Source organism: Acromyrmex echinatior, chromosome 10 (assembly GCF_024713525.1).
Source record: "Acromyrmex echinatior isolate Ae372 chromosome 10, ASM2471352v2, whole genome shotgun sequence".
Lineage (NCBI taxonomy): Eukaryota > Metazoa > Arthropoda > Insecta > Hymenoptera > Formicidae > Acromyrmex > Acromyrmex echinatior.
Window position 1 is genome coordinate 3527146 of NC_141861.1, and position 122336 is coordinate 3649481.

At 39.4% G+C, this 122336-nt stretch overlaps 2 protein-coding genes across 17 annotated transcripts; both read left to right on the top strand.

Annotated features, from left to right (window-relative positions):
- The first annotated feature begins 2935 nt into the window (after window positions 1-2935).
- Eph (Eph receptor tyrosine kinase) lies at window positions 2936-110509 on the top strand. Of its 16 annotated transcripts, none has more exons than XM_087410752.1 (18): window positions 2936-3274; window positions 3661-4046; window positions 4316-4353; window positions 45897-46580; window positions 69021-69100; window positions 93685-93970; window positions 94338-94874; window positions 95201-95361; window positions 95484-95748; window positions 95871-96059; window positions 96140-96251; window positions 96381-96451; window positions 96992-97009; window positions 97618-97683; window positions 98618-98794; window positions 98901-99370; window positions 99479-99816; window positions 101506-103581. In XM_087410752.1, the coding sequence occupies exons 4-18, from the start codon at window positions 46451-46453 to the stop codon at window positions 101792-101794; spliced, it is 3189 nt and encodes a 1062-aa protein (XP_087266878.1). In that variant the 5' UTR covers window positions 2936-3274; window positions 3661-4046; window positions 4316-4353; window positions 45897-46450; the 3' UTR covers window positions 101795-103581. The 16 variants fall into 16 exon arrangements, with proteins under 16 accessions (XP_087266878.1, XP_087266879.1, XP_087266883.1 ...); XM_087410753.1 differs by having other exon boundaries at window positions 3942-4046; XM_087410757.1 differs by lacking the exons at window positions 2936-3274; window positions 3661-4046; window positions 4316-4353; window positions 101506-103581 and adding exons at window positions 4972-8167; window positions 105268-110509.
- Window positions 110510-111197: 688 nt separating this feature from the next.
- LOC105143489 (large ribosomal subunit protein eL34) lies at window positions 111198-112483 on the top strand. Its single transcript, XM_011051854.2, has 4 exons — window positions 111198-111304; window positions 111469-111540; window positions 111902-112099; window positions 112333-112483. The coding sequence occupies exons 2-4, from the start codon at window positions 111476-111478 to the stop codon at window positions 112427-112429; spliced, it is 360 nt and encodes a 119-aa protein (XP_011050156.1). The 5' UTR covers window positions 111198-111304; window positions 111469-111475; the 3' UTR covers window positions 112430-112483.
- Window positions 112484-122336: the final 9853 nt, after the last annotated feature.

Genomic DNA, 122336 nt, shown 5'->3' on the forward strand with positions numbered 1-122336 from the left:
TATTTTTTTTAATAATATTGACTAATATTAGCTCATTTTGGCTGATACTTTTAATTGATACAGTCAAAACATCTTTAATTGACAAATTAGAGCATCAGAATATATTACAAAGCGTTTACAAAAATTTACTTCGAAGAACAGAATTGTGCATTTGAATGGGCAACATTCAACATTCACTACTCAGTACAATAATAAACACAAACATAAACAGAGATAATAATCTACAAGGAAAGCCATTAAGTCGAGACGTAAGTATATGCGCATATGTACCAAGCAAATATTTAAAACCGTTTCTCGAAAAAAAAAGTCTCATTATACAAAAAAATTTATCCTATATCTTCTACCTATTTTTTCATATAGAATTGCCTTCTTCCTGATTGTACCAGTTCACGAACATTCTGCACCACCATGCATTTGTAAAAGAAAACATAGGTGCAATCTATATTTATAGATTTGCGACGCAACGCAGTAACATGCGAGCGATTTCCATTTTAATATTCATTCGCTTTCTTAAGCTAATTGAGTCTCGAGCGTTTCGTCGGCAAATCAAGCGGCTGCGGCACGTTTAAAGCGCGTTATTTTTGCGCGATCTCTTCTAATATCGCTAACGAATGGCTAACCGAGTTAGCGCCGGTCGAACGGTATCGAAGGAAACCGGACGAGAGTGAGTAGAGCAGCTCCTTTGTCTCGACGTCGATTCCATTGTTCCGGGCGATGCGTAAAAAAAAAGACTTGAAGAAGCAACACGACGATGACGCGCGGACGCGCACGAATTTCTTCGGCGAGTTGACGACGACGGCGGTCGTCCCGAACAAATTCATATAATTATTTCTCGATTAGGAGAAGGCGAGCCAGTAAACGTTACTCGAGATTAGATCACTGGCATGTGTTAACGGAACAAATCAGTCGCGTTTTAATTTTATTGCTCTCCATCGTCTATCATTTAGAATCTAATATTCGCTTAATAATTGAGGAGCATCGCAGACGAATTTCGAAAAATTAATATACTTCGAGAGAAAAATATACTAAATTAAAATTTGAAAGGAATGACATTTAAAAAAGAAGCAATACAAGATGTTATAGCATCATAAAAAAAATGTGTAATACCTTTATTATTAAATCAAAAGAATATGTTTCGACCCATTCTTGGTTTCTATCAGTTATTTTAAATTATGAAAGTAAGAAGCTGTAATAAAATGTACTGGACTTTTAAATAAATTTACTAAATTGTTTGAATAGTATTGATATAACATTCATTCACGGGAAATAAATATTTGCTAAATAAAAAGTAATAATAGTTAAATCAAATTAAAAAGTTTTGCACTAAATAAATATATGTTTATGTTTAGTAAATATTTAACTGACACTATATATTTAAACAGATATTTATTAAAATTTAATACATTTTTCTTTCAGTGTAACATCTTATACTTTGATTTACTTTAAGTTAGAAAGAAAAATAGCACGATTTATCACGAACCTTTTTGGGCAGTACGTTACTTCATAAAATACAAGTCGATGACAGAAACGGAAGAGAAAGAAAGAGAGGAAGGATGTCGCAGATGAGACAATAAAAATGAATAACGACAATAATCGATGCCGACTTAGTTCAATCTAATCTAAACACTCAACATTATCGTGGTGTAACTAAAAACCCGCAATCTCATACAGTACTAAATTAGGAATTTCCTAACAGCGGTAAATGATTATAGACTTCCGAGAAGGAGGAAGATATGGGGTGGGAAGAACATCGCTCCAAGCAGCGAACGCGATGCGTGTCGCTGAGAGGAAGTCGTGAGGGCGGGGAAGAGGGATGGCAATAAAAACTGATCGGGATGCATCTCGGTGGGGCCGGCCACCAATGTCGAGCCGTCGAGAAAATAGAAAATCGTGGTGCACGCTCCCTAAATGCGGGCGGTGTGATGTCATGCGGAAATAGCCGTCCGTCGTCTACTCGCTGACGCGATGCGCCAACACGGGTCGCGGCCGCAACCACACGTCCAAGATAGAGAGAGAGAGAGAGAGAGAGAATCGATCACGAACGATTACCTTCCTCGTCTCAGCTACGAAAGAAGAGCCGATAGTTCAGGATGCCGCGTCGCGCCGAGTCAAAACCGGTATAATTTCTGTGAGTCCAATTTTCGAGATTAAAGCCACGGAAAAACACATCGGACGTTAATTGCATTTCTATCGATACTAATGAGCTCGCATCTTAATCGGAAAAGCATTTATAGAAATGATTTTACCACCTGTTGTTTTCTTTTGATTTCGTCTGATATTTCGGGAGAAATCAATTTAATTAAATTAAAAAAAAAATAAATTTAAAAAATATGATTTTTTATTAGAAAATTAGACTGATAAGAATAGAATAATAGATTAAACAGAAAAAGGATCCTATTTTCCAAAAAATATAAACTAACTTTTTTACGACAGATTTCACGAAAATATTTAAATTCATAAATATAATTAAAGAATATTAATTGCTCTTAATGCTTATTGACATCTATTGAATTTGCGCGCTATTAATCATGTATACTCAACATGTATACTTTTTAAAATTTTTAGAGTAAAATCTCACTGAAAAATGTTTTGTATGAAATCTTACTCTTAAAGATTGAAAATTAACTTTTTAAAGACTTTTTTAAACACACTTTTTTAAGACTGGCTCAATTCACGCTTTAGAATGAGATTCCACTTCAAAAAATTTAAAGACTATGAGTTTAAAACACACAATTTCAATATATAAACGATATATGTATGCATCGAGTAACATAACGGAAAACAGGCAGAAGCAGTTAAATGCGAGTATTTGTTTTTCAAACGTTAACGTGCAAGGGATAGAATATTCGGCAGTTATTTCGTGGTGCGCATTTACGTATTTCTTAATAACGAATTAGTAAGGAATTTGGTGATACAAAATGCTCAGCGTTTGTTGTTACGCCTGACGTCACAAGGTCGCCGCGCTATCGTTCGACGCAATAATAGACAACGGTCGAGCCTGTTGTTATTCTCGCACGGAACGCGGTCACGACAAGATAGAAAAGTTCGACCACAGTGATCATGAAGCTTAATCAATTCCCGTGACAATTATCAAGACGACGGCTTTAATAAAAACGTTTATATGCGTTTCACGCGGTTTATATCTAATCACAGGAATCGAAACGATGGGAGCTGTAATTATATTCGTGCCTGTTTTTATCAATATTGTTTAATTTTAATCTCGGTTCTACTAATTCTTCGTCTTTCTCTAAAAATTAGAGAAATTGAAAATTAAGTAAGTTGAACTGACATAAAGAGACGATCTTTTCAATTATTTTCGCATTTCATGGACATTCCTATATTTATCGTGTCCTTAATCAATTAATATTCGGATATTATTTATTCGTCTATATATCGTAATGAATAATAATCATTATAAAATCATTGATTGAGTTGAATAACTGCCCCAACAGCACAAAACTTGCAGCGATATTGCTGTAAGTTTTGTACTATTGGGGTGAGAACAATTATGACAAAGGAATAATCCGTTCGATTATTTTTACAATTCATGGACATTTCTACGTTTATCGTATCTTTAATCTTAACATTCGTATATTTCGCCTGTATATCGTAATGGATAACACTCGTTATAAAACGTAAATTATTATATATTATTTAAAGTGCAGGGAGTGCGTGAAAGTGCAGTAAGGAGCAACAGGTGTAGCGTCGCGCCACCGCCGCGGTAATTCTCTTTAGTGCGTGAAGTTGGCCGCGCGAATTTTCGAATTTTCGAGGCCGCGCGTTCGTCATTTGTTCGTTGAGTCCGTTTATTACGTTGCGAGGTGTCGAGTGGATTACATGCATACGTGTACTTTTCTCGCGTTTATTCTCCGTCTCGATACCACGAGATATATCGGGAGTGTCGAATAAAGTGTCGCGCGATCGTATTCTGATGATTATAGTGTGCGTGCGAAATTAATCGTCTTCGCGAAGGGTGAGTGCAATGAAGGAATCTGAGAGGAGGAGGTGGCTTGGGAAGCATCAGGCAATGGCGGAGCAACTATGTGGTACGTAATTTATTTTTTGTTGAGTTACTTATAGATAATCTATTTTTTCCGTTTATTTGGACTTCGTCGCAAATGATTTGAACGAAAAAAATTGGAGAATGATTTTTATTTATGAAATTTTAAAAGAGATTATGTCTAAAAAAAGACTTTCCGCGAAGATTGTGTAAAAATAAGATGTTACGATACGCGCACCGTAATAATTTTTTTCTTAATATTATATAGGTCTATTTTGAGTGCTGTAATAATTTGAATATATTTGTATTTTATAGTTCGATGTAGATTGACTCCGCTGCTGCGCGTCGTATTGGTGAGTGAAGAAAGTTTTTATTTTACTTTAAGATCGAGATTGAGATAACGGATCTGTGATACACAATATATAAATATATATATGTCTACATATTACATATATAAAATTTGTATTATATAAATATATGTAATATACTTACAGATGTACATGTATCAACTTAATAATTAAAAAATATGATATTACATAAATTCGTTATCTCATTCGTTTATCTTAAATGGATAGGATAGATTAAATCAGAAGCAATAATTAATCCTGAAGCATTTTTGTTTATACAAATATTTTGAAGAAATTGTCAAGAAATACATTTAAGACTGTTATGACAGAATAAAATAAGTATACCTATTAATAATGTCATTTATGAAATTTTGTTATGAATGTATTATAATTTTGACTTAAATAAATAGTTAGAATAACAAGAAACAAAAAGAAAGAAGTAAAATAAAACTGAAACAAATATATTTAATCAATATGATACATTCTTTTATCAGAACACAACACCTTCAATTTTAACTCAATATTATAATATTCATATTTTATATTTATATTATAATAAAATCGAAAATCGAAATGTTTATAATTTATATATATTTATATGAAATAAAAATAAATTCATATCTACAATACAGTAGGGAAAAATTTTTAATATTAAGATATATTATTTTCTTTTCATTTTCTTTCTTCTTTTCCAATATTCTTTTATTACATTTTGGGATTTGCATTTGACTTCTCTATCTTCTTTCAGGATTAAATATTGTATGTTGCAAAAAAGCAATATTCAGAGATTCTTTCAATGCGCATATATTATAAATTATAAGCAATAAAAGAAAAAGATTGTTTACAGTAATTCATGTAGCATTTTTCATAATATAATCTAATCAATATATTTTATTAGAAAACACAAATGATATTTGATTGTACATATAATTTTTTCATCTTTCGCAAATCCTGTCGATTTACTGACAACTTGATTTGAAACAAAGTAGAACGACATGAGGTCGTAAACATTTTATCGCGGAATAGATAGAATTTTTATATAGATTGCCTAGAGCGCTATCATTTAACGATATATTTACGTAATATATAGTGTGTCTCACAAGAATCATTAATCACTAAAACGATTCTGCTTAAACTATCGTATGTCTTTCGTCGAGACTTGTATCGATCGCTTGAGCTATTACTATCTAACGTTTACGAGTTTCTAATAACCATAACTCGTATCGTCCGCAACGATTATAATTTTCTCTGTCGTATCTGCCGTAATTATAGCAACTAATTTAATGCTTCCGGCGCGCCCGACGAATATAGGCATCGGGCTAGATCGATGGAGATCGCTAATCTTTCTGTTATCGGAAATTGTAATTCAGTTGCTAGAGAGAGAGAGAGAGAGAGAGGGGGGGGGGGAAGATGGGAACAGCCCCGATGATCGAAATTTCGTGTCTTCTCATTATGCATCAAGTCTCGAGTGGATTCATTTTTCAAACGGTTGACGTGTTTTTAATCTGCCTGCTCAAAAAGCGATAAGGTAAAACGCGCTTTTTTCGACGTTTTTTTCCGATGAAGTTAACCGACGTCCATAGATACGATAGAGGCGATAATATCGACACGATTATACAGATAAGCAAGATCGATAACATCGCTGCGTTTGATCCCTCCTTACGATTTTTTTTCGTTCAAAGTGCAAATCTCACGCTTTTTTCTTGTCGCTCGATTTAAATATAGAATGCAATTCTCATTGTCTTTGATTTTATGAGTTGAAAGATTAGGAATCAGGTTGAAATGTATCTCGAATATTTTCTTCAATTCTGAATCTACCGGTGTTACGATTTTAAATCGTTTACATTTATTTATTACAAAAACACTTTTCATAATATTTACCAGTTTGCCGTTCATTTTTCTAAATTGAAATTTAAATTAAATTATATCTATATATTATTTAATCTCTTTTTCAAAAATTGTGGAATAAAAATGGCAACATGACGTATTAAAAATCTAATCTCTTTGTCGAGATTATTATTATTTGTGATTAGTATAATAATTTCTCCTCGACTTAAAAAATAATTTTTCTTTTCATTGAAAAAAATTAATTTTTTTGGTTGTACGATGTTTGAAGTGGAAGGAACAAAATATAAATTTAAAAAATATAATCATCACTATTCGAAAGAACAGTTTTTCGGACTTCTGTCATCGAGGGCCAAAGAGATCGCGGGGGTGTCGCGGAAACTAGCAGATTTCGTGTAGCTCGAGATCGCGGGTGCCGGCGGCGAAAGTCAGCGGCGGGGATATATATTCGTGTGGCCTGGGACATTCCGGATGAGTACCGAGAGAACGACCGGCGGTGTCACGCCGTCGGCATTATTGCGCATGTGCACGGATTACACTTGACGGGCTCAAAAAATCAATGACCTCGCCGCCGTTCTCCATGATCTCGCAAAATAGCAGATACAACATCATCGCCGTGTCCTCGTCGTCGAGTAACGCGAATGTCGACCCGCTCCCGGAGCACGAGGCTCCACGTCGCTCGAGAGAGCCCGGCGGGCGTCGCGACGCGTCATCGGGACGGCGCGGCATCGCACGTCGCACGCTCGCCGAACGTACGCTGAGCGAATGTACCCGTGGCGACGGGCAGGGTGAGAGGGGAAAGTGCGAGAACGCCGCGCCGGAGAGAGGAGAAGAGAAAATGGCCGGCACGGCGAGGGTGCAGCTCGGATGGCGGCGCTAGTGTAAGACGGCCGAATAGCGGTACGCGGCGAAACCAGCCGGGCAACCTCCACCGCTCCACCGCTGCCACTCGGCGGCCTCGGCGCTCAGTTCGTGTTCTCTCGCAGCGCACGACGGTCGTGCTTGCGTCGACGTCGTCCCGTTTTGCGTCTCGCGGAACAGAAACTGAACAAAAAGAACAAAAAAGAAAAAAAGAAAGACCATCGGGAGAAAGAAAGCGGGGATAAGAAAGACCGAAGCACAGACTGTGCCGGGTGAGAATGAAAAACTGCGTAGTGCGACTCCGATAAACAAACATCCGAACGGGGTAGATGTAACGTAGTACAGTTTCTGTTTTCCTTTTTCGTCGGAGAATCGGATCCGGAGTCAGAAACGCGAAGCGCGCTCCGAAGGTGTTCCGTATACGTCGCGCCGGGATTCACTCAAGGCAGTGAAATAGTCTGCAGTGTGAAAGTGGTGATAATCCAGTGCGCGTCGAACGTCGTTACGTGTCGGTATCCGGTCGTGCGGCGTGGACTATCCGGGTGAATTCTTCGGGTGATCGTATACGCAGCGATTCGCGACTCGCGTCGGTACACGGAGTGGCGTGTAAGAGAGAGAGAGAGAGAGAGAGAGAGATAGAACGAAAGAGCGAGAGGGGGAAAGAAGTGGCGAGCGTGAGAGCGCGAGAGACAGCGCGAGAGAGGAGCGCGTATACGCTCTCCCTCCCCGTCGCGTCTCCGCGCGCGCGGTGCACCGCGCCGTCCGTCCACCTTTCGCGTTGCCGCGGAGTGCACGGGATAAAATGGCGCTTGCTTTCGTCCGTGCACCTCTATCGACCGTGACGAACTGTTCGGTGGAATCGCGTCGGCACCGTTCGCCGCGGCCCTTCTGAGAGCCTCAACGACACGTCCCCGTGCCGACGTTCCCCGTCGTCGCCGTATCCGATCGTCGACGTCGACGTCATCGTCGTCGTGACCGTCGTGCCCCTTTCTTCAATCCTCGCAAAGTCGCCGGGGTACCGTGTGTTGTATGTGCAAGTGTCGGAGCTACGGGGTGTTCAGTTCTTGACGGTCGTGACGATTTCGGAGCTGAGCGATTCCGGAGTGAATTCTAGGTGAGTCCAAGTCATCGTATGATCTCCCTGCGATTCGCGTCTCGTAACGCTGACGATGCCCCCGGAGGCGTAAATTCCTTGGCTGCGTTCAAATATTTCACCCAGGTATCGCTTTATCCTTCTCGAGTAGAAGACAGAAGCCGTAATAATATCGTGGGACATCATCGTGATCTTATTTGTCACTTTACGAGTTCATTTTTAAGTATCAAATGACATGATATCCTATGATATCGTTATATGACTTAATTAGGACTCTCTGTTCTATCCGAGTCCCAAGGAATACACAAAAGTCGACAGAAAATTAAAATGACTTTATTTTGATTCTTGGTGTCAATAAACGATTAAATTTGGTAACCAAAAATTATTATTTTAACAGAGTTATTTTGACTTTCTCTGACTTGATATGTCCCTTGAGGTGAACATTTGGTGAACAACAAGGAAAAATAAAATATCTGGGTGCAGCCAGGTGAAGTTTCCGAGCGCAAAGGAAAGAATTCTTAACGGTAGAATTGTGCGTTTTAACGCGATTTGTTTTTCATGCAACGACGGCAAGAGTCTCGCTATCGCGAGACCCTGTCTCTATGGATCGCAAGTATCAGGAGTTGGTATCGCGATAACCCAGCGTTAATCTGTGACGCCCCGAGGTAGCCTGTAGATATCGCGCTGCTAGAGATTTCGTGGAACTGCATCATATACGCGACCCGTTACACGAGACCGTGGACGAGAACCATGGGACAAATCCCGCGATACTCCACGGAGACTTCGCGTAACGGCGAGGTATTAACGATCGGTATCACGGTGAAAGGCATTAATTCGCCTCTCTCGTTCCTTCGACCGTCCCGCGGATTCCGATTCTAACGCCTTTCCTCGCGCTCCCTCGCGCTCGTCGTTGCACCACGTTTTATTGTGCAAAATTGAAAAAGTTGTCAAACGGTTCGAGAGCACTCTACTCGAGTGATCGAGTAATTGCGTTTAATGAACCCCTTCTTGGATTCCCTTCGAAATTCCTTCCACTTTTTCCCTTACGAATTGATCCAATCGAATTCGCATTGATGCGTATTCTTATAATTAATGCATCGTCTATTAAATTTTTTAATTGTTACGATACGTGTAATTAATGGTTAATGATAATTGATATCCTTTTTTGTTTCCTAAGATTTAAAGGTCACGTTCAATCGATTAGTTTGAATTTGTTTATAAGTATCCTGTTTCTTGGATTGTAAATTGTATCATAAAATATATTGAAGATATAAAATAATTAACGATTAATGTTAAACAGAGAGATAACGAAGGAAACCTGACATTTGAAATCGGTCGGTTTTTTAAAGAGAGAAATACTTATGAGGAGGGAACCAGTCGATGGCTATGCAAAGAAATTTCGTGGTGGCGAAGGTTGTCCAGCGACACGCGATACGTCTGCGTGTGTACATAGGTAATACGCGTGTATGCACAGGCGAGCGCGAGCGTAAAATTTTCGCACGCGTCCAAACGCGCCGAAGAACTTCGGCCTAGCACGGCGCACAAATACGCACAAATACGCACAAATACGCACAAATACGCACAAATACGCGCGGCGTGTAGCCACACGGAAAATGACAGGACGCGACGTGTTTGAGCTCGACTCTACGCGCAAATATTTTACGCGGGCAAACACTCGCCGCGACGCGACGCGACGCGATGCGACGGATCGTTTCTTCTTACTCCCTCGCGGCCGACGAGAGGATTTTCTTCCTCGTTCCGTTACGTAATCCATCAAATGTCAAAACGGTTCCTCGCGAGGCCATTCTATCGAGGGGTTTAGGGTTACCGTATGTTCACCTCGTCTTGTTCTTTTTGCACGGGATAGTAAATCTCCCTTCTATATTTTCTTCGAGATTAAGATCGTACAAACATTACCAGCAATTTTCTTTCAAGATCGTTATCGTAAATTTTGTATTCTTAATTGATAGCGATGAGTTGTATATCTGTAATAAAGTATACAGGTCGAAAACATCAAATTTGGTATATATATTATAATTAATCAATTTAAATGTTTATTTTTGTACAATTTTAGTAATATATTTCATTATTATATTTATCAAAACTTCATTTCATGTTATTTTATTTGTCGTTGATGTTTTGAAATCAATCTCAATAATATTTTATATATGAAATACATGGAAAGAGCGATTTTGCTGAATTATCTATAAATTTAGCTAAATACAGATCCGAAAATATTAATAATTTTGTTGGACCGTTAAAATAATTACGTAGAAATCTTAAATATGATGAGCAATGCTGCAAAAAGTATTGACATTTTAGTAATTAGTTTTTTAATTAGTCCTACGTAATTATTTTGATGATGCAACAAAATTATTCTCAGATGTATATCTTGTAACTAAATTTTGAAATATTTTAGCAAATCCATCTCGTTTTCGTATACACTAAAAAAAAAATACTAAATTTTAATATTGTTTCAATAATAAATATTTATTAAATATATAAACATATATTTATTTGACAAAAACCATTGACGTAACTTCACTTTTTTCTTGAATAAATATTTATTTATCATAAGTAAATAACTTTACTTAGGACTGTTCAAAGAAACATATTAAGATTTAGTAAATTTTTTCGTTGTAAGAAGATAATGCATGTATGTCATTCGTATTGATTAAAAACTGTCGACTAAATTCTGATAAATTCATGTAATGGATGCAGAAAACGGTCATAAATACTCGAAAGATCGGTCGGCGAGAAATGAATTTTCGTGACGTGATCACATCACGAATATGTCGACGAGCGAATCGATCGTTATCGCACGCTGACAATGAACATATTGCTAGATAGGAAGTATGATAATTCTTCGACCATTGGATAAAAAAAAGGAATACAACCCTCTCCACTTTTCTACCTGTTGTTGGCTAAACTAGGTAACGTGGATCTCGTACACGGTGTTTACCTCGAGTTTGCGGAACGTGTCACGTTTTCAAACGTAACTGAATCGTAACAATGTTTTTCCATTGACGATCGCGCTAAGCGAGACGATTGACTATGTGTGAAAATGTCTACCTTAGTCTAAAATTCACATACACGGAGTGTCCTTTAAAACACGGCACCGTTCGAAAATCGAAATACTCTCCAACTTGAAATTGATAATTCATATATATATATACTGAGAAAAAATAGGCTAATTTAAATAAATATTTATTTAATAAAAAGAAATGATCAAATTAATATTTTTTGTACCAAATAAATATATTTGCATATGTTAATAAATATTTAGTTGGTACTATTCAAATAAATATTTATTGAAATTTATATTTTATTTCAGATATTTTTTCTCAGTGTACTTGTTTATTTATATTTAATTTCAAATAAAAATTTATTTGTATCGATGCAACTATCTTTCTAAATCTGAATGTGTTCTAGAAAAGTATAAGGAAAAGTAGTTTTACAAATATTGAAACACGATCTTTTTTTGCAAGTTCCGTTATTTCGATTCTTTTTTTGCAATTTCTACAAGCAGCTGACACTTTTATATGTTCAGACACAACGCATGTGTTTCAATGAAACAACTTTTCTGTATTTTTACGCTCATAAAATTTCTGTTCAGCAGAGAAAACACATGTAACGATGGAAAACGTGGAATTATTTAACGGGTCCGCAGCAAAATGTTCTCCTCGTTTTACAAAATAATCCCAACGTTAAGGGGCTAAACAGAGAAAGTATGCCCGGCGCGCGGGCGAAATAACGACAATCTAGTTTATTAACCATTAACCCGTCTATTAACCATTATACTCGTAACATTTAGCGGCTCGCATGCAAAATCGTGCTCTCTCGCGCGTTCGTAAAACACGACAGTTTCAAAACGGTTTCCGCTGTGTTTGCAGGCGTGTTGAAGTAGCGACGGTGGCCTCGTTTCGCGATATAATCATATAATCGATTTGGTAACGACTCCAATCGCCCTTCGATTCACAAGTACATTCAGATCACAAGAAAACAACATTAATAAAACAAAGCGAAAATGCCATTGCATTTCGTAAGCGCCCAGTGTCTATCAAAAGCAACGTTTCAATCCTTAAATGCTCTCATTGTTTTCTTGTTCCTAAAGTCCATAAAGTCTGTTCTTTTTAGTTAAAGTTCTTGCACGTTGAAGAGAAAAAGAGATATAGTATCTTACTTTATTTTACAGTTTCATATTTTATATATATATTAAAATTTTGGTCTTTGAAACCTTTGAATACCCACATTATATCTTATTATATCTAAACTAACGCAAATAAACTTTATATTATATGTAATCTGATAAATTAGAGTGAAACAGAATTCCCAGGAATATATGTAACGTCTCTAAAACTATATGCATGTGGTAGTATAATTATACAAAAGGTATATTCAAACGACTTTAAACCCCAAGGCGCATCAGAGGGTTAATCGCGCGTGCACGTAGAATATAGGCACCCGCAGCGCACTTACCCCCGTGTTCCTCGTTTTCCCTCATATTTACGGCGACGTGACTCCGAAGCTTACGCAATTTCATAAATGAATCGACCCGCTTCCGTCATTAGGGCGTAATTCCATTTTCGGCGTCTCCCTCTTTCTCCAGCTCGCCAGAGATTAGCCTCAATTCGTCGTATAACGTATAAAAGCCGCTAATTTGTCCCGTATCTTCTTTCGTCTCGCTCCAGACGCGTCTACGGGCGCAACTACTTGCTGTCTTTCACATGTCGGACATGGCAAGAAGAAGAGAAAAAGAAAGAGAGGGGCAGAGGGGAATGTCGCCAGCAACGTGAGAACGGATCCTCGGATGTTTGTCTCCGTGCTCGTGGCGCTATCCGGTCGTCGAGATCTTGTCTGATAATCGCCAGTGGACCGTTAGACGAAAACGATCGCGAGTCCCGCTGAGATATCGCGTTGCCTCCCATTCCATATCTCCCCTCTTCACTCGCTCTTCATCTCGCTTTGCGTATGTACGTACTTACGTATATGCTCCCAGGGACGAATCTGCGTGGAAATTAATGAAACTTAAGCTTCAGCCGTTGAAGAGACCCCATAAGGCATCTTCGGAGCACCTGAAACTCGAGGCGAAACGTTATCCGAAATATTATCCCCTCATTTTACTTTAATAGAAAGAATTAACAGTACAATTTAAGATTAGAATAATTTCAATAAATGATTATTATCGGTCTTCTATCTGTCTTGAAATCACGCATTACGTGAAGAAGGGGGAGGTACATGTCTTTAACACTATGAAGCTGTCCTGCTTGTACTTTTTGTACCCAGCAGCTTCGCTTTATTTTTCTCCAACATTTGAACATATATATATTTTAGAAAAATTTCGAGGGATTTGAAGCAACGCGAACAGATCTTCGCTCCAAAACAGATCTTCTTTCCAAAAAATAATTAGTCCCGAGGTCTCGAAGAGTTCTCATATTTCACTGCGCGCTTCTAAGAGGCAATCTCATCGGCATGGCGAAGATCGGAGCAATTAATTATGATTACTGGTATTATTAGAGACGCGTACTAGTGTCTATCGACGCGTGTCTGTATGTGCGTGTGCACGCGTGCGTTCACCGGACTTGACCCGTTCGTTGGACATGTATTCGCTCTCGCGCACGCTCGGGCACACACTCGCCGCTGGTGTAATTGCATCGTGAAAGTGTTACAAAGCGATTCCCGTCGGCCCTGTGAAAACGCGTTGCGTCGCGTTGCGTCGCGTCGCGTCGCGTCGCGTCGCGTCGCGTCGCGTCACCTCGCCTCGACTTCACGTCGTCGCGCGTTGCTCGATCGAGCGCTACACCGCTGCTGCGCTGTAGACGTAGTGAAAGTAGTGCAACCACCTGGCTCGTCCTTTGAAAACCTGCAACCCGTACGTGCCTGCATACCTTCGGCATGCACGCGCCAATCTAGTCCCGCGAGTTAGCGTCGAACATCTTTTAAACATGTTGAAGTAGGTACAAGTCATTGTTAAATCTTTAAATCTATTTTCATCGATAATTCATCTAAAGCTATTTAAGTTAAAAATGACAGTGTTATTATAATATACTTTTATTTATTTATTCTACGAATATCATTACGCATCGATGTATACAATAACCGTTGTCGTTTCTTGTATCATCTACTTTTGATTTTCTACTTTTTCTTTTTTTTTTTAAGCCCCTGAAAGGGTCAGATAAATCCATAAAATAACAGAGGTTTTTCGAAAATCCCGAAACAATCCGGGATTATGCGGGGCATTAAGGAAGTTTCACAAAACCTTGAAATGCGTCGTTATGGACAAGCCGGTCGATTATAATCTCGCTTTACATGTCCGATCACGCCGACAGGTCCTGCTGCAACCGCGTGCAATCTCGCTCGCTCATCTGGGATCTAGGGTTACCTGGTGGTCGTCGCCGACGACCGACGAGTGTACGTACTTTTCGAGCGCATTGTGCGCGCGTGCATCTCGGGGGATATTATTACATTCGTAAACTTCCATTTCGACTGGACGCGGAAAATACTTACGAGGCGAGATAGAATCTCTGAGATCGTCGCGTCATATCGCGTTGCGTTGCGTCGCGTCGCGTCGTTTCCGACGAGCGTGCCCGTGAAAATTCAATTTTCCGAGTCAGCCCCTCGACTGACCCGGTTATTTACATTTATGAAGATATCTCGGTATCCTCCATCACTCTCAATAATATATTATTGCTCGCGTAAAATTATTACGCCTCTAATGGGGAATATTTATAATTGTGATACTTTCGCAGATTTTATTCGAAAATGTCTTTAATCGGATTTTTAAACATTCTTAGAAACACTTTTAATTTGTTATTGTATATAATAATGCTGTTTTTGCACCGAATTGCTTGCTTCACTTAAAACAATAGTTTCCTTTTTCTTCCATGTGTGTGTGATTGCAATTTCTGAAAAATTCTTAGGAATTACGATTTCTTTCCGTCAAAAACGCAATGTATTATAGTCACAAAATAATTTTGCTCAAGTATCTAAAAATGTAACTAGATACAGATCTGAAAATATGGTTTTGTTGAACCAACAGATCAAAATAATTATATACGATGCTCAGATTAGAATGTCAAAACTTCTCGTAGTATTGCTCATCATGTTTGAAATTCTTACGTAATTATTTTGATGGTCCATCAAAATTCTTTTCAAATCTGTATCTAGCTAAACTTTTCCATACTTTAGCAAAATCATTCTTTTCGTATTTCTTACAAAATGAAAGAAATTATCGAGCATAGTTACAATTTAATATGTGCAAGCATTATCTGTGCACGTCCGTACATTTGTTACAGTCATCAGATACCACTCGAACGATTAATTACACCCCTGATACGTTGCTAATCCCCGTCGTTTAAAATTGTACGTCACGGCCGCTCACGGTGATTTCAGTGCGCGTTGAAGATCGTTAGATCTTTGTAGATGATTGATATCGGGGATTTCTTCATGGCCGTTTAAACGAGACGAATAGAAACGTCACCTTATCTGCTTACGAGAAAGTCGACGAGATATTCAATGTATTTCCGAGATGTAGCCACGTCTTCGTTCTTTAGCCTACAAATTACGTGTGATACGAGATTCCCGTATGGCTACTGGAATTTTTAATGGACCCTCGGCTATTTGCATACTTCCATGACATCTGCCACAGATTGACTTACTGCCTCGTATTGAGCGACGCGTTCGCTTACACAATCGACGATGGAATTGATAATTATCCCGCTGGAATTAATAAATCCCGTTAGAAAGACCAACGAGGAGATTATTTTCATTCCCACTTAAGTATAAAGCAAAAATATTTGTCGTGATCACGCTCAAAGATTAACGCGATTATCTCGATACTCCCGACGGCGTTTAAGCGCATGATTTTTCTTAATGTTCCCTTTCGATATCAAATTTCTCTTACAAAACACCCGGTGTGCGTTCCCGTCGTGCGCATACATCGTTAACGATCCGACGACTCTAAAGAAAAAGAAGAGTCAGTTTAAAAGAGAAAGAACGAACCGGGCCGTTACGTAATTTTGATTTATTCGCGAGTTTTACTCGCAGAGTTATGACCATCGAAAGAGAGAGACGTTAATTTTTCGGCTTTTATATAGCGTGTCGAAATACTCACGGGGCGTGAGTTACAGTCATATCGTCATTCATTTGTGCGTTCATTGGACCACGATCTCTCAGATCGTTGAAAATCGTTCGAGTCTGCGGTGCAACGACAGCCATTGATTCCACAGGATATCGGGGATATCGAACAACGATCAGAAGCCTAGTCGAGAGCACCTGTGTGTGATACAGTAATAATAATTGCGACAGTATAACTCGCGCTGGATTGCGAAACTCCGTGGATATCGCGACACCGAACACCACGGGGTGAAAGGTTTCCCCACCTAGATATCTGTAAGAAACTTATCACGTGATCTCTCACGTCTCCCATGTATATACCTGCAAATATAGCCATTAAAAAAAAATTGTTTGCTACACTGAAAAAAAAATTTACTATATTTTAATAAATATTTTTTCGAATATTTGTAAGTAAATATTTACTTGTAGTAAATAAATATTTACTCAGTGAAAAAATGATAGTTGAATCAATTGAGATGGTTCTTGTAACAAATAAATATATGTTAACATTTCAGTAAATGTTTACTTATAAATATTGAAAGAAATTTATTCAAAGAATAAATAAATATAAATGAAAGTAAAAATATAAATATAAATAAATCATTTTTTTTAATATTCAAAGAATATTTATTAAGATGTAGTAAATTTTTTTCAATGTATATCGATACAAAATACTTGTCCACTACACGTTTCTGCGTTTTATATTATTTATTTGCAATTTATTACTGTCCCTAATTGTCATAGGGTTTGAAACAGAATTATGCTCACTTTTTGTGGTGCATTTTTTCTATTACTTTATTTTATACCGTACAGTTATTCTCTTATCAATTTTGCACTTCAATAAAGAGTCGATGATACTTATTATTATTGTTATATAACGTAATTCGCTGCAAAGTCGGCAGTGAAATTATTAGGAATTCACAGATGGTTTATCAATGATGACCGATTTAATTAAAACGTTCGGGCGTACCTTTTACGATCGCCGATATTCGTGCCCGTCGATATTAATTTGCGAAATCGGCCGCGAGACAAATGCTTTCGTCGACCTAATTGTTCGGTGCTCGAGCGCTTTATAAGCGGATTCTCGCGTGGCCAGCTCGCATTTACATACATTACGGTACGTACAACGACGTCGGGGACGATGGATACGAATGTATACGTCGGTAAACGTTATCTTTGATTTTTCGATAGACCGCCTCCTGTCTCCTTATTCATCGTACTTTCTCTCGCGCCGATCATCGCCAGCACCGGAGGATAAAGCGATCGTTATCGTCTTTGCGAAAGAATCATTCGTCACCCCAGCCAAGTGTGAGCAAGATCGACGGGAGGGAGAAACAGTATTCTTCTTTTCGCTCATGAATTTCTCGCGAGGGTAAACGCGGCTTCATTGTGTCCACGTGGCCGACCGCTTTAACTTTCTGCTTTAACGATCGACACGCGCATCCCTTCGATAATGATTACTATGATCAAAAGCATTGTGTAGACGCATTTACGTCTAGAATAGACAATTGCAAGTTGTTGGGGTCAGTAAGTTTTAGCGAGATTTTTTTATTTTTTAATCTTATTCGGGATCAGATCATTTTATCTTATAAATAAATATAGTTGTGTCTATGATGTAAAAAGACTAGGTGAATCAATTTCAGGGATTCGCAATCGTTCAAAGTAATGTCGACATTTGTGATCAATCAGAAATCGGTTGTTACATAGAAAGAGTAATTTTGCTGAAGAATTTAAAGATTTATCTATTTAGATATAGAATTGAAAATAATGTTGTTGGAGCATCAAAATAATTTTGTAGGAATCTTAAGTATGATGAGTGATGCTGCAAAATGTTGTGATATTCTAGCAACCAATTTTGTCATCTTATCTAATTATTTTGATGATCCAGTAAAATTATGTTCAGATTTGTATCTAGCTAAATTTTTAGACTTTTCAGCAAAATTATTCTTTCTATATAGGAATTTTATAAGCTAATATAAAATCTTTATTACAAATTTGCCTCAAATTCTATTGAGCTGTGATTATGCGGGACATCTGGTTTTACATCATGATTGTTTATTTTTTAAGGAGGACTGAAAGAAACGGAATTAAATCAATTGAGAAGGTAATAAAGAGAAGGTAAATTAAAAATATCTAGAATAAATTAAGTAATAAATGGAAAATTAAACTTACCTTTCTCTTAAATGAGAGGCGAAAAATAACAATCTCACGATAAATTCGGCGAAAAAATATTCGACTCTCGTCTCCCGTTGAAACGAAGATCCGATCGCCGATTCAGGGAGGGCCTTGCGTTGCATTATTATTCGATAGCGGTTCTAGAGGGGGAGAGCTCTTTTGGTTGGTAGGTGAAGAATAAATTTCGCACTGTCACTGGAGGAGATAAATGTGGCAGCCGTCGCGACGAATGGAGAAGTCTGGCTCCGATTATCGATATCGTTCGCGGCCCTTCGCACCACGCACGTAATGGTGCGATCCTTTTTTACATTTTAATCTTCTGGCATCATGTCGATGGATGGAATTTCGGAAATAGCCGTAAATTCACGAACAACAATAAATCTTTGGAAGAAGACTTACTTTATTTTTAAATTCACTTGTCTTTGAAATACATTATTAAAGACCCATATTTTCCGATAGAAATATTGATATTAATTATGTAGATTTGTATGTCTTTGATGAGAGTAAAAAATCGTATATATATATTATAAAAAAACAGAGACTCTAAACACATAACATAGTCTAATTACGAGCAGTTTTGTCGAAACAAGAATGAGAAAGAAGGGATATATTTACTTTCTTTTTATATTATATATGCCATTTCATTTTAGTTCACTGAAGTTAACAAACAGGGCCAATCAAAAGTTTGTAATTTCCCAGATTCCATTATATAGGATCTCTACGAAGGATCATATTTTCCCTATTACAATCAAATTGTAATAGGATATGGTACGACTTGTTAATGATGAAAGACCGAAGGCCGGGAGAATCATATTTTCTGAAAAAACCGGCGCCAACGAGAATATCCAGCACGACAAATTACCGGCGATAATTACCAGGATTTTGTTCGTCGGGGAGGTGATGGATCTAGGTTTATTTTCTTGTTGACGGCTCGCCGTTGAATGGAAGAGTTTCGCCTCCTCCGTCCGTCCGCTGCTCGAGTTTCATGGGAATCTAGCCAATGGTCGTGGTACTCTGTACGAACCTTTCTTGCGCGCGTCTCGCGTCGCGCACACATATGGTCGTGGTTTTTTTTTTCTTTTCTCCTTACCGGCGACGGGCCATTTTTTGGGAAGTGGGCGTACCTCTTTCCGGTTTTCGGTCCATTGTGTTCCGTCCTGCTTGCTTCGCTCCACCGCTCGCCCGCTCGTCCGCTCGCCGAGAATGCGCCGACCGACGTTGCACTCGCGCGAGCCAGCCGCGTGCAAGCACAGGACCGGATTATCCCTACCTGTTCCTGTCGCGCACGCAACGTATACAGATGCCTGTGCCTGCCGTGGTACGCGGCGTTTTCTATACGTCGCGTACGGGAGAGGTATTTTCGCGTTGGAACACACGCGGCAACTCGTTCCGCTTAATACCGCCGCGGCAATGATTAAACTTGGAAAGTCGAATCCACTCTTCCACGAAATATATTTGTATCTAATATTGAAAAAAGATCGCAAGATTTAAATGCTTGGATTAATTTTACAAAATAGGGCTCGAATGAATTAAATTAAATCATGTATAATGTCGATAAAAAGCCGATACCGGGTGTGTATACAGGTGAAAATTTAAATTTGTAATAATGTATCGAAGGTGATCTAAAAAGAGAGGTTGAAACGTTTATGATGATTGTTATGATTATTATTTGATTAATTATCATCACATTTATTAAACTTAGAATTTAATAAATTCGTATACACATATTATGTACATCCAGTATCGGCTCTTTATTGACATTAATATTATATATTTGATTTAAATACTCAAGTTTCCCCATTGTTGGCTTCCCTAAAATTCGAATGAATGATCGAGTGAGCTGTAGAAAGATAATGTTTTGTAAAGTTGGGAGGCTAACTTCACCCTAGCTCCCCAACTACCAGCAAATTAGATCGAAATAATCTCAATCGATAGATTTCCGTTTGCTTGCACATTTCGAAACAAGTTATACCTTTTTCCAATAGTATTTTTGCGATCTTAATCCTTTTATTAACAAGTCATATCGTACAGAAAAATTTTATTTTTAGAATTAATCAAACAATTATTTACACGCTTACTAGATTATTACAATACGTTTCACTGAAAAAAATGCGAAACAATTAATTTCTTCACACGAACTCAAATACTAATCTCACCATTTTGACGTTACCAACTTATCAACCTATTAATCGCGATCACAAGCGCGTGACATTAGGCCTGAGCTGCCATAAATCATGTATCTACCTTGGCATCTTTACGCCGAACGTAGGCTTTCGAGCTTAAAGTTTTATCGCGCGAGTGCGCACGTTCGAGCAATCGCGCTCCGCTTTCTGAATTTTCCAATAAAAAGATACTCGCCGTGAGTATATAACGCTCGAGCACAGCTCGAGCCGTTGAACCGGAAAGATTTAAACGGCTACCTATTTATGCCGTCTATGGTTAATAGTAGCGCGCTTGCCAATAGCCAACCGGCCTAACTGTTCAGTGGCAAATAGATATTGAAGAATGACGACAGCACGCCGCATTTTGATGAAGGATTCCGCGCGAGAGGGACGTGGCCACACGAGATGATAGAAACCGTTAGAACTAGTGCTTTTCTCCTTCTCCTCCTCCTCCTCCTCCTCCTCCTCCTCCTCCTCTTGGCCTTCTGCTCGCACGCGGACGGTTATCTCGTCGAGAGGATCAAAAGATTCGGGTCGAGGTTAATCTCTACCTCCTCGTCGTCCGACAGGCACCTGCGATTAATTTCGTACCTTTTCTTCCAGTTCCTCGATATTCTTCTTCTCGCCTCCTCCTCTTCACTTTGCCCCTTCTTCACTCCCCCCTCCTGGACACGCGATTTTCGAGAAAAAGGACGAGAAACGCGATAGTCGAGGACGACGAGGCTCCAATTTACCTCGACTCATCTTAATACCCTGCAATTTCGCGCGTAAATATTTACCATAAGAATATCCGCTCGAGCAGGATTCGTAACGGCGCGGCGGGATATTTTTTTCACGTGAAGATCGCGCGCGATTATTTTCGCTATCGATGAAGAAGAGCAACTTCGTTCTCCCGTTGTTCGTCGTACGCGCGGATGAGTCTTACTCTCGTCGCTTCCTCTTCCGCGATCCATCGGACGCTCTCTTTGCTCTGTAAGCTCCGGCGAATGTGTAAATTTACGGATCAAACGGCACGTTAATCGATCCTTACGACATCGGAGCCCCGAGTTCGCCGCGCGTATGTTTGTTCGGGATCTTTATTCGCTGCTAACTCCTAGTTGCACCGTCTATCGAGATAAAAGAAGCCTGTAGAAGAATCCAGGGTTCTGATGCTCCGTCTTCGTTTCTCCTTTTTTATGATCATCGTGCACGTTTGATGTGTAACGTGTGTCAGTTTGTCTCCTCCTCTTCTCTCTCTCTCTCTTTCTTTCCTTATCCCTGGACCTTGCGAGTCTCTACTGCCTCAGGAGAATCCTTGGCTAAATATTTGATGTGCGAGAGCGCGCAGCTGCGACGGGATTCCGAAACGCCGAACAAACGACTGGGGATCGGCAAAGATACCCACCGTTCATTATGAAATTCCACCTGGTAATCAGGAGAGAGAGAGAGAGGGACTCTTCCCTTTACCAACGCAATGGATCAAACTCCTTTTACAAAATTGTTTACAATAACACTATTTCTGCTTGATTTTAACAACATTATTTTATTAGGTACGTTTTTAGAAAATTTAGCAAAAAGTTTGACGATTTTTTCCCAAGATAAACGTTAACATTTTTAAAAGCTCTTTTTTATTTAATTTTTACTCTGATTTTTTGCCTATGATTAGTTGACATATATTTCGTCGCTCTATCAGTATCCATTTAAAAGATTTATATGATCATGCGATGCTGAAAAAAAGTATCCGCGATCGCGATATACACTTGAAAAGAGAGCGTCGTGGCGGGAATATCTTTTGAGAAGAATATCGAGTGATTTTGCCGAAATTTCATGGTGTTTAAACCAATCGCCATAGTTCGTCACCTGCCCAGTGGCCGATGGCGTGTGAGAAAGCATCGTTTAACGCATAAACTTGGCAAAGCGGATAGTTTTCCTTTGTCAGTAGGACGCGCGTGTACAGTCCGGAAATATCGACGTCGCTTTTAGAGAGATGCCAGCCTCGGAATATATATATATTTGTGTATGTGTGTGTGTGTGTGTGTGTGTGTACGCGTATCGCATCTGAGGCCTTTATACGCCTCGACGTGGGACACCTGGGGTTTCTCTCTCTTTCGGAGACGACACTACCGATTCGACACCTCTCCGTATTGAAAGCCGTTGTCCATCCGCTCGTGTAAAAGCCGATCGGAAATAAAGAGAGGGCGGGTCAATTTGTCCGCACGATTTGGAGAGCTCATGGGGTGAATCGCGCCGTGTAACGTTCTCCTGCTGAGAACAAATATATAACGCCGTTATATTGGAGCTTCAGTTAACACGAAATATATATGGATTATCGATCGTGTGCGATTTTAGCCATCCCAATACCATCCCAATGTGTTCTCCCGGTCCTTTTGTTATTCTAAACGCTGTCGAATTTGCTCTCTATAAGATATGCTTTATATTTTGAATTTAATAAACATTTCTAGATAAGCACTTATTTAGAAAGAATTTTTTCGTAAAATTTACCCTGAAGATATGATAGTCGTGGGACAATGTATTATATTTCGAAGAATTTTATGTAAATCTCTCATTCATTAATAACATTACATAAAATATAAAATAAGATTGATTAATTTTACTGAAGTGCAAAAATGATAAAAAATGTGTAAAATATTGAATCAAAACTACTATATTTTTAAGGTAAATTTTAAGAGAAAATTGTCGGTGTAAATTATGAATGAGGATTAGATGTAAAAAATTAAGTATATATTAACATTTTTAAAAATATATTTATTCCATTATTTTTTATATTAATAATCTCTTAAAAGGATTGTACACAATAGATTCGTCGATATTATAAAAATGAAGTGAGAATGCAATCGCACATAAATTATAGTGCAAGTATTCTTAATTAGAATTTATCAGAGATAGATTTATTCGTTACCTTATCCCTTCAAACAATGGTTCAAGAATGATTCTCGGAGCAACGTTGGAAATCAGGTGATATAGTATTGGAGATAAATAGATTGATATCTTCTCTCATCGCCACGAGTTTTCTTAGAAACGGTGACTCAACTTTTTGTATCGCGCATCGTGGTATTATTAATATCGAACCGACATTACAGAGTGGCCAGGTTCTTATCGTGTTTATTATCATTATTAATATTGCGAAAGATAAAAGGCGAAAGAAAGAGAGGAAAATAGTTCGTGAGAAGAAATTCGTTTAGATCGACCTCGATATTACGCGTGCTCTCATCTTTTAGGTTTTATCTGCTTGCGCGATGCAAAAGTGGGTTAAGTCAATGTCCGAAGAGATTTAAAAAGCCGTATTTACTGAATTTTGCTGCGACCAACGTATTGTGTAGACTTCTTTGTTCTTTATTTCTTTCTTTCTTCTATCTCCTTTCTATCTCCTTTTTTTCTGCAGTCTGCGTCTGATAAATCCGTACGAACTTCCGATGAGCGATAGTGGTGTTCATCGACAGGCGGTTCTCATAAAAGGTTAACGATACAGATCTCGCAGGTCAAAGAAGGATGAAAGAAAATATATAACGTATTTATATGCGAGAGAGAATCATACATTCCAGCACTATTCAAGTATGCACGTGCTTTCGTTATCTTATCGTAATAACGGTATCCGCATCCCTCTCCTATTTGTTTAATATAATTATTGCGTGATTGAAGTTTTGCATCGAAGAAATCTCGACGCTTCGTTAAATGTGATTTATGAATGCCGTTATCATCGCGTCACGATTTACGCGTAGGCGTATAAAAGCACATTCGTGCCGAGAAGTCTGCGACTGCACGAGAAGAATTTTTCTCAAAAAAAGAATTATCTGTCGGTGATTTATTTATCATGAATAATTCGGTCTGGTATTTATAGCGAGTCAATTATTCGCAATTGCCATTTGCTCGCGTCGATCGAGCGCGTCGTCGATATATATAAGAACCTTACAGCCGTACAAGCAGTTATTACCTTCGAATTATTCGTTATAAATAAGGGGATTAAAATCTGTTGGAGATTGAATTTTTCGAAATCACTTGCATTTGCATATGTGAGTTTTATTTTTTTGTAAATGAAAATAGAACGCTTTATACTTAATATCTGCTAATATTTCAACTCATTATCTATTTTTCCGAGCTATTTTATATTTCAATCAATGTCTATTTATTGACCAAGTTACAAATATATCGCAAAAATCGCTTAAGATTATCAGAAGTATTCCTCGTAATAGAGAGTTTAAAATGATACGAATAATATAGAATAATTGATGTGTTGTTGAAATAATTCTAACAATGTGATAATATCATAATACATGCTCATTTATTATTAGAAGGGGATCTCTACCTAATGCATTACGAAATCAGTGTACAAATCCTTAATTAGCGGTTTTACTCGTCGATTAGTTTCGACAGACGGAGATCCTTTGTACGTGTCGACAAAGTGAAACGCTTAATCGGCATCCGAGTGGATCCTCTCGAAAATTGAGAAATCAGGAACGTGCGTACGAGAAGAGTGTGCGCACCCTGTATGCGTGTTTTCTCCCTTTTTCCCCTCTCTCTCTCTCTCTCTCTCTCTCTCTCTCTTCTTGATGTCCGTCTGGGCTGGGTTATATACGGAGAACACGTCCACCTTTCCTCCCCTATCGGGCGGCTACATTAGCCTTTGTAGATAGCGTTAAGTGCTCCTGAGTATATCCAGGCCCGCCAATGCCAGCAGATCCAGCTGTCTCGGTATATATCGGTACGTGCGAGCTCGACATCACACGAGCCTGGGTGCCCAGTTCGACGACTACTAGTGGCTCCAAAATCACTTCCTTTTGGATACCGCACGTTACTCAAACACGGTCGGCGTCATATCGAGAGATTCCTCTCGAGAGATCGTTTGCCCAAGAGAAAAGATAATTATCTTAATTTTTACAGAGTGGAAAATCAATACAAATCATTAATATCAGCGTTTTATTAATGAAAAGTATATTTAGTCTTATAAAATATGTATCATAATTCTTACGCTGAGAGAAAAATATACTAAATTTTAAATAAATTTTTGTTCAAGTATAGTGCCAGTTGAATATTTAAATATCAAATTTAAATGTATATTTGTTTGGTTACGAGAACTATTAATTTGATTTAAATTTAAGATTATATTTTTTATTTAGCGTAAATATTTCCGTAAATAAATGTTACATTAGTATTTTCGAACAATTATTTATTAAAAAATTTAGTACACTTTTTCTCTCAATGTACGAACATGTATGTATTACTTGTATGTACATTTTTAAATGAGAGAATCTTGATCGTCTACTAATCGTATAATTGTATGTAATAATGAAATACCAAATATGATAGGAATAATAGAGTTTGCATGATAGAAATTATCTTGTTGCTTTGTTTGATGGATTTCTTAAAAAAAACTGCATATCTTTCATCGCTAGCGCGATTTTCCTTGAAATCGCACGAATCATCAGAGGACGCACTCGCGCGCGAAATCACTAATTAGCGCTTTCTGGTAGAAATAATGGTGATTACGCTCGTTATAATTCTAGCGAGTACGGAACTTTTTATTTTCGCCTCGATCGGCTTTCTCGCGCGCGAGTCATTAGTATTGCTCGTCTCGACGTTAGTGCCCCGATAATCGACGAGAGTCTCGGCCGCGTGCGAATGTACCAATTATTGAGCTTGAATGAAAAATGGACGAATGGCGCGAGAAAGATAACAGCCACTCCTTCGAAATTAGAGTATAATCGCTGCCATCCAAATGGATCGCGCAACTTTTCTCGTTATTCGTGCGAGACGCGACATTTCGGTGGATGTGCGCTCGTTGTTTTTTTTTCTCACAATCTGTCTGAAAGGAGGTACACGCCTCGCTTTGAGACGCACCTGGACTTTGAGACGCGCGAACTAATAATTTATTTCTCGCGCCGTGATCCGTAACGAGTAGAAGTTAATAAAACGTAATGACAATGTCGGATACCAAGTAAAACGAGATATACGTGTCACGAATCAGACTATAATCTTGTATGTAAAATAGCCGCCATTGTATATGGTGTCCCCATAGTTATGAGAGAGTCTACAAACGAGATTCTCTTCCTGCCTGAGGGCGACCGCGATTCTAACAGCGTCCAGGCGCGATGATGCGCACCGGCGCACCTGATCAACGATCCGCGAGCGATTTTTCATTTTTGCGCAACGATCTTGTCTTGTGAAGCAACCTAGGTATTTCTCGTGCCAATCCAACCAATGAATAATGAGGACATTTACTTAAAAAAAATAAAAAAATAAAAAAATAAAAAACAATCAGCACAAAGAGGAAGAAAATATAACGGGATGAACGATTTTGCTGAAGTATCTAAAAATTTTAATAAGTTCAGATCTGAAAATAATTTTGTTGAACCATCATATATAATTAAGTATAATGAGCGACGCTGCGAAACATTTTGACATTCTAGTATCTATATGAATATATTCGTCAATTAAAAGCTATTTATATTCACTCTGAATGAATAGACGTTATATCGAATATATCTGATAATGAATAAATTTTTTCTTTCTGATTAATTAATGAAATTTATGGAATATAAATTTTATGGAAAATGGGTTTCGATCAAATTGTTTAATTTTTAAATGTTAATATTGGTTCATGTCAAGCTGATTTAAAATTCTTTTGGGCCTAAATCTTCAAATGTCTTAGTTTTTGCTCTAGGATCTTCAGAAGATCTTTATATTTTATATGAAAAAGTACAAAAAAATCGAAATAAATCTTTTTCTATTAGACTTGCACATTTATCAGTGATATGTTTATCATTTCAGTTTTGCACCCATTTCCAGAATTATCCGGAACGAACAACGTGAACGTGACGAACGTCTCATTCTTTTGAAATGCTTGATTTACATAAGTCCCCTTGCTTCTCACGAACACAGTGCTTGAGTTCCACCTTGTCTTTTTGGAAATATACATCCCAACATACTTCTTGAAATTATAATAGAAAATAAGATAAAACTTTTTTCCAGGTTGTTTTATACCATAAAACATTTCCTTTATATTTATATTATAATATTTTTCAAAATATTGAAAAATATGACACTTTTTGTGGTATTATGTCCAACTGTTTTTTCCGTGACATATATGTATACAATATATGTCCATGATGTATTATGCAATATTCATAACTAATGTTAATAAAAAAAATTTATTTTTTTTTCGTATAAAATTATTTTTTCGCGTAAGATGTGATGATCTTTCGAAAATCCTGGAGCAAAAACTAAGGCATTTGGAGGTTAATAATGAGGACTTTTAATCAACCTGACACGAGCTACAAAGTATTAATTAATAATTAATTAATAATTTTAGTCTCAATCTTTAATATGTAATCTCAGTCAGGTTTAATGTGTAAGCAGATAAAAATTGACCAATCGTGTTTAGTATGAAGGACATAACAATGGCGATTTATGTTTTTCTACTCCACATAAGTTTTGTCTAAGCTCAAAGCCTTCAGAATAAAAAATATTTATGCAAATTGAAAATGAGTATGAATAATTCAAAAGTATCTAGTCAATTTATTTAATATTAGTCATTTTATTTAATATTTTTTATTTGACATTTTTATATTCAATGCTAAATATTCAATATTATCGAATAGCGATAAACATGTCTAGCTTGAGTATCGTACATAATTATTTTGACATATAACTATTTTTGACAGTTTATTAAAATTCTTTTCAGATCGGTATTTAGCTAAATTTTTAGATACTTCAACAAAACTATTCTATGTAGAAAAAAAAATGGATTCAATGCTAAAAATGGTTCCCAGTACTAAAATATCTTCGTGTATCATTGCTTTTTATACGTCTCAAGATGTGCGTGACTTTGGAACTTGATATGAGGATTCTCTGTGTAAAACGGCTATCTCTCGAGCTTGTACGTCGAAAATTTGGACGGTTGCAAGCATGAAACGCGCGTGCAACGAAAACAAACGGCGGGTGGTGCATGGCGAGAAAAATCGTGGAACACGACAGCACTCGTAAAAGTCTCGGTAAAAGATCGTAAAAACCATACCCGACGGCGCTAAAATCGTAACGACGAGTCCACGAGCTATGGCTTTGACGATCGACCGGTTTCATCTTTGCTTTCGTTTGTACTTTAATGAAAGAGAGAAAAGAAACGATGCGGGTCTAACGAAACATTATATTAAGCACAATTTCGATATCACGTCGAATTCTTGTAGCTCGTATCGTCAAAAATTTAAATACCCCTTTTCATCATAATTGCATACACAAATATTACAAATATTACAAATATCTGAAATTTATTTTACGTAAAACAATGTAATATAATATTTTATAAAACATGCGGAGGGAGATAAAATTATATTTATGTATTATATTTAAAATTAAAATATGAAGTAGATTAATTTTTTTCATAATTCAAAGTCATAACGTTATTGCATTGCATCGCATACCTACTCTCAGATTTATTTCGTCGTCATCCGCTGTCGTTGTAACGCATTGATTTTTTTCTATCGCTTTTACAACTCCGATGTTATAGATGCATCAGCTTCCTGGATACACGTTAAAAGTGTCTTTTATAGAGCTCCTGGGACGGCGTAGCGCGACTATGTACGCATGTACACATCTGTGTGACCAGAGGCAATTCGAACCACGTATACGCGATCACTCCCTGGTGACTTGGTCTATTTTCGAAATTCCATCCCCTTCGGCCAGCGCCAAAGTGCACTCCCATGTTGCGCATGCATTGCCGTTACGATTACTTTTCCTTCTTGTTTCAGCCTCGTTTCTTCCTTAAACGCGCACGCCAGCACCGACTCGCACGCTAATCAAAGAAATCTGGTATCGTATCTCTGCGCGTTTATTCCGTGAACTCTTTAGAGCACGCATTCAGAAATGTATGCGTGTTTCGCAAATCTCGTAACAGTCATTATGACAGAGAGTATCAATTAATTTGTCCAACTTTTATACAATCTTTTTTTACGTAACATTCCTTTTCAAAGCGATTCAGCTTGTGATAAATTCATGCTACTAATATAAACTATAATATAATATAAAATAACTGTAATAGAGTAATATAATCTCTTGAGTTAAATAACATTTTGTTACTTTTAATTTCCACGTCGAAATGTGTGTCAAAAATGTAAATCAATTTATTTCTTAGTTTAAAATATTGTTTATATATTAATGTATGCATTTAGTAAGTAATAGATTAAATTTGATATTCTCAATTTAATACATTTTCTTGAGTTAAATAGTTTAACTCCTTGTTTTAGCCAAATTAATGCTATATTGGGTAATAAGAGCAATCTAAATAATTCAAAATAATTAAAAATAACTCAAATTGGGTATAATTTGACATCACGAATTTAATAGTGTGCTTTTGAAATACAAGCTTTTTAGACTAAAATGCGAAAGTCATAGAAATATGTTAACCACTTTATGTATTCTGATTTTCATCAAACTACATAAATATAACTCATATCATTTTCTTGATTAATTAAACTTCCCATCTTCGACTATGGTATATATCACAATGAATCAATTCATCTCTTTTTATACTCGACACGTTTAGAATGCAACGCAAGTGTGGCGTGTGACACTGGCGATGTCTTAGGTATCCCGAAGGAATTTTAAAAGATCCGATTTATCATAGTTTCTGAGCTCGTTTCTGAGAGTCCGAGTTTGCGGTCATCGATCCTCTTAATTGGGGAGGCATGTGTGACACAGAAGAAAGGATGGTGGGAAGAAGATAGCCGGTTTACTTTATCGGTAATTAAAAATTCGTACATCTTGCATCGACCCTACTAATCCCCAGGCCTCGAATAATTATCGCCTGGAGTGCGTTTCATTGTCAGGATTATTCTTTCATGGAGGTCATTACACCGTATAGGGTCGGGAAAGGCAAAGACCGACGGAGTCGGAAGAAAGGGCGCGAAGAGAAAAAGAACGTTTGAAGAAGTTCACTCGTAGGTGCGAAATTGCGCGGAAAGAAAGTGCTCGGGGTGATGCTCGGTAACCGAAGGTTACCTTCGAATCCCGTTCAAGGTGTACGAGATGTCTGTCTCGTTCGCTTATACCGTTAATTCGGTACGTGCGCAGGTCGAACATTGCGATATAATAATTAATAATATTATCGCGATAAGAATAATTCCGTATTATACTCTTTTTAGCTACACCGGGAGTGAAACGGGAGAACGGCGAGCAATGATCTTTCGACAGCGCGCAGATCATAATCGCGTTATCTTGAGAGGCGAGTTTTTCTCTTTTTTCGCTTTTATGCCTGATTTAGCCATTCGCCATTCGCCACTCGCGCGCGCGCGCGCGCGCGTCTCTGATATTGATCTCTCGTGTATTGCGCGGATCATAAATTAATATATAATGCATCGCGTACTTTCACGAGACGCGCGCGCGACTTTCGATGGCTCGTTAACTCGCCTCGGTGGAACGCCGAGAGAGGAGAACGCTGGCCGATGGAAAAAGCAGACGGGAGAATCGCGCACGGTGTACACGCATGCACGCGTCTCTTATAGTGCACAGGAGGAGAGAGAGAGATATTGTAGTGTCCGTGCATTAGCGGGACTCCGGCACGGCCGAGTATATCATTAAATATGAGAGCCGCTGAGTCGGGAGCAGCTCGATTCTTTCTTTTTTCGTTTCCTCGTCGCTCTCGTCCTCCGTTCTCCATTCTCCGCCTAGTTCTTCTCTCCTCGTCGCTCCTCCATCTTTTTCTGCCATCCTCTTCCTCTCCCTTCGTCGCTGCGTTCCAGCATCTCTTCTCTCTGACCGGGTGACTCGCCTCCCTTACATCGCGTCGTCCTTCTCTCCCGTCGTTTCACTCCTTTACCCTCTCTTCCTCCCCCCTTCTCTCCCCCTCTCTCTCTCTCCCTCTCGCACTAACCGACTTAGTTCTACCTGAGTCGCCGAAGTCTCTCCCGCGGCTTCGCTACCCTCTACTTCTGTCTAAAGGTGCGTTTATACTACGCGAGCACACGAATAGATGATAATGTGATTGAGGGCGAACCAATTTGCTGCTCCCCTAGAATGGCGATAAACCGATAAACTATCAAAAGATGTTTATGTGAACGTTTGCATGAGCACTACTTTGAAATTATACATTTAGAAATGAACTAATTCTTAATTGATCTTTAATTAGTCTTATATCAACATTGTAATATTATCCATCCATAAAATAATTAATTTCTGAAGCGAAATATGCTCAATGATAACCTTCTGAATTTAATTAAAGAATATGAAATGAATTCATATATATTACGAGATTTTTTTTTTTTTTTCATAATAGAATTTTAATACAATAGTAAATTTAACGCACAATTTTGAATCAAGTTGCAACGCTCAACTGTGACTGAGGAATGAAATGCATTTGTTATTCTTCACGTCATAGTGCATTGTCGCGAGTGGGATTGAGCGACAGTCAGGAGGATTCATTCGCGATAGTGCAAACGCACCTTTAACGTCTCTCCTCCTCTGTCTTTCTTTCTTATGGATCTTCTCTTTCCGCTAGCGATGCTTCTCGTAATTGGCGTGACACGCTCTCCCGTTCCTTCGTTCTATAAGTCGCGGGAGAAGCGGAGCGTATATACGATACACTGCAACGTCGTTCTGTGTCCTCGAGGACCCTCGGCGATGCCAAGGTTAGCATCCCGATACGCAACATCGCGTTATTCTCAATGATGGACGAAAAGTGCGATCCCTCCTCACCGCGCCATTGCGTTCCGTTCCATTCCGTTCCATTTTGCATAGAAATGTATTTATCGCATCCGACGGAACTGCGGTGATACATTCCCGGGAATATTCCGAACAAAACGAGGGGAAGAGCAAATTCGTCGCGCGCGTTGAGAAAGTTTTGCGACACAAACGGTCGCGTAATCCAATTTAGTGAGTAATAGCGAAATCCGTAATGAAGAATGTTGGAGATGAATTTCTAAGCTTTCTCTCCCAGAGAAGAGAATTTCTGTATACTTTCCGTACACAACGACGGGCTTTGTGTAGCGCGGATCCCTCGTATTCTAACCCTTACATCGGAGCCCTATTCACGTTTATGTTAATTCTGCAAACGAGCGGTATTCATGGAGAAAGATATATATATATATATATATATATATATATGTGTGTGTGTGTGTATATACGTAAAAAACTTAGCAATTTTCTACGCCCGCGCTCGTAATCGCGGAAAAGAAATTGCGTGACGCACAGAAGAGACGACGTCGTGGGTCGTCGCGAGAGCTCGCGTTTCCCGTGGCTACGCGACCGGATTTTTCACGCCGCGGAACTCGATGATTTATTATTAATGAACGGCGGGCTGACTTTCGAAGGAAACCATTAATTATCGAGCCGTTGCAGATTGCTGCGAAACCGCGCGCTTGCTCGACCGGACCTGACCGAGACTGTCGTGACCTCGTTTCCAACTGCAAATTATAACTTACGGGCTTTGCATTATTTCCCATCGCTTCGTGTCCCCCCGGCTTCTTGAATGCACGAATACGTGCGCTGTCGCGTGATCCGGGCGATTTCTTTTTCTCTCATATCGGGCCGGATTAAATCGTGAAGTCGTCTGTGTGATCTCCCCCGTAATTTATTCCGAGAAACTCTCTTCGATGTCCTCAATGGCCATGCATCGGGAGCTGCTGGCTTAAGCGACGCCAAAACGATAGCTCGATTTCCGATAATTGCTCGATCGATCCGCCACTACCCACTGTACTACCCTTACTCTGTCTCCCCGACAGAGAGTCTGTTTCGACGGAGCCATCTAGTCGGTTTTTCGGCTTTTTTCGGCGGGGAAAAAATATCATGCTCGATACTGCATCCGACGTGAATTGCAACTCGTCAATCGTTCGATATTATTTAACTATCTGTATCGCGCGAATAACCGCATGCATTTACCCCTCCGATCTACCCGCTTTTCTTTACCCTCCCTTTTCTTCTCTTTTATTGCTGCCCGATTCGCAGCGGGTAACCGATGATTCGATATTGCATGAGATCGATACCGATGGAAACTGAAAAAGGTAATCGACCACGGTTAGATAAATCAGAAAAAAAAGGGAGATTGCGAAGCCTAAAGCGAGCGATGGGATTATAACAATATAATAATATTTCAGCCAAACATGGTATATTTGTTTTACAAATTTTATAATTTAAAAAATATTAAGTGAAAATCGACCGATGAGATTAAACACAGTGAACATGAGTGAAAAATGCTGTATTCGGTCAAAGCGGTTTCTTGCATGTATATATGTATGTCGCCATTTATTTAAATGGGATTTAAAAAAAAAAAATATATATATATATATTAGGTGTTGGAATTAATTCGTAGCGTTTTACAAGTGATGGGAAGTACTTTCATTAATGTATTTTTTAATGCTCATGTGAAATAAATAACATTCTTTCATTAAAAAACGCTACGAATTAATTCCAACACCTAATATATATATAGAATTCTAACATTTTAAAAACAATTTTACTCTTTTTGCTTCAACGAATTGAACCAGGACGCTGCCAATAAACTTGTGACTTGTAAAACTTGTGAGGTGAAGTAGATCGGATACATATAAAAGGAAAAAAAAACGCCCAAGGGACTAGTATCTCAAATCCCCAAGACTCCCTCTGTACAATCAAAAATTTTTGACGGAGGGCTTAATCGTAACACGAGTCCGACATCACTCAAACTCGCGTCCTACGAAGTCGTCGGTTCGGTATCGAGACTTGGATAAAGTCTCTTGCTCGTCACGATCCAGTAATCGCGGCCGTCATCAGTCGTCGGAGAGACGACGAAGTGTAGCAGGTATCAGCTGTTGCTTTTCTCTCTCCCTTGGCTTTGCTCTCCCGAATGACTTTCCTCGCTCGTCTCGTTGCTCGCGCGGCCCTTCAGGGTCATTAAGAATCCATTAAGAGTTTTCCAAACTCAGGAAACTAAATATAAACTAGGCAGCCGCGAGCGTAGCAGGTGGCGTCTTAAGCGATGTTCGTACAAAAAAGTACGAAACGAAGGAGAGAACGTCGTGGGGGGGAAAAAAAAACTTTTTACGTTTCTCTTTTCAGGGATAGCCCTTTCGCGTTGATGCAAGGATTATAGTAAGCTAAATACATAGATACTTTGTTTCTCTCTCTCTCCCCCTCTCTCTTTGGAGACTGGTCTATAATGATGACGTCTTCCTCGGGATAATTATCGCGAAGGCGTTTCGAACGGGTGATAATCCGTTTAGTAGCTAGATAATGTATATCCTTTCAGTAGATGCTAATCAATATCGTATGCAGTTAATTAGTCGATTACATGGTATTATTGCCGAAGTATATTAATCCTTCATTGTTAGATATGTGAAGTTACATAGCAGAAACAATAGGTTCGCGGCAACGCAGTATGTAGGTCATATAGAAAATATATTATCTTGATGTCACAACATTCGAATGTAAATTTCGATTATATGAAAATTATGCGATGCGAAAGGCACTCCGAATCACGAGATGTCCCAAACTCATGATATCTCATGAGTGACCTGTCGATAAGTGAAAGTTCATTTCCATCGTCTTTCGATCGACGTCTTTCGATCTCACATCTCGGAATAGAATTTTATTTACCGGTCAGGTGAAAGTCTTCCTGAGTCGTATCGCGATTTAATTGAAAACCGCGTCTGGAAGACAACCAAGAGACAACCGCTGCAAGATCGTTTTACGAACGATCGCACATTACTCATAAATGTACGTACACGTATCAATATATACACGTCCCGTTTCTCGTTCCTAAGAAATTAATCATCTATTCATGCGCGTCGAGTCTTTGTTTCTGGGTGATTAAGCCCAGGCGATATTCTCACCAATCTTTGAAGCGAGTGATAACCGCTGTCGTGGAAGACTTCGACATGTACCATGTGCTACTCACGAAGACAGTTCACCGAACACTGGAGCTGGCTAACATTCCTTTGACATTTTTCAGCAGTTCCTTTTTGCCCCGCTCTCCTTTCTTCGTCATCGTTGGCCCTGCACTCTCTGCAGCGTTCTGATTGTACCGGTAATCGAGGTCGTTAATCACTGTTATTTGTCGCGCGGCGACGCCGGAAGCGCCGAGGTCGCGGTTAACGAGAAAAATAGACACCGCATTTACAGCGAGCGAGCGAACGCGAGCACATCGACGAAAGAGAAACGAAATTGAGAAAGAACGAGGGAAAATTCATTCGTGGCTAATTTCCTCTGAGACACTCCGTCCGCTGTTTTTCTTTCTTTTCCGTTTCCTTCTGTTTCTTAACAGAGATGCAAGTGTCGAATGCTTAACAAAGTCGTTTCTATCGTTCCTCGCCTTAGGTACGGAAAAAAAGTATAAGTTGGCTCCCAGCATTGCTAAAGACTAGATCATCTTCAGAATAGTAATTAAAAGAAAGAAGTTCCGCAATGTATAGATTTTATGATTGTTAGAAAGATACTTGGCGATCAGTATAATAATTTTAATTTTCTAGCATTTATAATGATTTTGTGTAGAGTTTTAATTAATAAATAAGTACTTTCTGAATTCTTTGACATCTTACTCTGAAGAGTGAAAATTGAGTCACGAAAATTGAGCCTTGAAACACGCAGAGTTGGCTCTCTTTTCAATCTTGAAGAATAAGATTTTACTCTTCAAAGTGACAATTTCTTTTAAAAAGAGTAGCTTTTATATAAAGCTACTCTTTAAAATATTCTATGAGTTCATCAACTCACACAGTATGCAGAAAAAAAGATTACCTCATTTTATTTTCTCAATATATTTTCTTTACTCAGAATCGTGTCTTTATATTAAAGTATCCTCATAAACCGATGTGGTAAGAGGACCCCCGTCTAAAATGGCGGATCTCGCTGGGGTCATTACGATCGAGTGCATGTCTAACGAACGGTTACTTGTTAATGGAACGATTCCCCCATTGAGGATCATTCGTGGCACCGTGTGTGGGGTTAGGAACGGAAACCCCATGCTGTCTTCGCTTCCTCTAGATCGAGTACGACATCGGTTTGAGTGGGTGATCCCCTTCGAATTTCTCTCTTCCTCTCGATCATATTGCGCGAATGTTGTTCCCAACGCGATCCCATTCGTCTTGCGACTTAATTAAGAAAAATAAACCAACCGGTTGTTTTCGTCCACAACTCGTTGTTTACGGATTCGAGATAATGTTACGACTCGATAACGTTGGTGGAAACAACTGGTAATATTTGTCATGATATACGATTTAACTTTTTGTTAAATTCTTTGTTTGCGATGTGTTTGGGATTTGGGACAATGGAGCACTATAATAGATAAAAGACTGCTAATATTGTCTCAAATGTTTATTTGTTTTCGGAAATGCCGCAACAAGGAATTACAATGCCTTGAAAACAAGATTCTTCTAAGCTGGTAATTTAATGAAACTTCCAACATTTACATTGTAATTTTTATGTTCATTATTTCGTTCGTTATTATTATATGATAAAAGAAAACTAGTAAGACAGTTTATATTCAACGTATTCTCTAATAATTTCTATGTTTGCATTGCAGTTTAAATTTAGAGTTTCTGTACATTTATAATTGTACAAGTTCTTTTAGTAGACATCTTCATTGGTTCCATTATTGCATTACTATATTATATTCTCGTATATTTACGAAGTAAACAAAAATTCGCTTTGTTAAACATGTGAGATTCCTATATTTGTTTCGTTTGTCGCAATATTAAGTAAACTGGAATTTCATTTGAAATACTGTCACAATAGGATCCGCACAGGCTGTACAAATTAGAGTTAGAATACGTGAGCGAAACCGTGCTCGTAACCAGCCAGGGGTGTCTTAGGAAGGGGAAAGTAAACGGAGACGGGATGTGGATGAAAATATTTCTCGCAGGAGTGTAAGATCGTATACGCATCGGAGACAGGAGGGTAAAGTATCAGTTCGGTCAGCTAGGAGGAACATCTCGAGAGAAGCCCCGAGGGATCGCGCGGGGAAAACAGGGTGTTCAGGGACTCTCCATATGTCACGAGGACCATGCTACCCTGATGTCGGAGCATGGTCCGGTCCGTAAAAAAATGCGGGGAGAATTGTGGGAGTGCACGAGATTCGAGTAGAAGAGAAGACAGATACACATTACACATATATATATACATATATATATACAGTGAGAGAAAAAGAGAGAGGGACAGGTTTGGATAAGCCGGAAGTGTACGCGGGAGGACACACGATTTTTTTTTTTTTTTCGTAGCGATCCTTTTCTTCGTTTTTCCTTCTTCGCTTCTCGATAGATCACCCGGACAAAAGAAAACGAGGAGAAAGAAGCGAAACGGCAAATTGTGTCGCCTTCGAGTAGGAAGCGATAATTTCTGGGAATCGCGTACATCCTCAACCAGACGAGGGAGAAGGAGATCTGAGAGATAATACCTCGGGGTACAAAACAGAGATGTAGTCCTTTGAGGAATAATTTCGTTCTGAGGGAGAGAACTCGCCTCGGCGACGCGACGGCGACTGACAAAAGCGTTTTAGCCCGTGAGAAGCTTCAAACTTTCCAGTCGAGAACTTCGCCTTCCGCGCCTGTTATTTATTGGATAAAGTAAGTACGCGTCGTTTCGCCGACGACGACGACGACGGCCGAAGATACGAGCTCCACCCCCTCGTCCACCCATCCCCGCCTTCGCTTGTAGTCAGTTGTAATTTAACTTGGAGTATTAATGCCTCTAATTATTAAAAAGTAGCGGACACGATGAGAGCCCGTGTCTCGATCTCTCGAAAGACTCCTTTAAACGTGATAAAAATTAATTAAAATTTTATGCGCATGCTGAAAAATAAAAGACAAGTTCCACTATCCCCATATTATATTTGTCTATTTATCTCTGTCATAACATATATCATAGTTTAAGAAATTTCTCTTTAGTTTGTATAAAAAAAAAAACAGCAGTTTGTATAATACCTTTCGGGAATGATGAACTACATCTCGCGTTGAGCTAAGCATAAAACTAAATATAGCGGAAAGAGACAATCTCCAACGGTGAGAGAACTTGGATGAGAAGGGAGAGGGAGGGGTGAGATATTCCAACAAAGGGACAGTGCGAGAATGAGAAAGGGAGAGAGAGGAAGAGAGATGGGAAAGGAAAGCCATATGGCCCTAGATGTGATGTGCGCCCCACGAAAGAAGCAACGGAGTTTTCGTTCGAGCTCTCTCGTGAAATATAGAACTGTTGGGTCCCCGTGAGTAAAATTACGAGGCACGCGAGAAACGTCCTCATGGGAGCCCATTGCTCGAAGAGAGACGCAAGTATATCATCGTGCACACGCACTCGCGCGCGTCGATACGAGAACGCGTGTGCATTCTCGAAGAATTGCTTCATGATGCTTCAGCAACGCAATCCGGAGACACGCGGAGACACGTAACGACGAGGAGCTTATCGTCAAGATTAGAGACATATAAATTACGACGAGGACGCGTAAGCACAGCTCTTCTTATCCGTACATATATTCTTCTCGCTGCTCTTTTTGTCTTTTCTAAGGAAAGGAAGGTCTCGACTGCGAGGAACGAGACCGCTAATGGTCGAACTATTTTGACGTATGTGAACGGCGTACAGAACGTTTGTCATGACGTCACGGATAAGCGGAGAAAACGTGGATTAGGCTATCACCTGGCGACAGGCCCAGATTCTGTCTTCCTGTCGTCTCTTCGGGATCTTTTACCTTTTATACACGGCTTTCTTCCTCTACCTTCCTTTATTCCGCGATTATCCCTCCTGGTGAAGACGCGATAAAGATTCCGTCGAAGCAGATTCTTTCCTGTAAACGGGAAGAAGAATGGAGGTCACGATCGCGTGACTGATTGCTGATGAACTCCACGGAGGCCATTAGCTTTATCATCAGGTGTCCAGTTGCATGCTGGACGACATACGATAAGAAACGTACCAGTTTTTCCTCGTTACTTTCAGTTACACTCGAATGACTGGTATTTGTCTTTCTAAGTTTCACGATATATCGCTCGGAAATGGTGTCCTTTAGTTTCATACACCCTCGTTCACATACAAGTTTTATTGGATTCTCTTAATCTTGAGAATTTGATGTTACTTTTTTATGTTCTTTAAAGAACTTTCTTTAAAAAGAGCTTTTTGAATTAAAACATTGCAAAAAAATCTTTTCATTATTTATTACTTCATTTTTCTGTACGTCACATGCATTATGATGCAATAAGCATATGTGAATTTATATTAGAAAGATATCGGTGCGCAGCAGAGAAACATACGGAATTGTTCTCTGATTTTTACATGTTGAGCTTATACTCAATGCGATACTATCTTTGTACTATTATTTATAAATACTTATTTTTATATTATTTAAATATACGTCTCTCTTTACATTTTTATTAACAATTTGCGTCACATAAATCTTGCAAACACGTTTTTCTGCACTCTGAATATTTATTCCAATTTTATAATAAATAAAATTTTTTTACTATTTTAAACTTTTATCATGTACTTGGACATTAAATAATGATAACTCAATTCCTTAAATTAGATAACATTTCGTTATTCTTAACTTCCATATGTGTCAGAATAGAATATATATATATATATAAATCAATTAATTTCTGTGGTTAATTTCAAAGGAAACGTCCATATTGAAATATACACTTAGTAAATGAGAAACTAAATTTGAGTCATACATTTTCTTGGGTTAAATTTTTTAAGTCCATTGTTTCAGTTAAATTAATAATATATTGAGTAGAAGTGATGACGATCTAGAAATAGAAATGATTAAAAATAAAATTTGACATTATGAATTTAATATTGCGACTAAAACTAAATTAAAACTAAAGTAAAACTAAACTAATAGGTAAATAGAATGAATAAACAAAATAAGACGGAAATAGAGTAACAAATTTGGTTTAAATTATAGGTATATGTAAAAGTGTTTTTTATTTTTTGATATAGATTTTAACATATTACAAGCCCATAAAAATCAGAGAAAAACACTTCCGTGTGTACCCTCTAGTAACAAGGAAGCAGAAAATAATCTACGTTACCAACGCCATTGATTATAGTGGAATACCAGTAAATATGTGGCAAGTTTTATTTCTTATATTTCAGGCGCTCGCGTAAACGTCAGTTTCCTTCATACGGATGTTCCGTTTAGATAATCTTTTCGTGCGTCGATCACGAAGACTATTTATGGATCATGCGAATCTTCAACACGCGCGCGTATACTCTTTGTATTTCAGTCGTTTCATGCAGTCGAAACGATCTGAAGTCGGCGGATACTTGGTCTGTTAAACAAGTACACATATCGCGTGCACAAGAGATCAATAAGGTTTATCAATCACATCGACGCCGAGCGATCCGACTGAATCTTCTCACAAGCCATATCCGATCGAGTAACTGAACCCAATTAACGACAGCGATATGACGGTGCGCGTGGTGTGGTCGATGCGCAAAATCTTAATTAAACATGAATGAGAATTGAACACACATTGCGTTTCACAGTTGGACTATGGTCTTGTATCTCTCGATGCTGTATTACGGGAGCTCGTACGGCTCACTTTCACCTGGCACAAACGGCCAGGTTAGTTGCGAAATTCCCGCGGTTTTGTGTATCGATACCGCGGATTTGTTCACTCTTACAAATCTAGCCGTTGTTTATGTTTAGCATTTAATTTGTGCAATGCTGTGGCTAATTATATAAAGCGAACACGAATGAAATTTACAAGCTTGCAGCGAATAACAGCAGTTAAATCGCATTCTTTCATTTTTTTCCTCACTTGCATATTTAACACGCGGCGGAATAGTTTCGTAACAAAAGAAAACTGATTAAGGTTCATTACGCGGTAATTGCAAGCAGCGCTTGGCGGACGGTATTATGAGTTTTAATTATGAAAAGAGGGAAATCCGGTAATGTTGAAGAAATCTTTTCTTTTCTATTCTTCTTTACGTCTCTCAATCTTTTTTTTTTTTCTTATTTATCGTCAGCACAAACTGAAATTCTAAGCGTAGGTATACTATACAAACGGTATAAATCAAAGAAACGGAAACAAATAATAGAACCGACTGAAACAAGCACATGGAAGATTCAAAGGAAGATATAAAAGAAAAGAGATGACATAATGTCTCAAAGAATTGTTTTGAAATTCTTATCGTTACAAACACATCGCAATAAAATCTCGAATAGGATCGTGGATGGAGATTCTAAAAAGTAGACCCGATCACGCGATGGATGCCTTAACGACGATGTCTCTCATTTATCAAGAATGGAAGTTGTCTCGGTTCTTGCGTCTATCCGTCACTCGTTAACCGGACGATCGTTACTATCGTAAATGTCGGCTAGGTGAGGAAGAAAAAGAATTTAAAAAAAAAGAGAAGAAATTGGGTTCGAGGTAGAAGACGTAGTTTTGGAAAAATAATAGCGCCCAGATCGCTCCGAGAATGGCGATCGTCCAAGGTATAATAATTTCGAGGAACCTACTCTTTCTCCTACGCCCTTCGCAAGCCTCCTCCGCTCTTCGCCCTGCGTTCGTGTCTGCGTTGCTTCTCTCGTCTCCAGAGTATACATCTTTTCTTTGTTACGTTTACGAGCCTCGTTGGATCCGGAGTAAAACCGCGCCGCTCCTCTCCTCTCCTCTCCTCTCCTCATCCCTCCCCGCTGCACGCGGCACGTCGGTGAAATAAATCCGTGTATTCCGGGGGGTCTTAAATTCAACCGGAAATAGAATTTGTCCCGGGGCGGTCACGGGCGCCGGCAGTGGTGCGAGGAAAGTCCGACGAAACGCTAGAAACAAGAAGAGCGAAAGCGAGAGCCTGCCGAGTCGCCGAAAGGTGAAGAACAAGAAGAGGAGAAAGAAGATGAGCGAGGACTCGCACGTGGCTCTACGCGAGATTATTTTAATGCTCTCTCTTTCTCTAAATAGCGAAAAAATGCTGGATGAGAGATAAAAAGAATTTTTTCCGTAGGAAGTAAAAATATAGATTTCCATTATCATCGATTAGAAAAATAAAATTATAATGATGCGTTAATTATTATTCTCGTGCAAGTCTTGAAAATCCGATTTCTTTTCTTTTATTATTTATATTTTATATAAAAATTATTGACGAAATGAAAAATTTCCTGCTGGAATGCGGTGTCTCTTAAAAAAATCTCTAAAAAATCCGTTAGATCAAGCGTATAATTCTATAAGATTGAGTGGCATGAATTAAGCGATAGGCTTCCGTTATGTGTGATATATCTTTACCTTCCTTGTAACATCGTAACAATCAAAGTACCATTCATCATGTTTCGAAGATACCGACAGACTTTCGTTCGGATAACAAACTTGTTCGAAATAAACTCCGTGAAACAGCAACGACGGGAAGCGTCTTAATCTGGATAAAAACGTCCAAGCTAAGCTGCATTGGCGAAAGTTTCCCGCGGGAGTTGGGTGCGAAGAGTGGTCGGAAGGTTCGTGGCGAATGGGGATGGAAACACGAACGCAACGTCACGAGACTGGAGGGGAGAGAGGGAGGTTTTTCACCTTGAAAGAAAGCAAGTGCACTCGAAGATATTCCGTAAGCCGAAGAGAGGCATTGTACATAGTATATATGTATCAGAGGCGCACTCTCAGTTGTGTCTCTCCCTCTTCTACCTTCCCCTTTTTGTGGGTTTGCGTCGATCCAACGGGCAAGTGTGTCGCGACTCGACTCGACGCGAAGCTCGTTGGAGGAGACACAGCATCGCATAGAGGCAAGGCTTAAAATTTTCACGAGCCACTCGAGTCGGAAGGCCTCCGCTGCCTCCCGAAATTTGCAATTTGGCAAATACCTACCTGGGTAGTGAGTATACGGAAAGAGGTCTGGTCCGGAAGAGGACGCGAGGCAAGATGGAGAGAGACAAAGAGGAAGAAAGAGAGGCCTTCGCTCATTGAAGGAGATCGCCAACCACCTACCTAGTGAACGATCCACGGGAGAGACAGAATGAATTCCCCGTCGTGTTTACGTCTACTTTTTGGAGGAAGGAAAAAGTAACCGGTAACGAGACGCGCGGGGATCGAACAAAGAGAAAAAAAATAGGAAATAGCTGCGTCTCAAAGGTATTCGCCTACAGGCAGTCATCCTTTTTTTTTCCTCTTCCATTGCCACTTCAATCTTTCTTTTTTCTTGAGACTTGTGCTTTCTCTTGAGACGAGCAGGGTTGTTTTCGGCAATTCTCTAGCGAATCTTGTAAAAAAAAATGAAAGAGAAGGCTGAATGGAAAAGAAGCACTACAGATATCTGTCGTTCCGAAGAGGAAGTCGTTTTCAAGTTGGAAATAGCGAAATAGAAAGGACGATGGAGGAGACTCGAGAGCGGCGTTCTCGGATAGAAGGAGGACATCTTAAATTTTTGACGAGATCACTTGGGCAATGGCAACTGCAGAAAACGAGTGGTACCTGCAGTAGCTGGTTGGTAGCCGAGCTAGGAGGCGCTGTCCACCAAGCTGAACTGAGCTGATCGGAGTCGAGTAACAGCAGCGGCGGCGGCGTTTCACTGAAGTCTGCAATTTTGCGGATGCATCTTGGCTGACCTGACTAGAGTCTGAGAGAAGGGGAAGAAGTGAGAGAAGGTCTTTGCCCGCTTTAGAAGAACTAAAGCGTATATATACCTACCGCCGCTCTCTTTCTCTTTCTGTCTCTCCTCTGTCATCCTCCCTCCTCACTTCTTTCTTCTTCCTATCTTTCTTTTATACACTTGTTTGACATGCACTCGCTCTCTTTCACCCCTTTATATTTCGGCACTCTAGAATTGCGTTCCTACTTCGATCTTCACGCCCGCGCTTTCTTGCACGCGGCACCCTCTGTCTTTCCTCCTCTGTCTTGTTTCTCTCGTTTTGTCGAAGAATGGCGAGACGCCGGCCAGACCCTAGGGCCTACCAAAGCGAAAGCAAAAGACGCAGTTGGTCGAAAAGGGATGGTTGATGCTTCGCCTCCCCCCCTCCTCTCTTTCTCTCTCTCTTCCCCTTTCTGTTTCTCTCTTCCTATCGTGTTGCGTTCTCTACCAGCGTGAGAGAAAGACGGAGATCGAAGATGGTGGAAGCGAGAGGGAGATGGATATACGCATGGTATTGATCCTGGAACCCCTTGCTCTCCCGTCTCGCCTTATCCCAACACCCTTCCACTATCGTGATGAACCCCAAAGTTTTGTACAGGGCTTTCGTCCCTTTTCCTATTTCTTTTATCCCCTCGCTGTTTTCGTACTCTCTCCTTACTAGCACTATTTTCTTTTCCACGATAATTGGCCGTTAGAGAATAATGAATTCCGGTCGGTGCCACTGAAACCCTTCACAAATGTGAGTTAACCTTGAACTCGAGATATGTCATCCGGTTTACTTTCTTTCTCTTATACATATGACACATTTTTCTCGCCAGTTTGTTAGACCTAGGCTGCAGACCGATTTATGCTCACAACGCTCGTGAGTATCATTTGTCCTTGTTTAATATTTTATAAATAACAAAGATGAAATGATTCTTAAACATCATAAACGTAAATCGGATCTATAGATAAGTAAATCCAAGGTATTTTTAGGGGAACAATGCGGAATAATAGGAATGATGCGCAATTCATTTCTTAAACTTTTTTATACATTAACATTTAGTACTTTCTCTCTCTTCTTCCCACTTTTTTATTATTATATTTTCAATTATATTTTCAATTATTTAAACTTCTTTTTGTATACATTAAAATTTTCTAAAATTAAATATATAATATAAATCATTTCCCCTAAATCGAATAATTATCACTATTAAACTTAACTCTATTACCTTCTCACATACTCTAAAAATCAAATAATAAATCAAATAAAACTCCACCTCCCCTGAAATATAATATATATAATTATTAAAATATTTACTATAAGCAACTCTACTATTATCAATAAAATCAACATATGTTTATATATTAATAATATTAATATCAAAGAAATTAAAAAAACTTGAGTTGTAAACTATAATATCTAAAAAAATATCTTATTTAATGTAATTTTATTGTTACACGGATTATCATAAATTTTCTACACATGATGTCAAGAATTGCAATGCATTATTTGACTTGCAATGTCAATATATTAAAAAAAAAATGAAAATATTTTGCATAGATCAGCAACATCGTAGATAAAGCAATACCTTCCTCAACGAGAATTATGAAAATGATATGGTGCCTTTCAAAGATGCCATTAGAAGATTATTAGAAAAAACAAACCAACTGGTTTTGCTTTTTTATTCATATGAGATAAAAACGATGTTGCTTGTCTACATATACGATGTCCTTGGAAGTAAAGGAAGGTACAAATAATACGCAAGTAGAAAAAATAGTATTTTTATATTTTAATTAACATGAATTATCTTTATTTCTTTCAGATGCAGCAATCAGTAAAATGCCGTAGTAGAGCTGTAAAACATCGTATCACCATGTAAAACGAACAAAAAATATCGATCCCCGTTTACTATTAAAAGAAGCTACGCACTATAGATGAAGCAAGACGATAGTTCTGTGATATAAACTATTGGGCAATATTATACATTTATAACGTTATCACACACAGTCTCCTTTTTGAGACAAGAAATATCGAAGAACGTGTGATTGCTATTGCTGTGTCATCAGTCCGTTGGAATAATTCTAAAGATAAATAAGAGCGGCCGTCGGAGCGATAAGCTGGAGCATAAGCGGGCAGGGAAAGTAGTGGCCGGTGAGGAAGGCGGAGGTGGTGGTGCCGACGAAGAGGGTGGAGGAATCCGGCGGTGGCAATCAGTGGCTGCCGTGACGCGCAAGACGACGCGACGCAAAGCGCAAGGGGAGGTATGAGGAGGCGAGAGTGACGACGCTGGCCGGTGTGCTGCATCCTCTCGCACGGATCGTGAGAGGACCGGCGGCCGTCCACCGCGACAGCAGTGGGGCCCACACGGCGATAAGAATGGCCCCCTTCAATATGGCGGGCGTAGCAGGCCTCCTAGCCACCTGCGCCGCCGTTGCTGCTTCCGCTGCCCACCTTCTGCCGTTGCTGCTGTTACTAATCTGCCCGCGAGGGACCCAGGCGGAACAAGGTAAGCGCTCGTTCATCCATTCGCTCGTTCGTGTTCGTTCAGTTCTCTATTCTCTTCTTCATTACCTTCTTCTGCCTGTATCTATCTACGTAGGGCTAATCAAGCTGAGATGATAGTCCACAGCGACACCTCAGGTCGCGATACATCGCGTCCGATTGCCACTCTCGGATGTATACTTAGCCAGATGTATCGGCTATCGGGTTAGGTAGGATCCAAAGCAGTTAGTTAACCGCCCGCACTGCTGTTGCCACATGATCGACCGATCCGTCGATTGTCTCGAGAAGGCGGAGTTCTTCGATGATCGCTTATCGTCAACTCGAATCGCGGATAACTTAATTATCTTCGCGTCTACTAAAGCTACCTCTTTTAATCTGGAAATTAAAATACTTTTTGATCTCGTCGATCGTTGCGTTTTATTAGGAGAAACAATTTGGTGTTAGTATCCTCAATTATCCGCGAAGAACTTTGTTTAAAGTAAATTAAGGTTGTGTGGAAATAATTGTAACGTGATATTACTAAAATAAATTAATGTGAATTAATTAATTGCGAAAAAGATCTTAGGACGACTATAGTAATAGTCATTTTATATATCTATTGTCTAGATTGCGAAGTTTGCACGCTATTCTATTAATATAAAAATGATGACAGTCCCAATAGTACACATTTCACAATTCTAGAGTTTCTTATCAAAATAAAAAAAATTGCATCTTTAAAATTATAAAATAAAGAAATGAAAAAAATTATTATTGCTTTTTTGAAAATTAGTAAGACGCCGTATTAACTTCACAAACACTTCTTTGTCCTGATCTGAAACATTGGGCCTTCTTTCGACTAACGGAGAAGCGAACGTAAGAGACACGTTAGTTCGCATCAAGTCGACATTTCCTGACGCTCCGGTCGTAATTTCGCGGCACGGCACGGCGCGGCGGCCGCGTGATTTATTGCACGGAGACGAATACGAAAGGAAGAGAGAGAGAGAGAGAGAGAGAGAGAGAGAGAGAGAGAGAGAGAGAGAGAGAGAGAGAAAAGAAAGAAAGAAAGACCAAATTGCCACGACACTAATTGCGTACGCGCCGCTATACACACGTCTATCCTAGCGACCGATCAGCGGCAGCTATGAGTTCCTCATTTACTGTAACTCATATTAGATCGTTATTTTATATAATTCGCCTGCTTCTTTTTTTTTCGTCTCTTTGCAGTCTCGTGAGAGAAAAGTCTCTAGTTCTTATTTAACATCTCTTTTAATATTGTGATATATATACGCTGCAACATAAGGACTGAAGAGATTGTTTTTATATTAGCAAAAACTTTTACGTGTGTTTAATATTCTTCATAAAAGAACGATATTTTGCTAAAGTATCTAAAGAAGTTAGATGCAGATCTGAAAATAATTTCGTTGGATCATCAAAATAATTACGTTGGAATCTCAAGCAATGCCGCAAAAACTTTTGACATTCTGGCAAGCACCAGTTTTTGAACGTTCTACATAATTCTTTGGATAGCTAAATCTTTAGGTACTTCATCAAAATCGTTCTTTTATAATCTGACGACCTCTTATTCTTATATATTCCTCTCAAACTCATTTTATTCTATTCCAAGTATATTCAGATGAAAACGAGGGGAAGAAATTTTAGATCCACTTACATTAATTAAGTTCTTTGTTTCTCTTCTGTCCTTAATCGCGATATAATTCCTCGTCGCATTGAGATTCACGGTAACGCATTTTTAATTTTCTTTTTCTTCGCTCCTCCCTTTTTTTCCTTCTTACGAGCACCAAGTCGGTGTCTCGAGGCGATGGATGTTGTTTGCTCGGATAAAGGATTCTTCTGTGTGCACTGCCCTCGTCCCGATCGTTGCGAACGTGATTTAACGGAGCCAAGATTGGCCTTCCAGTCCCATTATGCGTTTCTGAAGATCATCCACACGGGCTACCCGGAACGTTTTCCATATTTTAACTGAAAAAAAGCTTGGCGCCTCGGGCATCTCGATGGCTCGCCCTCTCCGCGGTCTCTCTCATTCTCTCCTTTCGTAGAGGGGAATAACGATAATTTCGTAATGCGGACCAATCTTCCGAATTGCAAGATCATCCGAGGTGCCGGTAGTTAGCGTTCAGGGATTAAAAGGGGATCGTTTCGTCGCGCTTTTGGGGACGGTCGGCGCGGCTCGAGAGACGTAGAGACGCCTTCACGAACTCGACCAGCAAACTCGCGGCGCCCCGCCTTATTTCGTACAGTGTGGTTTTGGAGCGTTTATGTAAAATAAAATGCACACGAACGGGTTGAAACCCCCTCCGATTATGAGCGGGGAATTTAAACACTAGAAATTAGTGGAAAATGGAATAATAGACCTTCTCACGTTGAATTAGTCCTCTCCTTCTTTCCTCCTAATATTTATTACATATTTTTGATGATTATAGGAGAAAAAAAGATTGAATTTCTTATATGATATAAAACATAATTTGTATCAATTTATAAATATTTTCTAAATTTGAATCAGTGGATAATCACACATCAGTCCACAATGATACCACTGGTAATCAGTGAATTCACAGTGAAATTTAATCAATGAAAAATCAATGTCATCTAGTTAATCTTATTTTAGTATATAAAATTTCAATGTATATAGTATTGAAACGTGCAAATATTGATGTTTTAATTATACACTACGCAAACACTTCCTTTCCTTTTAAATCGAATTTCACTGATTCAAATTCAGAGAATATATCTTGGATGTAAGTAGCCATCTTGTTCTTTATGTTTGACTAGATAATGATCAAGACTCTCCCCCGTTCGCGTATTCCTTGTTCTTGGCAAATTTCGGCTGTTTCAGTTTCGAGATCTTCAAATTACATTCTGCGCGATCGCGGCCACCGCGGACATAGCCGCAAGTTTCCCTGGCTGCCCCTCGGGAGTTCTTCTTCCCCTTCCGGTACGTAACGCGTTTAATGGAACTTACCAAGGATCCGTTCCCAGTGGACCGTGTCTGCCGATGGAGGCGGCTAACTTCGTTTCCCCCGACTCGCACGAAACGCGAGCTCCTCGTTATCCTTACCCCCACGATATCTTTACGCTTCCCGCTGCTCTTCTCTTTCGCCATCGCCGTCGCCGCTGCTGCTAACATTCGTGAACTTTATCCTTCGATCGCACTCGTGCGATCATTACCTTAGTTCCCGAACTTTACGAGCATGTGTGCAGCCGTTACTTTGAGAATATCGTTTGCTTCGAGAGCTCGCTCGCGAATTATCGGGACTTAAAATTTTTCATCAACGCGTGACATTTTGCGAGATCAAATTCCTAAACTGCTTACCGTGTAAAGTCTTGAATGAATGCACACGTTTCTTTAATCTGTCCTCTCGCTATATATGCCGATACATCGATTCAGATCGGCGATTATTTGGTTTTTTAACATTGGTGAAACACCCATAAATAAAGTTGTGTGATTATAGTATATTTATTTTCTAAAAATTAAAAACTTTTAAAATCTATATGATAATCTTTAAACGAAATAATAGAAGTATATACTTTATATTGAACACAAAAATGTTTAGGTCAGTATTTATGATCGATTCTTATATTTAGGTCTGTCTTAAGTATAATCTTAAGATGTCACGAACTAATTAGAGAGCCGTATTAGCTTCTTAAGACATTACTTGAGGTCTTGAAATAAGAACGAACTATGAAATTAGAGTTATTTTAGATTACTAATAATCTCTCGATTATACATAATTTAGCCGCGCTTTTTGTGCAAGTTCTTCCGAGTGCTTTCGAATTCTTTCGAGGATTTTAGACGAACCCAGTTCTGTAATACGGCAGTCGAAACTCAATTACTTTCTCGAAGCAAGGCCCACGAACGCTACGGTCCACTCGCGTTCCAAACTCATTTACTGCAGACGCGAGTCCATCGTTTTGCTCGCCGACGATGCGATCGCCGAGAGAACCGATGAAACCCTACCCAAGACTCGAAAACTTACTTTCATTCGATTCCATTGCACATTAGCGGACATTAGCCGAGAGCCGATGCGAAATCAGAAGTGGACGAAATCGAAATTGCGATAGACGAAAAAGTTTCCTTCCGTTCTTCTCTCCTACATTTCATTCCTCGCTAATTTCTCCGCTGACCTCTCCTTTACCTTAAATACATTAATCGCTACCTCGACGCAGTTCTTCTCGGTGAATTTCTCAAGAGATTGATTAAATTTTAACTAATCCCGGTATGAGCGATTTCTTTCATTAGCGAGTGATCTCTCGTCGTATAACGCGCAAGTTTCCAATGCTCTTTCGCAGGGTCTCACGCGTTTTCCAGGAATATAGGGAGACGGAGTGAGTTTTCTCCTCTTCGGCAGTAGTGAAGAAGAAGTTAGCGATTCCCCGGTGCAGGAGCGACATCGGGATATCGGGAGCAAGGAGCGGCGGTGACGGGCGGTAGCCGGGAACGGGTCTCGCGAGAGAGGCAGTCCTCTTCCCGTGCAAACTCGATTGCCTCCGCGAAAAGGCAGAAAGACTCGTTCGAGCTGCGCTCGTGGCCGTGCGAGAGCCCAGCTCGTCGCTTCTACTTCTTCCTCCTTTCTCATCCTTCTCTCATCCTTTCTCATTCCTTCTTTCTCTCCCATTCCTTGTTACCTCTCCTCTCTCTCTCTCTCTCTCTCTCTCTCTCTCGTTTCTTACTCTCTCAGGGCACGGTGAGTAAGAGACGCGGCAACGCCGCAGGAATGCCCCCGGCCAACCCACCGCATGCATACCTGTACAACCTACTACTCTGATCCTGGGCCCCGACTGTATACGAAGAAAGCCTGGCAGCATCCTATCGGTCCGACAAGGACGGAGTAGGACTTGTCCTCTATCGTCTGAGAAGTAAAGGGAAGAACGGGAGAGAGAGAGAGAGAGAGAGAGAGAGAAAAGGACGGTGCCTGGCTCTCTTCGTACACACGTGTATGTGAAGGTGGAAGTGAGGGCTTATGGTTCCGGTTCCCTCCCTCCCCCTCCCTCCCTTGTGTGCGTTGCCCATGCGCGAGGAAAAGATCACACGACGAATGTAGGCTATTCTCATTGACCGAACTCGACAGCGCTATGATATCGTCGTTCAAATGAGAGAGACATGGAAAGAGAGAGAGAGGAATTTGCGATAGTATCCCTCTAGATACATCGTAGCGAAAATGCATCTATCGCGAAATTGACCGTATTATCGACGTTCCTTTGCGCCATTATGCAGATTTGCAAAGTTAGCACGATATTCCATCAATATAAAATTATTCATGATATTTCCAGTAGCATTCTTTTTATAGTTCTATAGTAAAAATAAAAAAGACTTTCGCATTTTATATACTAAAAAAAGAACCAAAGTTGAAAAAGTAGCAGCCACAGTTGATACCGAAATTACTGCGAATTGATTTAGGTATCAATTAGAAAGAAACATAGGATGCTTGAAAAATTAATATATTCAAGCTATCAAATATCGTTATTGAAAACCTATCAACGTGGATACGACGTTTCACTTATATCGTTGGAGAATTGATTTGATCGATATCCATGGATAGACAGAGCGTTCGCGTTCGATCACACTGTCGGTCGATCTTCCAAATCGACTCTGTGGCGACCGAAAAAAACTTCATATTTTTAACTCGACGCTGTCGTATACTCTTTTCTCTGTCTCTCTCTCTCTCTCTCGTGAAATATCAATGCGATTTAAATATTCAATATCATTGGCGACGTGCAATATCTGCTCTCGGTGGCCCAAGCTGTGGCACAGGCCACAAAGGGACGATCCAGTACAACCTGCCAGAATAAAAATCAGTATTTTTTCATCCCGACGGTTTTTGTTTCGTCAGATGATTGGACGAAACCGCGCCCCTCTCGTTCTCGTCTCCCTCCCCCTTTTAATGCCAATCTTACTCCTATAAATACATCGGGTCGAGCTTTCCGCAGCTGGACCACCGCAATTTCGCTTCCGTTGAAAGGAAACCGTCATCGGTGGTCCCTTTGTCGCGCGTTTCCTCTTCGTAGATTTTCCAACGACGATGACGGCGAGATGCAGCTCGATCGCGCCGCAGAGACAAATAAACTTGTCAAACTCAGGGTGAAGCGGGAAAAACGTGCGCGCGAGAGTAAGAGAGACGCTATACGTGATAAATATATGTGTGTGCGTGTGTGTGTGCGTGTATGTTATATGTGTAAACGCGCTTTAAATGTATGCGCAACTTGGTGCAAAACGAGCATTGCGCGAGACGAAACGTGATATGCACGCACCGGGTACACGACTGAACATAAATTTTAATCACGGAGAAAAATCTCACAAGTGAGATGAAAGAAAAGAGAGGAGAAGGAAGGACGTCAGTTAAGAAGAGGAAGAGACAGGTATAGAGATATATAGAGAAGTTAGGCATGCCGCCCAGTAAAACGCCTCGAATAGCGGGGCCTGAAGTACGCCAACGACGAACGATTTGCGTTAGTCCCGTGTGTTACGTGTGTTTCCCCATTTCAGACGAGCAAGTATTCAAACCGGTATAATTTCCGTGAGCTCGAGAACTTCGATGCTGTAGGCCAGGAGTGTCAAGCTCGGTTCTTCAGCTTCAACATTTAAATTTGTTCATAATTGATTGCTAAATGCCTCGTTAATATGCATTCGCGATATAACGTTGCAGAAGAATAAAATATGTGCTGTAAATTGCAAATTTAATTTATACGTGGACAGTTTGATAAGTCGATGATTCTTTTTACTTTTTTTTTTAAATCAAAATTCTACTTACTTTTTAATACAGTCCTCTTCCTTTTATAAAGTCATCGACTTATCAAACTGTCCACGTAAGCAACTAAAGAAGAACTTGATGGAAAACTAAAAAAAATAAAAAAATTTGAGGATTAATTAAAAATTAAATAAACAACTTATAATCTCTAATTTATTCATAATATGTAAATCTTCTAAAGTTGATTGATTATTTGCTAGACAGCTTCAATATTGTTCTTTCACGTGATCCCTGCGAGGGTAAACTGATCTCGTAGAACTCATATTTTCAATAATTTTATTACGAAACGTGAGGAAGGCAGGTTTGCAATTTGTTGGGCAGACAATATCGCGAGGATCGAACGAGACGAATTGCTTCGGGAAAGTGGTGTGTATCGATGTATATATGCCCGATGCGCCCGGCATTTTATATAGGTATTTCACCCCCTGTTTTTACACCACCTCCCGCATATGCCGTCGTCTAACAGTGCGCTTTCGTTTCTTCTTCGTTGCGTCTCCCCACCCTTCCTCATCCCCATAAAGTCTCTCGAGGCGTCGCGACGAAGCGAGGGCGTGAGCGTCGGCTGGTTACATTTCCTAGCAGACCATTATTTCTCTCTTACACCTACGCGCGCGTGCGAACACGTCTCATCTGCACACATACACGCACACATATATGAATCGGCACGGTACACCGCGCGAGCTTCGGATATTTTCTCCCTTTTTGCCCCCGCTACTACATTACCTTTTCCGAGCAGCAGGGAGTTAGGAGTGTCTCGCTGCATATTAATGAAAAAATTTGTGACTTCCCTCCGTCATCCAGCAGCAGCAGCAGCAGCAGCAGCAGCAGCAGCAGCAGCAGCCGTTGCCGCAGCCGTCGCACCTGCGAAAAAAGGAAGAGTTGGAAAAAGAAACGAGTGATTTCTCACCGCTGTTGGATCCTCCATCTCTTCTCGCGACTGCGTCTATCCCTTTGAATATATGTCTCTTGCTCCTTTCGTACACGACCAGCGCCGTTATAATGATACCGTAAATAAGATATCTAGTACAGTAAGTACGAAGCTTTGTTTCGAAGCGAATAGTACTTGAACATGTACGACTAGAGTAAGGAAGACTGTAGAGTGTAGTGAGACTAGTCAGTTATATGCGTCAAATGAACAAGTTGACATTCTAAATAATTCATTCGCGTTTTCCAAGTTGGGTCTCTTAGCATCAAGATAAGCCTTGACTTATGTCGCGATGTATAGAATGATATTTCCTCTTCCGTATATCAAAAAAATGGGAGCAGTTCTTCATCAGCTGATCGAGATGAAAGCTCTGAGTTGAGGGCGACACATTGAATAGTATTAACGCGATATGCTGCAACTAACTAATAGCGATTTTCGAGTGCAATAAGTTTGAACCCAACTCGGGTTAATTCGAAAGTACCATGATCTCGTTCAATCAAAAATCAAAGTAGAGCATGTTACGTCATTAATTCGACTTGGGTTGGGTTCAACCACGCTGCACTCGAAAACGCTATAAGGTTCGGGTTCAGCGAATAAGCGGAACGGCTGGATCAGGCACGAAGGTCTCACGTGTATCGAAACGAGTTTGGCGTCGTGTATTCGTGCGAAACACGGTCAGGTGCTCGTAAGTGCATTTCTAAGACTGCGTAATAGCTGTTCCGTTTAGGTGGCGAGCCGGTTGCATTCGTGAACTCGCTTTTAACGCGAACGAAGCATTTAATGTCGCGCATGGTAATAAACGTTATCGTTATGAATTTAACGCGCGCGAGGGTACGAGAAAAACACCGAGGTTTCAAGATTTTAACACGGCCATGTTTCAAATTTCGCTAATCCGACTGTTACGTCGATCTTAACGCGTTAAAACTTCAGCTCGAGAAATGATCTACACAGCTCTACGCTCGTCTGCGTTATATTGTATACCATAAAACGCGTCGTTATCGTATCGATACTTTCTGTAAACTCTTAGATTACCGTACCAAGTTCCGAAATGTAACGTTTACCGTCTCGTTTATTTATTCGAGTAGGGTGCATTACAAGAAACTCTGTAATAGCTGCGTCAACGATATCATCGGCTATCGAATATCAAGACACTTTGAATGACCCGAGATTTGGACGTACTTTGACAAGATCGTTCGCCATTTCCATTGAGTGGACCACCGAGGTCACCGTCGATGGAACTCGACCGGTGATTCGAGGGAGAAATGAAACGAGATAACTTATGCGCGGCGCTGACTCAGGTTCCTCGTTATTTCGGATCGTGTCATAAAATCTCGGTCTTAACAACGCATGCGAGGATATACCCCACCCCGTAAGCGGGAATTGAAAGATTCCTGGGAACGTCGACCGGCTGAAAGAAAGAGAGGGAAAGGAAAGAGAAACCGCAAATATCTTCTTCGACCGCGAGAGCGAATGTTTTGCTAATGAACCCTCTCATCGCCCTCATCGTGCTGATTAACGACTCCTCGAACGAACCGACCAGCCTTCCCTGATCAATATTGCGTTTTTTTTTTAAGGAAATTACATCTGCGTGAATGGCCATCGCCGTGACTCAATCGAATCCCGCGATTCTATTTTATAATTATTTCTACGAATCGCCGGTGTCTTCGTCCATTCGAATCCACTCATTTCGAAGGCTGTTAATAAAATTCCATGTACCGCTATATATTAGTAAAAATCATGACATAGCGTTGCATTATTTATTGCACAAGACTTTTTGTTGCATGCAATTAAATAGCTTTTTGCAATTGGATATATCAAAGTGATAATCTTGATTTTTATCTGTTTCCCATTCCCAAGTTCTTGATTATATTCATTATCAGTGACATGCTAAAATAATTTATAAAGCAACTACTGTCTTCTGGGAACACATCGTACGATTAATCGAACATGTTTGTGGACTGAAGCTCGATTCGTCATCTGAATTCCAAGGATACGTTCTCCGACAAAGCGGATACTTTTATGGAAGGCGTTATATCGTGACGCGGAAGAATCAGTAGCATAAGGAACGAGGACAAAGAGAGGCGAAAGGAAAAAGCGGAAAAAAAAATTACATTCGCCATTGCTCGCCCATAAAAAAGAGCATAATGAGTGAACCGTTAATAAAATAATTATAATATTGGGAGCTTGCTAATAGATTCTGGGAACGCATTAACCGGTCTCCTTGTCTCTTCTCTCTCTCTCTCTCTCTCTCTCTCTCTCTCTCTCTCTCTCTCGATAAATCGTGCTCGCAGCGTGTATACCAAGCAAAGGAGAGAAACGCTTGTGCGTTTATGCATGCGTGCAAGACACGTGCAAAATCGTGGCACATCGCGATCGGGCACCAACCATGTACACACACACAGGTACGCTCGGATACACACAGATACACATGTAAATACTTGTGCGCATGTGGTAGCAGCCGCAGGAACGCTTCGACGTGTATCTAATATTCTCGGTATGTGAAAATTACCGAGCCGTATAAACTGTCGATCGGACAGGTGGCCGACAAATCGCGTTGAGGAAAATATACGAGGTGTCCCACGTTTTCCCCGCCCTGCCTTTCACGATCCTTCGACCTTATATATTCATTTGGAATATTTCTCGTTTATGGACAATTGTGACGATCGAGAATTATTTTTCCCCCTTCCCTCCCCCCCTCGGCGTTGTTGATTAAGCCGGATATATATGTGCCGATCGCGTCTCGTTCGCATGTGGGGATTATTGGTATGCGGGATTACTGACCCGCATAAATCTCGGATAAAAGCAGAGCGTCGCGACGCGGCATCGGGCAGCGGCAATTTTCCGATGATTTTCGTTGATCGCTTCGGCGAATCGACGATGCGGTAGAAAAATAATAAAGCGTAGGCGAGAGGAACGGGACGCGATGTGGCCCGCCCGATTCTAACGAGATATTTATCCTCTCTTTTTTTTTTTTGCCGGTCGCACCGGTGAGATCGCGCCGAGCCAATTAAAAAGAATAACGAGAAATATAATCGGTCGAATTGAAGTCGGTCCGGTTCGGCTCTTTCCCTCCCCTCTTTCGGTCCTCCTCAGGACAGAGGAGACGGTTTTTCGGAGACATTTAGATCGATTAATTTAATTATCGCGATCACGGCATAGGGATGCCTCCTTGTAGAGAATCACGCGGTAATTTACATAGTGATGTGAGATTCAGCAATTTGAAAAACCGGACCAGTGCGGTTGGCGCAAACACGGAAGAGACCGAATCACGCTGGCGTTCGACGAGAAATGATCAAGAACGACGCGAAATCAGGCTGAAGCATGTTGTCAAGCGCATTTATTTTTCTTCCCTGATGATGTGAACCTGGAAAGAGTGAGAAAGACAAAGAGATTGAAGGGACGATCGTACAGTTCACTTTGTCCGACGATCGTTTGGGACGATTAATTTGATTATCGCGGTCTGATAGCAATTTACATAGTAATACGCGACTTAATCCGCGAGAAAAAAAAAGAAAAGAGAAAGGAGTTTGGCAGAGAGACCGACGTGTATTGAACGGAGTAACGAATCAAGCAAAAGGAAGGGCGAAGAGAGAGAGACGTGACTCTCGTAGTCACTCGCCAAATCTTCCGCTTACACACGTCTCCTCGTTGTTTTAGATTAGAGAATTCGATTATCGCTGTCGCGTCTGGGACGGAAGGTTTCTATTCCAAAAAGCCTCACACGATGTGATTTACATGCTAATACAGAAACCGCTCTTTATCTCTCTCTCTCTCTCTCTCTCTCTCTCTCTCTCTCTCTCTCTCTCTCTCTCTCTCTCGTTCTCTCATGCACGCGCCGGCACGGGGGTCGTAAGATAAATTAAAGCCCGGTTTACACTACGAAGGCTGCATCGTCGCGGCTGCACGTATCATCCATCGTTAATACCCACCGAGAAAATTTATGAACGAATAAAGGATGATGAGGAAAGGGAGATGGTTCTTATTTATTTGGATTTGGTTAGTTGGACTACGACGCGCGGAAACAAATAAATATTTCGGTGAATTGGCCTTATCCCAACATAAATGATTGATACAACTTGGCTTCTGATTTTCTTTATTTCTTTTTCGTTTGCTAATCATTTACGTTTGTTCTTATTTATGGCGATACGTAAGCTAATTTACATTCAGAAAGTGAGAAATTCTAAAATATGAGAAATTTAGTCATTTAATATTGTCGCATTGTAATTCATTTTTGTCAATTTTTTTGTTTACTTCTTTTTACTTTATTACTTTTCATATATTACTCGTCTAATGGTTTCTTTCGTATCTTTTATCTGGATTTATGTAATTGCTTTTATGAGATCGTTTTTCTGTCACGTATGTTCACATGAATTTTTAGAAGGTCCATCTTTAAATATTAATAAGCGCTTCTCTCTTTCTTCTTCTCTTTTTTTATCAAAAACATCAAGAAACGAGAAAGCGAAGAAAAAGAAAGAGAATTCGAGGAGAGAGACCATTGAGAAGAAAGATGGATAAGAGGGTGGGTTTGTGGGGAAGTGCCGGGGCGGAAACAAAAGAATAGGGGGATGTAACTTGAAAAGCACAATTGAAATTCAAGATCCATATGCAAAGAGCGCCACTGGCAGGAGAGGGAAAGGAAGTTGAAAGATAGGAAATGAAGAAAGAAGGAGAGAAGAGATTCTATATTGAATAATCTCACCTCCCCCTCCCCCTTCTCTCTTTATCCCCCTCCTCCTCTTCTCTTCTCTATCATTCTCTCGAGGACCGCTTGGTTTCCTGCGATATCGAGAGAGAGAGAGAGAGAGAGAGAGAGAGAGAGAGAGAGAGAGAGAGAGAGAGAGAGAGAGAGAGAGAGAGCCATTCTCTAAATAATTGATTTAACATGTGTATACATTATACGCAAACATAATAACGCTATGTAAATGGTAATTCCACCCATGCGACGCTGGTCCATGGCGTGGGCCGAGTTCAGAACCACGTCCTACCATCGCATCCGTACCCCCTTTATCCTCCCCCCTTTAGCTTCACTGCCGCCTTTCTTATGCCGCCCAGTCGGACCCACGTTAGTAAGCTGGGGGTCTGCGGGACCCCGCAGAGACGGGAGACTGGGGGTTAAGTTACCGAGCACCTCATATTTTTTCATCCTCCCGGGGAATCTTCCCTTTTCCTCTTCCCTACTTTATTTTTCCCCTCACTCGCCCATCATTGGAGAAGGGTAATTTCGTCTATGAGAGATTCAGAGAGCTACTTCCGCGATCGGGAGGATTAGGAAGGGGTGACGAAGCCTGACGCGATAAATGAAGTCGAGGAATAAATTTTGGGGTGGAAATCTGTGTATATTATATACGTTAAGATTCTATGTACATCTAAATTTTCCAGCCTGATGATTATGATAAACGTTGTTTTAATTACTATGTTTATCAAATTCCATTTTTAAAAAAAGAGAGAAAGAAATGTATTTTAAGAAAAGAAAGAAATATAATTATTTAATGTACATTAACGTTTAAGGAGGTTCTAAGATCAATTACCTTTTATTCTTATCTATTATTAGTTACTTTCTTAAATAGAAATGATAAAGATATATTCAATAGAGTTCTAAGAAAAATTAGACTCTAGGATATCTTTTTATGATATCTTCTTTTCCTCAATTTATCTAGTAACTTTATTTAGCCAGCGTAGATATGAAAGTCATCACAATCTATGTATCTATATCAAACTACGCGTTGATTATATCACGATCTCTTTTATACAATGCGGATTAGACTGGGGATCCCCATTGGGACATATGCGTAGCTCGCACAATGAGTCAACGACACTCTGCCAAATGATTCGAGGTATGATATACCGATACTAAAGAAGGGATGCACATAGATGGACGGTAACGGATGAGTGAGGATTGAGAAAAAAAAAAGAAAGAAGAAAGAGAGAGAGACTTAAAGAAAAGATAATTGATAGAAAGAAGAAGAGAGGGGCAGAGAAGGATTCTGACAAATTGGAAGGCTGTTAAAGCAAAGGCACGGAGGCGTCGCTCGTTGGAGCTGAAGGAGAGAGGAAGATTTCTATACATTGGACGAGAGAGGGAAAGAGAATCCGGGAGAGAAAGAGAGAGAGAAAGAGAGAATAAGTCGGAAAAAGACAAGCTACGCGACTCTCGTGTCACGATGGGCCTCGTAGCAGCATTTTTAGAGCCGAAATAAAGTGGAAGAACGAACGTACACCGTCTCTTGAATATCCGCTGGGCGCGCGTCGGAAGACGTAGGTGGTCTCTCTTCTTAGCGTACCTCTCTTTCCGTCCTTCTCTTCTTCTCTCACTGTCGCGTCGTTCTCATTCTCGTTCGTTTCTTCGCTCGTTCATTCCGTACTCGTTCGTCTGTACCACGCGGCTGATCTACCGAACGAGTTGAACGACGAGGCGCAAATGCTAGCAGATTATAGGTGTGGAACTCTAGATGTACCACGGTAGCGCGAAAGCCCGCCATATTTCATCTAATAACCATCATATTTAAGAATTATTACTCTAAAATTACTATTCTAAAATTAAATGAATCATATATTTAAGAATTATTACTCTAAAATTACTGCTCCACTTTAGAGTGGAATCTAATTCTAGAGAGTAATCTATTAAGTGTCAATATTGAAAAAGAATGACTCAATTGTCAATTTTTAAGAGTTAGATTCCACTCCAAAGATTTCAGAGAGTAAGCTTACCTATTTATTTATTCGTTTATTTACTAGGCTTATTTACTATTTATCGTTTACTTATTGATCATCAAGTAAAAAATCGCGATCGAAATAGTCAATATGAAAATTGTCGGTTTAGATGAAAGGATTGTGCTACTCTAGAGTTCTAGTTAGGTGAACGCACATACGTCCCTGCGAAACGTGACTTCCTCGCTCGCGAAGACCATCCGGACATCCCAATTCTCTCCGAGGTTCTCTCATCGCTGATCGATCGTCGCGTGTATGTGACGATTTGCAATTCAACTCATCAACGTCGGCGCGATGCCCAACCGTTTAGTGTCGCGATTGTGATCGGAATGACTGAGTAATCAAAATGTTCTAAGAGAAATTCCAGATAATTAACGAGAACATAATTTATTTAATTATGAAAGAGAGAGAGAGAGAGATAATCAACTGTAACTTAATTTTTTTTAATTACTTACCATGAAAGAAATAATTGCTTCTTTAATTTTCGTGTCACGTTCAATTTGAAAACATCTTCATTTATTGATTGTAGCTATTTTTAAACGTTTCGCGTACCATCGTTGATTCACGAAATACAATAATAGTCGAAGTCGATCGAGCGGTACAATCGACTAGACCGACTATTTCAAGCGGATATTTCGTTAAACCCTAAGAATCGTAGAGCGAAGATGGAGGCGAGATACGAGATGGAAGCGGCCTCACCCGACGCTACGTACAAAATGCAAACCGCGGGATAAAGATGGAATCTGGATAACGGTATCAAAATCTGAAATACTTCCTCGATGCGCGAGCACGATGGGAAACGCGAGCGACGTTACGGTGAGTGTAACGTCGCCCGTTCGCGTTTACGTGTCCATGCCGATCTTGATGAAACCGGTGATGATCTTGCTCCTCTCCGAGAGAAAGAGAAAGAGCGAAGATCCTGGAAGCTGCGCACACACGAAATCTCTGTTGCCGCTCGTGAGAGTCGGGCATTAGCGGGAACCGACACCGCGGGTGGGTTTCGGTGAATGATAACCGCGGAACGGTAACGATATTATATCGTTGTGAGATCAGGCCCCTTAATCTCGTTGCGTATGTGCGTGCCGTGCGTGCGCGCGCGTGCGGAAGACGAAAATCGTAATCTTAATCGTCTTCGTGACGGGCAACAGGTTCTCTTGAGCTCGCGATTCAGTCGTCCGTCTCTTTGGATATACAAGCGCGAGGGGTCGACCCTCTTATATGTAAGGACCGTACGGAAAGAACAGGCTGGTTACGTCATTCACCCATCTCCTTCTTCTGGCAGCCTGAGCTATTGATTTATCGTCGCGAGAAACGATTTCTTTTATCGTAGGGAGGATGAACGAGTGCGCGAGTCGCTCTCTGATTAGAGGTATGCATTGTGCATCGATCGACGGTTAATGGACGGAAGGAGAGAAAGACAGAACGGTGTCGCCTTACGCAAGCTAGATTGGAAGTCACGGGAGATAAGCTGAGCAGCCGACGTCGGCAGCCGAGCCGATCAGGGTCGACAGATCCCTGAAGGTTTGGACTTGGGAGACGAGAAAAAGGAGATTGGACCTCGGCTCTCGCGCGGTGTCTCTTTTACCTCGTTAACTACTGACGCGATCGTTTGAACCGAAACACTATATGTCAGGACGTAATTTCAGTATTTCTTCAATATAAAGACTGTCAATCTTGATGTAAGCTACCTGAGTTCTCGGATATAAGTTGTCTGAGTTTAATTGCGAAAGATTCGGTATCCAAGTAAAAAAATTAATCAGAAATTGACTGGCTTAAATTCTGGCTTGTTCGGATTGTAACTAGGCAGTAAATTTAACCAATTTCTAAATCAGATTTTCCTAGACATTTTTCTGGCAAAATAAAATTTTTTAAAATCTCTTTTCAATTTATTATTTTTTATTAAGAGTATCTAAACCTGAAACAACTGTTATTAATTAATTGTAATTTTTTTTATTATGCTTTAATTTTTTTTCTTACTTATTGCGTTTTGAATTAGAAACCACGATTACGAGTAATATACAAATGAACAATAAATTAACACACTTTCTTAAAGGATTGAAAAACTTAACTTATAATAATTTCCTTTTTTTTTTTCAAATGTACAATTAATTTTCTGCAATTGACAAAAGATTTATTACGAGTGTTTATACTCGGCTTTAAGACTTACTTAACTTTGTCGAATGCTTGCGTCTTTCATCGATTATGTCGATTTCACTGTCACAGACGATGCGAACACTTTGAGAGAAATCTAACGCTAACTAATTACCACACCGCTGTATCTAATCGAAGTTAAACCATTCAATATTAGATTTGCATCCGTAACACAGTTTCTACTCACTTTCAGCAAATGTGACATAGGTATACCGCGACGAATCAGCTTACTTCATAGATAGTATCGCGAAACAAATTTGTATTAAAACGAGGTCGACTCCCAAACTGACTTGAAAACATGTGCATGAGGGAAAGTACGGCGTACCGTCGGATACCACTTCAGTCAAGAAGAGTTTTATAAGTGGGGACTTCTTTCGCCGATCGATAAGATCAGATTCCTCTCTCGTTTGAATAATATGAAAAATCGAGATGGATAGATAAATGGAAGAAATAAGAGGAACCGTGCTGGGTAGATTCGGGAAAAGGGGAGGGGTGAGGACCGCGCACAGAGGACCGAAAGGGCAAGGGACGAAAGAGGGGTGGAGGGAGGGGGGAGGGAGCAGAAGGGCCGAAGACGCACCATCGGTGGAGTGAGTTAGTGCCGGCGGGCAACGCTATGCATACCGTCACACCCTGCGACACGCTCCAAATTTGAAATTTAAATTCGGTACCTCTCGCGGGACCACGTTGTACACCGGTTACACACGCACACACGGACACTCGCCCACACGTACGTGCACGCACACTTACGGTGAGAAAGATCTATGCATGTTGCGAGCGTGCATACAGGACGTCTCGAAAATAGTTTCAGACGATCTCTATGCCGAAAATTTCGTGTAATTAAAAGTTACTTAGCATTGAAAAGTAAGAGGTTTCCATCAAACGAAAGTAATTACTTATAAATATGTAGACGGTAAAATTTCACCTCTCACTTCGTGGTTTCAAGGGTATTCCTGTAGTAATAGAATTTTTCTGAAAAAAAAATTACTCCTCAAGGTACATTTGATCATGTTAAAGAATTTAAAAATATACCGTGTCGTCATACAAGATTTTCCTAGAGGAAAGATCGCGTTGAAACGTTACGTAGAAATGTAATTGTCAAATTATTGTCCCTTTTGGGACACCCTGTGGAACACGGACGACGAATGTTTGCGAGAACAGGATGGAGCAAAAGGCAGGAAGGATGTATCGTCGTTTTCACGACGACCGACCTGCCCGTTAAGTCGTTTCCGCTCGTCGGTAAACACACGCGGGAATAGTAATTCGAGACAGGGGCTCTGCGCCGTGTCCTTTCACCTCCCGTCAACCCTCCGTTCTGCCTTTCCTCCCACAACTAGTGAAGTTGTCTCGAGTCGTGTATGATTGTCTTGTCTGCTTGTCGCTGTCGATCCACAATCGCGTCGAATTCGGGAAGGGAATGCTCTTTCAGGATGAGCTTGTTTTCTCGGATGTCAGCCGCAAATCGGAGCGTGCTCTTTCACCTTGCATCTCATGCATTGTGGTAGCTATTGTCAGATCTCATCTTGCTCTTGAAAAGAGTAAGTATACATCGCAGGAAAGTCTCCGGAACCGATCAAATATGTCTAGGAAAATTTTTTTCTTCTTCAATTTTAATAATTTCAATTTCAAATTTCATTTACTAGAAACGTGATTTATTGATAATTTTCTTGAGTGATATTTAAAAAATTTTTTTACTATAATGGAAATCATTTTCCTAAAGATAATTGCGCGATGTCTATTTCGAACTTTTTGCATAAAAATATATTATTACTTCTTGAAAAAAATTAGATATTAATAGTTTCTATAGATGTGTCTTATGACATATTTTACTTACATTTTAACACGGGATTCAATTAGAGTATATTTTCAAAAGTTAGAATAAATGATATTTAAAGTTAGAATAGATAATATAGAATCTGAAGGAAGCGGTACTTTCGTCTAAGAAAATTATATATGTTCTTAAACCTTAATAATTTCAACGTCTACTGCAAGCATGTTATTCATTGATCACTTTCTTAAGCGCTACACATTTCTAAACTTCTTTATTATTATGGAAAGTTATCCGATATACGATAGAGTGCACTTGAACGTTCGCGTTACTTACGTCCAACGACCGCAGAACATTCTGCAAAGTAACGGTTACATCGCGCTGGCATTGCCCGCGAGATGATCGACGTCGCGACATCATATTTTCTTCCTGTTCGTTTACCCGCAAGCTTTTACCGAACGTACGTAATCGCATTTTCCTCGGTTACGATCCAAGTTACGAGAGAGAAAGAGGGAGCACGTCCATAATTTTTTTTTCTTCTCCTCTCTTATTCCCGCCGCTCCTCTTCTCGACATTCCACGACGACACACGCCGCGAGTGGCTCGCGTCATGTGACACGTGTCCAACAGGCGAAGGCGCATAATGCACGTGTCGCACGCACGATACGTAACACGTAACGGCTGCAGTGCTGCACCGGCATGTGACGGCCGCCGCCGCCGCCGCCGCCGCCGCCTCCTCCTCGTCATCTCGTATACCGGCGGGCTGCTGCACTTTCTCTTTTCGCGTCGATGATCGCGCATCGTAGATGCGGTCGACCAGCATCGAATCCTCAAACCACACCGTTATCTTTCCCTCCGCCGTGCGTGATGCCAGGCACTTGTGGCGAGGTAATCCCGAGGTACAGCATTAGTCGATCAAAGTTCTGAAATTTATGCTAGCTCTAAAATGAACCCTCGAAGGATAAGTGTCAAACTACATAAATCAAGGTGTATTAAAAAGCGTGTGTCGCAGCAAAAGTGAAGTCGCAGTGAAAATATGACACAAGTATATATCGGTACACGGAAAGAGAGAAGATAATAGTTTTGCAGTATTTAGAAGTTTAGCTTAAAATAAATATGTAAGATGACGCTCCAGATGATTACTAGAATATTAAATCTTTTATAGAATTGTTCATCGTGTTCTACAAAATCATTTTCAGATCTGGATCTAGAACAATTTTTAGATACTTCAGCAAAACCATTTTTTCAGGTCTGCATCCAGCAAAATTTTTTAATACTTCAGCAAAACCATTTTTTTCTGTGTAGAGATAGAACGTTCTAAATCCTCCTATGCTTTATATATTTGTTTGATAAAAATTTGATTGATTTTATTCTTTCTCCTCTCTCTCTCTCTCTCTCTCTTTCTCTCTCCTAAAGAAAATTTGTATTCAATTTTTAATAACATAAAATTGACTTCAAATCGACCGTTACGATCGATCGTGGATAAAAGGAAATGCAACCTTTATAGCCTTTTAAACGAGGAAAATGGCCAGCGCTTGCGGTCCCTTTAATAGTCGCTATAGTGATACGGTTGAATAGTTACTAAAACGTCATGACAGTCGATTGAAATTGTTGCCAGAGTCATGCTCGTCGAAATTATTACGGAGTACTTCGGTACATCTCTTTCCGCGGTCATCTGTGCTAGTAACTATAGTTATCTTATCCCGGAATTACCCTACACAGCTGGTGGTGCAGCGATATAGCTATATGTGTATAGATTGGAAATGGCTAAGAGTAAACTCGATAGTTTCTATACGGAGACATATCTTTTTCTTACGTGGCTCAAGTTCATTCGTGTCACTACGTAGTATCAGATCGATCCGAGAGGTTGTGAGGTTTGTCATCCCATAATTCATTTCTTCGTACGTTCGGCCTTCAAGAAATAGATATCTTCTTCGATGTAACGCGTGACGAGAAGGTGGAAATGGCGCTGTCTAAAATGTAAATTTGAAGAAACATTATAATAAGCGTAGCGGATTGAGTCGGTTATTCGTCGAGTAAATCTCGTCAGTATTAGAGAATAATCCTGAGGTCAATCTGCCAAGCTTTCTGCGAAGTTTATTAGGAGCGATAAAGGCGATATGGAAGGAGCAAACTCTCTCTCGGATCTTACTCCGTGAATTCGATTGTGCGAAGACGCGCGTGCCTATATATTCCAAGTTCTTCACGAGAGCACTCGAATTAGATCGGCACGCTGCAGTGCAAACTCCACTCCTGCGAAATACTCTTCACAATGATATGGCTTAGAGGGTAACTGATCCCTCGGCTTAAAATGGAGTATCCCTTTTGCGATATTAATGCTCGCCGTTATCGAACTCTCGCGCATTCCAAAATATAGGTACACGTATCCTATGAAACGTCCGTGCAATACATCCTTTTATTTAGATAGAAAATAAAAATTGTTACAGCAACAGAGAGAAAGTTTTATTTTTTGCAATTTAGCTTGGAATCGCCTAAAAATTTGTTTAGGTCTCTGTTGGACCAGAACTTCGTCCCAGATTAATCCCAAAGTTACATTCGGCACAATTTTTTTTTCTTTTTTTGTTTTGAGCACGCGATCTGTCGCTCACACTCTGCTCCGCATCGATCTGGATGCAGCGAGATAATTGCAGTTCGCGCGAGTGCCTCTGTCGATTCAATCGGCAGGATGGGAGGTCGATGGGCGAGGAAATGGAAGGGAAAGGGTCCAAAAAAATGGTATAAACAAAAATGGATTTTAAAGCATACCCAGTTTTCACCTTTGAGATTCTGTGCTGTCGGAGATGAATGGATGAGAGTGTCGCATTCGCGTCGCGCTTTGGTCTAGAAATTTAAAGACCTGGTATCCAAATAGGAACTCTAAGGACAATCATTATTAGAGACCAGTGATACAGTAAACCTAGTTCAATGTAGGTTTAGGCGAATATCGCGAAATGAAGGAAAACTAGAAGAAGAATTAAATGACTGATGGTGATAAAAATAAAAGGGGAGGAAGGAAGGCGCGGGAAGAACATAAGAAAGGAACGATGAAAAGGAGATACAGGAAGGAAGGAGGATGGACGTGCTGTCAAGGCTGAAAAGAGAAAAGGTGCTGGAGATACAAAGAACGCGAGGCGAAAAGAAGAGAGACGAATGGACAGAGGAGAAGAGAGGAATGTGCTAAGCACGTGGATGAGAGGCGAAGAGAGGAAGAACGGATCGACGAAAGGGAGAGAGGAGAATCGAGGGTTGGTGGCGGGCCCAGACCCGGTCGATACGACCACTACCACCAACATCACCACTGCCACCTCTATACGACGAGTATGAGGCAGGACAGAGCGCGGAACTTGGTTCTTGCGCGAATGCACCGATATAGCGGGTCTTTTCGTTTTTTTTTTCCAACCTTACATGTCTCTCTTTCTCTCTCTTTCTTTTCCTCCTTCCTCTTGCCTATCATCTCTCAGTATTTTTTCACCCCTCGCATTTTCAACGATCCGCCATTTTCAGAGGGAACGTACTCCTATAGTCTCATCTCTCTTCAGTGGGTGGATTTCCTCACGATGACTTTGGCACGTATACTTGCTGTCTTTCTCAAGATAAGCTCAGTCAAGTCTGGTTATTGTTTGAATTTCGTATCGTCTTCTGTAATTGCACAAAGAAAGAACGATTTTGCTCAAATATCAAAAAATTTAGATAGATGCAGATCTGAAAATAATTTTGTTGAATTATTAAAATAATTATATAGGAAACTCAAACATAACGATGAGCAATGTTGTAAAAAGTTTTGATTTTCTAACAACTAGTTTGTGAGGCTCCTACGTAATTAGGCTAACAAAGTTATTTTCAGATCTACATCTGACTAAATTTTTAGATACTTCAGCAAAACTTGTTTTTCCATGTAACATTGTGGCGTGTAATTATTCTGATAGGTGTGTTGATTGTACGAAATAAGGTAATTGAAGGAATTGCATCATGGGAGTTGATGAAAATATAAAAAAGAAATTTGGGAATTCTTTAAAATTATTTTTCTCTGCTTTTTATAAGACACATTTTTTTATCTTATAATTTAGAAAGAAAAAAATGAACAATATTTATTATAATTATTATGATGTTATTTCAAACTACTAACATCGCATTTTCTTTATGTTTGCAGTTGTTCTCTTGGACACGACGACGGAGGAGAAACTCGATTGGACGAGATATCCTTTCGGGCCTCAAGCTAACACTCCTGGTGTAAGTAGATTAAAATTTTCATCGCATGTTATAGAAGACATCAAACTTCTTAAAATCTTAACGTAAAATCTGTGTTTTTTTCTCTCTTCGGTACGAAGGAAAATTATTCATTCCGATAGCTCGACTTTTTAAGCGATACAAGCATCGAGAATCCGAAAGTAAGATTCGCCCTTCCTCGATGTGAAGAACAAAACAATTTCTTAAATATCGCGAATTTCCACGGAAATATTCGACGTGCCAACAGCAACACGGGGAAATTCCCGTCGACGTAGGAATTCCGCTCGCTTACTCGCGCGCACGCTCGGCATCCTTTTCTGCGTGGCCAAAGGGAAATATTAAAAATGTCTCAAACATAAATTAATACTCTCTCGCGAGGTCGTTGCACGCGATTCAGGAGCTCTCTCTCTCTCTCTTTCTCTCTTTCGACGATCGTAACAAAGGAACGCCTAGATGGAAAAAAATTCCAGGATCTCCCGACATTTTCTTCTCTCTCTGTATTTTTTTGTTTTTTTTTTTATTCTTCTCTCGCGGAGTGGAGAAATCTTTTGGACCTCTGGACTGGCCGGGTTCCGGTGGGTACCAGAAGCACTTTATAGTCTCGGTACGCACGCGGCACATACGTGGGCTCCCGCTGGCCGATGCGCTCTCTCGGCGCCATGTTTGTTTTTCAGTTGTTAAGCGCGCAGCGGGCCGCCAGACAGGTTTAAATCAGCCTCCACCTCTCTCCGTTTCTCCTCTTCTTCTGCCGATTCTCTCCTGCAGCATCACTCCCGCCTCCTCCTCGTCCTCCTTCGCGCTCCACGGTCGGACCGTATGTACTGCTCGGTTCGTGAGTCAGTCCAACCGGGTAACAAATTGCTTTTTGTTTGAACGGACAAATTAGTGATACAGCCGCGCCGGCAGAGGTGCCGGCCGAAAAGACGGGCCGGAGAAGGGAAAAGGAGGGACACGCTACGGTGTTTATTTAAACATCGTAGGCACCGAGAATGCAGTTTCGCGCACGGGGGACATCCTCCTTTGTGACCCTACGTGGGTGTCGGCCACGGATATCTCGCGTTCGAGCCTTTGGCTCGATCATGACGATAAACTGGCGGCTTTGATTTTTTTCGCGACTCGACAAACTCATTGGATATCTCCAAGCTTTGTTGTAATTTTTATTCTATTTTTATTATATCCCTCCATTATTTACTCTATGCTTTATCTTCACTTGATACTTTCGTAATATACTTTCGTAATATTTATGCAGGACGTCATTGTTTAACGGAGAAGGCAATTTGTCTCTAAAAATGGATTTAATAACTCTTTGCTCGTCATCAAGATCCCACAAGCTTCTTGCCTCTTTCCGTAAACTTTTTATTCTTTATTTATTTTATTCAATTGTCAAAAATCCTTTTTTCGCCCTCGATCATGAAACGATCATGAAACGATCGAATGGTGCTCGTACTTCTTTTTTCACTCCTTTCTCTCGCAACGTCGATTGTTAGTATCGCAGCGCTAATCGGCCAGCGTAACACTCTGTTTGAAAAGGTTCTTTGAGACTGCTGTTGATTTTTCTGGGTGCTAAACGTTCGACGCGCCTCCCTCCCCCCTGAGAGCCTCTCCCCCACCCCCGCGCGCACGAACGAAACAGACCGAAGAGGGATGGCTACGCCGGCGGACCACGCACGGGTGTCCGATCTTCTTTTTTTCGAGAATGACCCGAAAAAGAACGCTCTCGCTACACGCTTCGTTCTCCGTGAACCACTCGAGTTCACTTTGCACCTCCCATTCCATCTCACCCGTCGGAAGTGCTACGTCGAAATACACGTTTCTCTCTCCCTTCCCTGTCTATCTCTTTTTCTCTTCCGTGAACTCTTAAGCGCACGTGCTCCTCGTAAAAACGGCCGCGATATTAGTTACACCTACGAGCCTTTAAAGTTCCTCCCAAAGGTTCGTCGCTAAGTATTCTCGGCGCTAAGTGTTGGTGTCCGTATACGATTCTCGTCATCTATTGACACTCCAAACGTCTTCCTCACACTGGACAAATAAGATTCAAACGTGGACGACCGTTTAACTTTAAAATATGCGTTAATAATATGAAATCGTGGTCCCAAATCGATTTTTCAAACATTCCGTCTTTCGAATACTGATGCTTATCGGCGATCTTCCGTATTCAATCCTGACAAGTCGCCCGCTCGGAATTCCACGTCTTGCACGCGTTCCGCAGATCGATCGGATGAACGACAAGACTTGTCCATTGCCTGACGATCATAGATGACGAGAGGCGATGTTCCATTTCCCAGGTCGAGGAATTCACGTTTCACGTGGTTCCCCTCACTATATACAAGGAATGCGTACGTCAACGTACGCGCGAACTAAAGTGGGGAATCCTCTTAGGGTTAGTCCAGGCCTGATCCGAGACCTTCCTCGAACGATTCTCTCCAAAGGAAGTTGCGTCGCCTGAAAAAGCAAGATTGATAAAAACGAGAATGTTCTCACGACTCGCCCTAATCAGTTTGCTCGGACAGGAATTAGCGCACCTCTCACGCGCATCATTATTTTCGATCATGCGTGACAGGAAATTTATTTCCGAAGATGAATATTTTTCCCGAGAGGATCCGGATCCAATTAACCGCACACCACACGCATTAAGTATCCAACCCTGCCATGTCAACAAATAGAAAGACAACATTCTTGTGCGGTGACAAGCGAGGAAGAGTGCAAAATTATTTCTAATTGAATTCACTTTGATAAAACGTATTCATTATTTAAGAGACATCTAGATTCTTCGTTAACTCTTAATTAAGCGCAGAGATCAAAGGATTATATACTTACACTTTAAACGCACGTAGGAAAAAGCGATCGAGACTTTGTGGATGCTCTTCTGTCATTTTAATCATTCTTCTCCGGTCGGCATTAATATCCCGAATACGATAAGTACGCGCCCCCTTTTACAATTGATAGCAGGGTAGTTATTAATATACAAGTAAACGGAATTAGCTCAGAGTATTTGAGCAAGTCGACAGAGGGAGGACAAGGCTCGGAGCGAAAAGATGATGCTTTGATGCTGGCGGCGAGGGTCAAAACTCGCATAAAGGGCCAAAGATATACGCTCATGCTCTATCGTTGTATTATATATTCTATCTCGGTGCCCCTCCCGACCACGATAACTTCCGACGAAAGATGCGGGGAACATACCGCTGGAACTAATTAAGCGTCCTTCTCACTGACCCCGTAGCTTACTTCGCCTTGATTTAAATTCTGTTCCAAGTTTTTAATTTCATTAGTTGCCAGAAAGAGAACCAGAGAGAGAGAGAGAGAGAGAGAGATTTCCAAGTATTTGTATTTTGACTTTTTAACGAACCGAATAAAATATTTTTCCTGATCTTCTAAAAGAATGTATAACTTAACGAATTTACCATATCGTAATATCGATAAGTAAGACCTTAAGAAAAATAGAGCGAAAGAAGAAATCGAAAAACTTTCTGTTGAAATACCAAGCCACTTTAGAAAAGACTAACGATGGCGCTCTTTGATTTCGTTCTCGCCACTTTACTTCAAGCTAATTTCCATGCTTAAGAAGTCGTAATCCGATCATGACCGTCGAAATGAAGAAGTTTCGCTCACCCTTTGAGAATATCGACTTGCACTTGGCTGAAATTCGATAAAGTGAGCGACTCGCGAGAATTCAACGGATGGAGAAACATTCCCCGGTCTAGCTGTTTCTCAGCGGCGCGTTTCAATATCTTTTGATATTTCCGTGGGAGGTCAATCGTCGAGTCGGATTTCTGGCAGTAACGATTTTGAAATCGGATCTAGATTTTCGTCTCGCGCGTTTCGTCGAAATTTATTCTATGAATAGGAAAACGGGATGCGATGCGATCGCGCGCGCACGCTTAATGGGAAGGCGAGAAACACAGAGGCCATTGGTCCATTGAGAGTAACGGTCTCTTCCTTCCACGATCCTGTCCGTCGATCGTAGTCGAAGGCGAATGCTGGTGATTCCATCGGAAGATCTCTTGCCGTTCTTTTCATCCAAAACAATTTATTGTCCTACTACGAGCCGAGCTCGTTTCCTAATGTCACGAATGTCACGATCAATTGTAAGAAAAGGAGGAGAGAGAGAGAGAGAGAGAGAGAGAGAGAGAGAGAGAGAGCCGACATTTAGAAAGTCTAATAAACATGAAACAAATTTAGGGAAACACTGTTCTGTGTGTACTTTTATGTGTAATGTCTCATTAAAGTAAATTATTGAAGATTCAAAGGCCATATATAAGAATTGTAACGGATTTTTGAAGATATCAGAAGAAAATTTACTGATAATAGATTTCAAATTGATACGCCGAAAGATTTATCTCCACGAAGATAGAAACAACTGATAGTCTTAATTCCAAGCTTAATTCCTGGCGATCCTTAAATTCTCGATTATAATTCGGAAACTTGTCGGTACTTTTGGTTGGGAAAAATTTATTGCAATTTGATAACAGAATTTGCGCTTAAAATATTGTTTACAGTTTCGAATTAGTCTTATCGAATTGTCGATTGAATAATTAGTGATTTACAGATATGTCATTTAAGTGGGAATTTAAGCGCGAAAGCGAATCACGATATGGAGTTTAGTGAACTTACTAGCAATATCCCAAGTAGAAAATTGGCCAGGAATTCTGGTTACTGACTAATTTTCACTATCTGGCCAGTTTGGACGACGTTTATTTGGATAGTAATTGGGCAGTAAAAGCCAATTTTTAGCTCATTTCTTCCAGAAATTTTTACAAAATTTAATGTAAAATCTTTCTTTTTTTTTTTAATTTATTATTTTTAATTAAAAGTATCTAAATCCGAGACAATTTTTATTTCTTTTTTTCTTTTATTTCTAATTGTAATTTCTAATTGTAACTTTTTATTACATTTCAATTTTTTTTTACTTACCAAGTTTTGAACTTTGGGGACCTCGGGATGAGCATCGCTTTTATGATACAATAATAATGACTCCGATATTCGCTGAACAGCATCCACTTTTATCCAAAGTATATTCGGGAACTTGCCTGCCGAAAAAAGAACGCCTTCTCGTCATCCCGCTTCCGTTGAATGTTCATGGTAGCCGAGTTCATTCTGCAGCTGATGAAACGTGGCTGATCGCGGTCGCAGTTCCGGCGAAAAGACCTGCCCGCCGTGATTCGCACGTGGCACTCAGGCTTCTATCTGACCGTTTCATCTTCCGCTTCCTTCATCTTCATCCATCCTCGTCTTTCACCCCCTTCTCGTTGTCTCCCTCTCCGGTAGCCGTCTTTCCTCCCGTTCCTCTTTTATCTCTCCTCTTACCGTCTTTTATATCACCGGCTCCCCTTTCTCATCATCTCCATCTCTCTCTCTTTCTCACTCCGGCTATTTAACCGCGCCCGTATCTGCATCTAAATGCGCTCCTTGAATGCGAAATTCACATAGTGATATGCGACTCGGGTAACTGTGTCTTCTTCAGGGACTCAGATGCTCAGAAAATCACCTTCACAGAATGCGACGCGACACTCGCGAGAACATAATCGTCATGATTACCTCAATGAGAACATAACGTATATACGCACAACGTAATTTTGTAATACTCTGAAGTAACTAATTTTTCCAATTTTTTTCGAGTAATTTTTTTTGATTCTACAAAATTCGGTACAACGGATATTAAAATATCTACATATACATCTATATATACAGTCATGAAATTAATTGTCTGAACAGAGTGTTCCATTATATATCAACGATTTCTTCAGACTTTTCTTCAATTAATGTAATAACCCACTGATTCCACAATGAAGTGTCTAAATATAAATACATAAATTATTAACATAAATATATTAGTATAATATAATAATAATATATTGTTACTACATAATATATAGTAGTAACAATATTATTGTATAATGTATCAGTCTAAATATAAGCTATTAATTCTGTAACGCATCCATAAAACCACAATTTTTAACACCCGGATAACAATTGAAGAAATTGTTGATGGCATATTATTCGGATAATTTGATAATTGCATATCTGTAGTTTATATCTTGTAGACAAATAAATGTATGTGAAAAGAACGTCAACGCAGCAATAAATATCGGGTTACTTTTCGGGCCTTATATTCGGGAATAGACTAACTGACTATTAGCTAAATATTTATTAGCTAGATAAGCACATCTAATTTATTTTCCCCTCGGTTCAGGCTTGTTTTGAGAACTTCGCCCAGCATCGACGTTATGAGTATTTAAAAAAACATCTTCATTTTCTGGCCGGTGGCACGATTCATCGGGGAGATTAACTGCACGTAGGATGATTATTTAAAACCATCTTATCGGCGGTGACGCCACTCGTTCGGATTCCTAAGCCTTTCATTTAACTACTTCTTCTTCTATCGCTCATTTATATCTGATTAGAAAGGAGGCAGAGTTCTCCTCTGTCGTTCGTCGAACTTATCATCTCGAGCGGAAATTTAAGACACACTTGTCGCATGTATAGCCCTCCTTAGATTGCACATGTACTTTATGTACATTTCGTAGCGGGAAACGTATGTGCATGAGAATGATTTCACCAATCACCTTCGACAAAACCTTCGCCTCAGTTTCGCGCTAATGCAATCGCATTTCCGTTTCTTCCAAGTAGACGTGTCTCAATGTGTCCCTCTCGTTTTGATTCATCGTCTCATATCGTGCGCTATCGTGCGAATGATAATAAAGAAAGCGACCGACCACACGATAGGTGATTGTGACAATCTTTGATGAATCATTTTTTTATCAGTAAACGCGCGTTTGAAAGAATCATGTTTCCGATACCGTATTCCAAGTAGAGAAAAACTACACATGAAATTTTGTTTTATATTTAGTAATGCTTCAAACATGTTCAATGAATCCATCAACTCCAGATACTTCGTTTCTTAGGGTTAAATATTCGATCGGCTGGCCATAAATTTTACACAGGAAAATTTGTGTTAACACATTTCACGTGTTTCAAACAGTCCACTCAAATATTTTTGTACTAATTTAACACGAGACGAATATATGTTAGGAAATAATACAAATATTATGTAAAAAATGGCATTTATAATATGTTAAATCAACGCATTTTATTCATTTATCTTTACATTAGAATTTACATTAAAAAAATATTTTTATGTTATTTGCTTATTTATTCGTAAATTGTGTTATTTTAACACTAAAAAAATGATCATTTGATATCAATTGATGTTAAATTAACTCTCTGACATGTTAAAAATTCAACACAAATCTTTAATAAAAACTTGAGTGGATCATTTCTACACAAATACAAACTGTTTTTTACTGTATGTCTGCGAACCGTTATCCATGCATCAATACGACGTAAAAAGTCGAATGTAAAAGGAGAAATATGTCTTTGATATATATACGTATATATACTTAAAAGCGATCGCTTCACGTACACGCACACGTTTAACGGGAAAGTATTGAACGCGCGAATAACGCGCGGGAAATAGTAAAACTTGTTCTCACGGAAACGTGTCGGCGAGTTCTCGAATTGCAAAACGGCCGCGCACCGCCTCGTAAAGTGTCACTAGAGCTGCGCGCATCGGGACCACCCCGTATAATCAAGGTGCCTCTTTTGCATGCAGGCGAAGCTGCACGTAAACGAACGAAAAGTATCGATTACGGATTTCTCATCGAGTCTCCGCGGCACACAAAACAAATCGCCTGCATCTTTTAATTGCGCTACTCGGCGACACATTTTGCGAAAGTTATTATGGACTTTTATTGTTTTTCACACCTAATTTTTTTTTTTCCAAGACAATCTCAAAGCCATCCCGTTTATAGAGCAGCTTATATTAAAATATTTAAAACTATGTCTCGCACTTATTATGTTTTTAAGCCAAAAGAATGAAGAAGTTTGGAAGTGATTATTTTTAGCATTTTTACAAAAAAAAAAAGTTGAAGTTAATGAAGCTGTATATATTATAGACTTGTATCTGTATTGTATATAGAAATGTAGTTCATTCATTATATTGAGATAAATTTATTATGACAAATTACAGATATAAGTAATGCGATTTATGAGGAATTAAGGTCACATTGCCGTATAGTTAAACGGAGACATATACGGTCTGCGTGTAATTCGATAAGATAAAGAGCGAGAACCATAAAATTTCATATCCAGTGAACATGAATCACATCATAAAAGGTAGATTTATTTTTGTCCGTACTTTCTCTCCCTTTTTCTCTTTCTATCTACTTCTCTTGTTAACCACTCGTCGGATAGTTTAAGAAAATTTGCCTCCATTCACTTATCACGCAACGTAAAACCATTAAATTAAATTGACGTGGCGAATCATAAAAGCGAAACAGTCGTTAAATATTTCTAAATTAATTATTAGGAACTGAGTGAGTCGTATATTCTCATTTACGTGCATGTAATTTTCGTGTATGTAATAAAAAACTTTGATCATTATTAAAAATTAAGTGTAACATTTCCGAATACGGACAGCTGGTTAAAGCACATAATACTGCACAAAAGGGAGAAAATAATCGTTCGATATTATCCTAATTAGAGAAAATCGGTTGAATCATAAAGGATAGGAACGATGCGATGCACCTAATAAACTTTACGTGCATATGACTTCTCGAAGCCAGACGCGTTTTTCATGTTCGTTAATCCTGCGTACTAATTATACGGAAGCCAATCCAATTATTTGCCCTCGCCGGCTCTCATCCTCGGCGATCGAGAGCTATTTATCCGGAGCCAGAAAATCGCGAGCCTTCGAGAATCCGCCTCGTAAATTTCTTTGTACGCAAAACGGGATCGGGCACTCTCTTCGTTAAGTAAAAAAACGGCGTCGGCGAACTCGCTTTAATGTAATAAACAGTCTCGTTACGTACAAAATGGTATTTCATATACATGAAGCAACTTATTTGAAATATTACTTATTAGAAGATATGTTGGAGAAAATATTATATAGTGGCAAAGTAAGAACATACATTCTTTCTTTGACAATGCTTCTATATATAATAGTCGCTATTTCCGTTACACGGAAAGAACGGTTTTGCTGAAGTATTTAAAAATTTAGTTAAAAATACAGGTCTGAAAATAATTCTGTTTGGATTTATTAAAATAATGTAAGACGACGAAATTGATTGTTAAAATCTGTACGTAGAAAGTAAATTTTTAAATACAGCTGTTCTCTCTGTGTATGTAATTTAAAAAACCAGACGTAATGCCGTTCTATCTTTACGCAAATATGCACTTGGTATATTTTTTTTTCTATTGTATGTAACAGGCGAATTCTATTAGCACGTGCGATTCGTTTCAATGCTTGAAACAGACGGAATTCTTCTCGCGTTGTCTTCGTCACCACGTCGAACGGTCAGGAAATCTCCGGAATTCCGTTTTCGCTTTCGCTCTTTTCTCTTCCCATCCGGACGTCGGAGATAGTCGACTGACCTCGCGCGCGGAACGAAATTAATGCTAATCCCTTGGAATTAATCCCACGGGCCGAATGATTGAATGGAGGTTGGATTATTCTGGTACGCGCCATCGGTCACACGAGTTGTGCAGCGCGGCAAGCCGTTTCCACCCGGATTAATCACCCCCGGTGCGCTTCTTTTCCTACCCGATCGTGGGGCTTTTTTCCGCATTTTATGACCTCGCGGGTGGATTACTATCGACTTTTTTGAAAGCGCGCCACCGTGTGCTTTGACAAATAATGCATGATTTTTCCTGACCTGCCGCGAGGCATTTCATGAGGGAATTTTTTTTTTTTTTTTTTTTTTTTTTCAGAGTTTCGCCACTAGCTGACGAATGTCAATCGACACCAACGATTTTTTTTTTTTTTTATAACACGAGATTATGGCAGTTTGGGCTCGATTTTAACACTATGATAATTTGAGTGTCAGCGTAGCACTCAAATTTTCACAGATCATATATAGTAGAATTAAATCTTTCTCAGTTATAAAAAACATAATCTAAAAGAAATATGAAAAGTATGGTATAATTTTGTTGTACAAAGAATATAAAGTTTTGTTGAAATTAATTCAAAGAAAAATTATAATGTAAATAATATGTCTGTAAAAGATTATTTATATCTTTAATATAGTTGTAATATTTTTATCGCGCTGTCTGATATTAACTGATATGGTGACAATTTTATTTTATTAATTAGATTACATTACGTGATGTGGCTTTATTATAAATTACGTTACGTAAATTTAAAATTATACACTTGAGTTGAATAAAATAACGCAATTTTTGGAATAATAATTAAAGCCATCTACCACACTTGGAGTTGAATAAGAAGAATCAATGAGAATATAAAAGATACACTTGGGATTTATCATATAATTAAAGATAGTACTCGAGTACCACTCGAGTCCAACTTTTTACAATAGCTCTTTTTCCAGGAAATTTAAAATAACGTGACTAGATTGTGCACAGTAAGATTAATTCACATTAATAAATCGTGCGATTCTCGTAATTTCGGTTCTCAATAATTGTCCTTTGTTTCTACAACGGGAGATCGTTTTATCTGCTAACTATGAGGATGATTCGGATGATTCGGTGATTCACATCGACGAACGTGCAAGCTCCTCGCGGTGTTATCTATTTATTGATAGTGACATTGACCCGTGCGATGATCGTCGTCGCGCTCGCTCATCGGATCATCGCCGCCGATCTCGGCATCTGGATGACCGATCTCTCTCTCTCTCTCTCTCTCTCTCTCTCTCTTTCTGAGTCGGGAACTCGGGCGTCGAGTGACTGTGCAGGTTGAAAAAGTCGTCCCTGCCCCACCCTCATTCTCATCGTGTTCCACGACATTAACGATACGACGGGAGGACGAAACAGACGAATGATCGTTTATTAGAACTGATAGCGTTTTAACTGGCTGAGATATTTCAGACGAGTGAACCGACAAGAAGAAAGCCGAGGACGAGGGAGGAGAGATCTATAGCCCATCCAGTCTGAACCATATGTGCGTCCGTACTCTGTATATCAGTGTGCGTGCGGATACGAGGATGAAGCGTGGGCTTGAATTCTGTCCGATTAAGATTTAATTTTTAAATCACGACCATTCGCTCTCTCTCTGCCACGAATCTACATGATTGCCGAGACACGTGCCATCCTGCAAAACGTGATTGCGCTTCGTTTGCCATTCTCTACGACCGCAATATCTATCCGGCGGTGTTTATTCCTGCAGGGGCGAGATTTCACGACAGATGGTTGAAACCTCGATGACGATTTGTCGATGTGCTTCAACGATTACATTCGATTGGACAAATGATTCGTACCATCGAGCAAATATTTGCAACCACCGACTGTAATAACGTGCACATTTTGGTTTTCAATTTGAAAACGTCGAAGTCTCGTATAGAATGGAATGAAAAATCTTTAGGCGACATATGCTGAAACATAAACATTTTGAATAGGGAATGGTCTAAGATACATTTATCTAAAATACATTTGTCGTGAGTGATTAATGATCTCTTTGACAGAAACTCGATTCCTTTGAAGAAAATTTCTTTTAGAAAAAGAATCTTTTTTTTTTCTAGAATCATTATGTGAACCCTATCGTTTGTGAACCTTGATGAACCGATCCCTCATAGATCGTGGACGAATGCCGACCTAGCTCAAGTTTGTGGCCAGATCACAAATCGTCAATGGCTGCATAACAGTCGTCAGTTCCTGGGAACCAGCGCACGCGCAGCATTATGTATGCGTGTCAATCTCCATCGCCGCTCGCTCCTTCCATTTTCATGAGGATTAATAAAAGCCTCGTCCAACGGCGGGAACTGTATATAGATCATCTTGTGTAAATATTGATTCCCGGTATTATCGCCCCTAGAATTGTACGACCAGAAATTTGGGTGTTTGATACTGTCATCGAGCTGTCATGTCGCTTGTCAAATGCGATACGGATAAATGTGTCTATGAAACACCTCAATTACTATGCTCTCGTGCACGACTAGTCGTGAATAGTGGAGTTATAATTTGGTCTTTTTCCAAGACCAAATATTTCTCTTTTTGCGCTTGAAGCGGAACAATCATAAGTTCGTACTTATATCTTATCTTAGAGAGAGAGAGAGAGAGAAAATGGGACGAAAAGTATTTTAGAAAACGTAATTAATGGAATAAAGCTAATTTTCAACAAGACATCAAGACAAGATAAAATTGTCTTGTACTTTTCTTACTTTGGACTAAGAAAAACTCTGCAGGATATTCTTACCTTTTGTCGTTTAAAGGATACCATCATCGAGTGACGACAAAAATTACAGCGTCTTTGGCTTAACTTTCATGCCGCGAACTGGCTATGAAGAATGAACGGGTCGCGTCGTATTCGAGAAACGTGGATGCGTTACTCGCAAGATGCAGCGCACCCGAAAGTAGTTTCTAGGAATTAAAATCATAAAGACGGGCTACCACGGTGAATACGAAATCTGCGGCTACCATCTGTTTCCCAGGCGAAGACGGGCGTGCCGCAGGTAGGGCTCACCGCATCGCAGTGGCATAAATCCGGGCTTATGATGTCGTTCCCCTTTTGACGGATCTCGAATTCACGATGAATTAATGGGATCGCGTGCAGAATACGGCAGGGAGAAGAGGTCGAGAAGCCATGGCACGGCCGCGGCAGGGTCAAACGCGGACCGGAAGATGTACCCGGGACCTCGTCCGTCGCCGCATTTTACGACGCCAATTGTACGTGAGCCAGGTTGCAGACTCTACTTGCATAGTCGATGTCGCGTTTGGTGCACGCCGACGGTGTACGTGCATTTCTTTACGGCGCGATCGTCTTGTCGTCTTTCTTATCGATCTACCCGATGTGTTCAGCAAATGTCGGCGGTGTGTCTGGTGCTTTCTACTTGCTCGTTAAATTTACGTGCGAGATTTAAGGTTTGTAATTAATTTATAGTGCGATCATTAACAGAACAGAAATAATCAAGTTTATTAAACCCAGCTAAGGTAATATTTTTAACAATAAAATTATTTACCAGTTTTAAGATGCTTATCATCATCAGATATTAAGATATATTTCTAAGATGAACATCAATATTATTAAATTGCTTGTCAATTTAATTTATCATATTACTCTCCCTAATTTTGTTAAGATTGTTTTAAGGCTGAAAATTAAATTCGGCGCGAATTATTTTAACCACTAAATCCAGCAGTTTATAGATCTTTTATCTCCTATATTTATGTATTCATATTACGATCTTGAAAAACATTTTATTTAATAAAAAATTTATAAATTAACATATAATATATGTATACACTTGACAAGTGTATACATATATAATAAGTTCCATTGTTAGAAATTATTAAATTAAGCACTTTAATCCATATTTTTATCATAATTTCATTCCCTTTGACTTGCAAGAAGTATAAGGTAAAAAAAGTTTGATGGAGACTGGCGGTACTTTTTCAAGCGTGTCCTGCCTACTGACGAGGTATCTATTAGGATGGCAAAGCCTCTTCTAATGCATCTGTACGTTTCCCATTACGATTCGGCGCGCGTGGGTTAAACTAACGAGACTGGGCGACTGGGAAACGAGGGTGTGCGAGGACGAGGATTTCGTGCGTAGGGACGATCAGAAGATGAAGACAGAGAAACCGCCCGGGTGGTAAGAAGGAGCACGATGGAGCGAGAGATAATTTGGAAACGACGGAAGAGAGCGAGATGCGAATGCGTTAGCATGTTGGCGAAGAGGGAGAGGAACAGAGGGCGAAAAGCGATGTCGGAGAAAGCGGAATAGAAAGGGAGAGAGGGAGAGAGGAGATCGTTCCATGGTTGAGTTTCCATCTCGATTGGCGCGGTTTCCATGACGACCGGTACGTGACCACGTTGCCCATGGGGAAAACAGCGGAAAGAAAGGGGTTGCAAGCTGATGGGAGGGAAGAGGGTGAACGGCGGGACACGAGAGTGTCACGGGCGCAGCGACTCCTCCGTCCTACTCGTCTCCCTTTCATCGACTTCGTACTTCGCGCCGAGAAAGGACGACAAATAAATGGGATACAGGATACAGAGATAAGAAGAAGAGAGGAAACGGTTAAAGTAACCGTCAGCTCACGTGCGAAGCGACCGACTCTCGGAAAACTTTACAGTCAGCAGAGGAAGTCTGTTAGTCAGACGGAACAGATTGCGAGTTATCGAAATTGAATTCGTCAATTGTCGGCGGGACAGTGTCGCTCTTTGAAGCCAGCAGAATCGATAGTACGTTCTTCCTTTGCTTATCCAACAATCTCTCGACCACCAGACTAGCATCGTTCGTAGTAGAGATGCCTCAGCTGTGTCACATTATCGTGAATAATTTGAGAGGCTACTAGTTATAGACATTACCTTTTCTACTAATTAGTATGTACTAATTAATACCGTAGTACTGAACCCTGCTATTAGTAATTAATGTCATTACGTTCCCTGTGACAGTACAAGCCGAAACTTTTATCAGCAAATTGTATCATTAAACTTCGTGAAGCGTAACTTTTTCTTACACGATCAGATAATATGTAGGAATCGCGAATAAAAAGGGACTTTGTAATAACTCGCGTAATCACTGATCATGCGACATTTAACGCGATGCACGAGAAAAAAAAAACAACGATTCAAGTGCGTACTAACATCGGCCGACCCTTCGAGGGGCTTTCCTCTTTCTCTTTCTCTCCTCCTCCCTCTCCCCCCCCCCCTCTCTTTCTCTTTCTCTGTCTCCATAGCGGTGGATTGCCAATTTGTCGGAGGGTCGAACGGTAGGATTCGCATTCGTGCACTTCTCTCTACCCCCTCAAAGGACCTCCAGCAGCAGAGAACTATATCCCAAGCTCTCGGCATGCCGCTCGTATACGCGCGCGCACACGCGAGATGAAAATCCACACGCACGTACGCACGCAGGATCGATGATTCATCCCGGGGAGCCAGCGTTGCCCTGAAATAAGGAGCCCGACCGACCGACCGACCGACCAACCGAGAGCGGCGACGAAAGAGAGAGAGAAAGAGAGAGGTGTTCCGCCAGCTTTTCTTCCCTCGGCGCGAGAGGCGCATACCAAGCGTTCTTTGGTAGCCGAGGGTCGTGTGGAGGAAGCGGAATAGAAGTGACAGTCAGAGCGAAAGTCAATTTGGAAAAGCCTGACTGTGCGCCTCGAAAAGAAGGGAAGAAAGGTGCGAGCAGGGAGCCTCCGTCCGAACGGAACGTACATCAGGAACGCTGATCGACCCTTCCTCTGCTCGTCGCTCGTGCGGTACTTCACAACGTCTCGTCGTATCGGCAACACGTCGTATTGAAACCCTCCCTTTCCGAAGAAAGCTATTCTACGTCTACGTCAGCTTGTTGCGCGCTGGAAAGCGAATTCTAAACCCTAAACTTGAGAAAATTGAGGAAACAAACTTGGAATTACACCGCGATGAGATGTATATGAGAGTTACGAATAGAATTCGTGAAATTTAGATCGATACAAGCTCCCTTGATAGTTCCTTATCGATCTAAAAGCTTTATTTATTTTTACACATTTTATCATAATATTCTAGTTTCTTTTGTTGTTTATCTTATTCACACACATTTTATACAATACGTATCATGACACTTTTTATTCATATTTCTTTAATGGAATTTTTATGGAAGTTGCATTTTATAGAAGTAATTATTCGAGTAAAAAGTGCTAAAGATAATTGTGAGTGTTCCCAACTATTGCCACAGGAGTGCGAGTTCTCCAAAGTTTGAAAGTACTGCCTGCATGTAATCATTCCGTATCAAGTATCTCGCGAATGCATCAATGAAGTAGCAATCTTTCTGTAAGTATAGTTTCAACGAAACGATACTCACGTATTGAATCATTCCGAGTGCATACCAGGCCTGATTCTATCCTCAACGAATACCTTTACTTACTAACGTATGCGCCTCGCTGCTCTTCCACTGCTGACCTCGAAATTCTGTGCTATATTCGCCCGCTGTGTGTAATCCGAGTAAAGAAGTTCACGTTGTATGCACGTCGTATCGCGTACAAAGAGCGAAGTCCATCTAGACCAGAGATATATCTCGATTGGTATCGGTAAAATGTTCGTTTATAGACCATTCCAAGATTGAAAGAGAAAAAGAGAGAGAGAGAGAGAGAGAGAAATCTTAAGAAGATCGTGTTTAACGATCTTTTAGAGTCGGCCGGTTAGCCGGTGGTTACTGCGCCGGATATCCTACCTGTAAGACACGCGCAATGAGAGTAACACACAGGGTTAAGCGTGTACCGGTTACATTGTATCTCGCGGTGGTCCAGCCAGCATCGCGAAGCCTGGGTAAGATTGGATCTGCGAGTATCGATCATGCATCGAGATGAGACCTGGGCCGGGGTTCTTCGCTCCATTCGAGTACTAATGGAAAGACTGGTATTCATGTGAACGGCCTTCGGGGCCTCTGCAGGCCGTTGCCTCCGCATTCGTTCCTCCTCCTCCTCCTCCTTCTCCTCCTCATCCTTCTTCTCTTTCTTCTCTTCCTATCTCGCCTCTCTTTCTTTCTTTCTCTCTTTCTCTTTCCTTCCCTCTCGCGCGCATTTCTTGTTCTTGCCACGACTTATGCTCCGTCTTCATCTCTCCCTTTGCACGCACAACCGTACTCCCTCTTTCTCTTTTGCACTCCCCTTTGCACGTTCTCTGTCACTCTTCTTCTACTTTCAGATCCGTATATCCGTCATCCGGACCGCGTCATTAGACGAGACTGTTTATTGACGCAAGTCCTCGAGTGGCTCCTTGCTCCTCGTTTCCTCCTCGATGCCTTGGTGCCGTTTACCGTGTGCGGGATATACGAATGTGAACTGTCTATTGCAAATATGTGGATATGTGTGTGTATTCGCAGCTTAATGCGCTTTCATCTGAAATCTCGACAGTGCCACGCGCGTCTTTCCACGAGAATTTCGTACCGCAGGATCAGAGATAATGGACTCGAGGGAAAGGCAGCGGAATATATCGACGGTACAAAATGGAGGGTGGGCGAGAAGGAACGATGACAGTGAGATTCGAGACTCGTTTCTAAGTCTTATTAAAGTTGGCCGAACTTTCCCGCGAAGCACAGTCGTTGAGATGTCGTGGCAGAGAAAAGTATTAGATAAGGGGACCGGATGTGTGTGTGTGGATTAACGATTGACTGGACAAATTTGAACGATTTTTCTCGGACGTCCTAGGTTCTTTGCTTTTATATCTAACAACAAAAACGATCAGCTTTTTTAGTTTTATTCATCATGCAAAATTTGTCCGCTATCGAAAGTATTATATTATTTATATGTAAATCAGTTTATTTTAGATTGATAATTTATGAATTTTTTGTTTCATTAACACGTTTTTATCTTCTCGATATCGACTAATATATGGAAAGAACGGTTTCGCTAAAGTATCTAAAAATTTAACTAGATAGGGATCTGAAAATAAATTTTGTTGGGTTATAAAATTAATTACGTAGAACGCTTTGCTAGAATGTCAACATTTCTTGCAGGATTGCTCATCATGGTTCAATTTCTTACACAATTATTTTGACAGGCCAACGACAAAATGTATTTTCGGATCTGTATCTATCTAAATTTTTAGAAAGTTTAGCAAAATTGTTCTTTTCATGAATGTAGGAGGGTGGGAGCGGTGAAAAATATCCAACTATTGTTCCGCATTTGACAGATTCGCACTAGATTGAAATGGAATACAAAGCGCGCGCTCGAACTCTCGTTCGTCAAGCGAGTGATACGTGCCTTTAACTGAAATCATCGGCGACTAGATCCCGTTCGGCGATAATCATCGGCGATACGACGAGCGGGTGCGTGCGGGTCGCATCCACCACTTGACCGACGTGTTTCGCGCGCGTGGAACGAATTTATGTACATGTTTGTGCGACGCGGCTCCGGCGTGAATGCACTGGAGGGTGTCAGGGAGAGAGAAAGAGAGAATGGTGGTCCGTTGCGCGCCGCGTTCCCTATCACGAGGAGTAATTGACTATATAATGGATTCCTGCGACTGCGATACGTCAAACTGACAGGTCCAGGGGCGTGTGTCGAGAGTCCACCGCTCGACCGAGTCCTTCCGATATTAAACCCAACCCCCAACGAGAGCGCAGACCCTCGGGCTAATTCGTGACGATTTTATAAAGCTGACGCCTCTCCTCCGCCTACTATCCGGGGTGAATGTGCGAATTAGCATAGAACTATACCGAATTTGGATAGACCTTTTTGCAAGATGATGGAAAAAATTGTGTCGACTACTACGCGGTATGATTAGATGTATTGATCCAGGAATCGCGGAAGAAAGTTACAGAAAACGTTATAGTAGATTCAATACTCAAGAGATAATGACAAATATATTTTATATTAAATACATTATAAGTACTAAAGATCCAGTTTGATTTTTTTAGGATCTTTATTTCCTATTTGTTGCACATTTACGTTGCGGTCTTGAAAGATACTTTGTTAAACAAAAATATGTTTACTTAGATAAAATTTTTTTTTTATATTGCATTACAAGTATTGGAAAACAAAATTACAAAATATATACGGACAAAAATGTTTGATTGAATTAACTGAAATTCTGATGGAAAATCCAGATGGATCCAGAATTTTGGTTAAGTCAACTAGATTTCTGATTAAATGTATTAAATGTTATTTCAACTAGAGTTTTGATTTAACCAAAAATCTTGTAGATTTAACTAGAATTCTAGTTAATTCAACCGAATTTTTTTCTGTGTACTATTATACAATATTTCATGAAAAGATTACAATTCCGAGGAAAATTGACATTTATTTCTCTACTTTTTTTCTGCGCCCTCTATTGTCCCTGAAATGTTCTTAAAAGAGAGACCATACTCCTTTTATCTCTTTCGTGCCTACGTAGTCGATAATTGGATTAGAACTGTATCATGTATCTGCTTCAATCTCCGAAGATTCTCGGGCAGAGAGATTTGCGAGGAAATTCAAGCTTGTCTGATTCAGTCCACGTGGCCCTGTGCGGCCCTTCTCGTTACCGCATGACGTGCGCTGTCTCGTCAGGGGCGTTCAGCCCCCCTGACACGCGACGCTGATGACGTGCACCGCGTTAACTCGAAATATTACGACGACGGTTAAGCTCATTACAGATGGGTGGTTGTCATAAGACACACGAGCCGTCGTCGGCTGCCCGACGAGTAGCGAGCAGCTCATCGACGATGAATTTCGACAAAAAAGATATACATTTGAAAACTCGTTTCTCCAAAATAATCTTGAATCCTAGGAAAATAGGAAGGTCCCGGCACGTCGGAAAATTTAATGAGGCTGATATAATACATAGTCATTAAGTATATCATAATCTCGTGTCACAGTGTCAAGTAGATTCTTTCTGTAAATGAAATGTGATTCGATGATGAATAGTTACAAATTCTTGAAAGAATATATATATATATATAATATGTCATTTAATGTACATAAATCAAGCGAGATGTCTTTTTCAATTATATTGGGAGGATAATTTTTGTTGTCGTTAAGAAGAGCGGAACTTCTTTTTCTTCCTGAATGCACTGTATCATCCCCAATTCAGTTCAGACCTGCGCGGCAAATAGAAACATCGGATCGTCGAATATCGGCGTAGTCGAATTTTTCGCCTCCCCTCGCGAGAAACGAGGAGTCGATCTTTGTGTCGTAAATCTCGCGTCTGGAAATTGCTTCTCCCAACAGAACTTCGATCCCGCGGAGGAGAACAATTTGTCCTTTTCTGGAAAGAAGATCCGCACCCCGCAAGCATTTTCTCGGTTCGAATAATCCAGAAATAAATTCTCACCCGACACCTTCTCTCTCACCCCGACTTCCTTATTTCACCGACGATCTTTTCTCCCTTCGAACGCATACATGCACGCATATTCGCCCGCATTTACGTGCGAGAGTGAGAGAGAGAGAGAAATCTCAGTTAAGTGCCAAGGAATCGTGGAAATTCTTCCTTAAACGGCCTTCCTGCCAATCTTTCGCCCTGAAATACTGTTATATCGGCTTTGGGGTGCGCGGAATAAACGGTAACATAAAGTTTTCGATTGGCGCGTGGCGTAACCACCCCTGTCCGAGGGATGGCCGCCCATTCTGCCCGGGGATACACATATGTGCACTTGTTCGGCCGTAACGGACGATCTACCCTCGTCCGAACGCTGTATTATATCGCGGACGATATTATAGTACTATTGTATTTAAAGCGACGACCATTTCACGAATCAGACCGTGCTCCAGTTAATGAACTTCCTACGAGAGGATAATTGACGGAATGCTCGCTATGTATGTACTATAAATTTGCTTCTATATCTATCTACTGAAATTGCTCGTGTTTTTAGAATTCTTACAACAATACCTATAGAAAAATTTCATTCGATTACTCAAGTTCATTTGATTACTCAATTTACTTTTTTCTTTTAATTAATGATTATCCTTAACAAAAAATATTTTCTTGGCAATAATACTTAAAATATACTCATTATCAATTTTAGAAGAAAAATTGTGCACTCAAGACAAGAATTTATTTTTTTTCGAAATTATAACATTTTTTTCTGCTGTATAGCGTTGTACACATCACACACATTTTCTCTCTCTCTCTCTCTCTCTCTCTCTCTCCTGCGTATATTTGCGTGTATTTAATACCGGGATTGAAAATATTAATATAAAATATTTGGAAAGAATAGTTTTAGTATCTAAAAATTTAACTAAATACATATTTAAAGATAATGTTTTTATCAAAATAATTATGTAAAACGCTCAAGCTGCTTGCTAGAATCTCAAAATTGTTTGCAGTACTGCTCATTATATTTGAGTTTTCTACATAATTATTTTCAGATCAGTATCAAACTTAAATTTTTAGACACTTCAGCAAAATCTTTCTGTGTTCAGTTTGAAGCTCTCTAATAACGATCTTTTATTCCGCGTAATTTCATCATGAACGCAATTAGCGTTCGATTCTCCCGAAGGTGTCGGCTAAAGAAATGGTAAGAAGAACGAAGGAAAGTTCGATCGCGTCTGGATGCGATACGTGTCGGTCGCAAAAGCGGTTCGTAGTGCCGGATGCACGTAGCTTGACGGAGGAGAGAGCCCTACGTGCCTGCCGATGCAACCTCACCCCAAGGGTGAGGGTTAACTCCCCTCCGACACGAGAGAGCTCAATATATATTAAGATCCGCGAACCCCTCGGACTAAAAGTTCGTAACGTTCCCCTTCCTGCTCATGGAAGACTTCCTACGAACTCTCGCTAACCTCCCTATCCGACAGCTACGCTGTCGGAATTGCGATTATGGTGGTGATATTACTGGCGTAAGGGCAGTGCCGCATCCGCGAGGGTGGCAGGATCCTACGTCCACGTTTGTCTTTAGTTTTCCTCTTTTTCCACTCATCTCGCTAGTACGAACGCATTCTGAGCTTATTGACTTTACTTCTGCGCCATCGACTCCTGTCTATTTATTTGCCACGGTTTGATCTGCGACGAGAAAGAAGAGCGACCAAGGGCGACAAACGGTTCTTTTCCTTAGGATGCCTACTAGTGAAAGCACCACGGGGTAGCTCTCAGGTAATTTTGGCTGTCCCAACCCACTACTCTCAAAATGTATCTTTTGTCAGCGTTGCTTTTTCTCCAGCAAATCATAAATATCTAACGATCAAAAAAAAAACCAGGACAAATGTATAGTTAATGAGACTTCGACCGGACAAGAGACATTTGCTGATGTTAACAACAAAAAATTATGGTGCACAAAATAGAGACTCAGGGATTTTATTTCCATGAGGATGCGTGTAAAAAATAACACAAATGGAATGTCAGCTAGGTTTCAATACAATTTTGTGATTCATCATCTCGTTGCTATCCTTTTATGCTAAAAAGCATAAAAACTGAGGAAAACCACGTTGGTGGTTTGCACGTGCCACCTCTCGCTTCGTGCTTTCTCCGCCAATGCAGAAAATAGCGAGACACGTCTACCTACTACAAGACGGCAAGGCGAGGGCGCGATCGATACTCGACCACAAAGACGCTAACCACGGCATAGTTTTCATCGACATCGAACGGTCATCAGTCGATTGTATGATACGCAAATGTACAATCTACTGGTCATATTTAATGCAACCGCGGGTAACTATACGTTCTAGAAAAAAAAAAAAACTATCGTATATATGCTATTCTAATCCAAATGATATTTTCACATTAAACCATTACGTTATACCTTCAATCTTCACTCTGGAAAACTTGATGTAATACTCTAAAAAAAGAATATTCTACTTAAACCAACAAAAGAGCCCAAATAAGAAATGAAATTTTGACGAGGACAAATAGAATTTCTGGTTATGATAGCCATTTTGTTGGTGTAATCAGAATATGTTTCTCGGTGTGTTGTACAATTTACTACACAACAGAAAACATTTTGTATTTATGTTAGAAATATGTTCATGTTAAAATTTTGTGTTGAATTTTTAATGCATCTGAGTGTTAATTTAAAATAATGTATTATTATTTTAAAAATAATTGTATTATTTTTTTGAATATTTTGTGTTAAATTGATATCCAACATGTCTTAGTATTAACAATATAATTTATGAATATGTGAACAAGTAACAAAAATTTTTGTAATGTAAATTTCAAGATAAATGAATAAAATGTGTTAATTTAATATATTATAAATGTTGAATTTTTATTGAAACATGTTGATTTAACATATTATAAATGTTTATTTTAATGAAGAAATATGATTTTTTTACAAATTGTATTGTTACATTTTTTGTGTTTTTATATAATATTTAAATTACTTTACGTCTTGCGTTACACAAAAATAAAAATTTGAACCAACCTTTTTGAGACATATGAAATGTGTAACATTTAACACAAATTTTCCAACTGAGTAAGCACATGAAAAATTGCAAGATTTATTATAATCTTTTTCTACATTACAAATCTTGCTTGTGACGTAAATCTTAACTAAGTGGCGATCTTCCATAAAGCTAGAAAAAAATGTCCTCGAATGTGTCCATGCACACAGGGCTGACGGGAACCGATATCGTGGGATTGCAATGAAATATAATGCAGTGGCTAATCGCCTTTTCTTCCAATTCCGACGAGTAATTTCACAGAACGGTCACGCCAATGGGAAATCCGTCTCGCCGAAAAATCGACGCGTATTAAAACGAGGACGACTTTCAGTGCGATCCAATTAAATGCCGCGCGGCGTTAACGACACCGTGTCTCTTCCTCGTCTTTTCCTCGCAGCTTGTAGCGAGGTTGAAAGCAGCAAGTATAGACACAGCCACGGAAGGCTCTGCAAAAGGAAGGATGAATTTTACCGTCCTTAATGAAATTTCCCAGACGATAAAGAACCTCGGCGAAGGCGTCGAAATAAATACGTGACGGTGATAGTGGTGCGTTTTCTCATTTCTGTAATAATCTCCAGGGAGAAACATTTACAATATCGATTAACAGGAAAATAGAGAAAATAATATGTAGAACATTTTAAAACGTAGCAAGTTTGAATTTTTATTCTTGATTCGTGTATAAAACGGCAGTATCCATTAATCCAATTACATCTGTGATAGTATTCTATCGTAAAAGAGCGCACCGTATGCTTACTTTAAAAGCGGCACGAATCCAGTTTCGCAAACCCCGCTAAAAACTATTAATTGCGATCGGAGGCGTGCGAAGGGTACCGGATCGTAATTCGATGCGCGGACGACAGCGAATTGCGGGACTGCACCTCCGTGGTTCCCGGCTACTGGTACTCTCGGACCGCTGAAAAAGCTTTTTTTCACCGGCAGCGCTTTAATGAAATTTTTTCGACCTCGTCATCGTCCCCGTAATAATCTCCCTTTTGCGACCGGGTAGCCGGCGCGGTCTGAATTTATTGCAGCCCGCCTGCCGGAAACACGTCCGTGAGGAAATCTTCTGGATAAGAGGCTCACGAGCTCTACCTCAGTCTACCATTTTTTGTCACTCCTTACCTTGCCGAGTCTTTCCTGGTCCGAATATGAAATACGCGGGAGCGGAGAGGCGCGTAAAAAAAGAACGGCAAAGAGAGGAGAGTAGCTTTGGAAGGAGGGAGAGAGAAAAGGAGTAAGAGAGAACGAAGGAAAGAGAAAGGGAAGGAAGGGGGAGAAGGGGAAGAGAGAGAGAGAGAGAGAGAGAGGTTCCGGTGACGGCGAGGATGACGACGATGGATCCTTCTTGCCCTGGTCGGAACTTTTTGCGGTCGCTCTTGGGACGAGCCCGAGAGCCAAGGGGGGCAATAAAACTAATGGTAACGCGCGCCGGTAATTCCTTGCGGTCTGTTTGTCGCAAGTCGACGACCTGGCCTCTCCGCCTCGTCATTTACCGAGGGAGGATTCTACGACCAATGTCGGCCGACCGACCGACGACAATGACGACGGCGGGTGGTGCTTTCTCGCTTTCGTCGCGGTTGGTGGTAACACGTAGAATTGGGTTAGCATCGCGGATTTTAAATACCGGATGCCTTCCTGCATCGAAATGTGATCGCTTTCTCGATACTTTCGAAGGGGGGTTTCCGTTTTCGACCATTGTCCACGCTGGTCTCATTAACTTCAATCAAGAACTAGAATAGAAAAAAAATGGGTTTCCCATAAAATACATATTAACGTATTTTCTTTCTTTTCAATCTGTTTTGCAGTGGGTAGAGGAGTCTTTTACAAACTTCGACAAAGGTATCAATTGGCGGAGTTACGTTGTCTGCGATGTAGCGTACACCAATGTGAACAACTGGCTATGGACGCCGTTCATAGAGAGGGGTCCAGCGAATCGCATGTACATAGAAATCAATTTCACGACTCGCGACTGTTCGTTGTTCCCCGGGAACGCTCTCAGCTGTAAGGAGACTTTCAGTCTACTATATTACGAGTTCGACGCCGCCACCAAGGAGCCACCCCCGTGGGAACCGGACAGTTACAAACTTATAGGTAAGCGATGATAACACAAAGCATGACAATTAAAAGATTTACTTCGAAAATAGGATAATGATATTATTTCGAGAACAACAAATCTAATAGAATTTGCAAAGAGGTGAAGAATACTTTTTGAACAAATTTTAAAACATAAATTAAAATTTTATTATACATAATTAATGGATAAATTAATCATAATACAGATTAATTGACCCTAATAAAAAGTTTGTTCTGTTTTTTGAAACTATTCCTGATGGAAGAATTAAAATTTATGTTGTCGGCGGAGGGTACTAGGTTCTTTTTTTTCATGCAGCTGTTTTCGATTAAACTCATCGCTCTCAATATTTAGGACGGCTTTAAATACGATTTTATGTACTTGCAGGTCGTATAGCTGCGGGCGAGGGTAGGTTCAACACGAACACCGAGGTGGTGATAAACACCGAAGTGAAGTCGATTCCGGTGACGAAGAAGGGCGTCTACTTCGCCTTTCGTGACCAGGGCGCTTGCATATCGATCCTGGCCATCAAGGTATACTACATCAGTTGCCCTGAAATTTCGGTGAACTTCGCACATTTTCCGGCCACGCCAACCGGTCGCGAGGTTGCGCTTATTGAGCAAACGCGCGGCATTTGCGTTGCGAATGCCGTCAAAATCGCCCAACCGACTTTCCTCTGCAAGGGAGATGGCAAATGGTATCTCCCAACGGGCGGATGCCATTGCAAACCTGGCTACCAAGCTGATACGGACAAGCAGGAGTGCAAGGAGTGTCCGATAGGCAAGTTCAAACATGAGGCGGGTTCTCATGCCTGCGAGCCATGCCCGGAGCACAGCAAAGCTTCCGATTACGGCTTCACGGAGTGTCGTTGCGATCCGGGCTATTTTCGGGCAGAAAAAGATCCTAAGAAAATGCCTTGCACACGTGAGTATTAAATTAAATTAATAATTTTTACAAAAAAAAAAGCTCGTGTCATTATTTTAAAATTTAGAAAAATAATCGTTCAAATAATCGTCCAAAAATCTAGGAGTTTCAAAGAACATCTGAAATATTAAATTAAGTTCCTTGAGTATTTTCATTAAAATATTAACTTCTATAATTTATACTTGCGTTATATTGTTTGATATAATAAATATTTGTGAGTTGCGATATACTATATTCAAAGAAAGAGTTTTGCGTACACGAAAGATGAAAAGAATTTGGAGGTCGGCGTTCCGCGAAAATCTTTAATACTATATGCTTTTTTGCAGAACCACCTTCGGCGCCGCAAAACCTGACCGTCAACTTTGTCGATCAGTCCACGGTGATCCTTTCCTGGAATGCGCCGCATATGCAGGGTGGCAGGTCTGACACGACTTATAGAGTGGACTGCGATTCCTGCAGCATGGGCGTCAAATACATTCCTAATACCGTGAGTTTTCGTCAAAATCGTATATTTATACGCGAGTATATCGATTGCGCGGTAGTTGAATTATTCCTCGATCAAAAAACGCAACAACGTGACGCGCGTGTTCCGCTTCGATTTTGTAACAGGAGATCTTCAACGACACGAAGATCACGATAACCGGCCTGAACGCGGTGACTACTTATCGTTTCCAAGTGTTCGCCGAGAACGGCGTATCGTCGTTGGTTGGCAAATCGGAATACGTGGACATTACCGTTACGACAGAGGCGAGCGTGCCAAGTCTAGTGAGCAACGTCAGGATCACAAGTGTCAAGAGCTCAGAGCTCAGCATCAGTTGGGACGCGCCAGATATCGGTACTGGCGGAGACAACGATCTCGTCGAGCGATATGAAGGTAAAGCTAAAAGTCATAATAACAATATGTTGCTACGCCATTGTACGGCGAGATCAATTCCAAATTGTCATTCGATCGTATTGTGGCGGCGGAGGGATTAATAATCTCGATATCTGGTACAGTGAGGTGTTACCCGCGCTACGACGACGCCACTAATGCAACCGTCATTCAAACGTCCGAGCTGTCTGCCACGTTCAAAGGTCTCAAGCCTTCCACGGATTACGCGATACAGGTTCGCGCTAAGACCACCCGCGGCTGGGGCGAGTATACGCCGGTGATATTTAAAAAGACACCCCACGCGATGGGTTTAGGTAAGCGGGTTCAGCGGCATTTAGATTCACATTTCGCAATCTCCTTCGTACCGCGCCTTTAACAGAAATGTTTCATGCAGACTACGTCGGCGAGGATGACAACATGCAAGTTAGGATAATCGCAGGGGCGATCGTTGCTGTGGTCGTACTTCTCGTGATTATTATCATCATGACCGTTTTAATTCTTAGAAGGTAATTGAATCATTTTCTATATTTGAAATATATGTCTCAAATGTTGCTAACTATCGTATACTAACGCACAAAAAGTCATTTCTTTCCAATTGCTTTGCTCAATTCGACTGATATACGATTTCGTTGCAGCAGGGCCTCGGACGAATGCAACAAGAAACAGCCGAGCGACTGCGATACCCTGGAGTATAGAAACGGCGAAGGTACGTTTGCATTTTGCTCGAAATTTCTCTTTTTAAAAATTTATTATCGCTATTACCCGCCCCGCCCCCACAACCCTGTCACTTTCATAGTTGTTTCACTATGCCCTCGTGTCTTGTGACTAACTTTGGAATCACTGGCCCCCCCCTTAGATCCAGCAAGTGTCGAAACTATACCCCGTATACAAACAGACCCACGATAATACGTTAAACACCCCCCCCCCTCAATACTGTAGAGATTTTTTTGCGGATGAGAGTGAGAGAAAGAGAGATAGCCGAACAATTAACACCATAGAGAAAATGAGCGAAGAGAAAGCAGTCGGGCTCTGAAATACGTCCGCGACAGGGACTTAAAGAGAAACGATCGCTTTCCAACCAAAATTCACATCGATCTGGCCCCATTGCCTGAGTGCGATTATTCTAACCAAATTCTTTCGATTCTTTCTTTTCATGTGCGATTCCCCTAATCTATCGAACCTGCCTCCATGAAAAATCCATGAAAAAATCCAATGAAACAATGTACACAATCGCCTGCTACTACAGGACTAGTTGTGACCTACAGTAAGTCTTCTCCAAACACCTCAAGTTTTGTTTTTTAGGAACTCAATTTTGTGTAGATTATTTTTGCAACCCCTGTACATTACACTCTCAATTTAAGTCAGACTTTATGCTTTTGCATAATCACACATCACACACGCACCAACAAACACACATATACAACAATTATGCACGATACCTAATTTTCTTAGATACACGTTATGCGTGTTCGCGTATGTGCGCATTGTGCTTGCGTATGTTTGTTATGTTGCATTGCTCACGTTTCAATTGCATGCGTATTTTCCAGTGTGTCGATGTTAATATCGTATGTGCTTTTTATATCTGGATTTGATTCGTGAAACATACCGGAAAGAACATAAAAGATAAAAAGAAAATACAGATACGCTTAAAGGAGTGCATTTTTAATCAGTGCGTTATGTGGATATTCTAATAATTTTTACTTGGATTCGATTACATATTTTCACAATAGTCTCATCCGTGATCAAGCAAAGATATTTCAGTTACCATTTTTCTTCACGTCATTTAAAAAAAGAATTCATCATTGTACACTCGCCGCTTCTTTTTGTTTTGCTGTTTGTCAATTAGTGTGTTGGTTGTTGTGTTGTTCACAGTGCACTGCAAAATGGACAGTTCACCGATTGTGACAACCCATACCAACAACAAGAGCAAGTCCTCGCGTAAGTCCTTTGTTTTCCAAATTAATCTCCGGTCAAAATTTTTGTGACTAAAAGAAAAACAGAGCAACGCCGGACATGTCCGCACGATATATTAAAGGCATAACCGAACGCACCGACACTCGTACACTCACTCCGAGTTCTCCACGATTATTATAGTTTAGCTTTAGTTACGCTACACTCCGTTCTGTTCTTTCTTCACTGTCCTAGATATGCGATATGGATGAAAAGTTTGGAAGTAATAAAAGCATGCTGCAGCCCCGTGTTTCGCACGCAATTGCATCATGTTCTTGCATCCAATTTTTTAAATCTTATTTTTTATTTTTCTTCAAGCGATCGTGCTTCGCGATCGTCTTTCTTCTTACCATGATATATGCAAAATACTTGGATGTTCCGAGACGGCTCAAATAGAAACTAAATTGGTGTGAAAGAAGATTGTAAAAATCAACGAGAGGGAGACTGTTTGAATCGTCCGAAGCATCTGGAACGAGCGGTGTAAAAAATCACCGAGTTTTCCGGATATATCGCAATAATCTTCAAAATAATTTAGCATGCAAAAATTGTGCATTTTGACTATGCGCGAATTTTTTCTAGCATACATAGATACCGCCGTTCGACATTAAACACACCAGATTTTAAGCTAGATAAACACATACAAGTAAAAAAAAAAGACTCTTTCACTAAAGTGGGACTGAAAAAGAGAAGAGACATATTTTAGAATCCACCTGCGTTTGGCTTTCTTGGTTGTGTCTTGTTTTTTGGAAATTTTAAACTCGTTGACGAGAGAGAATGTGTGAGTGTTTCTTTTTTGCGGGATTTGACACGGTTGGCCGAGCGATAGAGCGAATGTTGGGACGCGCGGTCTAGAGTTCTGTCAAAATTTCGCACCACCGGCCCTCGTGTTAATATAATGAACTCTGTTTTCGTGACGTTGCAGTGACCACGCCGCTGTTCACACCTGCAGTGGGGGTCGCCGCGGCGGGCGCAGGCAGCGCAGGCGGTGCAGGTGCAAGGAGTTATGTGGATCCTCACACCTACGAGGACCCGAATCAGGCGGTACGCGAATTTGCCCGAGAGATTGACGCCGGATATATCACGATAGAAGCCATTATAGGTGCGATTTTGTATATTATTATATGGTATCACGAACGGTTATCAAATAAGATCATTTTAGTAATTTGATTATATTCTGAACGATTTTTTTTTTTTTGCGACCACAGGTGGCGGAGAGTTCGGCGATGTCTGCCGAGGGAAATTGAAATTGCCTCCCGACGGACGGACGGAAATAGATGTGGCCATAAAGACCCTGAAACCAGGCTCCGCAGACAAGGCTCGTAATGATTTCCTGACAGAGGCGTCGATAATGGGCCAATTCGAACACCCCAACGTGATATTCCTGCAAGGCGTGGTGACAAAGAGCAATCCGGTGATGATCATCACGGAATTCATGGAGAACGGTAGCCTGGACACTTTCTTGCGCGCGAACGACGGCAAGTTCCAAGTGCTCCAGCTGGTGGGCATGCTGCGTGGCATCGCCAGCGGCATGCAGTATCTCGCGGAGATGAACTACGTGCACCGCGATCTTGCCGCGAGAAACGTGTTAGTCAATGCTGCTTTGGTTTGCAAGATCGCCGACTTTGGGCTCAGTAGAGAGATCGAGAGTGCCACAGAAGGAGCTTACACGACCAGGGTGAGCAGATTTAAGTTGCAAAATCAAAATTAATACAAGCCAATGACTTATAAGACTCGAATATATATTTATAATTTCTTGCTCGATTAATCTACCATTTATATTCAGGGCGGTAAAATTCCGGTACGGTGGACAGCACCGGAGGCGATAGCGTTCCGTAAATTCACGAGCGCCTCCGACGTTTGGAGTATGGGTATCGTATGTTGGGAGGTGATGTCGTACGGCGAGAGGCCGTACTGGAACTGGTCGAATCAAGATGTGATAAAATCGATCGAGAAAGGCTACAGGCTTCCAGCGCCGATGGATTGTCCGGAGGCTATCTACCAGTTGATGCTCGATTGCTGGCAGAAGGAGCGCACCCATCGGCCGACCTTCGCCAATCTCACACAGACTTTGGACAAGCTCATACGAAGTCCGGACACACTGAGAAAAATCGCTCAGAACAGGTAAAAGCGCTCACTTATCACTGTAATCGTCAAATACCGATACGTAATAGGAAACGATTTTTTAGGATATGTTAATCACAAAAATAGTATAATATTAGGAAATTCATTTCATGAATCAAGCGTTTAGCAACGTAATTATTATCATACAATGTAAATCAAAGAAATATGACGGAATGTGTATAATCGGCATACAACGAATGAAATTTGCTTCAAGCGCACGTTCGCAAATAGTTATCATTGTTTCATTGACATTTTCTTGTTCTTTTTCTTTTCATTTTTATCTCCCATTGAGTCGCTCGTTCATTAATATCTTAATAAGAATCATGCCGCATGCTACGTGACTTATATATCGTGTCCATAAATTAATTTCTCTCGACAGCTAATAATTATTTTTCATTCATTTGCCGAAATACTCACGCGTGGATCATGCTACATCCGTTTCATGCCACTTATGGGATTTGGCATTGTGGCTCATTGATGTATGACGTCCCGCACAATTCTACAATCGTATATACATATATAATGTGCATATGTATTCAAAAGGAAGCATACCAATGTCTGCATACTCGCATACGTATTCGCGCCATCGTGACACTTCGACCTGATTGGCATTACTGGAAGCAGGCTACACATACTGGACTGCGTTATACTTGCTTTTTATGTTCGTGCTTTTTCTGTTTTTTATTTATTTATTTTTTTTTTTTTTTTTAAGTAGTTCTCTCGGCATATCCCCTAGGTAACAGTTCTCAAAATTTTCTACTGCGTCTATGCTATTTTGACATTCATTTTCCGACACGCACGAGAAAAGAAGAGAGCAAAATAATTATTAGATTTGCCTTGAAAATTTGAATCTCTCTTCTTTCTCATTATAGTATACACTTTGCATATCTCCTCGCTATTTTAATATCAAAGAGTCACATCTTATAAACGATACTGCTTTATGCTTCAAAATACATTTGGCCAAGCGAGGTTTCCAGAGTTAGTTAGCAGGAAAATTAATTTATGGACGAAAGTCTACGTCGTCTGCGTACTTTTATCGTGTTTCGGGGATCTAGTCGAGACCATGCATTATGCGACGACTTCAACAGAGCTTCCAATTGCTTTTGCTGCTTATCATTTCTACACTTCTTGAGTCTATTGTTCGCATTTCAATTATTCTTTACAAGATGCAGCTATGTTTAACAGGGGGCTAATTTTGTACTTTGTGCTGCTGTTCTCTTTCACTGGTTTCGATAAAATTGAGTTTTGCTACAATCGAGTGTATAAAATATCTACTACATAAAAATTCGTTTATATAGCAAATTATCTAACTGTAATTTTATGTTTCCTACAAGAAACTTGTAATCGCAATGAAATGGGTAAGCCTCCTCCCTCAGATTCTCCGAATATTCCATTGGCATGAAAGAAAACATTATATTATTTTATTATTGTTTCATGTATCTTTTGTTCGTAGAGCGACTTATCGGTTCGCGTTTTATCTCTAAATGCCAATGGGACGCAATATAAAATTCGCATTTGGAAATCTCGTTGGTTTCTCTCCTGTTCCTTCGTTTCGCCTCTTTTTCCCCCTGGGCTAATTCTTTGTGCTTTTGGTTTTGTGGTGTCCTTTGGTACCTGACTACGAACTACTGCAACTGCAACGCAACTGCGACAACTATCGTCCACGACAACAACAACCATCGCCTACAGCGTGAGGCCGCCTGCACACAATCCGTACTATGTCACAAGCCATACTGCCGCTCAGGCTGCGGCGGCTGCGATGCCACCAGGCCCAGTCGCGGGTACGGCGGGCCCGTTCGTAGACATAGTCGGCCATCAGGCCCATCAACAAGCCCAGTCAGCGATTGCCGTTCCAGTAATGCCACCAGGAGCCGGCCGTAGCTTACACTATCATACACACGCAGCAACACACGCATTGCCACACCAACAATCACCGCTCACCTATCCCAACTGGGTTCCATTCTCTCATTTCGGCTGAGAATGATTACACTCGAATTAAAACGAGCAAGAGCATCACCATCATCATTATCATCATTTCCGCCCGTCTTTCTAGCCATCAGAATTAACGCCTGGCATTTAAACCGGACGTAAACTCAAAAGACTGCATTCTAAATCGTTACGATTCGCATTATCTTTTATGATTGCGTTAGTCGTAGAGAAATCGTAGGCGCTCTTCCAGCGAAATAGTAAAAAAAAAATATAATCCAAGTCGTGTCAGATGGAATAGTAGATGTGACGAAAATAGAGGTATAATGCAGCCGATAATATATTATCGGAGTGCTATAAACTGTATGTACAAGAGTAGTACCGTCGTAAAAGAATTTCTTCTCCAGTCTTTTTACTACGAATTATCGACAAATGCGAAGATGTAGCTATAGATATATATGTTAGACGATACAGAGAATTTCTTCATGTTGAACTAAGCAATAAACTTTACCATACAGAGTTAGAGCATATATTATCAATTAAAATTGTACCGAGATATAAATTGAAAGTTTAAGAGTGTTTCCAAATTTTATGAAGGATAAATTCAATCATCGAATAGCAATATAGATTTAAACGCGAGCTTAGAGAATAAAAGGCAAATAAACGTGGTGTGCGTAAAAGCAACTAGAATCTTTAAAGTGTTCTCATTATTCTATATTAATCATCATAGCTTTCATTATCATTGCTATTGATATACGCATAAAGAAAAAGAAAGAAAGAAAAAAACACAAAATCACACGCATACATTTACTAAGGGTGTCCCAAAACTAACGCCATTTCTTTCGACTGCGAATTCTTTAATTGGACTCGATAAGATAAAGTTTTCGATGGGAAAAAATTCGCCTATATATAACAAATTGCTCAAAAGAACAGCCATAGTCTTATGACACCCCATATATCATACATTAAATCGATATAAGTACTTATCGTGTAATTTATTAAAACTCGATTTTATCTTAGCGAAAGATTTATTAACATATATATGTACAGCACGCGTGCAACCGGTTGACCATTTTAGAATAGTATTTTTATACGTAATATATTAAATGAAAAACAATATAATTAACAATTAACGGTATTAGGTCATATTTCTGCATCCATGAATCATCAAGAAATATTGTAATCATAACATTAATTTCTAAACTATTTCTATAGAGTATGATGAAACAACGCCATTGTAACAGAAATGATTAATTTACGTAATTCATTGATTACAAAATTTGCTATTAGGCTATTTCTCTTTACGTCCTCTGAAAATATTACATTAAAAACTTGTCGCAACATTTATAGGCCGGAGGTGAGGCATTTATCCAATGATAGGAATAAATAGGAATAAAAGCGATTTGCCGAAATTTTTTCATAATCATGTTGAAATATCAATCACGCTAAATTTGTCTTTTTTTTTTGTATTTTTGAGATTCAACATAAAATGCATTTGTAAAAAGCTTAAAATTATTCCAAGCTGTTTGTAAAAGATAAACGTGAAGGTATTCGTATCGGCGAACGATAAAAAAAGAGATAAAATTCAAAGCCAAATAGATTGAAACTAGCCTGCAGATAGAAACACACATCTAGTATGACCTTCATCGCACTAACAAATGCTAACAATTGTCAGAATCAGAGAAAGGGGTGGTCCACCCTCACCCTCACCCGCCTCATCGGAATCTTCCAACGTGCATTTGAGAAACAGGTAAAGAAAATAAGAAAAGAGAATTAAAAGCGGCATTCCCACACACTGAATCCTATTTATGGATGAGAGAAAAAAAAAGAAAAAAAGAAGCGCAGAAGAACGAAGCTCAATCGTTTCTGTTTCGCCCTAGATAACACAGAATTCGCCCTTTAACATTTCAATGATTTGATTATGCTGACTGTGCTTTCACGTTCTCTCTGCTTCTTTGACATAGTAATGAAATATCGCCGTCATGTAGACAGCCGTCTCCATGCTTGGTAAACCTCTTAGTTTGTGTTGCACTGCTTGCCTTCATATGCACCGTAATCCGTTCACGTGTACATGTACCTAAACTGTAAATTATGTATCATTAACACATTACATATGATACATCTCGTCAACAATACTATTGTTAACAGTTGCGTTATTATTATCCTCATTATTGTCATTACATCGCCATTGTGTCGTCATAGTACTTGTATTACTTTTTTTGCGGTATTTGTGTTTTATTATTATTATTGACATATTAGTATTATTAATATTATATTAGTATAATATTCTCATATTTTTAATAATAATATATTAACACATTAATATTATTATTTTGATATTTTTAATGTCAGTAATATTATGTTTATTATGATAGTTATTTTTTTTAATTTTTATTTTTATATATTATATAATTATTATTGAGCCGAAGAAAAATTGGATGTATGTATCGGTATTTAAGTTTTGTAACGCCTGTACATAACATTGTACAAAAAAAGTGAACCAAACTTACAAATTAATCGTATATATACATCAATTATGTTTATTTTTCAAAATGTATAATTCGTAATTTATAATTTATAGCCGATCAAATATTACACATATATGTATATTCATAAAAAACCTATTTAGGAGTATACTGTATATATTTAAATAACCAATTTATACATATTAGTTAAGTCCCGTTTTATACATCTATCCTTAAAAATTTATTAAATAAATATATATATCAATTGAATTATCATTTTAGATTTTTTCACAGATATTCTAGAATTTAAATTTATGAACTTTTATTGATTTATTCTTTCTATCCCAATAATCGACGTGACAATAATTTTACATGTTTAAGATGCCTTTTATAATTTATACATATGTAATATCTAAACATTTGTATGTATATCATCAAACATTTGTATATGTCTCTCTTCTTCATGTACGTAAAGTCAAGATACAATTACGTTTTACAGCCAATAATACATACTGATAGTATAATTTATATAGAAGTAAAATATAATTTCGATCAATTTAAGAATATATCATTAATGAAATGATATTCCACACATAGTATTTTGTAACCCGATATCCTATGAAATAACGAAGACATTAGTATTAGGTGTTGGAATTAATTCGTAGCGTTTTTTAATGAAAGAATGTTATTTATTTCACATGAGCATTAAAAAATACATTAATGAAAGTACTTCCCATCACTTGTAAAACGCTACGAATTAATTCCAACACCTAATAACTTCAACATCGATGAAACGTTGAGTGATCTGCAGCCGAACTATCATCTTCTTTATTTCATTTTTAGCTTCTTTGTCATTAACTTGTGGCGTAGTCGATAGCAAGTGAGCAAATCCAAAACATACATTTGAATTATGCGAATGTGAATGTATTTGGATAGCGAAAGAATTTTAAAAAATTCTGAAATCTCATATACCTACCTTAATTTCTTCGTACTCCTCCCCACTGTGAACGTTATTCATTCGCGCACAAAGAGATATTTCTTACTTTGTTGTTTTTAACAGGGGCACAAATCCACTGGCGCCAGATGCGGTGGATCTAACGCAATTGAATTCCGTCAGCGAGTGGCTAGCTTCCATCAAGATGTCACGATACGCAGAGAGCTTTGAGCGGGCGGGCGTGACGACGTTGGAGGCAGCAGCGCGCGTCACCGTCCAGGAGCTCACGGCCCTCGGCATAACGCTCGTAGGACATCAGAAGAAGATCATGAACAGCGTGACGGCATTGCGGGCGCAAATGTCTGCTACTTCGCAGGGTTTCCTCGTGTAACCATGACCGCGACCTCAAATCCCGCGAACGGATCGTATGTAGAAATCGGCTGATCGGCACGGAACATCGCTATCCCTATGGATCTCACAAACTCGAGGCGCCCCGACGCATCGCCTCCGCGAGAAGCGAGACGACAACCCTTCCATCTAGGACTCGTGATTACCTAGTCAGAGCGACGATGTCCTCGAGAGAATATTTCTTCGCGCGCAAATAGATCCGTTGAACTAATTGAGGGTTGATTCGAGGCAAAGCTTTCATGATACCTCCGAAACGATACGCGAACATCGTCTCACTTTAATCGAGAGATTCAAAGCATTCGTGCTGCAGACATTCCATGTTAGCGAGAGTCGAAAGGAAATCCATTCTTCGCATTTACGACTCCTCTCAAAGAGAGGGATTACAAGGACCACGCATTCGCCATCTCGCATATAAAGTGCAACGACTTTTACTCAACATGTAGAACGATACACCTATTGCGAAACTTTCGCGACTTGTAAGTGTCAAAGAAATCTAACGCCTTACGGGAACGGATCATTCACGAAGCTCGTTTCAGAATGTGATTCTTAAAAAATCACCGTGAAAGAGTCTTAATGGGATCAATGTAAACATACTCTCCCACACGAACAACGAGCGCCAATACTCTTTCATTTCCTAGGCCGTTTCGGTGATCGATCTATCTAAAGATCAGACTGACGGAAATAAACGAGCCCTGTAATCACTGCCGCGAAATCTTTCATTACTTATGAATGTTCTCCTTTTAGTTTAAAGTATTTGTATAACAACTGTTGATTTGTATACACTATATATTTTTTTTCGGAGACTTTCATTTGAGATTTACAGCCGAATTCGTTTTTTTTTTTTACTATTCTATTATCGCGCTTGTTAGGTTTTGTAACATTTTGTACTGAATGGCAGCTCATTTTAGTAGGTATGCATCTGCGATATATAGAACATTGAACGGCGAACATATCGGCCTAAATGTCGTTCGAATATGTCTGTTCCTGGCCTCTTTTCTTAAGTATATTAAAGTTACGTGTTTGTCTATAACAATCGACATAGCAATACGCATCTGACAAGGAAAACTGACCGTATCACGAGGGAACTGTACCAAAAATTGGATCGTAATAGTTTCCGAAATCGGTAGCGTGACAACAGCTAGTAGGTTCATTATTTCGTGTAGTGAATGTAGCGAGTGCATTACACTATTACGCGTATGTCGTCTCGGTAATGTACACGATCGAGAACAAGGGCGAATGTTTACTCTTTACGCTAAATTACAACTTTATGCCTTTGCATTACCTATATGGAAACGTCGTACACGCGCGGCCTATATATAGGTATACCTTTCGATTATAATGACAAACGGCGAAACGAACGAAGCGAATATGTGCCAACGCGAGTGTGCAAGAGTTATTTTAGCGCGAGACTGCGTGACACGGGATAAACGAATGGAAAATGAGCGGACGCGTGAATGTGAGTTTGAATGAAATTGCATCGGTGACGAGAATCTGCCGCGATCCATTTTTCGCGCTATATTTATATGTACACGAGCGTGCGATCACGAATCATTCTATATATACATATACATATAAATAGATATTGTGTTATAAATACTACACTGTGAAAAGGGACGAACGGGAGTAAAACTCTCTATGTAGGAAAAAGCATAAGAGACATCCGTTCGCGTCGGAAAGCAAAGGAGGACATGGCGTGAGAAAAAACGATTTCAAACGCGTCCCTTATTAGCGAGCAATGCGTTAACATATCAACATTATCGCAGAATGCAATGCAAGCGCAAGAAGGGACATCCTCGCGTGCGTCGTTACTCGAGATCAAGTTGAAATTACTCTGATTGATCTTCGATTCTGTCCTCGGATTGTAGCGTACGACAAAAGGGAAAAGTCAGCCGGAAAAAGAGAATAACGTAAAGAGAAAATGAAATGTAAAGTCGGATGGTGTAAGATATGCGGACAAAATACTCACGTATACGCGAGCGACGACGCGTGCGACTGATACGAGGCACGCGCGTTCACGAGGTAACACTATTTTGATTTTTACAGTCCGACCGAGGAGTTTCCTCGCGAAGCAACGTCCATTCCAATATACATGTATCCATAATAGGGAATACCGTTTCCTTTCCTTAGAGGACGACAGACAGAAAGATAGAGGGGACGAGAGGCTTGCTTTGTATCTCGTTACATCCGTAATCGTAAAGACTGCATCCCGGGTCGCGATACATTATACCCGGGATACACACACGTTACCGGCGACTTATCTTAAAAAGAGACCAACGGAGCGGCAGACATATGCGTACGAAAATATTGCGCGTGAGATTAATTAAACAGCTTCCAAGTGAGTCCGGCGAGCCACGGAGAAATTCTTTTATTTTCTAATTTAACGGTTTAACGTTAGTAATATAGTCTACGATGTATATCGAGGCGACGTTGGATCGCGACAGAAGCGGAAGGCGTGTTTTGGGAGGCGAGATTTCTCGCGTTCGACAAGATACAAGACAACGACAAAGCGAACATCTTTCGCACAGTCCCAACCAATTCTCCTCCCTTTAATCAAAGAAGAGGCGAAAGTCTCGCCCCAGCGAAGCGCTAGACCGGTAATTAAAATCGATCGCTTCTATCTCGTAGCGCGATCCAACGATGCTTCCCTCGTAAACGAAATGTTGCTCGAAGTCATACCGCGAGCGAGGAATGTCGAAATACGCTCTGGTGTTTTTCGACTCGCCGTACCTCCTTCCGCGCACGTATCAGCGAAGAAACGGAAGGGAAGAGCGAAAAGCATCGCGGAAGGCCGCGCGGCGAGGTAAAAATCTCCCTTAGGAAAAACAAAAAGAAAAAAAAAAGAGAGAGAAGGCTACCGAAGAACGGCGACGATTATGAAGCAATAAGTGAATACCCAAATGCAGATTTTTATATAGAGAATGTTAACAAATTTCAGAAAATATTAATTATCGATAGCGCTATCTTCCTAAATGTTCGTATTAAAGATTAAACGAGAAAAAAGGTATGATAAAACGTAAAAGGCGAGATTATACGGGATCCCGGCCGAAAGGGAAACGGAAGAAAGGAGAGTCGTGCGCATTAGGCGAATTTGCGCCATAATCTCGTTTGTAATAACTTCGGTAATAATTCGGCCGGGATCCCGCGGACGGGAGAAAAAGGTCTTAAGAACTTTCTCAAGCTGTAATTGTCTGTGTTTTAGCGATGAGTCTGCGAGTGCGACCTGAAGTTTTACGAATGCCGTTAATTTCGATATTTAGATTTCATAGAGCTCTATCAATATCACACAGAAACACACACATGGCTACTGTTAGGCACAGGGGGAGAGAAAATATACGAAATCGAAAATATATTAGGTGAGAGCGAGGTACGTCGCGTAGGACTTCTCCGATTTTTCTTTTGTTTTCCTCGATTTCTCTGTAGAAATCTTAGGATCGTTCCCAATCTACTTTTTTTTTTCTTTCCTTAGAAAGGAACGAAATTTTATTCTATTCGCTCTCAAAGTTTTCAATCATACTTCATGTTACACGTTTTAGTTTTTCTTCAAAAAGTTCATATCATTAAATATAAGTAGATACATGTACATAAGATATGTCTATATGTTTTCTTTTGTATAATTTTGTTTGTATAATTTCTGTCTATGTATAGAAAAAATAATTTAAAAAATAACTTTTGTATTGTTTTGTATTTGTTTTTTTTCAAAAAGTAAAATTGCAATTACATTATATAATATTTTATATGTAATTTTGTATACAATTTTATATCATATATGATTTTATATGGATAATTTTTTATTTTCGCAAGCTTCACTTTTTGTGAAAAAACACAATGCAAAAGTTATCCTAATAATTTTTCAATTTTTATTATTTTTTCTATGTATGACCAGAGATTATAGAGAGAAAAGAAAGAAAACATATTTTTTATATATAATTACATATATATGTATTTAATATTTATATTTAATTAAATATGGACTTTTTATCAGGAATCATATACATATAAAACTTTATTCAGAGAAACGAGATCGGAGAGAAAAGAGCATCAGGAAAAAACCTGAAAAATCAAAATTACTTCAATTCGCTCGAGTGTCTCCGTTGCGGTGAATTTTTGTTTTTCTCTTTAGCGCTTCTTTTTTTCAATTTGCCGGCAAAGAAAGAAAGCGAGAACGGCAAGCGGCGAGGAAAGAAAATTGCCTCTCGCTTAATCCTGTGTAATCGATTTTATAACTCTACTATTATTTATTAAAAAAAGAATACCTTATTTATTTCTTAGAGATCTGACTAAATTGCAAAATGTTCTAATTATCATAAGTTATCTATTATTATTATAGGGCAGAGCGACATATTCTTCCCCTATTTCTAGAGTTTCCGAGTGAACTCTGTCTTGTAAAAAGAAGGTGAAACGAAGCTACAGTTACAGTGATAAATATGAACGTTGTATCGAATCTGTACGCAACTAATTATATTATATTATGTTTAGTTAAGCGTTAATTAAATGACTTACCGAGCGCGTTGTTTTCTTTTTCTTTTTTTTTTATTTTTACTTTCCACGACTCTCTTTACAGCGAACTCTGTCAAAGTACCTGCTTCGAAAAACGAAAATCTACGAGGAAAAGTAAAGCATTACACACAGGTACCGTCCCATATATTATACATAATTCACAGAAAGAAAGACAGACACACACGCATCGCGTAATCATCACACACACACACATACGTACGATAATTTATATACTCGCCGAGCTGAGTTTTCATAAAAAAAAAATTGGTTAAGCGAATCACCTCCGTGTGTCTTCGATTCATTGTATAAAGAAAAATGCAAAGGGGGGAAAAAGAAGCGCGAGCAAGGAGTTACTGTCGACAAATTTTGGAACGTGTCTAAAAACAATTTTTCCTATGGTGTTGTCAAGACGATGTTGAATGTACATAAGATATAATAAATAATATACCTTATACGATGTAAATCGCGACCCGGCTTGTTCCTTCTCTATCCTCGCATCTTGTTAACGCGCCATTATATAATTATTGCTAGTATAACGGAATAAAATATATAATTTCGATAATAGTAATATTTCTATATCATTTCTTTTGAAATTGATCGCTACAGAGTTAATTATAATAATTCTAGAGAACTCATTATAAATGTAAAAAAAAAGTGCTTGTTTTTGGAAAATTGGAAACTTCTAAACTAAAGAAAGTTACATATATTATATATATATATATATATATATATATATATATATACATATTTTTTTATTTATAGAAAAACATTTTATATTTGAGCGTAAATAATCGCAAAGCCTTGCAGCGAAAGAAGCTAGTAGTGACATCTTGGAGTGCTCTGTTGGTAAAAATTTTGCGGAGCACTAATTTTAATTTATAAATTACAAAAAGGTCTTTTTGTAATATTGTTTTTCGCATTGGTGCTTGAAAAATATAATTACATATAATTACTATTTAATATTTATTACTATATATATATATATACACACACATAAATCTTTCTAATTATTACTTACATAGAAAAAATGAATGATAACAATATATTTTTAAAAAATTATTCATTTTTATTTATTTATTTATTTTTAATAAAAATTTTCTATTATCGATAAATGAATATCAATCGTAAGTATTCTTAATTATTATTATTAACTCGTATTTTTGTAGACAGATGGCAGCACCAGATAATTTGCCATGCGTGCGTAAAAGCGTCTCTTCTCGGAGTATGCCGTTTCCTCTTCCGTTTGGATCCGGATAAGGTTCGTGGCATTTTTGATACGATTTTATAATATCCACGTTGCGTGTATCAATCGTAAGATGCATTAATGTCATATGACTTCCGTAGAGATCTGTGGTGATCGGTTATGCTTTACAATTCTATATAATTCAATTTTTTTTAATAACAAAGTAATTAACGTTGCAGAACCAAGATGGTACAGCGACTAACCTATCGGCGACGCTTGTCGTACAACACAAAAAGCAACAGAAGGCGTGTGTAAGTATCTACACAAATAGTAATAAATGATAATGTCAGATAAAATTCATTAACTTTTATTCGCAAAGGAATTTTATTTTGTTAATGACAATATTTATCGCGGTATATTGTTAAAAGTTTGAGGTTATGTTTTGATCACTTGCTTTAAATTTCTTAAAATTCACACGTATTACACACAGTGACATTAATCTTAAATTGTTCCTTTTATCAACATTTATTTAACTATTATTACTGCAAATATTTAATCTGTATTCTAGTATTTAGAATGTCATATTAAAGTGTCATATTAAAGTGAATTTTTCTTGGCAAATTTTGCGAGTTATTATTATTAAGAACTAACTAAGATGAATTTTGTTTATAGCGTACGTACGCCGGGTGGTAAATTAGTTTACCAATATCTGAAAAAACCTAAAAAGATCCCAAGATGCGGACAATGTAAGGACAAGTTGAGGGGTATCCAACCTGCAAGACCAATGGAGCGTTCACGTATGTGCAGACGTAAGAAAACAGTCAAGCGAGTGTACGGTGGAGTTCTTTGTCACAAATGTGTAAAAGAAAGGTACGTATTTAACATTTTAAATTGTTCATATTTTAAATATTTGTTCAATAAACATCAACTATATGTTACACATTTAATAAAAGCATCCTATAATATTTATATTTTAAATACTGATACACTAGATAGAGCAGTTATTTGTTTTCAAAGCAGAATTAATCATTACTTTAATAAATAAACCTATAATAAGTTTTACATTTTATATAATATTTATAACAAATTCCACTGATTTTCAGGATTGTGCGTGCGTTTTTAATCGAAGAACAAAAGATCGTCTATAAGGTTATGAAAGCACAGCAGGCTTCTGCAAAGACGAAAAAGACAGAGAAGTAATCTTGTGCTTTTTATTAAGTAAATAAAACAAGTAATAAAATCCCAAAAAATGAACTGTTGCTACTATTTTATTATGGTATGTCTTGTTTAATACTAATGAATTTATGAATTATTCCATAACATACTCGTATAGTAAAACCTTTTTTAATTAAGAATCCTATAAATATAAAAGATTGAACATGTCTCAGCGTAAATTTACTGCAGTAGACAAAATATAAAATTATTTACACCTTATATGTCTAGTTATTTGAATTGAAAGAATTCTATTATTGTTTAATAGATATATAATTGTCTGTGCTGAATGTTGCAGTTAGTACTTGTATCGATTCGGTATCATTTTTCTTACAATTATTTTTTTATATTTGTTCTACTTATCCCATTTTTTTTTAAATTTAATGTACAATGTTTCTAATTCCAACAACTATATTATTACATAATTACTATATAACTACTGTTAGAAATGATAACCACGAGCTTTCTTTACATGTAAATAAAGCTCGTGGTTATAATTAATAATAAACGAAATTAAAAGTAATGAATGATTTAATTGAAAATTAAGTTACAATAGTTACTTAAATGTAATGAATGTGTACATTAAATTTTATAAATTTTCATGAAAAATACATTAAATTTCATGTACATATACACAAATATACTTTTCATTATAAATACATTAAATTTAATGTCATGAAATTAAATTTAAATGGTGTAACTTAAAAGTTATTAAATTTCGTGAAATTTTTAACAGTGTATATTATTATGATAGACATTTTTAAAAATAACAAAATGGTAATTTCTTGAGCTCTCAATATTCAAAATAAGTATTAATGAAAGGAAAGGCAAATGAGAGCGAACACTGCAGTTGTTGGCATAAAAATATTTGTTCGAAATATATTTACTTGTACATTCCACATAAATTGATTTCCCATCGAACGTTTCGGCTTTTGGTAAACTCGTTCAGCATGGCTTTCTTCTTCAAGTCATCCTGAGCGAGTTTACCATACAAGGAAGAAATACGCACACATTTTTTGAGAGCAATATACGTAATGTTGCACGCAAGTTAATGACAGGCGCGGGAATGCGTGCGCAGAAAACGCGTGATGTAAACTCGCTCATTCTATACATGGTGTATACGTGGCTGCATTTAATAGGCGCACGTATATCCAGAATACGCTTCGTAAAAGTTTTACACGTAACATCATGAATTACCACGAATATGTACGTATTTCGTAACTATATAATATAATTCTTATATCAATTTCTCGATTAAAATACCGGAATAAAATAATTTTCTGATAATAAAAACGAAAATAATCTTAATAAATTTAAACAAAATACTTTTTTAATTTGTTACTATTTTACTTCCGAAGTAGAACTTTTCAGGACTGGATTGAATTTCATGTTCGCGAAACAGTGAGTAATCAAAATTGCGTTAGTACCTACATAGGAGATGTTTCGTACGCACGAAGGACTCGGTTACTCTCTTCGCGTATGGCGATCTACTTGCAAGAACATTTGTGGCTTTGGGGGGAAAGGGGGACAGTTCTGTGGACGATCGGCGACAGGTATTGTGTTGCCGATTATGGCAAAAGGGCTGCCCGCAAAACCCGTCTCGCGGGGCTATTGCGAGTCTCGCTAGCCTCGGAGCGCCTAACAAGTGCCTTATTTGTTCGGCACACGTATGGACATGTATGTAGGTACCCGGGGATCGGGTATACGCGCGCTATAGTTTCCACAGTGGTGCAGAAACGCTCGCGTCGGCGAGCGGCGAGAGCTGTAAAGGCTTGTCACCTGAGAATGCGGACAGCGCGGCGAGCTGGTATTAAATGCCTGACGTTCCCCACGTTATGCTGCGCCTATCCTGAACGACTTTACCGTGTCCTGAAAAATGTTATGGCTAGAACCCGACGGAATTTTTCTTTGCCGTCAACCCGTTCGTGGCCCCGTAATAAAAATACTCTGACCAATTCAAAATGTGGCGAATATATAATTTATTTATCTCGTATCCTTACATGTACAGAGTGTCTTTTACTTTTTCTCAATTTTGGTGATAATTTCTTTCGGCTGTTTTTGAAATTGATTACTCAATAAGAATTGTTTACATTAATTATGTATTAAGAATAAGAGACTGAAAATAATACACTTTCGATAAAGTTTTTAAAATCGTTAATTAATCTCAATGACGTACTGAGAGAAATGTTGCGTATGGGCAACTATAATTTTGTTGATACGAAAATTATGTTATGTTTTAACTTATAAATTGTATTTTAATCAAAATTTTTATTCTAACTAAATGTAGAACGCTCAAGATGGTTGCTAGAACATCAAAATTTTTTATAGCACTGCTCGTCGTCTTGAGTTTCCTACGTAATTATTCTTATGTATGATCCAACAAAGTTATTTTTAAATCTAACTAAATTTCTAGAGATATTTCAGCAAAATCGTTCTTTCTATTAACTGAATAACAGGCAAATTTAATAGTTAACTCCAACTAACATTTGGGGAAGACAAAAAAAGGAGAATTAAAATAGGAATTTGTAAGGCTTCGATGTTATCTTACGAAAAGCATGCATCCTTTGTGGTATTTGCGATCGCCGAGCGACTTTGTGATCTCGTCACAACGGACTGCAGAACGTGACCGCACGGCTAGAACGTGATATCTTGTCGTTTCCTTTTCAAGTTAAAAATTCCTGAGTAAATCGTCCACAACAGGTAGGACGAAAAGAAATACGAGGAACGTGATGAGTCGACACGCAAAAAAATGGCGCGACGAAAAGTCAGATGCCATGAGGCTAATCCGATTTCATGGGACGAGTCGGAACGGGCACAGTGCTCTTTGACCATGATTTAAAATTTTCCGTAGAATCTTTCTCACCGATGCACAAAACATCCTTCTCGAGGCCGAATCGAAAATGATCGCTGTGGCTGACCGCTGCACTGATCGGTGCATTTCGTCTCGGTTCAATTGCCTCGGAATCGTTGCAACCATCGCACCGCAGCTGCGAGTAGCGAGCGAGATTGGTGCAACACCTACACACGCGCATTGCAATTTTCGATTCCCTCGAGCGTGCCGAGGTGCATCGTGGCTATCAAGTCGAATCGTTCTCCGGCAAATGCATTTACGAAGGAAGGGAAATAATATTTTCCGAAACGTGTTGTAGACGATGTAATTCAATCCCAGAAAAAAGACAAGGAAAGAATGATTTTGTTTAAGTATCTTGAGCTTTAAACAGATGTAGATCTGAAAATAATTTTATTGAACAATTAAAATAACGATGTAGGAAATTCAAACATGATGAGTAATAATAATGTATGACGTTCTCTCAAACTGGTTGCTAGAATGTGTAAAATTTTTTTGTAGCTGTAAAAAATTTTCACATTTCTAGCAACCAGCTTGAGAGAGCACCTTCTACATTTTATTACTTTGATAGCCCAATAAAATTATTTTCAGATCTGTATTTATATTTAACTAAATTTAGATATCGCAGCAAAACAGTTTTCCACGTGAATATAACGTTTTTTTTTTTTCCAGATAAAATTAAATTTCAATTGATATTAATGATGAACGACAGTGTGATTGAGAAAATGGTACAACACGTATAATTCTCTCCCTTTCGACAGATACGGCAATGGACGAGGGAGGTTGATCACTATAAATTTTGCGCTTCCATTCGGAATTATACAGGAGGATACATTGGTCACAAACAGCAATTGTCCGGTGTCACGTTTAATTGACGGTTATAAAATGTAGCACGAGCGTGCAGTCGAGAATAATTTGGCGTGAGACGCGCGAGCCAGCTCTCGGAGAGGAGATGCGTCGCTACGTGATTCCTATAATTTTCTGGATCGTGTTTAGCGGAACGACAAGTAGGTGTTGTAATATGCGTGTTCCTATCATTTCGCGACATTATTATTAGATAGACGCGCTTTGCATCACATTACGTCGCGTTGTCGTCACTATTCGCAGAGAAATTCTCTACCACTCAAAATAATAAGCATAAATTAATCGATGGAGTAAAATCTTAGTCTACAAATTTGATAAATATTTTAATATAGATATATAATTATAAAAAAATATATAACATATATTTTAATTATCTTTCTATATCAAGAGATACATATCATAATAAATCATAATGCATTTAAATTATATATTTGTTTGTAATACGCAGCTGTATATATTATTAATGTTATAATGTCATATAATTTTGATTATACGTGCACATTACATTATGCAATTATGTATAGCGCAGTGCATGAGATTAGGAACAATTTGTGCCACAAAAGTGTTTCAGAAGATGCGCGTTAGCGTATGATTCCTATAATTTCCAACGCTCGTGTTTGACAAAATAACAAGTGGGTGGGTGTCGGTTTTCACACCCGTGGCTCGGCGGGGCCTCTGCGGAGAATGTAAAAAAGGGTGGTATACGAAACCGGTCCCGATGAATCTTTGTTATATGAAGCCCCCACATATCGCTTGCCGCCTTCTGCGTGTGCCTATAAGGACGAAACGGCTAGTTTCAGGACCGTACTCGCTATGAAAGATACCTACTCTTTGTATTTCCAGTTGTCGTTCACAAACATAATCACAAATCATAAAATACAAAGAGCATTCAACCACGCGCAGGATGTTTTTTGAGAATGTCATATATTTAAAATTCTTACGTTAAAGATACAAATTATAGATGTTTCGGCCCATATCAGGCCACCTTCACTATACAATATAAATAATATATAAAAATAGTTCGCAGTCATAAGATTAAAAGAATTGAAATAAATAAAAGATCAATGATTCTTAGTTATAAGATTAAAGGTATAAATTAAGAATAAATTTTAATTCAAGTACAATCTACGCTTGTGTATGTTGTCGAAAAATTCTTGCTTCTACGAGGCGAATAGAAGACTATTCGTTTATATAGGCCGAAATGACTATAATTTATATTTTTAACGTAAGAATTTTAAATATATGACATTTACAAAAAATATCCTGCGCGTGGCTGAATGCTCTTTGTATTTTATATTTGTGATTTGCGAGTCACTAGTAGAATTTATAAAGTTGTTAAATCAGTTTGATGATATCCTTTTTTAAGACTTAATCGTATTATTATTGTCTAATATTAATATTCAAACGACTTTGGATAATAAATATTATAATGATCACTTTTTTATTAAAAAAATTAGAGTCGACATTGACAAATTATTGAAATTATCTTAATAAGACGCATGCCGTTTTATCTTATTTTTTTCATTGGCAATATTCCATTGCAAGAACAAATGGTTATTAACTGGTGGTTCATCTTAACGTCCATTTAACGTCGACGAATTAAATATAGCCATTACGTCGAATTTGCGTGTTCAACGGAGCGCCAAATGCGGCGAGTCCTCGTTCATTAGCTTAGGCGCTCGATTACATCATGCCCGATTAAAATCGAATGTAAATCGTAGCTCTCACGAGTCGAAGATGTCTCATCATAATGGTTGGTCTCGAGCGTGAGCATTTTGCGATTGAAAATATTGTCAAAAAAGAATTGAAAGAAATCGTTTAATCTCTAATATTATATTTATGATAAATGAACATCGTTTTCCATCGAAACATCGATTCGAATATTAATTTAGGAATGAACTTAGAAGTTACAACTGAAATATCATTTATCTTAGCTTACATGATAACTAACGATAGTCGAAATCTACTCGAAATAAGGATTCATCCATGGCATCTCAAGGAAAACAAAAAAAAAATCAAAATGATTTAATTTTTATTCTTAACGTCAATAAATTATCAAATTTTTTAACCAAAAATCATTTTGACTTTTGCGAACGTCAAAGTAAAATTAATAAACTTTATTTTTACATCATGAAAGTGAAAATAATATTTTTTAATAAAATTTGATTGTTTATTAACCTTAAGAAACAAAATTAAGTCATTTTGACTTTCTCTTGACTTGAGTTTCTTTTCCTTAGGATTGAGTTCGAGGATCAATCCAAAGATTCAAGAGCATAGCTCTTAAAAAGTTAAGGAAGTAACATATTTCTAATCGACAAAAGAGATTAATCGATTAATCTGCTGGCTACTGTCTTCTTTCTGCGATTTGGCGGTTTGTTCTCTTTGATCAAATCACCAGTGGTCCCAATTCACACCTGACTCTCAGCGATAAAAACTGCCTCTAAAGATATCCTTATCCAGCTCCTGCGTAGGCACGAATCCCGTTTCTAAGACTCGGAGGAAGTCAACTGTTATCGTAGAGAGCAGGTAGTCGTCTCTTACAACGCGCACCAGCGAGCAAATTCATTTGAGTGCTCGTCTGCTGGAAGCCGCTACCTCTCTCTTTCTCTCTCTCTCTTTCTCTCTATTCACTTTTTTCTCTTTCTTTCTTTCTCTTCCTCCTCCTTACTCGTTCCTTATTCTTTTTCGTGATAAACCGTGCAGCCGCAGCATCCTTCGCCTACCACTCGAAGCGGTAGTGAACAGGACGATTAATTATCTCGGCGCCAAACAGCAATGATGAAGGTAACGATGGTCGATTAAGATCCAGCATCAAGAAAGAGAAAGAAAGAAAGTGAGAAGAGGAAGAAGGAGGAGAGAAATCTCTGCGAAATCCTTGAAGAAAATTAACAAGAAATATATACCTGGTCTGCCGGTTATTTCGATTTTTTCCATTACATCGTGCGATTAAATACTAGAATTACTCGATAGCTAATAATAGCAAGCGTGAACCGCAACATCAGACGCTTATCTCTATCGGTTTGCTGTTCTTGTATCTCGATTTTGATGTTTGATAACGATACGAATTGGACTCGTGAACTATTTGAGCAGCTTCGGGGACCCCTCGACTAAGTAGACACAATTACGATCGATTATCCAATGTAACCTTCCACTTCCACCGACTAATCTTGACCGTTTGTCGTTGGACCGTCACTTAAGTGAGACAATGTCCTGAACAAAAAAAATGTTATAGCCTCTCGTTTAAATGGTTAAGATTCGAATAATTGTCGACGTGTGGGTCACCCCGGCATCCTGTCAGAGATGACAGTCTCAATGAACGATCATACATTATTCAATCTTTTGTTAACGCAGCGTCTCATCTTCGCTAGATATAATGCTTGTATGTAACAAAGAAATACGACTGATTTGTTGAACGAAATTTTAACATTAAATTTTGCAGATGTATATATTTATAAAATATGTGTTTATAAGTTTTGCAGGAACTACAAATGTATTTAATGCAGCGAATCAATTTCTAGTTTCTAGAAGTTTTAGGGTCGCACTATGAGGCGTACGGGACTGAGGTTTATATTGTGCATGCAGAGGAAGAAAGAGAAAGAGAAAGACGACCGAAAGGAGAGACCGAGATCCGCAGGCCTGAACGGCCTGCGGATGCTACGGTTAGTTGCCAGACGAGGATCTCGCTCTTTTGTGGCTCCAGCCGTCCAGGCCCCTTCGTCTTTCTCGACGAATGAAATATACTTCCACGGAGAACGGCCCTCGTAGCTGGCGCCGAATAGATCGGGATTTTCGGGCCCCAAACTTCTTTCTCCCCGCTCTCACTGTATTCGACCACTGTTGTACAATGCGCCGAGGCGTAAGCACACCCGATTTCTTCGGAGAAGAATCCTATTTATCACTGCGAGATTCATTCAAAATCCCTCTTTTATATTTCAACCCATTATCTGCTAAAGGTTAAGAATAATTCACGGGCGGCAATAATTATAATAGATGAATAATATTTTTTCTAAAATATTTTTTACGGAATTTACTTTTGAATAATATTTTTTATGAATAATATTTTTTACACGATTGACAATAGTCGATGCAAAATAACCTAGATTCGGCAAGAATTAATTACTTGTAAATTATTTGTTATACCTGAAACGCGTTTTCTCTCCAACTGAAATTATAAACGTTGTAAAAAGGGAAAGAGTGAAAATTTTGAATATACAAGTACAAGTAACATAAATAGATCTTTTATCTTCTTCGTTATATTTTAATAACTTAGTTCTTAAGTAGAACCATATTATTCAAGTAAAATTAAATTAAAATTTTCTTAAAATTGATTAAAATATATATTAAAAAATTTTTGAAGTCCAATTTATGAGAGATCCTTCATTCTTTTTCGTCATATTTTTCTTCAGAAAAAAATCTGTTTTTATACCTAGTTTGTTTTAGAATTTGAGTGACTTGCAATTTTTTTTGCAATTTTCGTAGACGTGGGTGTGTGTGCTGAGGACGAAGAGAATTGACAAAAATAACACCATGGAGCGTCTTCTCCTCCGTTCGAGGTGACGTGAAATAACAACAATAAAAGTCGACGGGGGCCGATCATGGTAATTGTGTTCCGCCGCGTCACGTTCGTGCACAACAAGCCGCGGCGTTTCTTCCTTTTGGCAACTCGCATCCGTAGCCTGCCAGTATAATATATTTTCAAGCGAGACGAATGGATCGTGATTTCGTGGCCGCAGGATGGACGGAGCACGATTTCGCTTGCCTTTGTTATCCATTGTCGCTGTTCTCCGAAGCCGACCGGACAGTGATGGTACACGAAGGCGAGATCGCCGTCGCCCTCGCCCGTATAAAACGAACGCGGCTTCGTAGAAGGGGTATCTGATTCTAATCCCGAAATCCGGTTCGAAGCTCCGGATTGTCGGCGCGATACTCGTCCTTTTTCGTTAACACGGCGCTTAAAAAGGTCTCGGGACCGACATGACCATCCCGAGGCGTTCATGAATAAGAGATAGGCGCGGGATGAGATTTCACATAAAATTCGTTTACGATTGTTTATAAAATCACGAGAAAAACACGGCGTTTTAATTTATCCGGAATTCTAGTTTACACCAGAGTTTTTCAACGTCTTCCAGAAATAGCGCAAGAATAACACTCTCCGCAATCAGGGTTGCAATATTACTGTAGGATATATACAGAGTAAACATTACCATATTTGAATTACAAAAAAAGTACATGTATTTTAAAATATGATGATTCAAGGGGAAAGAAGGGGGTATAATTTTTTTATGTATTAAATGTTAGTATTTAATAAAATTTCTTTATTTCATAACTTTTAGTGACAATTTATATTAACATAATTTTATAAATACAAAATTTTAATTGATGATCACAGAACTCATTTTACGAACTCAAAAAGAATACATGTATTCTTCTGTCCATTTCTGTCAATGTAGATTAATCTCAGTTTAACTTACTTTTTATCTTCTAGTTTTAAGAATTAGAAGAAAAAAAAGTAAATTAATCTGAGATTAAAGCTAATCTATTCGTAGAAATTTATTAAGTATGGTAACTGTCCGCAAAATATCCATAGATCCGTTTATAATCGTGAAATCCTACATGACATGATATAGCATCGCGCACTGTCATTTACCCGCCTCGTCCTCCCAAGTTTGTTTGTGTCAGAGTTACCGCGGAGGCAGTTAACAAGGCGGGCCCGCGCAGTAATTATCCCCCGCAATTAGCAATCGTTCGTTAGTCAACTGTAGCCGTTATATTCGCCTCGCCGAACGGACGATGCATATTCATCGGTCGCCATTCGGCCGGAGTGCCTGCCACGTTCGTCCCGGCGATCTATAATAATTCATAATTAAGCACTAATGAAAGCCACAGTCATCGATTGTCTGCAGCCAGCGAATCGTTCTTTCGCATACATTTTACCGCGATTTTTCCGCGAAGCGGACGATAGATCACGGCCGTGTTATCGTAGATCTGGTTTTTTTTATTCCATTCACTAGACTGCACTGGAACTCTCTTTCTCGCCAAATATACTTCTCTTACTTCAACATTGATATTAGAACCGCGACTGTGCAGTTTTCGATCTATCTGATAGTTTTTCTTGTCGAGTTAATTTGGATTTTGCAGTTAATTTGGATGGAGCTTCAGATTTTTGTGATTTTTCATAAATAA

Excerpts from the sequence above, each read along its gene's own strand:
- Eph (XM_087410767.1), top strand. The coding sequence starts at position 46,451 with ATGGCCCCCTTCAATATGGCGGGCGTAGCAGGCCTCCTAGCCACCTGC. Across the intron at positions 69,101-93,684 it reads CTCAAGCTAACACTCCTGGT|TGGGTAGAGGAGTCTTTTAC; the intron begins GTAAGTAGATTA and ends TCTGTTTTGCAG. Across the intron at positions 94,875-95,200 it reads TAAGAAAATGCCTTGCACAC|AACCACCTTCGGCGCCGCAA; the intron begins GTGAGTATTAAA and ends GCTTTTTTGCAG.
- LOC105143489 (XM_011051854.2), top strand. The coding sequence starts at position 111,476 with ATGGTACAGCGACTAACCTATCGGCGACGCTTGTCGTACAACACAAAA. Across the intron at positions 111,541-111,901 it reads AAAAGCAACAGAAGGCGTGT|CGTACGTACGCCGGGTGGTA; the intron begins GTAAGTATCTAC and ends TTTTGTTTATAG. Across the intron at positions 112,100-112,332 it reads CACAAATGTGTAAAAGAAAG|GATTGTGCGTGCGTTTTTAA; the intron begins GTACGTATTTAA and ends ACTGATTTTCAG.